The following is a 144,179-nucleotide window of genomic DNA, read 5'->3' as shown; positions in this document are numbered from 1 at the left end:
CGGACTGTTTGTCACGGTTGTCATTAAAAAATAAGGATGTATTGAGTGGAAACTCTGTATGGTAGCAAGAGGGTGCTGTTGCCTCTTTAGGCGATGTGGCTGAATGTGGGGGAGGTGCATTTTTGAAAGAGGAATGGAGGACGAACATGGAGCGCGATTCTACATTTAGAGTGGTAGAACATATGTTGATCGCGGGCGGAAGAAGAGAAAGCACTCTTGTGCCTACTGTCAGACCATATGTAAATATTTTGGATGAGTTGAGAATGAGCGAGGCCAAGGTGTTAATAAGAGGTGATACATTTGTACCCCCTAGTGGGTTGAGACATAAGATAATCACACTTGCACATGATGGTCATCTTGGCCAAACCTTAACAAAGAAATGTGTGAGAGAAAACTTCTGGTGGCCTAGTATGGACGAGGAGATTAACGCATGGGTGGTTGGTTGTGAGGTGTGCTTGCAGAGTTAGAAAAGACTCAAGACTTGTTCTAAGTCTGCCATTGGGCACATTGAGGACCCAGGATTATCCTGGAGTACGGTCTCCTTAGACTTCATTAGACCCATGCATGGAGTTGGGGAGCAACTCAAAAATGCGTTGGTCATGGTAGATGTCCACTCCAGGTGGCTCGTTGTGCATTTTATGCCTGAAGTCACTACTCGTAGCACCATTGAGCAACTTAACGCTGTATTCAGAGAGGAGGGTCTTCCTCATGTCCTGGTCACTGATAATGGGACAACAAACAAATACAAGACCTAGACTTTTTGGGCACTTCTGGACATATCCTTCTGTTATGAGCATACCAAATTTTTACCCTAATGTTGCAAGAAGCCCTTCCCCTGTCATTAACTTGTTTGGATAGTGGGTATAGCTCTGGAAGGTGCCTTATTTAACAATCGCCCGTCCCAAGAAAAGCAATGCAGTTGTGAGACGACATACACTTACAAACTTTAGTGTCAACCAATACTACATAAATGACAAAAAAAGTGAGTGAGAGCGAGAAAACACCTCACGGGCGCACCACCAACGGGAACCTGGCAGGTACTCACCAGGATTGCCCTGTTGTCATCATTGGCGCTTTCAAGCTCGGAAAAAATAAAGTGAAGTGTCCAGAACACAAAGAATTTGTGTCAAGAAATATGCAGTGAAGAGAGAGGAAAAACTCAAACTGTGATTTACAACATGTAAAAACACATCACACATCAACACAAATAAATAACTTTATTCACTCTCTTGTGTTGGGTGTGAGATCTAAAAATAGTAGGTGGGGTCACTACCTATCCAACCACCACTACTATACTTGCCGACATGTTTCATTGCCATATAAAGATTTTGGCAAATTCTTCCAGAGCTATACCCACTATCCCAACAAGTTAATGACAGGGGAAGGGCTTCATGCAACATTAGTGCAAACATTTGGTATGCTCATAACAGAAGGATATGTCCAGAAGTGCCCAGAAAGTCTAGGTCTTGTATTTGTTTGTTGTATTATGAGTGGAGGGCGACCTATGACTAGCTGTACCCTCTAAGCTCCTGTGTGCTTGAACACTGATAATGGGACCCAACTTGTCTCAAAAGAAATGAGAGATTTCCTGGACAAGTGTGGAATCACACACCATCGTACGGCTTTGTACAACCCCCAAGCTAATGGCAAGGCTGGAAGGGCCAACCGTCTGGTCAAGGATACAATTTCCATGGCCATCCAGATGGTAAGAATGTGAGAGAGATGGTGGATGACATGGTGTGGGCACATAGACCTACTGTGCATAGAGTAACTGAGTCTTCTCCATTTGAGAAAATGCGTGGTAAGAAGTCAGGCACTAAAATAATACCTGCATGACTTGTTGCCCCCACTACTATTAATGTTAAGGAGGCTGTATCCAGCTCTAAAACATCCATGATCTGTGCTGGAGACTTAGTTAAAATCAGGCACGGAAGGACTGCCAGAGTTCTGTCCAAATTTTGGGGTCCATTTAGGGTAAAGCAAGGCATTACAGATTATGTTGTGCTCAACAATGGTAACAAGTGGAACAAACGCAAGGTTGCATTGTTTCCAAAAGGTGGAATAAAACAGACAGTAGAGACATTATTGATGCTAAGAACATTTCCAGTGACTTCTGGCTGTTGAGTGATGTTGAAAACAGTGTTGATGACAGTGTGGTGGGTGGTGACGCTCGTTCTGGACTCCCCTCAGGTGGAGCCCAAGAAAACCTTCCCAGTTCCTCTTCTCTCCCTTCCTGGGATGAGTCCGCACGTCCCGGCCGTGACCGGAGACCACCTCGTTATTTGGCTGACTATGTACTTATATGATTTACTTTGTAATTTGTCTTATGCATTCTCCTCATCCCCTTTCCAACCTTCACTTTCACTCCAGGCTGTGTTCTGCATTTCTTACAGGTGAAGGGAGGGGGGTGTGTTGTGATGTGACTTATCCTTTTTGGACTCGGCTGTCTCCGGTCCATGCATTACGTCAATTAGAATGTTCACGTTGCCTGGTTCTATCGGTGACAGTTGGTGTTAGGCTGGCGTAAGGTGACACGCTTGCTTGCTGCTTTGAGGGTCATCTTGATTTTATGGAAATAAACCTTTCCTGTTTGATCCCGTGTCCGGTTGTCATCACTACACTTACCAGACTTTTGGTTGGGAAGGAATGGGGTGAGGGCTCCCCTTTGAATTTCAAAGAGGGTGTCATTGGTGAGGGGCTGCTGATTACTTGTTCTTCCTGAACACTGCAGGTTTGGGAGATAGAAAGTGTGAAGGGCGGGCTGCTGTTTCTATTTCTCAGATGAGGACGTTACTAGAAGGGGCTTTCCTTTTGTGTCTGATTACTGCGACTTGAAGGCCAAATAACAGCCAGATGCTGTATCTAACACTTCATTGTGCCCATGTTTTGAGTGCTTCTGTATGGAGACAACCAAGTGCTACCTGCCCTGCGAAGCATTACATTTACACAAAATGACTAAAGCAGTCACCAGATGGAAAGTGGAAGAGCATCTCAAGCACAAACATTTAAAGTACAACATTCATGTTTTGTGGTTTCCGTCGGTCGGTTTTATGTTAAAGTCAAACCATATTTATTTAACAGGATTTTCTTGGTGGGTGATGGAGGTGTGTGAACACTGGCGTTCTCCTGGCATACAGTGGTACTGTAACTCATGCAAATAATGTTGTTTCATTTTTGCATACTATCTCAGAAAGCCTCTACAGTATTCTAAAAGTACTGTATGAAAATCCAACCATGACTTAAAACTTTTGATTGTCGACTTCCATTTTTCTTCAAATCACCATCTTCTCCCTCTCCATCCTCTACAGGCCTCCTTTCTCTAAACCCAGCCTACTTTCTACTTTGCATTAATCTCCATTATTGTACCTCTACATATTGCCCACACCTTATTTTAAAGATCGCAACCTCTCTTTTAAAAGTCATACCCTGCACCTTAACAATACCTAATCTTCTGCAGTTCAACTAAAAATGCTGCCAACCAATCCATTAAATTCCCATACTCCCCCCCACTAATTATCACACCTAATTTTCTAGTAATGTAATCTACCACATAGAAAGGCGTGGAATGGCTCTTGGAGAAAACAAGACCTATCCCAATAACCAACAATAACTACATAAACACTAATCTTGGACCTTGAGCAGCGAGCTGCCCAGCGTAAAGCACAATGCCTCATCGGGGGTCACAAGTGCAAAATAATGCAACCATAATACAATATATGACATACACTGACACTAACATCATAACCCTCAGTAGACAGGCTGGTAATTATAGTTCATGCAAGCTGTACAATAATGCAGTTTACTGCTTAACACTCTTACACTCACATGAGACAATACTGCTAATGGCCACCCAGTAGTGTACTAGTCCACAGCATTAAAACATTCATTACAGTCTGAAGAGGCATGGAATAATGGAAGAGATCTGCCAGATACAGCTGGACAACAGACAACTCTAATTTAGTCCACCTCTGCAGGCCCCGACTAGCTACATACTATGGCAAAGTCTTGGCATCTCACTTGTCAATGACATTAGGGATGATGTTAGCAAAGTCTATCCCAAAGGTTTTCTCCACCACTTCTCTCCCTAACCTATGGCCACTCAGGACCATAGTCTTAAAACAAAATATCTCAGAATGGGCATCCCAGTGCAGTAACCAGCTATGAACTAAATACCAAGAAGGGACCTGCAGAGCTGGTCAAAGCTAATGGCTTACTAAAAACATAAACTGCGTGTGTATCTCTCACACTTCTTCATCCATCAGACTGCTAAGCGCTGTGCCCCATACATGATAATTGAACCTCAATGGACCTCATACACAACATATCAGCACTACCCATACAGATCAAAATAAAGACAACATCCTTCCAATCACACATCCTACACGGTGTACCGTGGTACCCATGTAGGCCAGCGCTTCAGCGCTATATGTTACAGGACTTTGAGGATTTGTTTCCCCAGATTTCTAAGGTAAAGACTATGGTTTTTTTTTTTTTTTTTTTTTTAGTCCTCATTACGCAACATTTAAAAGTCAGGAGTTTTCAGGGATCCTTCTCGATATTCGTGACACCCTTGAGAAAGGAAACCCCTTACGTCCACATACTTATAGGGAGGAGGCATGGTTGTTCATAGTGGGTTGAGCTAGCCATTTTTGCTACTCTTACAAGCCTTTCTCATCATTGTTGCGATAGCGTAATCATTGGACCGTAAACAGAGGAGGTGATTTGGAGAGCCAGGAGTAATGCCTTCAAGTTTCAAATAGACATTATATTTACCACACCCTTTAGTTCAATGCTTATGGTATTCTTCCCACAGGTCCCAGAATCTATATTTTTTTGAGGCATACCTCTTATTTTTATCTAAATTAAACACTTTCAAAATTGAGGCCAACCATTCATTATGAGTAGGGGCAACCGGAGTTATCCATTTTACACAGATCTCCCTCCTTGCCAAGAGAATCAGAATGAAAAGTAAATTCTCTTGGGCTTTAGTAAGAGGCCTTCCCACAATTGTTCTTGAGATCCCAAAAATAACTAAGTCCATACTTACAGAGAGTTGTCTTCCAAATACCCCTTCTAAGATAGTACCCACTTCGTTCCAAAATGCATCCAGGCTGGGACAACGCCAAAACATATGTAAATCGTCAGCCCTCTGCAGACCGCACTTTGGGCAATTCTTCACTGTGACCCCGTTAAATTTGGATAATCTTTTCGGAGTCCAGTAGGCTCTGTGTACAGTGAGCAAATGGTTTCTTTTAAGAGCAGCAGATGTTACAATTGACCAGCACATGTTCATAGATACTTGCCATATGTTACTTGTATCCAGCGTCGGCAGATCTTTTCCCCAGATGTCTTCTGGGATTCGGAAATCTTCCTCCCCGGCCGAGATTAAGATTAAGGCCCAGTACCAGTAGGAAGTTTCTTTCAAAAATGATTTAGCCGTCCGCATCTTCATCTCCAGGGTAGTATTACCTTTTCTAGTTTCTTTGAGAGACTTACTCCAACTCTGTAGTTGGTAGTATTTAAATTTAGAAAGAGTGAAGTTTGTGCTCTGAGATAATATATCCCAGTCAAGCAAGTTATTCTGAAACAGGAGTTGACCCCATTCCTTTATTCCTGCTGATCTTAGCGATGTTGCTAAACTATCTTTGAGGCAGTCTGGTGTAGTATGAGAATCCCAGATCGGGGCCTTTTCACTGTAAAAGGGGATATCCAACGTAGATCTGATACAGTACCATACTCTTGCGGCAGATTTCAGGACCTTTAGTTTAATTTTTTTAAAGAACTTAGGATGGCCGAATTTGTATAGAAAGTGGCTGGTGTTGTTTGTTAATACACATAAGAATAGTGGGTAATTTTCATATGGACCCAACAATACCCTACTACTTTTAAATTGGAAGGCTCTGCAATATTCTAGTAGGTCTGGGCTTGCTATTCCTCCTTGCTCTTTTGATCTTCTTAATTTACGCCATGCAATTCTTGGTTTTTTAGATGACCATATGAAGCTGGATAAGTCTCCCTGGATCTTTTTTATCTTATCTCTATTGAACTCAAGCGGGATAGCATTAAAAATAAAGGTGAATTTTGGTAGAATTGCCATTTTTATGATATTTGATTTCCCCAGGAATGTTAAGGGCAGAGCTCATTCATTCAATAATTTTTTTACTTCAACCTCTACCCTATGTAGATTTATTTGTGTAATTTTATCAATCTCCTTTACCAGATCAATACCCAGGTATCTTATTTTGTCTTTACTAAAGGGGGATACGAAGTTTTCATTCCAGCTTATGGTTTCAGTTTTTGTTTGATTTATCTGGTAACCAGATATCCTACCAAAATTCAACAAGGTCTCTTCTGTTGTTTTAAGAGCCTCTTTTAGGTCTGCGGTAAAGATCATAAGATCGTCCGCATATAATGCGACTTTCTTGTGCCACCCTTGGTAAGAAAATGGGGACATTAAAGGAAGGTTCCTAAGGTGTTCTGCGATCGGCTCAATATAAAAATTAAAGAGTAGAGGGGAGAGGGGGCAACCCTGGCGTGTACCTCTACCTATCAGGATGTTATTAGTAAGGTGACCATTAATTAATATTTTAGCTCTGGGCGAGTTATAAATATTGGCTACTGCTTTTACGATGTTTTCCCCCAGATTGAATTTCTTTAGTACTTCATTTAGATAGGACCAATTTACTCTATCGAATGCTTTAGCAGCGTCTATTGTAATTATTGATAGAGGAATCTTTTCTGCTATAGAGATGTCAATTGCTGCGATTAACTCGTGAGTGAGGTCTTGTAAGTGCCTTCCTGCCATGAAGCCTTTCTGGTTAGAATTTATTAAGGTCCCCGCTATTTTCCCTAACCTTTTTGCCAGGATTTGAGTAAAAATCTTGTAATCACAATTCAAGTTAGATATTGGGCGGTAAGATTCGCATTGCTTTGGATTTTTTCCTGGTTTTAATATAATAGAGATGATGGCGTCATTCCATGATTCCGGAATTCTCGCATTGTTTATGAAGATCTGGTTGACTAGTTTTGTTAAATGGGGGACTAGCGTATCTTTTAACTTTAAATAGAATTCATTGGGGAGGGCATCAGGCCCTGCTGCTTTTCCTCTCTTTAACTCTTTAATCGCTTGGGCAACTTCCTCTGATTTTATTTCACCATTTAAAGTTATTTTTTCCTCTGGGGTTAGAACTGGTATATTTTGTGTTTGCAGGAAGTTAGTTATTTCTTCAATTTTTGGGTTACAATCCTCAGCGTAGAGTTTAGTAAAGAAAGCCGAGAATTCTTCTTTTATTATTTTCTCTTCAAACCCATTTTGAGAATTGTCTGTTGGGTGAATGTAATTTATTTTATTTCTAACTTGGTCTGATTTGAGTTTCCATGCGAGCATCTTTCCACACCCCTCTCCATACTCATAATTGGCAAGTTTACTACATTCCCATCTCTCCCTAATTTTCCCTTCCAATAGTGATGATAATTTTTCCTTCTGGTTGAGCCTTTCCCTCATTAATTCTTGACATCTCGGTGAGGAAGTATCTAACAAGATCTGTCTATCCAAATTTTTTATGTTTTCTTCCATTTTCTGGATCTCTTTTTTTGCCTCTCTTGATTTATGTGTTGCCATGCTACAAATCTTACCCCTGATTACTGCCTTATATGCATCCCAGATCATTTGGGGTGAGGCACTCCCAGTATTATCGTGAAAATACTGATCTGTCTCTTGTATAAGTAAATCAATTATTGTAGTATCCAGGAGGATCGAGCGGTCTAAAGTCCATCTTGATATAGATTTAACATCATTTATTTTTAATATCATTTGAACAGCCGAATGGTCTGAGAGATGGGCGGGGAGGCAAGTTAGTTTATGAGTATTCTCTACCAGTCCCTGATCTATTAAGAAATAGTCAATTCTTGATTGTGTTCTCAATTTTTTATTATTAAAAGTAAATCTATCCTGTTTGGAGCCCCTTTGGTCCCATACATCAATGAGATTTAAATCTCTTTTGTATATTGTCAGCCATTCTCTCATTTTGGGCAAGGTGTTTTGTTTCCCTTTTGGTATCCGATCTGTGTTTGGGTTTAAGATTATATTAAAATCACCTCCTAGGATCACAGGAAAATTTACCGCGATTAATTGAGAGTATAAAGATTGTAATGGGGTGGGGTCGTCTATGTTAGGGCCATAATACCCGGCTAAAATAAAGGTATTGTTGAAAAAAGTTATCTTGGCCATGGCCCATCTCCCTTTAGGGTCTATCTCGGAGGATAATATTTTAGCTTTCAGGGATTTTTTTATAAGAATAACAACCCCTTTTGAGGCGCATTGTTGGTCAGTACAGACGTAATCTTCAACCCAATAAAGAGTTTTAATGATCTCTTCCCATTCTTTTTTCATTAAATGAGTTTCTTGTAGGATTAGTATTTCGCTATCGGCAAGTTTTAAGTATTCAAAGATTTTCCTTCTTCTGCTCTTGACTCTTAACCCGTTAACATTCCAGGTAATTATTTTTATATTCTTCAGATTTTTTTCCATCCCCCTCTGTAAGGTATATGGCGCTTTTTATTGATCATCTGGTTCCCGTTTTTCTCCTCTAGTTTGCGATGAGGACATTTTTTGTTTTTTTCCCTAGTTTGCTCCCAAATCCCATGTGCTCCCCCCCCACTCCTTCCTCCCCTTTTGAAATGGCTGAAAGCCATTTGTGTTCGTGAGTATTTACAAAAAAATGTAGAAAAGAAAAGAAACAAGCACTGGCGTTGCCAATAGGTTTCGCATTTGGAAAGTTGGAGCTATTGGTTTTGTAAATGACATTTTATATTTATATATCGTTATTGGCATTGTCAATAACAATATATAAATATAAAATGTCATTTACAAAACCAATAGCTCCAACTTTCCAAATGCGAAACCTATTGGCAACGCCAGTGCTTGTTTTATAACAAATGTTATTGATTTTATTTTAAGACCTTACAAAAGGCGGATGTGACATCAAGCAATACAGCATAACGAAGAATTGTGCAGTACAGCATCACGAAGAACTGTCAAGGTACAGAAGTTGGTCATTTAACATCAAAACCCACCCCCTTCGCAGGGCCAATAACAAAGAAAACATTATCGTTTGTCCAATACTAACACTGTCCCATTTCAAGTGAATGAAATAGTTGTTTGCTGTCCCTTATTTCATGTGAATATGGCACCAAAAATATGGCTGTTTTTTCACTCTTATAAAGCATTTTATCGGCGCGAAATACATCTAATTAGAATTGCCCTGCTCACTCGCAAATACATTTTGTAGTTTTAGGCACAAACTGGAATTAATTGATGGAAATTCAAAATGTGTAGTTCTTTCACATATTTTTGAAGGTCCAACTCATGGAACAATAGGGAATGGAGAAACGTCGGTGACCTGTGAGGCGCATGAAATGTTACTTTTCTTTGTATTTCCCATGTTGCTTGGTCTATGATAATTATGACAATGTTGTGTGTGCAACAGTGCAGAGCAATGTTCCGACCATTAACTCTCCTAAATTCGCCAAATCTACGTGGTTTGTTTTTATCAACAGCTGAAGAGGTATCTACTTTAAAGAGATTTTCTGTTAAGCGTGTATTTGATAAATGCACTGTAGATCTATAGAATTTAAAACCAATAAAATAAATATAAAAAGGGAAAAAAACGTCTTATATGTAGCAAAACTATTATAGTCCTTCCCCAGTTACTTCTCTCTGTTTCCATGGGAAAGGCTTGGACACGGTGACGAGCTGTGCTTTACCCACACTAAACACAATTCATGCAGTTCACCGTCTAAATCCTCTATTTCTAATTGTAATATCTCATTTGAATGCACCAGTAATAAATCTACTGCTTGCCGTTGGCAACGTGGTCGTGGACACCTTCAAAATGAACAAATAACATAAATAAATATATTTCCATATGTGCTAGTGCAGCCTATTTATGCAGATACAAGCTATTGATCGTGAAAAATCAATGGAACATAAAAATCCGCATTTTGGGCCATTGAAATGCGCCGTTAATCACGCCCTCTCCCCTCTGGGTCATTGGTATTCATTTATGTGAGGTCGATTGTCCCGAACTCTTCTGGACACTAGCCATAATTAACAAGGGAATCGTCTTTTAAAGACCTGCTACTTACTTGGGGAGTGGGGGGGCTGTTTCATGCATGCACTGCCAACAACCAGGCCAGTGCCAACACTTGCATCACCCTCTCTGCCTGCCTTATGCTCCATGCTTCTGAAAGGTAAGAAAAAAACGTGCATTTGCGTTTCAAATGTCCGATCCTACAGCAGCACACTTCCAAAGCCCATACATGCCGTTAACCCGATTCAAAGTCCCATTGTCCCGATTTTTTTTTTAATCTCCCACTTTGCTCTCCTGAAATGTTGGTATGTATGTCACAAAAAGCCACTCGGAACGTTCGTTTCTGCACCAAAGACACAAATAAACAGTGTAACAAAAGTCTGCGCACAAATGTGGGCAAAGGATTAGTAAACATACACCCTCGTGCACACAAACATACTCTCCACAATATAAGAGATGACCAGTATCACCCTAGCATGCACATACACTTTTCATGTTTCTATTGTATCGACACCTCCACAATCTTTATTAAATCGCCTTTTTGTGGCACTGTGTACTAGCATGCACATAAAACCAAGGTGCACAAAGTCCATAATAATCATGTTTTGTGGTTTGGTCACAATCCCTCACGCACACGCATATTCAACTACAAGCGCATGCATAGCATATGCACTAGTGACGACAGCCATTTTTAAATTCAGCACATTCCACTTGTTGCGTTATTGATAATAAGCAGGCAATCGTAGTGAGTGGACTAGTTAGATCTCGACCCTTTGACGTTCAGCAGCAAGGCTTGGTCACCTCTTTTTTAAAAAATGACTATATTTCCACAGCTACCCACTCCCTTTCATAAAGCACAACATTAACAGCGGTCTTCTGTGTTGGAGGGTGTGCTTACACGTCTCGGTGAAACTGCCTACACTCTAAAACACAGCATTCAACTCAGACATGTTTTTGACAGGTGAGCTTCTGCTTCATAAAACTAATCTAGGCACTTTATGCCGAGCCGCCAAGAAGGTAAGATAAGGCAAAACTCACACCCGTTTTTAAAAATATCAAACATAATAGATAAATAAACACTGACGAGATACGTCTGCCTCCTTCCTTTCCTCTATGAGCTAGGGCACCGGATCTGCACTTCACCAAGCACAGTAACTTTTTCTCGCTCTCACAGGTTTCGTTGCAGACAGAAGTCCCGTTTGCAGGCGCAGCTTTAGATACGTAGAATAACTTCCTGTTCAGGAGAAAGGAAATAGACAGAGGACTAGCATACATTCACAGTGACACAATGTTAAACTCAAAAATGTACCAATAACAACTAGCCTTAATGTGTAACCCTTATGTTCTCTTTTCTGCTGGGCACACCAGCTTAATGGCTAGATTTTGTTGTGTTCAAAGTGAAATATTTCAAGTCTTTTTCGGACTGCGATTTTAGCTCGTGACTTCAGTAGAAATGAATTCAGTTTTATTATCGTATTCAGGTATTCTAGTTATTATCTGAGGCACAGGAATTATGAAACGACGGAGAATTGAAACTTCGCAATGTTTTTTCGCCATGCTATACAGCACGGTACCTGCTGTGCACCATGACTGAAAATAATGTTAAAACAAGTCAGGTCCCGGGCCGGCAGCCAATCACAGCGCGGCCCGGGAAATGACATCACGGGGGTGTCCCGGGCCGGCAGCCAATCGCAGCGCGGCCCGGGACAAAGGGGCGGGGCTTAAAAAAGCACCAGAAACGCCCCCGAATCGCGTTTTCATGAGAAAGCGCGATTGACAGCCTCTGCCTCCCAATGGCTAGCCTCCATTTATGGAGCTAGCCAATGAGACGCAGAGGCGGGGCCGACATCCATACTGAAGACAATAGTTTTCAAACTGGGAGGGGCACTTCGTGCCCCTCGCCAGGTTCGAAACCTAAAAAGGAGGGACGGGGAGACACACACCCTCCCTGGGAAAGCCTCCCTTTCCTTTGGGCCTTAATTGTGGCCCTCTTTGAGCTCCGTGCCCGAAAAGAAGAAAAACTAAGTAAGGATGCTAATGTGAAAAGTATATCTTAATTGTACAGTTAGATTTCATAGAATCATTATAAATGTGATCTCCCACAGTAAGTGTATTTAGCTTTATGCCTAGGAGTGGGCTTGAGATTGTATTTGAATCTGGTCCCGCATTAGTGTTATCAAGTTATCTACCTCTAGAGGATCTCTTATATTATACATCTTGTTTCTCCACATTATTCTAAGTGAGGCCGGGAACTTCATTTGAACTGTTGCCCCCAGTGATTTTAATTCGGGCATTTTTTGACCCAACTCCCACTGCCTGTCTTGTGTCACCTTTGCAATGTCAGATCGGATTCTAAAAGACCAGTCATCTCTGTTAAATGTTCCTGTTTTTAGAGCCTCACTCAGAATCCTTTCTTTGATGTTGTATGATTTAAAATTCACCAGAATCTTCCTAGGGTTCTTTCTTTCTTTAGGTTTCCCAAAAGGGTCACGGTGAACCCGCTGGATGTCATTTTCTAGGTCTGAAGATTTACACCACGGGAAGTATTCCTCTAGTAGGGAGATGATAACTTTCTTTACATCTGACCCTTCTCTGCCTTCTGGCACATTAAGAAATCTCAAGTTTGACCTCCTAGACTGGTTTTCCAAGGCTTCCAGTTTTTCCTCCATACTTTTGTCCTTTGCTCTTAAATCTCTTTTATTTTTTTCAGATGCTTCCACCCTCTTTGTCAGACCCACAGCTACAGCTTCTACTGTAGAGACTCTCTCGTTAAGTGCCAGTAACTTTGAGTCCAGAGATTCAAACCTTTCATGAAGTTTGGTTTGGTTATCTTCTGATATCCTAAATCTGGATGTCATCTCTGTGAACATTTTTTCCATAAGTATCTCCATACTACTGCTGCTAGACTCACAGAGATTTTTAGCAGAATTAGCAGAATTATCAGATTTGCCGGGGTTAGAGTCAGGGTTAGCATCAGGGTTAGAGTTAGTGTTAAATATATCCAAAGTGATGACGTCAGGGGATACAGAATTTGTAACATTCTCTAGCTCTGGAGTAGTCGGCATAGTGGAACAACCAGGGACCGAGACAGGATTTCCAAGGGAGCCTAGAGGAGTAGTCGTAATGAGAGACTGGTTTTGACTAGTAGTTTGATTCTGAGGTTGATCTATCATCTGTGATTCCTCAAGATCTTGATTTTCTATTTCCTTCATTGAGAACTCAGACAAAAAAATTCCCGGATCGCTTATATCCCCCACTAGTGGCTGAGGTAACATTGGTACTTCTGGTGAGGCAGACTTTTCCATAACAGGTACAAAGTGTGTTCTATCTTGGGGTTTATCCTGCACTTTAAAATAAGTCCTCAGAGAGGGTGTAATTTTTATTGCAGCTTTTTTCCTTTTTTCCGCTAGTTCCTGCCTAACCTCCGAAGTTTCTTTCTTATTTATTGGTATCCCTTTATCTGATTTAGGGGCTTTACGCGAAACTCTCTTTGTGATTCGCGGGATTACCATTTGTTTAAGAGCAGGGGGAGCTGATTTTTTAAGGAAAAGCCTATTCCTTAGACAGTAGGAGGACTTCTCCTGTTGACACAAATCGAGATGAGGCTCAGTTTTAGTGTCCAAATCAGAAATGTCAGCACCTACGGTTTCAATTCTGTCAGCACCTGAGGGACTATTGTTGAAAAGAACTCTTGCCTGTATAGCCTGTATGGCCTGTGTTGTCAGCTCTGGGATTACTGGAGGTGTGATGGCGCAGATTGTGCTTTCCTTCTGTCCCTCCACTTTTATTCCAGCCAGTCTCCCTGAAGCGATGTGCTGCAATTGTGATTGTAGTTGTAATTGTAAATGAAGGGATTGTAATGATATTTTAGTCCCACAGGCTCGTGGCTGGAAAGTCAGCTGGGGTAAATCAGCCAAATCGATTAAATTGTATTTTTTATGTAATGCCCCCCAAACTGAATTGTCAATTGAAGAACAGGAGCAGGAGCGAGTCTCGGAATCAATGTACTTCACTGAACAAGATGCCCAGTTTCTAAACGCTTCAACAGTCCCCACCTTACCTCCAGCACAGAAGGAAAATCGGCTCACCGCTTTCCTGCAGACTCGACGAGCACGCAGCGCCACCTCCCACTTTCCAGTGTCTGAGCCAGCTGAGAACTCTGAATCGAGCTCCGAATCGCCGATGGGAGAGCGCCTCTCGCCGGAGCTCTCTGTCCTGATGGCGGAGGGTGAATGGGAATCCTGAGCGCTAACGCTAGCGCTGAGGGGGGTCATCTGACAAAACGGTACACACACGGCAAGTAAGCGTCGGGCTGACTTTTTCTCCTTAACCCGCTATCTTAAGCTGCCCACAACGTAGCCACAGCCAGAGGACAAATGTAAAAAGAAAAAAAAAAAAAAGAAAAGGAAACAGACTCCGCTGCAGACTCCGCTGCGTCCGCTGCGCCCACCACGTCCGTTAGAGCCAACGGCCCTCAATAGCTGCAACCGACTTTCCAGGGTCAAACAACCCCCTGCATATTAGTCCATCACGGTTACAGGGGTATCACAGAAGTATCACGGAAGTATCACAATCTTTAGTTCACGAATTACGCAAGCATCCTTCTTCTACACATAGCTGCATACGGAGCCCAGGCACGGAGCTCCCGACCGGTCTCAGCAGCCGGCCGCCATCTTTCCCCCTCTGGTAAAGACTATGTTGGCCACAATTGCGCCCACTACTAGTTTGGCCTCAGGGGATTCAACATTGTCGGATGTGGTGGATAAAAATGTTGGGGTGTCTCTTGAGAGGTCCTACGCTGCTGCAAGCCTTTCCTTCTGGGCCAGTACATATGCAGCCTATGCCTTTCAAGCCTTGCTTATGGATTTTCTGACTTTGTATGAGATTATGCAGTCTGACGAAAATTGCACACCCGTCCTGGCAAATATGTAGTTATAGTCACAGTTTTTTAAATATTACCTCTGATAGTCATGGAAGCTGGAGGATAACCAATGTGCTCTGGTTATGAAGCTTCCCTTTACTGGTCAGAAACTCGTAGGCCCAGAACTAGACGAGCTTGTCCAAAAGGCTGCAGAGGAGAAGATCTTGAAGCTTTTCCAATTTTCAATGGGTAGGCGATCTTTTGTCCAGAGAAGCTGGCTCAGGTCTCTCCTGACAGATGTCCCTTTCGAGGCCAAGCCTAAGGTCTGGGGGCTGCGTTTGCCAGAAAAACCCGACAAAACTTCCACTCTGGAAATGAGCATCCCCCTAAATGACTATCCCAGTGTAGAGGCACGCCTTGACCTTTTTTTAATCATCATTTGCAGGCCTCGATTTCAGATGCATTGGTCCTGCAGGTTGTTGGCCTGGGCTATCAAATCCCTTTTTGGGGGTCACCTCCTCGGGGTCGGTTCTATGCTGAATATGACACGTTAGTTCGCATGCCATTACTTCGCATACCATTACTACGCGGTTATTACTTAGCAATAACCGTTACTACGCAAGTTTTTACTTTGCATACCATTACATGGAAAGGGTTAATGTTTCAGAAGTAAAAACTTGCCTAGTAATAAAAATGGTATGCGGTATAACGTGTCATATTAAAAAAAGACATTTAAGCACATTTTAAAAATGTTTAAAAGACAACACTACTTTAAATATTAATTAGAAATGCACTACCTTACACATCTAAAAATGGAACACACTACCGAAACACTCAAACACTACACTATCCTACACTACTGAAGCACCACTACACTACCCTTATCCCTAAATCACTACCCCCTGCACGAACCTACGCATTCCACCACTCACCTCCTACTCATTCACTACCCATCACAACCCCCGACACTACACAAAACACTAAAACTTGCATATTAATAAAAGTAGACATTTACTACCCTACACTAAATACTAAAGATAAATACTCTACCCTACACAAAACAAACTCTAAGAAACTAGCCAAACACCCAAACACTACACTACCCGACACTACTCAAACACCACTTCACTACCCTAAACCCTAAATCACTACCCCCAGCACGACCCTGCCCTATCCCAGTCATGTCCCTATTCTCAAACCCTACCCTTCATGACCCACAACACTACCCTAAACCCTAAACCACTACCCTACACTGCACCACACCGAAACACTACTCTAAACTTAAAACACTACCCCCTGCACAACCCTCCCCCAACTCCCACTCCTGTCCCTACACTCAAACACTACCCTGCACAACCCCCCAACACTACCCTAAACCCTAATATGCTACCCTACACTTACAATCCACCACTACCCTAAACCCTAAAACACTACCCCATGAACGACCCTCACCCTTCCCCTAGTCCGCTTCCTACACTACAACACGACCCTACACGACACCCCAATACTACCCTTAACCCTAAAACACTACCCTACACTACACAAACACCACAACACTACACTAAACCCTGAAACACTACCCACAGTACGACCCTCCCCCTACCCCAATCCTGTCCCTACACACAAACACTCCCCTACACAACCCCCTGATACTACCCTAAACCCCAAAACGCTACTCATCAAACACAACAATACCTTAATCCTTCCCCTACCCTAAACCCTTAAAAATACCCCCTCTTACCTCTCTCTCCTCCTGTCCTTTGTTCTCCCTCCTGCGTCTTCTGAGAGGCGGTGATCGTTGCACATCGTTGTGAGGAAACACCTCAGTTTCCTCACAACAAAGTGGTTCGCTTTACAACACAGGCATTGTAATACCATGCGTAGAAATGGCTACGAGTTATTACAGCGCATGCGTAGTAAAGCATGCGTAGTAATGGTACGCGATGTAATGACCGCGAACAAAAGGATGTTTCCCATTGTGAGTCAGCCAGTTTAGCCACAAAACAATGACGGCTCTGATGGGGGTGGGGGTGTGGCTGCTTCAAGTTCCCACATGGGTAGCAGCGCTCAGCAACTAGGCCACAAACTGCGCATGTCGGGCTGGACGGCTGGCTTTCTCCGGTCAGCCGGATATGTGCACCGGAGGCATCTCTCTACTTCTGCACATTACTGAGTGGGAGTTGCTAAAAGCCGCAGACTCCCAGTCTCCTAATGAGTGGTGAGGTTGCCTGCTCACGCCAATCCTGGCGCTGCTCCAGCTGTGTAACAGCAAGGGAGCAGCCTCTGGCTTGGCTGAGTGATGCAGGCTACACGTTCAATCTGTGTCTTCCTCCCTCCTCTCCCCCTCCCGGCAAGCCGAAGCCTAAAGCCAGATGGAGTCTGACCAAACCTAAGTTCACACCACTAAAGTGAGTAAAATCTAATTATATCAGTGGTTTCTGGAGTGCCACAATTGCCTTTATAAAAATAGGTTGTTCAGTCTGTCAGCAGGGTTAGCATATAAGATGCGAGCCAGAAATACGAATTTCTCGTTATTATTTGCAGCTGCTTCCAATATTGAATTTGAACTACACTATTGTTAGCAATGCCGATAGATTTACTTGGACACTTGGGTAAAGGTTATAAAGCCAGAACTATCTTTAACTGCTGTATTCTGTGGCGTAAGAAGTGGGCGGTGGCCTCCCCTCTCATACCTGCGGCCATGGCGGGGCGGTAAAAGTAGGAATCACCAGCACCACTGTGGTATTTTCAGAGATTTCCAAGTGGGAGACTTGACGGTGGACAGTGTCTGTACCATAGCAAACCGGTCCGCTTCAATGTACCGAAAGTGACAATGGCTGCTGGCACCAAGGAATAGTTCCAGAGGTTTTAAAGCGGAAGCAGTAAAACAATGTGAAACAACAGCTACTTGTGATGCTTTTCTGAGAAGGGAGTTGTTTCAGGAGCGTAATACATTTTCCTTACGTTTAACTAAGGCACCATGGGGGCGATTTACAAGCCCCTTGCTCCACTTTTGCGTCACTTTTCCCATGTTAAAAATGACGCAAAAGTGGCGCAAGGGGCTTGTAAATCTGCCCCATGATTCTTTCTCTATGTAGTTAATACAGGGACCTCGTGCTTTTTGTTGCTGATTTATTGTTTATTGTGGTCGGAGTGACCAAGCTTCCTCTGTTTTTAACCACCTTATTCTTTCCTACCTTTTAAGTACATTGACATAATTATTTTTCTGTGTACGTTTGTGAACTTTTCCTTAATGCTGTTATACCTCCACCAGCAGGTCAGAACACCTTGCGCTGTCCCAGTAATCCAAGTGATGTATTTTTAGGTCGAGTCTAGGCATTGCTTTAGCAATGCTCGTTGGCGAGATATTTAGTGTGGCTTTCAAAAGTGCACCCAAACTGCGGATTAGGTACAATGCATGTGAGCACAACCACGAGCATTGTGCACAGCTGCCATTTGCCACCAGACACTTTGTGCGTGTGCCGCGCTCCGTGCTCCGCCTCTGCTGCCACTTTAGCTCACCAGGCTGCACACCCCCCACCCCTCGCTCGCCAATGTCCCTCCCACCCTTCCTTTGATCTCGCAGCAAGTTCTTACAGGCTAATGGCCCTCCCCTTCCCCCAGCAGAGAGGGGGCATCGCTTGTTTTGCTTGTTTACCTTCTCTCCAACCACCCAATCTGTGTTGTGTAACTTTATACCCCGCCTCCTTTGTGTTGCTTGTTCTGACTCCCACTATTCACCGTTTCATAAGCTTGTGGGGATATAGTCCTTGCTTTTAGAGAAGACATTGAATGAGAACACCTCTCTTTTAAGACGCAGGGGGCGTTGAGTTTAGGAAAAGCACAGTTTAAGTTGTATTTCGAACAGCTGTATTTGAGCGTCCTAATAAAATAAACACATTCAGTATTAAAAGCAGCATCACAATTTCATGTCAGATCGGCATTGTTTTACAATAGAAAAAACATTTGGATTTTAGTTATTTAGCCCTCATTACCCATTGCAGAATGTCGGGCAGAGCTATATCTCCGGGCAGAATTCTGTCCGCAATTCCGAGTGCCTTCAGGTGCGGAATGATCCGGTCTGCAATCTTTGGATTTGCTAATTCTGGGTTCGAAGATACCAGACACTGTTACGGGCTGGGCTTTTAACAGGAGCACAGCCCATTTCCTTCTCGACTTTAATAGAACATCAACAAAGAGGCACGCTCCCACGAAGTTAATTGATCCGGCCGACAAAGATATGTAATTAGGTCAGCAGAGGGCACTTCGTCCATTGTCTGGCAACCAACCTAGCCCTTTCCAGCTATACTTTGCCAAATAGACTCCTAATTTAAGCGAGCTACATTCCTAAATGACCCTTATGTTTAAAATCACTTGTATGTCTCCTGTGCTGCTTCCAGGGGAGGCTGTCCGGACCTTGGCATTGAACAGACTCCATACCCCACTGGATACAAAAAAGTTTTTGACTTGGATGCTGTGCTCAAGAAGACACTTGTTAATATACAGAGGAGTGGCACACCTTCCTAATCCTGCTGTAATTCGTTTAAGGTGATTGTAGTAAGTGCGACAAAGCAGAAATATAAGCGAGCATAGGTTGTTACATGTTACTCCCCCTCAAATAAGTGCTATTAGGTTTTATTTCTAATGTATTGGAGCGCTTTAAATGAGCACGGATTACGTTACACAAGGACACATTCAGGCACAGGGAGATTTTCAGCCAGATTCATGAAGCAAAATTGCGATCGCAATAGCTGGGAATTAGCTATTGCGATCGCAATTAACAGAAAAGCAATTCATCATGTCAAAAACACAGAATTTGCGAAATCGCAAAAATAAAATTGCGAAATCGCAAAATAAATCGCAGAATCTAGGAGGAACCCCTATAGCGAATCGGAAATAGCGAGAATCCATGGATTCTGCGATTTATTTTGCGATTTCGCTAAATATTTGCAAACGCCATTCATGAAAACTCGCAATTAGCTAAAAAGCTGAAAATCGCTATTTAAGGAGAACCAAAAGCAGGTGGTAACCATTAAGGAAAAAAAAACAAATAAAGAAAAATAACTACAGGTGCAGTGCTGAACAAACACACTTAAGGAAACACAGTAGTAGCATGAGGACTCACACAATGCCAGGACTCTACATGGTGGTCAGGCGGCGTAGGCTCCAGGCTGCAGCACGGAACAGACGCAGGATCCAGGAGCGAATATTCCGCCTGCGGGTCACCCTGCTGGGCCAAACTGCGGAGCAAATTTACTCTAAGTACCGCCTGAATGGGCCAATGATCATGAAGCTGATCCGGGACCTAGACCCCCTGATGCAGCACCCAACAAGGAGGACCAGTGCCGTGCCCACCCATGTCCAGGTCTTGTGCAGCCTGCACCTACTGGCCTCCGGAAGCTTCCAGGGTATAGTCGCTGTTGCAGGGGGGATATCCCAGAGCACCATGTCCTGCTGCCTAAGGAGTTTCCTGGAGGCTATGCTGACCCGGCTATACCACTACATCTCATTCCCCACCACCCAACAGGACTTGAATGAGACCAAGCTACATTTCTACAACGTTGCACATTTCCCACATGTAATCGGATGCATTAACTGTACCCACATCCACATCTGCCCACCAGCACAAACGGAATACATGTACCGCAACCGCAAGTCCTACCACTCCCTCAATATCCAGATGGTGTGCAACGCTAAGACTTACATCACGGACATAGTGGCACAATACCCGGGGAGCACACATGACTCCTTCATATTCCGGCACAGCGGCATTCACACACGACTGGCCAGGGGAGACTTTAGCGAAGGACACCTACTAGGTAAGTACACATGCCCCCATATAGTACACTGTGATCATGTAGCTGCGCAGAACAGGCACTCACCCTCTGCTCCTTTCATTTAGGTGACAGCGCCTACGATCTCCGTGAGTACCTCCTCACCCCATACCTCAACCCTGCAACACCACAGCAACGGCGATACAATGCTGCACACATACGCACAAGAAATTGCATTGAGAGGACATTTGGCCTTTTGAAGAGCAGATTCTGCATACTTCACAAGACTGGTGGGGCCATCAAATACGAGCCTGAGGTCTGCTGCCGCATCCTGGCCGTTTATGCAATACTCCACAACATTGATACCAAGCGCAGGATACCTGTCGAGATCTCTGGCAGTGAGTCGGAAGGCGACAACCGCCCTCCTGCACATGTGCGTCATGCACGTAGGGAGAATCCTGCAGAAGGACACAGGCGCCGCAACCACATCACTATTAACTGTTTCTAGTGCACACATTCCCCTCACACAACACTACACTCATGCATAACAAATGTAATACTGACATGAGTCGTATTTACGTTAAACCATAAATTCTTATTGTTCATTCACAATAATGTGGCTTTTTTTGTCCATGAGTGCACATGGGAACAGTATTGCGTCATACGTCCCCATGCAGGGGTAGAGGGCTTGCTTGCAGATACTGCATGGCCCTGCAGGCAGAGTGAAAGTGTCACTGGCGCCTCCGTCCAGATGCACCCAGTCGCCTCTCGCTGTCCTCAATTGCAGTGTTGGCCCGTGATGCTGCAGTGGGCCTGCTGCTGCGGCGGCGTTCAGGCACCGGCGGCAAGGACATGCTGCTGTGGCTTGACGTGCCCTTGCTGGCATCATCACCCCCCCCTGGTTCACCATGGGCAGTTTGCTGCATACTGAGCACTGCTGCTGTCACCTGATCAAGTGACCTGGCGACGTCCTGGCAACACTGGTCCATTTGCACCTGCATTGCAAGGGACCGGCGGGAAAATTGAGATGTTGCATTGCCAATAATATGATTAGACCTGGTGTAGGCGGACAGGTGGGTCAGCAACTGGCGGTGGCTCCGGCGGGTGATGTCCTGCTGGGAGACCAGGATCTGGTTATTCTCTCGCACAGATGCGGTCAGCTGTCCAACATGCTGTATTGGTGAGCTGCAGATGTATGGCTGCCAGGTGACGCGCCTGCGTAAGATGTACCGCAAGCATGCGGCGTTCAATGGCCAGGCCAGGATCCCGTGCATGGACAGCCCTGTCCGCGTGAGTGGCGGTGTCACGCAGCTGGCGCGTCAGTCCGCGGGACTGCGACCTGACTGCGGCTGTGCGCCTGGTCTGCCTCCTGGCTGTTGGTGGTGTGGCCTGTACCACTGACGTGGGTGTCGGTTGGGGTGGTTGCTGGGCACCTGTGGCTGCAGGAGTGGCCCTGCCCACATGGGGGGGGGTGGTGGTGGTACTGCTGCAGGAGGCTGAGATGGTCCTGGTTCAAGTTGGCCCTCACCCTCGGTGTCCTCCGGGTACTCATCTATATGTAGGGCCTCACTGTCGGTGCTGGGCTCCTCTGCTGCACCTGTGATGTAAATGGGTGCATGATAAATGATATGTAGCTTGTACATGAGATGTTGCTACATGCATGCAGGCCTGCTTTCCCTGACTGGCTTTTGGAATTACTTTGAATTGACAGGTCTGCCTGTGTTGGACTCTCTGGGAATGTTTATTACACTACAACTCCCACAATGCATTTGAATTTGAATTTAAAAACATTTATATAGCGCGCTTATACCGTGCGGTTTCATGGCGCTTCAGATTGCGAGGGGATGGCAAACAGGGAGAAATTAGGCAGCAAAAGCACGGGAAAAAAGGAAAGTTTTAAGATTTTTCCTAAATTCAGTATAGGAGGGTGTTGTGCGGAGTGCGGCGGGCAGGGAGTTCCAAAATACAGGGGCCAAAACAGAAAACTTGGTGCCACCAGCCTTTTTCTTTTTGAATCGGGGGACAGTTAAGAGGGCCAGGTGAGAGGAGCGAAGCTCTCTTCCAGGAGTGTAGGGCTTAATAGCCGAACAAATGAACTCTGGTGCAGTGCCCATTCTAGCCTGAAAGGTGAGGCACCCAAGCTTGAACAGGGCCCGCTCTTTCACCGGCAGCCAGTGCAGTGCCTGCAGTAAAGGGGTGACCCGATGATATTTGGGCAGGCCATAGATAAGTCGGGCCGCCTGGTTCTGCACTAATTGCAGCCGGTGAATAGCGTAGGCAGGCGCACCATTAAAAATGATGTTGCCGTAATCAAGGCGCGACAACACCATCGCCAGCACTATGATCTTTAGGGCGGGGAGTGAAAAAAAACGAGAGATCTTCCTGATGGTTCTGAGGGAGAAAAAACAAGAGGAAACAACAGAACTGACCTGTGAATGAACAGAAAGTGAGGGATTGAGAAGGATACCAAGGGTTTTGACTTTAGGAACCGGGAGTGGGGGAGCACCAAGTGGGGAGGGCCAATGGGAAGGGGACCAAGGACTGCAACCACCTCCAGTCAAGACTAGTTCAGTCTTGTCCGGGTTGAGTTTGAGGTGGTTGCAGTTCATCCAATCCTGAATGAACAGCATGACAGATTGGACATTCTGGAAGGATGAGGGAGAGTGAGAAAGGTTGAAAATAAGCTGGAGGTCGTCGGCGTAATTGTACACCGTGACCTCGAGCTGCTGTAACATAAAAATAAGGGGAAAAATGTATAAGTTGAACAGAAGGGGGGAAAGTGAAGAACCCTGGGGGACCCCGCATGTCACCTTGTGGGAGGCCGCGGTGAAACCGGTAAGATGGACTGCCTGAGCTCTGCCACTTAGAAAGGACTCAAGCCAAGCGAAGGCTAGACCCTCTATGCCCGCCGCCTTGACACGGGTAAGTAAGGTGGAATGGTCCACCGTGTCAAAAGCGGCGGACAGATCTAACAGAATGAGGGCCTGAGGGAGATTGGTGTCGATGCCCTCGCGTAGGCTGTCCATAACTGAAACCACTACCTTTTCCGTAGAATGGAGGGGGCGGAAGCCCGCCTGCCGAGGGGAAAGGCAGTGGTTGATTTCCACGTGGGAGCTCAGGGTGGCGGTGACATGGGTTTCTAGAACCTTACCCAGGTAGGGAAGAAGGGAGATGGGACGGTAGTTGGAAGGGGATGAGGGGTCCGCACCAGCCTTTTTTAGAATGGGGATAACGGCTGCAAATTTGTGAGGGGCGGGAACCACTCCATTGCTGAGGGAGTCATTTAGAAGTGTGAGGGGTGGGGATGGGCATGTTAGGAAGATTTCTCTCAAAATGTGGGCAGGGGCGAAATCTAGGGGGGAGCCTGATTTCACCCTGTGAAGCAGAGGGAAAAGCGTGGCTGTGGTTAAAGGGGGGATGGAGGTGAGTTTGGAGGAAGCAGGGGGGGGGGAGGGGTTGGTGAAGGTAGGGGAAGGGGGGGGGATGTTGGCCTTAATCTTTGTCACCTTGTCCACAAAAAAATCGTTAAGTGAGTCACAGAGAGGCTGAGAAGGTGGAATGGAGGCCATAGGCCACAATGCAATAGGGCATTTCAGGTGTGCATGGCCTGCATTACTGGGGTTGACAAATTGCTAGCTCAGGGTTCGTGGGCATTGTTAGGGGACGGGCTCGCAGTCGCATGGCACTTACCTTGGTATTGTTGGGTGGGTCGGGACGAGTCCAGCTGGGTGACCCCCACGCAGGCTTCAGGAGTCAGGGTGTCCTCCACGAGGTCCTCCAGTGGGGTGGTGGGTGTGGCAGTGGGGTCTCCTCCACCGGTGGCAAGTCGCTCACCCAGCCTCTCCGCAATTCGCTCTTTGGCACGCCCTCTGAGGTCGTACCACATTTTTTTTTCAAATCGTCTATTGACCGCTTGGTCACCCCGACAGAATTTACCTTGGCACGGATGCGCAGCCAGATGCGGCGCTTGTCAGCCTCTGGCACCCTCCTGGAGTCCTTGCCAAACAGGCGTGCATGGTCCTTACAGACCCCCTCAATTAGGAACTCAAGTTCTTGCTCAGAGAAGTTAATCTTCCTCTTCCTCCCTGGGGCACTGCTCCCTGCTGCTTTCTGTGACATTTTGGAGGTTGTGGATGTCCTGCTGTGGTGCTGCAAGTTCACTGTTGTGGAGCTCTTCCCAGTCCTGCTTCCACTTTCAGGCTCAGTGGTCTGAATGAGGAAGGGAACAGTCTACTTCCTGGTTGTGATGTCATCATTGGGCTCGAAATGCGACTTCACGTTTTTGCAATCTCGCAGTTAGCGAGATCGCAAATTGCGATTTCGGTAATTACGAAATCGCAATTTCAATCAAGAAATCGGCCGATTCTGCAATTATTATGCGATTGGAGCCAAATCACAATCGGCAATTGCGACCGATTGCGATTCACATTTTTATCGCACATTTCTTCATGAATGTCATTCTGCGAATTCTAAATTGCGATTCGGTAAATATTGCAATTTGGATTTCGCAGAATGTTGCATTGATGAATCTATATGTAAGTCATTATTATGGTGGCCAAATGCTTACTTCATTTTGCAGTCGGCACAAGTACTTAACTTTATTCTGCAGTTGGCACAGAACAAAACGGCGTGACTTAAAGCCCAGTGCTTGCTTCCTTTTATTTTCTGTTATTTCACGGAATCTCTTTCACGGACTCTCTTGGGTCCGTACTTTTTGTTGGATTTGGGAAACTATACCATCACAGCTGATGTCAGCAGCGAGCGTCACGGACTCTCCTGAGTGCGTACATTTTGTTGGATTTGGGAAACTATACCATCACAGCTGATGTCAGCAGCGAACGCCACAGACTCTCCTGGGTCCGTACATTTTGTTGGATTTGGAAACTATACCCTCACAGCTGATGTCAGCAGCGAGTGTCACAAACTCTCCTGCGTCCCTACTTTTTGTTGGATTTGGGAAACTATACCATCACCGCTGTTGTCAGCAGGATGCGTCACAGACTCTCCTGGGTCCCTACTTTTCGCTGGATTTGGGAAACTGTACCATCACAGCTGATGTCAGCAGCGAGAGTCACAGACTCTCCTGGGTCCCAACTTTTCGTTGGATTTGGGAAAATGTTCCATCACAGTTGTTGTCAGCAGCGAGCGTCAAAGACTCTCCCGAGTCCCTACTTTGCATTGGATTTGGGAAACTATTCCATCACAGCTGATGTCAGCATCGAGCGTCACAGACTCTCCTGGGTCCCTACTTTTTGTTGGATTTGGGAAACTATACCATCACCGCTGTTGTCAGCAGGGTGCGTCACAGACTCTCCTGGGTCCCTACTTTTCGCTGGAATTGGGAAACTGTACCATCACAGTTGATGTCAGCAGCGAGCGTCACAGACTCTCCTGAGTCCCTACTTTTCATTGGATTTGGGAAACTATTCCATCACAGCTGATGTCAGCAGCGAACGTCACGGACTCTCCTGGGTCCGTACTTTTTCTTGGATTTGGGAAACGATTCCATCACAGCTGATGTCAGCTGCGAGCATCACGGACTTTCCTGGGTCTGTACTTTTCCTTGGATTTGGAAAACTATTCCATCACAGCTGATGTCAGCAGCGAGCGTCACGGACTCTCCTGGGTCCCTACTTTTCGTTGGATTTGGGAAACTATACCTTCACAGCTGATGACTGAAGCGAGCGTCACTGACTCTCCTGGGTCCGTACTTTTCGTTGGATTTGGGAAACTATACCATCACAGCTGATGCCAACAGCGAGCGTCACGGACTCTCTTGGGTCTGTACTTTTTGTTGGATTTGGGAAAACATTAAGTATTCTTTTTTCTCAAGTTTAAAAAGGTAATTACATTTAGCGTGCATTTAAAAATATGAAAATGCATTGGAGATGTTGTCTTTATACCCCTTGCTTTAGCAGTAACCTATATTTTTTTTAGGAGCTTATCATCCTGCTGGTTGTTCATTTGCATCTCACAGATGCTGCGAGCCAAGAGATTACAATCTTAACTGCAGGGCTCTAAGCACGTAATTTGCTTGTCCTGGTTTCCTTTCCCAACTTGCAAACACATGCTAACACTTCACACAATACCAGACTTTCGGTCTGTCTTTTTTTCCCTAAACAAATGACAATAGATTACAATCTATCAGCACAGTTACAAAATAAAGATTAACTCGAGGTTATTTAAACCAAAATTGAAAACGTATTGCCCAAAACCATATTATTTAAAAAAAAAAAAACGATAGTCATTTTATTTGTCTGCCTACGTTTGGGAATTTTATAACTTGGATATAATATGCTTCAGGGTCTATTTACACTTCATGCACATTGGCTACCGGGATGCGCCACCTTCTACGGCCGCAAGTACCGCACAATGGAGTTCAGGGACAATGGCGAAGTGGTTTTTGAAGTGAACGTTGTTTCTAATTTAATTAGTGGTACAGGCATTGAATAAAAGGATGGAACACATTTTGGAGTCGGTCCCTGAGGAGTAGGTTGTGTGTAATCGGGACGGTAAAACACAGTGCTTGCTTCCTTTTATTTTCCGTAATTTCACTGACTCTCCTGGGTCCCTACTTTTCGTTGGATTTGGGAAACGAAACCATCACAGCTGATGTCAGCAGGGAGCGTGAAACTTGCTGATGTATTTTAACAGTGAGATATCCGATGGAACACATTTTGGAGTTGGTCCCTGAGGAGTAGGTTGTGTGTAATACAATAGGTCTCGCATTTACTTGAGTTTGAGCTATTGGCTTTGTAAATGACAATGCCTTATATTTATGTTTTTAAAACCAAAAACATAAAAAAAGGCATTGTCATTTACAATGCCAATAGCTCAAATTATCGCAAATGCGAGACCTATTGCATTGCAAATGCTTGTTGGCTTTCTGGTAATAGTAATGTTTTCGTAGTACTTTTTTCTGCCACTCAACCACCTCATCGCCATTGCCTTTTGATGGATGTGCCTGTAACTTATTGCAATGGTTGACTTGCTTTCTGCACTTTTAATTGTTGCAGTGCCACATCTGCCAAATTAAACAAAATTCTCACGGTATGAGGAAGGGACTGTCCTTTGAGTGGGCGGGGCCTCTTGCTGAGAAGTAACTATGGGGCGCTTTTGAAATCCCCCCCCCCCCAAAAGTAAAGCCTGCTGAGGTAGGTGCCTATGTCCTGGGGTGTTTTCACACCCATTAATGGACGTCAGCGGTTTTAAAGCCTTGCAAAACGAGCTGGAAAACCACTATTTACAGTGGTTTTGCTCGTTTTCCCTGCCACTGTGTGATATTGGCTCCTCACCAGGAGACCGTGTGATGGGTGCCGATATCGTGTGTCACACTGTGGCACAGTGTGAGTTGGCAGGTATTCAGTGCTATTATGATTCCAATCACAAGACCCCTGTTCTAAGCTCCTCCTCTCATTTTCAAGTAGCCTCTTTGTGAAATCACCAGCCACGGCAGGCAGTGGGAGTACCTGCAGGGCGGTGACGTGGGGAGGGGGAGGGGCAGGGTGGGGGGGGGGGGGGGTAGTAATGTATGGATTGCGGACAGCGGCAGCCGGCAGTGGAGTACCTGCAGTACGCTGACGTGGGGAGGGGTAGGGTAGAGGGTAGTAATGTATGGATTACGGAGCTTCCCAGGTAAGTAATCATTTAAATAAATAAAATGAATTTCGTTGAGTGCACTGCATCCCCAAATGCGATGCAGTGCGCACAACCAAATTTGTTTTATTTATTTAAATGTTTACTTACCTGTAATACTCCGTAATCCATACATTACTACCCCCCACCCAGCCCCTCCCCCTCCCCACGTCACCGCCCTGCAGGTACTCCCACTGCCGGCCGTGGCTGGAAATCACACAAAGAAAAGAAGACTCTTGGCCACTCCCTCGCTGACACACTCTCGAGCCACATGTGTTTGGGCCTTGCTCTTAAATTGATGGATTACCTGAGTGAAGATACACTGCATTAACTCAGTTGCTCCCCTACTATTCCTTAGTTTGCTTAATCCTCCTTCTAGAACCACTTCCCGGTTTGGTTTGAAGGGAAAAAAAAGTCTACCGCCCACCTCTGCCCCCCTCCTTTTCAAACCCTATTTCCCAATTCTTTCTTATTGTCCAAACCGATTATCTCTGCAGCATCATCTTGCTAACACTCCTTGGTTCGGTGCCCCAGATATTTTTTCAATGTGTACTTCATAGAACACCTACCCTTCTCTTGCAAACTGAGCCCCTGTTTGTAGACTATATATTCATGTATCTGTAAGCTATTCCTTCTGTGGACTGCTCCTCCAGCACTGCAAAGACAATATATACGTTTGAATAAAAAAAACTGCTTTCAGAGGGGTAGAGATAAACACTTTTTTCTCCGAACAATACCTTTTGCTGAAAGCGCGTGCACGCTGTAGGGGAAATCTAATGATGGAATTTCAGAAGAGGCCTCTGAGCTAGTCATGGATTGTGGACCCCAAAGGGTGGGGCAGTTTGGCCCTCCCCTGAGCAGCAGTGTCTGCAGGGGAGTGTGTTACACTCCTCCCTATTTACATTGGCTTTACGAGTCTCGCGGTCCACGGATCGCCAGACTCAAGAGGGCACGGCGGTGGTGGTCATCCGACAGTCCTGTTAAGACCAGGGAGGTCGGGCCGCCTTGGGACCACTACAACTACCAGGGGGTGGTCGCATGGCGGTCTTGAGACCGCAATGTCCTTGGCGGGCCGCTGAGGCCCTGCCAAGCATATTATTGGTTTCCTCACCGCCACTCTTTTCATGGGGGTGCGACTGCCATGAAAAGTGTGGCGTGTGGAAACTAAGGGGCACTTGCCTCTGTGCCATGGGGTGCATGCAGGGGGGCACATGTTTTGCCCTCCTATATGCATGAACCCCCAGTACCTGCATGGCATGGACTGCAGCAGTCCATGCCGTGCAGGTACTGATTTTGAGGTTCCCATTGTGGTGCTTGTTTCATGGGCACCACCATCGGAAAGCCAAATAAAAACACCCGCCATACAGGAGAAAACTCCTAAACTAGCAGACGGTTTAACCACGGGTTTGGCAGTGCATGAATGGGCAGGCCTGCACCTCTAAATTTGTAGTGAGGCCCATAGCCAGGATTCCAGCATAGCCTAGAGTTGAAAGTAGATTCCTTTTCAGTCCTAGCATTCTTTGAATGTGCCTTTCAAAAACAGATTTTAGAAGAAGTTGGGATCTGGTAGGTATCTCCACCCTCCACCAAATATTCCCACAATGCTATTTGACTCACCTTTCACTTACATCCAGGGATGCATCTTCAAAGGCTGCATCCTGCCAATAAACAGAGTTGGCTAAACTATTTGGGATTGAGACTTTCCTTACATATCTTTAGTTGTCTATTTATTTGTTTGACATTTAATATGGATCCATTATGCTGTTGTGTTGTTTAAGGCACTGCACACCTACAATAAGACAAGAAAGCCAATCAGTATTGGTACTCATTGTATCATCCTTGTAAGGATTAAATGCTGAGTCAGCCTAGCTGGTAGTCAAGCCAATGACCTGCAGAACTCACGTTTTTCCACAGCGAATGTTCAGGAATTGCCTATCAATGTGGGAGGGTAAATACACAGGTACAAGGAACCATCAGGATAACACAAGGGAGGTGAGGAAATAAGGTGTTTTGAGGATGAGACCAGAGGGAATCAAGGCCGAGATGGGGGTTTGGGAGGTCCCACATGACCAGTGATAACATTGAAGGTAAGGGCGATGCAGACCGGGTGCATGGCTTCACAGCAAAAGAACATGGCCGCCTGCTAGGGTATCTCTGAGGCCCCCTTTCCGGCCCCGCCATTCCGCCACACTTATCCGATCCTCCGGTGTCGGGTTCGTATGCCGGATGAGCAGCTGTGCATTTTGCTGCAATCCTGATCTTCAACGGACGTCGGAGACACAGATATTCCATCTGACGTTTGCGGCCTACTGCTTCGAAGAAGCCAGGACCTCGAGTGGGTGCGCCCGCCGTTGCGGACGTCTAGCTTGCTGGCGGACCCCCATCCCTGGGGGGGCCGCAAATCATCGAAGTGGAAGTTTACCATCACCCAGTGACGGCCCACATTTGGAGACGTCATAAACCTGGACTCTGCCCCATTGCCTGGAAACTGCCCACCAGATCTGCTGTGTTGGGGCCAGCCCGGGTGATCAGTCCTGGGAGTTTCAGCCGGTTGCCAGCAGAGAGGTGCTTCTGCACACCGAAGCAGAAGGAGTGCTTGGCCCTGCAGTCCCACGCAGGTAAGTACGCCTGGGACTGGTATTGTGACCCTCATCACCTGGGGGCCCCCTGCAGTGCAGACTGAGGCCCAGTGCAAGTGCACCCACTGCAACGAGACCCAATTGCGCCACCACGCTCCCCGCATGTTGCCCTGGAGAGGCCGCTAGCCTCCAGCACGGAGCTTGTTGATACCTTGTGCGGCCCCGGATCCTGGGACATTACCAGTCCGCGCTCTTCCCAGCTACTCAGCCTTTGAACACTGGTCCTAAATTAAATGGACACTTGCCTATACCATGAAGAGACCGAGGAAGGGCCTATACTGTGAGTAAGGAGCAGGCACTCTTGTTCCTTCGCGCTTTTATTGTACCCGCCGCTGGCTGGCGGCTTAACCTGGAGGCCCCCCCCCCCCACCAAGTGGCCTTTGCTTGTGGTCCCGCGTTTTCACCCTGACGAAACAGATCTGAACCCGGGAGACCACCCAAACAGTGCGCAGTTGGCCTGAGGTGTGGACAAAGGTCCAATCATGTCTAATGCGAAGGGTACAAAAACATCCCAGCAAAGCAGGCTTGACCGCTACACCTGTCCGAAGGCAGACCTGCCCGAGCGGAGGGGAGCTGGCAACAAACAACAAGGTGGAGCGGAACATGATCCTTCAGAGCCCACAACGAAGGACTTAATGGCAGATATCACTGGAGTGCGCACATCCATAGACACTCTATCCTCCGAAGTGACACTGATTAGGGCTGACCTCACAAAGTACAGGGAGAAAGTCAAGCAGCTGGAGCTCACAGCCACCAGCCTTGTGGAAGACACCTCACAACTACAGACGGACATCAGGGAATTCCAAGCGTTCCGTAAGTTCGCAGAAGACAAGCTGGACGGCGCTTGAGACGTAATAACAAACGCGTTCTTGGTGTCCCGGAGAAATTGTAAGGGTCCCGCCACCGACCTATTCATGGAAAACCTGATCACGACGAAGCTGCAACAAAAGGGCCTGTCCAAGCTGTTTGTTGTTGAAAGAGCGCACAGGGTGCCTGGGGGTCGCCCGAAACCGGGAGCCCCCCTTCCGATACTGGCCCGGCTGCTAAATTACAGAGACATAATTCTGGAGGCTGCCAGGGTTGCTCCTCCGATCAAAATAGACAACTCAAAAATCGCCTTCTTTCCCGACTCATTCCTTGATGTCAAACGAAGGCTGCGTGAAAAAGGTCCTAAATAGGCCATGCTCTTCCCTGTGTGTCTACGAGTCGATGCTGATGGGAAAACTCACTTCTTCGACCTACCAGAGGTGGCATCTGACTGGCTGGACAGCTGAAGGACCTCACCGGAACGGAGCCCCAGCGACCATTGAAGCCGACGATCTGTCTTCATTGGACAGACTTGTTCACTCCGGACCGCCTGTTCTTTCCATACGTTGAGCATCACTCACGGTCTCTTGACTCTTGAAGATGTCGGACTGTAAGCCAGTGTACTGAAGTACTTGTTAGTCTATATTTTGACTCACTACTACAAAATGCACCTGTACATTGTAACGGTAGGAAAGGGGTCATTGAGGCGCTAAGGCCTCCCCCCACTTTCTTCTTTTAGTAAATTGTTGGGCGACAGACACTCTGCATTTGGTTATCATGGGCAGTTCTGAGCCCAGAGTGCAGGGGAGCAGGTTGGGGGGTTGTTGGGAGGGGTTGTTGTTTTCTCTTGTTTATTATTTTTTGCGTTATCTCGATGGTACAGTCCCTGTTTGTGCAACCAAAAGCTGCTACGCTCCACATACAAGTCAATGGGTGTGCAATGTTACAAAGAACTTAAAATCCTAAATTGGAATGTTAACGGGTTGGGGGACAAAATTAAGAGATGTGTGGTATTGCAATATATTAAAGAGATTATCACCAGACATTGTATTCCTTCAGGAAACTCATCTTGTAGGTAATACATGCAAGGCTATGCATAGATGGGGCAACTCAATGGTAGCGCACGCAAGTTTTGCGTCTAACTCTAGAGGGGTGGGCATCATGCAAAAAAAATCATTCCCCCTATCACTTGCGTCCAGCTATGTGGATGACCGTGGCAGATATGTCCGGATCACGGGCACTTGGAAGGGCCAAACTAATACCTTCATGTCGATATATGTACCTCAAGGGTTACAAGCCACAACATTTGCTGACCTGAGCGCTGTGCTGCTAGCGCTACCAGATGGGCACCTAGTGCTCGGCGGTGACTTCAACTCAATAATATCAGGCTCACTACACAGATAACCCCCTCGCACAATCCCCCACACTCCACACTCCTTTTCCAGCTTCTTGGAGGCGATGGGGCTAGTGGACACATGGAGAACCTACAATCCTGGCAAGCTCCAGCACACTTTTCACTCAGGGGCACACAATAGTCTCTCCCGTCTGGACTATATAGTTGTTCCAGCTCCACAGGTTACAGATATCCATGAGATCCGGCATCTGGCCAGGGGTATAATTCTCCGACCACTCCCCACTATGGGTCCACATAGTCCTGGACCACACACAAGTAGGACGCGTTGCCCCACTTAATCCCTGGTACCTCAAAAACCCTAAAATACACAAAGACCTAAGTAAATCCATTGACAACTACTTCTTGGAGAACGAGCACACCGTTGACTCCCCGCAAGTACTATGGGAAGCCTTTAAAACGGTGTCCAGAGCGAGGCCCTCTCCCTAATAGCGGGATAAAAAAAGACAAAACAAAAGACATCTCTGATGTATAGCAAGAGGTTTATCGTCTTGAACAAGACGTGAATTCTGACCCTTCACCTGAAGCCCTTCACACACTCCGCATCCGCCAGGACGAATACCGGGCACTGGTCACCGACCAAGCCAAAATAATGGGACAGGACAGGCTGGGCCACCTCTATGACTGTGGGGACAAGACTGGAAAACTGATCGCCTGGCTAGATAAAAAAGAACACGCTAGTAGACTTGTTCCAGAACTTAGAGACACTGACAAGTCCCCCATAACAGACCCCCAGGACATAGCCAAACAGTTTGCAATGCACTTTCACACAGTCTACAGCTCAGTAGCGCCATGCACTGAGACGGACTCCTCGGAGCTCCTGCGAGATATCTCCCTTCCAACGCTCTCGGACGCTGACCGAGCATTCATGGCTAGTGCCCTCACCACTGACTAAATAGCAATCGCAATCCAAGTGCTCCAATTGGGTAAGGCCCTCGGCCCAAATGGCTTTCCGATCAAGCTTTTTAAGCTCCGTCCAGATAAATTTGCCTCATATCTGAAATCCATGTTTGAAGATAGCCTTGAGCAGGGATCGCTGCCTCTAGATCAGAATCGCAACCATTGTCACAATTCACAAGGAAGGGAAATCCAAAACAGACTGCACCTCCTACCACCCTATCTCATTGCTTAATGAAGAACCTAAAATCCCAGCCAAAGTGCTCGCCAATAGGCTGATTAAGTTAATAGGGGACTTAGTACACCCTGATCAAACAGGGTTTATGCCGAAGAGGAAAACTGCTCTAAATCTGCGTAGAGTGCATGGGGTCTTGGGCAGGGTACCGCATACAGGAGGATGCAATCATAGTCTCCCTAGATACCACTATGGCATTTGATACGCTTGAGTGGCCTTATCTTTTCGCCATGCTCACAAAATTGGGATTCGGACCAAGTTTCAGCCGGTGGGTGCGTTAGCTGTATAGCATACCTATGGCTCAAGTAGTCGTGAATAACAAAAAATCTGAGACCTTCACACTTAGCCGAGGGACCCGTCAGGGATCCTCCCTCTCTCCCTTAATATTCGCTTTGGCCCTCGAACCCCTTGCAGCATGGATCTGTAGAGACGTGATGATCGTGGAATGCGATGGTCGGCGGACTGGGAAGACCGTATTTCCTTATGTGCAGACCACATCCTCCTATACCTCACGTCCCCTAAAAGGTCCCTCAGTGCTGTATTTGACATCCTAGCCATTTTGGCAGATACTCCGGGTTTCGTATCAACTCGTAAAAATCTCTCCTATATGTCCTTTGTGGGGGCCCTCCTCCTCTACCTCGAAACATATTTGTTTCTCTTGATCTCTCACTCCGGTATGCCCGTAACCTTGTTCCCCCACTGCAAAGACTCAAATGTGACATCGCAAACTGGAAGTCACTCCAGCTCTCTCTATTGGGCAAGGCAGCCCTTTTTAAAATGATGTCCCTACCCCGCTTCCTTTATGTCCTACAGAACTCTGCCGACCCTGTACCAGACTCATATTTTAAAGAAATAGAAGGACTCCAGTGAAACCTTCTCTGGGGTGGGAGGCCGCGTATTGCTTTGCAAAAACTCACACTCAGCTGGCACGACGGCGAAATTGGACTGCCCAACATTAAAAAATATTACTGGGCATCAAATCTTATAGCAATAAATCATGGTACCTACGGCCGGCCCGGCGACCCAGGGTAAAATATGGACAGATGGCTTCTTCCAAACGGGACATACATCCGAGCACTGTACTCCAAACCAGACAGTTACCCACTTACTGGTTCTACCAACCACACAGTTAAAATTTGGCACTCAGCAACCAAATCGTTAGGCTGGAATAATAAACTGACTCTTGCCACACCTTTGTGGGACTCACAAAAACTAGGGGACCTGGGAAACTCCAAAGGCTTTGACAAATGGGATCTAATTGGCATTTCCCACATTAGGGACCTCTGGGACAAAGAGGGCGTGAAGCCCTTTGACACCCTCCAGCGTCAGTATGCACTGGCAGATTCGGAGCATTTTTGTTACCTGCAAGTTCGACACGCATAGCAAACAGTGCTGCCCCGTGACTCCTCCCCACCAGTGGCGGTGCGTCAATTGGGGGCGTTGGGGCGTTGCCCCACGAACTGGCATGGCCACATTCTTCCTCATACCGTCCTGACGCAGGGGCGGGGCAGCACTCACTGCAGGGTTGCGTTTGTTGTTTCTGTTTGACTGACAGGCAGCAGCAGTCGGGCAGGTCCAGTGCGCATGTTCGTGTTTGGGCTCTTCATTTCTTTACCCAGCCCTAACATGTGCACTAGTATAGCCTGCATTGCTCTCCATTAGGAGAGCGAGCGAGGGCGAGGGTTGCTAATGGCCTGAGGCCGCAGCCCCCGGTCACCTATGGGCGGGGATAGTCCCTGCTCAAGCCAATCCTGGTGCTGCTGGAGCAGCATCTGGATTGGCTGAGAGAAGGGTTGCAACCAGTCACTACGAAGGCGGCGGCGCCATCCCAGACTCCGGCCCAAGAGCACACAGTCACACTGCACGGACGACCACGTCAGGTAAGTTTTTAAGGGGTTTCATTATTTAACTTTTATTTTTAATCTCTGGCCCTCCACCCCCGTGCGATAACCCCCCCCGCGCGACATCCCCCCTGCGCGATATTCCCCCCCCTATCCCGATACCACTCCCCTCCTGCGACTCCCCCACTGTTTTAGGTCGAGCGACCTATCTCAATGCGCATGCGCATTGAGCGGGAACGAAGATATATAGGGACTTAAATAAGCTTTACCTAGACTGGGCGATTTGGTGCTGTGCCCGTTGCTTTTAGGTCAATGCGCAAGCGCATTGACCTAAAATGCGCGTGCACATCATCAAATCGCCGTCTGTTCCCACACCTTTGAAGTGAAGCTTAGCTTCACTTCAAAGGCCCCTGCTGCTTAAAACCCTCTCCCCACTCCGCCCCCTCCCCTGCCCGCTGTGTCGCATTTCTCCTCCCCCCTTCTCTGCCTTCAATCCGTCTTGTTTTTTTTAACCCTTTCCATGTTTTGGTTTTCCGGACTAAAGTGGAATATTAGAGAAGGTTGACATTTGGTGCTGTGCTACCGCATTTTAAGCTGTTATCAACTTATGTTGATACTCGGATCTGTATGTTACTGCACTTTAAAACCCATAGCTCTGTCATCTTGAATAGTGGCATGAAAGTGACACGGTGAAGCAGTCTGTTATAGTTGATGCTTGTACTTGTGGTTTGCGCAGACCTGTTCTGGTTTCACGCCTTTTCTTTACATTTTTTCAGTGAAATGTATTGTGAAAGACAAAAGGTGTTTATCATCTGTGCCTGGGAGAGCTGCAATCTGACCCTGGCACATCTCGCCACATGCAATTTCCCAGATAGAAAACGCGTTAGGCTGAAATTCAACACTTCTCTTCAACCCCCTCCGTTTGTGTACATGTCTGTGCTGCCGTCTTACGGCTAGAGCAGCCAATTTAAATGGGAACATCAGAACATGTGTTTTTGAGAGATTTCCGGTGCCGAGATTTCTTTTTAGTGAAAAGGCGACAATATTTTTTTTTACAAATTGGTTAAAAAACAACCTGTCATGCTGCACTGTAAATGTCACATAGATGGAGCAATTACTTTGACGTAACTGTATATAGACCTGTGCAGACGGGTAATAACATCAGTGGCACACGAAATTGCTACAATAAATTGAGTTGTCCAAACCTGCCTTCTATTCCAGAAGGCACCCTTCACATCAAGTACCTTTTTAATGCAGCGCTCTCTGCGTGCTTGTAATCATATTGTTTGCCATATAGTTAGAGGTGCGTGCATCGTTAAGTTTTACATCCCCAGTCTCCTGGTGCTAAAGTTCTCGATATGTAATACATACACACCTTACGTTTTCAGAACCCATGGCTGGTGTTTCCTGTGCCAAACAATCATTTGGTGATTTAACTGTGAGTCAGTCGGGAGCACCGACTTGTGAATTTCTCTCATCTCTACCTGATCTGTTTGATGAAGGAGTTTAGTGGAACATTTTGCCATATACTGCCTTTTCGCAAAGTGAACTGGCCTTCGAATGCTTTGCTAAAGTGTGCTTTAACCCTTTAAGTGCTGCGAACGTCCAACGGTCGTCGCGTGCACTACCTCGCTAGTGCTGCGCACGACCGTTGGACGTCCGAATCCCGTTAGCGCGATCGAACGTCCGCACTGGGGCGGAATGTTCGACGCGCTAAACGGGTTAAATGTGAACGCCTCGGGGTTCACTGCAGCCAGTCGAATCTCGGCCATAAATAAATTGAGACTGGAAACCGTTTTTTAGCTCAACACACATACGCCCACGGACACGCACACAATGGTGCAAACGCGCACGCACAGACACATACAGAGAAACACATTCGCACGCATATAGACACACACACTACACACAATAGCACGCACATTCACATTAACGCAGGCATGTGCAAGCACACATACACACGAACATACATGTCGTTTTGCAAAGGACACACCACACAGACGCACACTGTAGGGGTGTAACAATGTCCTACCACTCACGCCTCCAGGGTCACCAGGTCACGTGCATGTTACCCACCTGTGTGCCACTGCTGTTATTTCAATAATGCCCAGCTCTGCTGATACAAGGCTTCTAGACAATATACACAACCACCCCATCCACCACCACCACCGCATCCACCACCACCATCGCATCCACCACCACATCCACCATCACATCCACCACCACATCCACCATCACCTCCACATCCACCATGACATCCACCACCACCACATCCACCACCACCGCATCCACCACCACCACACCCACCACCACTACATCCACCACCACATCCACTACAACCACCACCCCATCCACCACTACCACCACCACCGCATCCACCACCGCATCTACCGCATCCACCACCACATCCACCGCATCCACCACCACATCCACCATCACCACCACATCCACCATCACATCCACCACCACCACCACATCCACCACCACATCCACCATCACCTCCACATCCACCATGACATCCACCGCCACATCCACCACCACATCCACCACCATCACATCCACCACCACCACCACATCCACCACCACTTCCACCACCACCGCATCCACCACCACCACATCCACCACCACTTCCACCACCACCGCATCCACCACCACCACCACTACATCCACCACTCCATCCACCACCACCACCACCACTGCATCCACCACCACCACCGCATCCACCATCACCACATCCACCGCATCCACCACCACCGCATCCGCCACCACATCCATCACCACCACCACCACATCCACCACGACCCCCACATCCACCATCACCTCCACATCCACCATGACATCCACCACCACATAAATTGAGACTGGAAACCGTTTTTTAGCTCAACACACACACGCCCACGGACACGCACACAATGGTGCAAACGCGCGCGCACAGACACATACAGAGAAACACACTCGCACGCATATAGACACACACACTACACACAATAGCACGCACATTCACATTAACGCAGGCACGTGCGAGCACACATACACACGAACATACATGTCGTTTTGCAAAGAGACTCCCACAGATGATGATAAACACCCGCAAGCACGCATTCACACGGAAACAGTCGCAAACACACAAACACTTCTACAACAGATGTCCCTTCAACCATTTTCTAACAAAGACTGACAGAGACACACAGACCTTCCCAGAATAAATGCACGTGAAAACGGACAGACACGCACCAGGACACACCACACAGACGCACACTGTAGGGGTGTAACAATGTCCTACCACTCACGCCTCCAGGGTCACCAGGTCACGTGCAAGTTACCCACCTGTGTGCCACTGCTGTTATTTCAATAATGCCCAGCTCTGCTGATACAAGGCTTCTAGACAATATACACAACCACCCCATCCACCACCACCACCGCATCCACCACCACCACCGCATCCACCACCACCACCGCATCCACCACCACATCCACCATCACATCCACCACCACCACCACATCCACCATCCCCTCCACATCCACCATGACATCCACCACCACATCCACCACCACCGCATCCACCACCACACCCACCACCACTACATCCACCACCACATCCACTACAACCACCACCCCATCCACCACTACCACCACCACCGCATCCACCACCGCATCCACCACATCCACCGCATCCACCACCACATCCACCGCATCCACCACCACATCCACCATCAGCACCACATCCACCATCACATCCACCACCACCACCACCACCACATCCACCACCACATCCACCATCACCTCCACATCCACCATGACATCCACCGCCACATCCACCACCACATCCACCACCATCACATCCACCACCGCCACATCCACCACCACATCCACCACCACTTCCACCACCACCGCATCCACCACCACCACATCCACCACCACCACCACTACATCCTCCACCCCATCCACCACCACCACTGCACCCACCACCACCACCGCATCCACCACCACCACCGCATCCACCATCACCACATCCACCGCATCCACCACCACCACATCCACCACCACATCCACCACCACCACCACATCCACCACCACCCCCACATCCACCATCACCTCCACCATGACATACACCGCCACATCCACCACCACCACATCCAACACCACCGCGTCCACCACCACCACTGCATCCACCACCACCACCACCACACCCACCACCACTACATCCACCTCCACATCCACCACAACCACCAACCCATCCACCACCACATCCACCAACCTATCCACCACCACATCCACCATCACCTCCACATCCACCATGACATCCACCGCCACATCCACCACCACATCCACCACATCCACCACCACCACCGCATCCACCACCGCATCCACCACCACATCCACCGCATCCACCACCACCGCATCCACCACCACCACATCCACCACCACATCCACCATCACATCCACCACCACCACCACCACCACCACCACATCCACCATCACCTCCACATCCACCATGACATCCACCACCACCACATCCACCACCACCGCATCCACCACCACCACCACACCCACCACCACTACATCCACCACCACATCCACTACAACCACCACCCCATCCACCACTACCACCACCACCGCATCCACCACCACCTCCGCATCCACCACATCCACCGCATCCACCACCACCACCACATCCACGGCATCCACCACCACATCCACCACCACATCCACCATCACATCCACCACCACCACCACATCCACCACCACATCCACCATCACCTCCACATCCACCATGACATCCACCGCCACATCCACCACCACATCCACCCCCACCACATCCACCACCGCCACATCCACCACCACCACCACATCCACCACCACCACATCCACCACCACCACATCCACCACCACTTCCACTACCACCGCATCCACCACCACCACATCCACCACCACTTCCACCACCACCGCATCCACCACCACATCCACCACCGCATCCACCACCGCATCCACATCCACCACTTCCACCGCATCCACCACTTCCACCGCATCCACCACCACCACATCCACCACCACCACATCCACCACCACCATATCCACCACCACCACATCCACCACCACCACCACATCCACCACCACCAACACATCCACCACCACATCCACCACCTCATCCACCACCGCATCCACCACCACCACATCCACCATACCCACCACCATCACTTCCACCACCACATCCACCACCACTTTCACCACATCCACCATATCCACCACCACCACATCCACCACATCACCACCACATCCACCACCTCCACCACCACCACATCCACCCCCACATCCACCACCATCACCACCACATCCACCATCACCACCACCACCACACCCACCACCACATCCACCACCACCATACCCCCATCTATATGTGTGTGGCTCTGTGTGTGTGTAAGTGCAAATGCAATGTTCTTGGATTTTCGTCACAATAAAATACACTGAACATAATCTTCACAAAAGTTATTTACAAACGTTTAAGCTATTGCCATTATAAATTACAATAACTTTTATTTAAGTATTAATTATTTACAAAATTAAAAGCCATTGTTATTTGTAATATCAATACATCTAAGTCGCGTAAATACAACACACATTGCATTACAAATGCTATACGTGTCAAATTTGCAAAAGTTAAAACTATTGACATTGTAACTGACAAAGCTATTAATTTTGCTACTTTCAAAACCAACACATAAATAAAAAAAGTGTCATTTACAATACCAATAGCTCAAACTTTCCTAATGCGAGACCTATTGCATTTCCAATGCTTGTTTTGTCAGGGGATATGCTCTGGGGCTGCTGTGATAAACACACCGTTTTCTGGCAGAGATGACGTATGTCCCTTTTACTCAAATGGACGTAAACTAACAATCCTGTGTATGCGTTGGCCTACATTATTTGCTTAAAATCGTATTTGCTTCCGTAGGCTTGTTGACTTGTTACGTAAATAAGTTGTTTTATTTTGCTAACTGAAAAGCCTGCATTTCTAAACTTCTGTAAGGAATAGCTCCGGTTTTGCGTATAAAGGTTATTTTATCAAATTTCGATAGTCGTTTAAATTGACAGTAAAGGAGTACTTGCTGCTGTTCTTAAATTTGAGAAAGCGGGCCAACACTTCTAGGCATGGCTGCCGTACATTTTAAGCCCTCATTCTACGCGGGCTGGTATTCCGGATTACTGTGCCTTAACAGTAGGCTGCTCCCTCGGAAGGCTTTAATGACTGATTGCTTTAAATGTGGAATGAGGGAGGCTCCTTTCACAGGATGGCACTGAAGGCAAGTGAAGCTTGGCAGAAACGTGTGTGGGTTGAAATAAAGGCCTTTCAGAATATGCTGGTACTACCTCGTCCGCAATTATTGCAAACCGCGACTGCCTTTAATTAGAATAAAGTGCAGGAGTGAGCCTTGTTCACTGATAAGGAGCACCTGTTTAATAATACACCGGAGCGTCGTGGGCCGAAGTGACTGATGTACTCGGTCACTGGTGAAGAAGTGCCCTGATAAACATAATAATAATTATAATAATAAACCATTTATTGAGCGCCTGGTTACACAGAAGACAGTGTGTCCCCGCGCTAATTGCTGCTAAGATTTCAAAAGGCAGATGATAGTAGAGCCATAGGAAGGAAGAATTACATAATGGGAAACAGGAATGTCTTAAGTTTACCCCGGAATCTAGTTTCCGAAGGTTCCATGCGAAGATATAGCGGGAGTTCGTTCCACTGTTTAGAGGCCAAGTATCTAAATGAGCGGCCACCCATCCTGGCCCTCTTGACTCGAGGAAGTTTGAACATCGTGCCAGAAGATCTTAAATTCCGGGTGGGACGATGTATACTGAGGAGATTCTGAAGATAGTCCGGCCCTTTACCATGTGATGCTAATGTCGTTCCTGATTGGCACACGATCACTGATGATAACATTTCTGACGCACAGAGATTATGTGCATGGCTGCATGGTACACACATGCCAACAATGATAAATGCTTTCTACACTTGTGTTTAATGGTGATGAGGTGCCTGCTATGCACACGCACACTCATGTTTATTTGTGACGAAATCTCTTATGAATAAACCATTAATTGGGAAGAAGTGCATTACAAACGTTTATTGGCAAATAAAAGCATGAAACATACCTGTTAAATGCAGATGAAGTGCTCGATAGACATGTTACATTTTAATGAAGTGCTTAAGGCACACTTGCTTAATTGTCCTGAAGCGCCTGTTGTGAAGGGCCTGATTCACACTTGCTTATGACGAAGGGTTGGATTCGTTGATAGCACCTTAAGCTAGCATAAAGCCTTGATTAACCAATCACACCTTCCATGTCGGATTTTATTTGTAGATGGACTGTAGTGTAGAAGTGTATTTTTGTCCATATGTGCCATTCTTTCTTTTTCAAATACGCTGAAAACATTTTCATTTTTTTCCCCTTGTCTACAAACTGTTTCTGATCATAAAAAGCAAGGCATTGCTTTTGTACCGTTCCTCTTGCTAGCACAATTTGTAAGGGCGACCACACTATGGAATATTTTACACATGCACAAATGTTAGAAAGCATGTTTGAATTTGAATTTGAATTTAAAAACATTTGTACAGCGCTCGCATACCCAGCGGTTTCATGGCGCTAGTGGTGATCAGTGGATGGCAGCAGCAGAGAGATTAAGGGTAGGCTTGTGTGAACAAAAAAGTTTTGAGGTTTTTCCGGAACAGGGGGTAGGACGGTGAGGTGCGCAGAGTAATCGGGAGGGAGTTCCAGAAGGTTGGAGCCAGGACAGCGAATCTCGCTCCGCCCGCCCTCTGCTTTTTGAAGCGGGGGATGGTAAGGAGGGCCAAATGGGCCGAGCGAGGTTCTCTGCCTGGGCAGTATGGTTTGATGAGGGAGCGAATGAACTCGGGAGCAGTGCCCGCTCTGGCTTGATAAGTAAGACAGCCGAGTTTAAACAGGGCACGCTCTCTTACGGGGAGCCAATGCAGAGTTTTAAGTAATGGGGTGACCCGATGATATCTGGGAAGGCCATGGATCAGGCGGGCCGCCTGGTTCTGCACCAGTTGTAGTCGATGGACCATGTATGCAGGGGCTCCATTATAGACTATATTACCGTAGTCTATACGGGACAGTACCATGGCCAGCATGATGATTTTTAAGGCTGGAGGGGAAAAGAAACGGGAAACTTTCCTAATTACTCTGAGGAAAAAGAAGGATGATGAGACCACGGAGTTAACTTGTGGGAGAACAGTGAGCTGGGGATTAAGAAAGATTCCCAGAGTTTTCACTTTGGACACCGGAAGTGGAGGGGCACCAAGGGAGGGGGTCCAGAAGGAAGGGGACCAGGGACTGCAGCCACCTCCGGTCAGGACCAGCTCGGTCTTGTCCGGATTGAGTTTGAGGTGGCTGCAGTTCATCCAATCTTGAATGAGGGTCATGGTGGTTTGGACGTTCAGGGCAGATAAAGGTGAGTGGGACAGGTTGAAGATTAACTGGAGGTCATCCGCGTAATTGAAGACGGTGACCTCCAGTTGCTGTAACATAAAAATGAGGGGAAAGATATAAAGGTTGAACAAAAGAGGGGAAAGTGATGAACACTGAGGGACCCCGCATTCTACCTTATGAGAGGCCGCCGCAAAACCAGCCAAATGGACTCCCTGTGTTCTCCCAGCAAGAAAGGACTCCAGCCAAGAGAAGGCTAGGCCCTCTACACCCGCCGCCTTGACACGGTTAAGGAGGATGGTATGGTCCACCGTGTCAAAAGCGGCGGATAAGTCAAGGAGAATCAGGGCTTGCGGAAGGTTGATGTCGATGCCTTCACGCAGCTTGTCCATGACTGAGATGACCACTTTTTCGGTTCGATTTTTAATTATGTGTTCCACTGCATTATTCAATCTTTGTCTTTGTGATAACTTTATTTCGGTCAACGACCATAAAAGCACAGATAAAATATGTACATACATTAAAATACATAAATAATTAAGAACCAGCCGTTAAAACATTATTAAACAATCAGTTATCAAACAAAAACGGACCATCATTATAATTAGTCACAATTAATCAAAGTAGACCTTCTGCGCCACATGCCATACAAAAAAACGGGAGACCAAAAACACAATGAGGGGGGATGTATCATATTTTAAAATTCTAACGGCTTGAGCACAATGTTTTAGTCCCAGATTTCTACATAGTGGTATCAGCCAAGCTCTCCGAATTGAGCTATAAGCTGGGCAAAAGAACAAAACATGGGCAATGTCTTTTTTACTATTGTTGCAGACAGGGCAGATTCCCTCCTCTTGACCTGTCCATTTGCAAGGTCAGTGTCCCAAGTGGCAGGCAACCGTGCCTTAATTGTGTATATAGTTTTCTTGCATGGGGGGGTTCTATAAGGTCCAGAAATTCCTCCCTCCTGGGCACGAATTTTACCTGTAGAAATTCCGAAGACAACCTGCCCATACTTGACGAGCGGTGCAGCAAACTTAGGTTATAGTGCCTCAGAGAGGCCAGCAACTCAGTTCTCCGCACCACTGGACAACTCTCCACGGGGGTCGCCCATATTTGGGGCATTCCAATTTGATAGGCAATAGTTTTAATGTGGAGCAACCAGGGTATTTTCTTACTCTTCAACGACCCCCAGAAAGCAGTGAACTCAGCTCTGTAATCCGCGAGCTCAGGTACTGTCCAGAGCCTTCTCCAGTACAGGAGGGGTCGGGCCGCTAGTAGTTCAGACATGGGCTCCACACCTAGGTCAAATCTCAAGGGTATGAGCGGGGTGCTTTGGGGTAGACCAATCAGATTCCTCATAAAGGCCCGTTCAACCCTGAGAAGACTTGCTATACTCGAGTGTCCCCAACTGCATTATTAAATCCGGGTACAATCATAAAACAGGGAAAGGTATTTAAAAGGATAAATTCTATTGTATTGCTTTAGTTTGCCTGGAATCACCTATGTATTTTTGAACAATGCTTTCTTGCTCAGTGAATTCATGTGAATTAAAACGGGGGTCCCGTGGGAAATTCAAAATGTGGACAATTTAATGACCAACAACAAGTCATGTGGCGTGGTATGGGGAATACTGGGTGCCGGAACTCTGAGCACAATTTTACTAGGGGGGAATGTACCTTGTAAAATTGAGTGCATTTTGAGTAGAGGTTGTGGAACACCCCTCCTACAGCACAGGGAGAGCATGGAACACTCTGGATGCCGTTTGATAACCCCCCCTCCAAGCCCCAGATACCCTCCTCGCCCATGTCCCTGGCCTGCAGCAATCCCCCACTTCCATATACCACCTGCTGAATGGAGGTAGCAGGGAGCAGAAATGGTCTGTTATTCACCCTGGAATGGGGATGCCATGCTGCTTTTGACCCAGTGAAGCAGGTCTGCGTGCTATTAGCCATTCCAGGCAGAATAACTTGTAACTGGACTGTATGGAGTTGCAGTTACTGGCAGGAATCGGTGATCCCAGACCCAGAAATTGCAGCACCCCTGCACAGTGCAACTCGTAATTGGGCCATAACAAAGAATAGTCTGAGCTTCATTTCAGAAAATGCAGGGCGAGATCGAAACCGGCCAGCCGGATGCTTGAAGCTGTAAATGCCGCTTCTGTATGACTTTACAACTTAGCTGAAATTCAATAATGTAACTGCTCAAAACAATATATATATTATATGACTTGATGCCCATCAGTGAAGGGCCAGGTGAATCTATTTAATATATACAGGCATAATTCATCTGATTTTAAGTCAAGTGCTTTAAAGTTTTTAGTTGATTTCCAGCATTGGGGAAAACGTCTTTTCAATAATTTTTTCTTATAGTTATCTGAGCAGGTAATAGTGTTGTGCTGATTTATGGAGGCGAAATGCTGACTGGAATACATTTTTAGTTGTTGCTGGAAGGAAGCTGTTCCATCACACTATATCACTCTGGGACTTTTTGCATGGCGTGGCATGCAAACAAAATGGATTTAACCAAGATCTGTGACTGTGGGTGAATGTTTGATTTGTTCCGCATGAAGACTGAAGGTGGGGAGCTGGTGTCTGGCGTGTTAAACATGTAATACGCCCCTGTGTTTGGTTTCCAGTTCCCTGGGTGAGGCAGGTATGCCTGTTAAACATGTGGGTGCTGCTGAGCTCATGTCCTGGGCTGGGAACCTTATGTTCAAGGCTATTTTTCAGCACCTTGATCCTTTTTCATGTTTCCATATTGCCTCTTGGAGTCTTTGTACAGCACTGTGGCTAATAAATAAGTACACCCTTTGATATTACTCAGCAATGCATTGTATCTTGAATTCTGTTATGAAGCTAAGCAGCTACCTATGTTATATGACATCTCTTAATGTTATAACTGCATTTTCACAATTGCTATATTAACCTTCTTGCTTTCTCAAATTTGCTGGAAAATGCACCATTTGTCCATTCTTTTTTCAAACTTTTCCTGGGGGAAAGCCGCCCGAACCACCTTAGGTTATTCGAGCTCGTTGCGGTGCAGTATGACAATAATTTTACGCCTCACCACTTTCAAATGTCACCAGCCGCCACTGCTCCCACCAGATTTCTCCCCACTGGAGGACAGGCTACTGGATGGTCATATACCTGAAAAAGCTATCTCCCTAACTTACCGAAAACTCATTATCAACATGGAAGACACACTGCTGTCACTACGAGAAAAATGGTCTGAAGATGGCATTGAATTAGATGATGACAACTGGCAGATGCGGTCTCTTCCCCCAAAACTGTTGATATCTCAGCGTGTCTCCACCTGGTGCAGCTAAAGATACTACACAGAATTTACATAACAGGTCCCCAATTGACATGCATGGGTGGTCCGGTAGATGGGTCTTGTAGGAGGGGATGCACCCAAATGGGCACGTTCATGCACATAATATGGCACTGAGAACCAATCCAGGAATATTGGCGTAAGATGCATGAAGTAATGAGCGAAACAATAGGAGTCAAAATTAAGCCAGAAGCCCCTAGATGCCTCCTTAACATCTGGGAACCCATTGACCTCAACACACACACTACACAATGGGTCACACCCGGCTGCATGATCGCCAAGAGGAACATCGCTCAGCTCTGGGGGTCCTCGCATACGCCCATGATCACCGACTGGGAAAAAGACCTTGATTTGTGTATGCTACGGGAAAAGACAGTGTACATGGCCCGGGACTGCCCCCGAAAATGGTCTAAGATATGGGCCCCCAGGAATGAATACCGTGGCAACATATGTACTCCTCCCCGTAATTTTGACTGTGATGATCCCTCCTCGCCTCTGATTTCCAATGCATTATCCTACTGTATCTGTATGTATATTTGATTTCATTGTAATCCCTACTATTGACTTTTGTGGAACTGTACCTATATGTCGAGTCTGTTTAATAAATAGATTTATATAAAAGAAAAGGGTGATGCAGACCCAGGAAGTGGTTGATGTGGAAACATACAGAGAAATCAACAAATAAGAGCAAGCTAGATAAGATCTCTGTGACTGTAAAGCAAAAGATATTAAAAAGATGTTGAGGAAAGTAGTTCAAGAGAATGGCTTTGCCAGGAGGTGCTTATTTGAGTTGTATTTGACTCACATCACAGCACCGTCGGAGTGAAGAAATCCAGAACATCCTTTGACTTTATGTTGGAAACAGGCTAAAGGGGGACTTTACCCGCCATCAATTCTAGCCGTTCATATTAATTCAAGCATTCCATCCATCATTTTTGTTTTTATTAATTATAATCACCTCATCCAAGCAGAAATGCTGGAAGTTCGTTATTTTCCTTAATTTGTTTATAAATAATTGCACGTATGTCTTACCAAAACATTATCCTTCATCAGATCTTCAAATCTCCTACACTGTACAGAATGAACCCTCGTCAAATCGAGCCTTTCTCCCAATGTATTTTCACTAGATTAGAAATAAAAACTTCCTATGGCACCATTGCACTGGAGAAAGTTGTTCTGGACCACTACAATCCGAGTACTCATAGGCAGGTCAGTTCTCAGTCTATGCTCACAGTCTATGCTATGGGAAATGCAGACCCTTTAACTTCTTGTGTTTATACCCATCACTTTTGTGTAACTCAAAATCTATACTAACCAGTAACAGCGCTCATGTCAGTTTGACACAATCTCAGGCATAAATCGTGTCCCCAAGAAATACCGATAGTTTGGGACATGCTATTTACTGGGTTTTCAATTTGTACACCATTGCCGACCTTGAAATAGGATGTACCCAGGGCCAGTGGAAATAGAGGGCCAGAATATGAGACATGATTGACTAAAAGAAGGGGCAAGGAAAGGGTAAATGATGCTGCATCGTGGGGACAGCCTCTGGTGGTATCATTTCATGATGTTGTTTAAACACCTATAAACACTGTTGAAAGTTGCACCTCATTATTACAAGTTTACTTACTACAGCAATCTTTAACTAAATGGTCTTCACTTAACCTTTGCGATCAGACACATTTTGGCACCTTTTTTGTTATTAATTTATTGATCCGTTTGAGCTAGAAACATTTTGTTTCATGCAATATCTAAATTATGCAGGACATGTTGGATTATGTGGCAACTGGGACAGACTCATAATTATGCGGATAACACAGTGGCACATGCCCTGTGCTACTACATGACGGCTTTTTGTGACTCTCCCAGCAGGAGTCCTGCACCAGGTCAGGACTCTCCTATGGGATGGTGACCCGAAGCATCCCCTTATGAATTAACAATACATAAATATCTGCACTGGCCCCACCCCTGACCTGCATCCAAGAGGAAACAACCTTTACAAGGCAACTTTTACATCGCACTACCATTACAACACAGTCATTACATCGTAACATCGCTTACATCGCATGCCATTACAACGGAACCATTACATCGCATGAACACTACAATGCATACCATTACAACGCATGTCATTACAACGCAGTCATTACAATACATACCATTACAACGCATAGTACCCCTACACTACCCATCACTTACTCTACTGTTGCACCCCCCTGGAGTTAGAATAGTAAATTTTACCCCTACACTATCCAACACTTGCCCTACTGTTGCACCCCCTGGAGTTAGAATAGTAATTTTTACCCCTATACTATCCAATACTTACCATAAATGCAATGTAATGGTATGCGTTGTAATGGTATGCGTTGTAAAGGTAGTATGCATTGTAATAGAATGCGTTGTAAAGGTAACTTCTTAAAATGCGATGTTGTGTTATGCGATGTAATGAAATGCGTTTTAAAGGATGTTGCGATGTGAAAAATGGGTTGTAAAGGCATGCATTGTAAAAGTATGCGTTGTAACGTCATACAAACGCACCCAAGCACAGATTTGTCAGTGAGCAAATGCTTGTGCACAGACCTATTTATGCATGCGCATCCAATTCTGCACATTAATAATTCGGTTTTGTGAATTTACAATTGATTAAAATCTGCTTTTTCCAGATCTGTGTTAAAAGAATTCTAATTTGGGCCTTCCGATCATATGTCTCCAGTTGTCTTCCACTCAGTCGTGTTTTTGTACTTTAAAATAGAAATTCAAAACTACAAGTTCAAGAATGTAAAGCAAAACCAACGACTAGATGAACTACTCAGATCTGGCAAAGGAGGTCTCCAGATCTCTGCATAAATACATAAGAATGCCTGAAGGGATTGTTCAGAGTTCCGGGATAAGGGTAAATCATGTAAATTTCGAGTACAGTGAAGCACAACTTTGGAATAATTTATGTAATTACTACAAAAACAAGAATGCCATAATACACATTTAGGAGCAACACGGAGGGAAAGTCATCCGATATGGTACGACTCAGAAAGAGAAAAACACATATTCGATGCCAAAAAATCCCGCTCCACCCACCCCCTCCTTCACATTTCCTGTAGATATCAAGCCACTTAAATATGCGCTGCCAGGTTAGCACAGCAGTTTCGCCAGGACTTCCAGGGAGCGGACAGGTTCCCTTTTTAGGCTGTCTGCTGAAGGAAGAGAGCGAGGATGAATTTGAAAATCGTCCTCATCCTGCTCGCCCTCGCCTTGACCACCGTGTTGGCGCTGGTGTGTGTCCTGCTGTCTGGGTCCAAGCCCGGCACGTGCGCCCCTGCACCAAAGAGCGACCTCTGGGCCAAGCACGATGACAAGAGCCTGGTCTTCTCGGACCTGAGCCTCGCGGAGCTCTCCCAAGTCATGGAATACCTCCAGGGGAGCCTGGGGCCTGACCTCCTGGACTGTACCAAAGCGGACCCGGGGGAGAACTGCCTTTACTCCATTGATCGTCAGCTCCCAAAAAAGGATCAGACCCTGAGGTTCCTGGATGGTGGAGGGCAGGGGCCCGCGAGAGAGGCCTTGGCTGTGGTTTTCTTTGGGGGCCAACCGATGCCCAACGTTACAGAATTTATTGTGGGCCCGCTCCCAAACCCAACCTACCACAGAGACGTCACCCTGGAGAAATACAAAGGAGGGATCCCCTACCACCGGAGACAAGTGACTGGCAAAGAGTACACTCTAGTTTACAAATCCATCGGGCAAAAGGTGGACGCCGTGGCACCACTCTTTTTCAAGGAGGTCTTGGGTGTCCACGGTGCCAAGGATTTGGCTTTTTTGACCACAGCACCCAGAGGCTTCGAATCTGGAGACCGAAGCACTTGGTTTGTCTTTTTCCAGGACACACCTGGGAGCGGATTTTTCATCCATCCCGTAGGCTTGGAGGTTCTGGTGAACCACAAGAGTCTGAACAAATCTGAGTGGACCGTAGACAAGTTGTTCTACAATGGCCAATATTACAACAGCATGGAAGAGTTGGAGACTCAGTACAAGGCAGGCAAGGTGAAAACAGCCCAAATCACTAAATTACCTCCTGGGGAAGAAAGTGGTTCCCTTAAAACCAGGTCAAGAATGATGGCTGCTGTGCCATTTCAATTTGAACCCAAAGGGGCACGATACAGTGTCAAGAACAACCAGGTGCTCTTCCAGTCTTGGAGATTTGCTTTCGGCCTCAGTGTAAACTCCGGGATGCGTCTCTTTGACATTAGATTTAATGGGGAAAGGATTGTCTATGAACTTAGTGTCCAGGAGGCCATCTCGTTGTATGGTTCAAATGCGCCAGGTGGAATGATGACCCGATACACGGATAGTACCTTTGGTATTGGGAGATTCGCCTTTCAGCTCGTCAAGGGTGTTGACTGCCCTTTCTTAGCTACCTATGTTGACTCACACTATTTCATGGATGAGGCTAAGCCAGCTGCAAACTTGAATTCCATCTGCATTTTTGAACACAATACTGCCTTGCCCTTGAGACGACACTATTCCAATTTCTACTCCAATTATTATGGAGGTCTTCCGAACACAGCCCTTGTCATCAGGACTATCACTGCTGTGGGTAACTACGACTATGTTTTTGATTTTCTCTTCTACCCAAGTGGAACTATTGAGTCGCGAGTCCATGCCACGGGGTACATCACCTCCTCCTTTTACTTTGCGGATGGCAATGACTATGGGAACCGAGTCGCAGATCACACCTTGGGGACAATTCATAACCATTTTATCAACTATAAAGCAGACTTGGATGTAGCAGGTAGGTCTACCCACATTTAATGGTGAGTAGGATGTAAAAAGTTAGGACCTTTAAAGTGAGGAAATTATTCCTTAGAAAAAGTAATTTGTTGCATAGATCCTCCCTCATCCCAACCCCTATCTTCCAAGAGGGTGGGTGACTAATGTGCTACTTAGTGACTTTCTCCAATCAATCGCCAGAGGAAGGTTCAGTGCTTCCAATCTGTGTGATATGCCCTTGCCCAAGTGTGTATCAGAGTGCCATGTTCCTGTTACACTGCCCTCATTATTCTGTGTTTTTTCTAGCAGAGATCCGGCTTGCTTGGAAGAGCTTAAAAGCAGTGGAATATTTCTTGAGTGCCTCTTTCAATCTTGTGATATGTTAGACAAGTTATAAGAAAAAATAATGTAAAATTCACAGTTTGGCTCAAAATTGCTTCTGGGACTATACCCTCAAGAGTACCTGATGGAAGTCAGACTTTTTGTTGTTCGCTTGGGGCCATTGGGGTATTCACACACCGACACCACTGCTTTTAAAGTTCACTAGCTGCCGCCTGTGTCTTGTGAGAGTTCTGTGGATGTCCCAGTTCTCTGCAGGGGGATTCCCCTTGTTTATGTATCTATGCTTGTGGAGTAAGAATCCTACCTCTATACTCTACCTCCCTCCTTTGTTAAATTCCCAGTTCTCTGCAGGGCATTAATGCAGCTCCACACACCTCTTAGTACTGGATATCAGTGTAATATACAAGACAAAACGTAAACATTGGGAGAGCGCAGGTTGTCTTGGAAGTGAAATCATTTTGCATAGTGAAGGATAGTTCACAGCTGTGGGCCTACGTGTTGCACTGTGGCACAGTGCATGTCATAGGGATATATTGTAATATATTTACCTTTGTTGGTTGACATTAAGTGTTTGTAAACGGCACTCTATTATACAATCTGCACATTATCCACTTTAGAGAAATAATTTTGTGCGCTATAGTAGACTTTTATTTGCAGCAATGATCCATTAGTTTCCCATTAGAATTGCTTGTAGCAACTGTGCCATTTTAACTCATTTAGATAACAATTTCTGCTGTAAAATATCCCATTTGTTCTACATTAAAATAAATTCAATCGGGAAGAACCTCTTCTCTGCTTAGTTACTTTATGCAACGTGTGACTGTTTTGCAAACTTTTGACAGGGCTGCTTTGGGTTCCCAGTCTGGCTCAGATAACTATATTTGGTAGGACACTGTGTGGCCTAGAGTGTATTCACGTAACTCGGAGAGCCTCTGCAGAAAGCACAGCTCGCAAACAAGGAGCTGTGGTTGCCTCGCCCTTGTTCCGAGGACCTCGGTTTGCAGCTCGTGCAGTAACTCCAGAGAATTCCTGATTTCAGGGTAGACACTCTAGCCACTGGGCAGTCTCTAAAACAACTGCATCTCTATGCTCTGCAGTCTGCACCAGTGCACACGTTCATGTATCGAACCCTCGCGTTTCTGACACTTTCCACTTCAAGTGTGCCTTACAATCATTCATCACGATGATACACTATCACATTCACGTCACAAAAGAGGCCCCGGGTCCGTAGTAATGAAGAGGTCTATGCTGTGATTAGATGTGTCTTAGTGCTTGCTGGGGGATTTCCCTTTTAAGGGCAGTTCCCCTCACACACCAGAGGTGTCATGCTTCATCATGGGGGTACCTCCTCACGTGAGAGACCTAGTCTTCATGCGTGCTACAACCCCCGCGCTACGAGGGAGGAGCTCAGGGATGTTTTAATGAGGACAAGGGTGAACTAAAACCCCATAAGAGCTTGATGTAATGAAAGAAGTGAAGTGCTATAATATTGGTGGTTAAAACTGGCTACGAGGTCAGCTATGAAGAAATTTTAATTCAGCGGCCTGGTGTCAGGATTAAAAACAGAATATAGCTTGTAACACAGGTGCCAGGATTCAAGGCTTCTGTGTTATTACAAGACCAACATGTTTCAGCCTATCAGATTTAAGTAAGTGTCATGGCTTTCTTCAGGGTCGGTAATGTAGCTACTGCAAAGAATAAGTGAGTAATGCGTGAAAAAACTGTAGAAAAAACACGTGAAAAGTAAATGGTACAATACTGAACCAGAGATTTTCGCTGTTCAGTATGTTCAACGTATACCCTATGATGGAGACAAATAACATCATGTCACATTCATACACAGAGCTACATCACAGTCTAGATCCTCCAATTGCTCATGAATTTAAAAACAATACTATGTTTAGAACATTTGTGTAATATGCTAGGATGCGTGACTCACCATTCCGGCTATATGGAGTTCACCACATCTGTCCCGGCTTCTTAGCCAAATGATATGATGCGCCACAACCTGTAGAGGAAGGTTCGTAGCATTTAAAACCAGAAAGCTCCAGGGGGTGAAAGTAAGAGAGTGAAATGCTCTGTCATGAATAATAAAGGGCATCAGAGAGGTACGCAGGTTTGAGATGTAATTGTCCCATAGCTGATCTGTAAGCAACTAAATGACCTCAGGACCAATCCAAGAGGGGCGCGCAGGACATGGGCCGCAGAATGCGAACCACAACTTAACATTACGGACCGGTAAAGGGATGGCTGGGGAGGGGGCGAAGAAGAAGGAAATAGGGCAGTGGTTCCCAAACTTTTTTGACCCACGGCTCTCTTGACCTAATTGACAGTTGGCCGTGGCTCCCCACCATTTTTTTACCGGCGCACCGGGGTGCAGCGGCGCACACTTTGGGAACTACCGCCACAAAGTGACGCACCAGCGGCGTAAGGGGCTTGTAAACAATGGGCTTGTAAATAAGACACATATGGTGCTTATTAACTGAACATCGACGTTAAGATTCTTAGCTTCGATATGACGCACTCATCTCAATTTTTTTGTGGAAAACGTCACGGTGTGCGTAAAAAGGAGAGACGTGCTCTCGTGTTTATTTGCGGAACATTGTTTTACGCGTATTTAAATTGGCTTCCGCTAGCAGCACCTGCCCTCTCTGCTTACTTTCACTTCTCTCAAATTAATGTGACACTCCCCAACCAACCAACCGCCCTCCCACGCTCCAGAGATGAGACACGGAGAGTTAAGGAGTCCGTCTCAGCCACGATTATATCTCCATTAATTAGAAAACGCCAGTGCTCCATGCAATATAACAACTGTCTAGAAAAGAAACGCCAAATATAATTGTGCAACTCCCCATTTGCCCCACCCCAAAACACATACCTTCCTAACCCGGCCGGCACCTTATCTATCTCAAGCGGTATTGGCTGTGACGGGGAGGTATGTCGAGACTGTAATGGCTTCCCCAAGCGCACTCAACAGCAGCTGTCTAAAGCTGTCCTCTAGACTAGATCTAAATATCATCCATGACCAAAAACTGTTCAATGTGGAATTAATGTCAGATCATGTGAAAGCCACTCAGCACTGCACACGAAAGAATAGGGGCTACATATCAGGAGGTGTAAATTTAGTAGAATAGTGAACCACAGGATATGCACTGTGAGCAGACCAGAGCCGTGTATCCCTTTAAGTTGTATTCCAGATTGCCAAGGATGCTCCTGTGGCAGTAAGCATCCACAAAGATTATCTATCTGAACCCACCACTGCATGCAAAAGGCAGAGGCAGCTAGACAATACTGCTGAACACCACAGGGAAGCAAAACAAACGTATATCAATATATCACATAAATTGATTGAAAGTCTCGCTAAAGTAAAAGCATTTGAAAACAATTAGTGAAAGGCCTAAACGTTGCACAGAGCTAATTTAATTACTAATCACCATTACTAACAAGACAATTATCAACAGATACAAAAGTCTGCAAGTAAAATTAGAAAGCTGGCAAGAGGGATGCTTACCTTGTCTGCTGCAGCAAAGAAAGAGGGCTTACTGCAGAGGAAGCCTTTATAATTATCCTCTCCTGCTGTGAATAGAATGGTTACTTTCTTTGCCAAGGATGTTTTCCCTCTTCCTTTTGGGAAAATGTACTTTGTAAGCAGTAACACTCTGTTACTTCCCATTCCCCCCCAGCATTGCCTTGAGATCTTTACAGGTGAGTAGGTGCGCTATACACGTACCTGATTGATCGACTGAACTGATGAAAGAAAAATAGGTAATGCCGCCAATCCTTACAATCTTACATTCATAAGTAGTGAAATACCTATGCATCAAGTAAGGAGTAAAATAAACTTGAACAACAAGCGAACTAAAATTGCCCTGCAGATTACTAAGGATAGAAAGAAACACATGGTAGACCAGTAAAGTTGTGCAGTTGTTGGTATAGAATTAGAGGACTGATTTTACATATTGCTGATTGAAAAATACAGTATGTTTTAAATACACAGCGTAATTAAATAAAATGAAGACGAGCAACATACACCAGTTAGTAATGCAGTTTTCTTTTGAAGCGCCAGGAGTGAGTTATAGCATCAGATGCATTTTGATTTTCAGGCTAACATGCCGTTTAAAAATTGCTACATGTATTTTTTCTTATAGCATTTCTGTGTTTATGTAAATAGTAATATACTCTCAGGGTTTTCATCCTCATGCCGGTATCCTAACCAGCGTGCTCGTCTTCATCTAATTTCCACTTAGAGCAGAAGCATGACACTGCTCTCCATGTGGTCAGTAAAAACTGATTAGGAACTGACCAGGGTTGCTGGGTCATGTATCACAGTGGAACTTTGTCTTTTTTGGCATATGTTTCATAAATAAAACACCTACTCTTGCAAATGCACCAGGGCTCTTTATTTCAGTTTTGTTTTTCCCTGCAGAGGTTTAAAACTCACTTGCATTAGTTTAAGCAAAACCCGGCCAGCTCCTTATCTATCTCTTCCTTTAGGCAGCTGCGGTTTTAGCCATTTCGCCCGCCGTAACCTCATCGAGCTCTTAATTGAGCCATTTAAATGCAGAGGGCGAGGGCTGGGATCACGTTCAGCACAAAGGAGCCACATCCGGGGCGGCGGCGCGGCGCCCCTGGCTTCTCATCACGGCGCAACTGGGAGCCGCAGCGCACACTTTGGGAACCACCGATTAATAGGGCAATGGTGGTGCCCCTGCTGGCTAGTTGTGACATCAGGGGCGGCTCTAGGCTCATGGTGGCCCTGGGCAGGAAGCGTAATTAGGGGGACCCCGGAGGAACGCAGGTGCGGAGGCCAGTGAAGAGAGGGTGGGGGGGTCAGGGTGTTTGGAAGAGGAACAGAGCCAGAGGCCGCCAAATCCCTGCCAGGAGCTGCCACGCAAATATGTATCCATCCTCAGAGGATTATTATATTAAGGATATTTATTGGCGTGGTGGCCCCTGGGGTTTGGTGGCCCTGTGCAGGTGCACAGCTTGCACATGCCTAAGGCCGGCCCTGGTGACATGGAGGGCAAAGCACGCTGATTTCAGCTGTCGTGATGCCTAAAGAACCTCTGTAGGAGTGCGGTGATGTACTAAGTTGGAATGATCGGGTGGGGGGCGTGATGGAAGCACCACTAGCGAGGGGCTGTATGATGGGGGGCCCATTGCAGCGCTTGTACGTACATAGCCAAACGATGGTCGAGCTGAAGCTGGAGTATGAAGAGGGGCGTGGTGCAATGGTGTTAGTAACCCGCCGGGGTTGCCGGTGAATACGTCAAAGCGGGCAATGAAAAAGAAGCAATCTACCAACAAGGGTGAAAAATAAAAAACCCTACCGCCAAAAGTGCAGGTATCTGTTAGCATGCCACGCTCATCCGGGCACAGGAGGATTACTGCTTTCCGTGGTGCGGTATAAGTAGGTAGTTGATTAAGAGAACGGGAGACACCTGCGGGCAAGTACGCGGCCAGCTATCCGCCGGAAGTGGTGGTAGACTGGGAACTGTAATTCCCATGATGGTTAACATGGCAATATGTGTACGTTGCACGCTGTCAATGGAACAGTGTGCCAAATTTGGCTGGGCATGAGGACGGGTGGAGCGCTAATGGAAGCGCTAGTGTCAGAGGGCATAGAGGCTCAACGCTGTGATCAGCAGCCTTCTACGTAGAACCCCTGATATGTTTTCCTCCTCCCTTGCTCGTCTTGTTTGGCACCTCATCTGGTAGCTTACCAGTTTAGCGCCTTTACTTTAGCAGAGGTTCGCCCTGCTGTTCCACCCCATTCCACTCCTGCTATTTGGGCCCCGCTTTTTATTTTTCACCCTTGTTGGTAGATTGCTTCTTTTTCATTGCCCGCTTTGACGTATTCACCGGCAACCCCGGTGGGTTACTAACACCATTGCCCCACGCCCCTCTTCACACTCCGGCTTCAGCTCGACCATCGTTTGGCTATGTATATAAACGAGCGCTGCAATGGGCCCCCATCATACAGCCCCTCGCTAGTGGTGCTTCCATCACGCCCCCCACCCAATCATTCCAATTTAGGACATCAGCTCCTACGAAGGTTCTTTTGGCATCACGACAGCTGCAATCAGCATGCTTTGCCCTCCATGCCACAACTAGTCAGCAGGGGCACCACCATTGCCCTTCTTCCTTCTTCTTCGCTCCCTCCCCAGCCATCCCTTTACTGTTCCGTAATTTTAAGTTGTGATTCGCGTTCTGCGGCCCATGTCCTGCACGCCCCCCTGGGATTGGTCCTGAGGTCATTTAGTTGCCCACACTTCAAATATAGGACAATAACATCTCGAACCTGCGTACCTCTCTGATGCCCTTTATTATTCATGACAGAGCGTTTCACTCTCTTACTCCCCCCCCCCCCGGGGCTTGCTGGTTTTAAATGCTACAAACCTTCCTTTACAGGTTTTTTTTTTTTTACCGTTTTTTTTTGCATTTTTTCCATAACGAAACAGTACAGTCATCTCAAAAGTAAAGTTCACTTTGGTTCACACATGTAAAAGACCACAAAGTTAATCCTCCATAGTATTGTCAACATTCTAAGTATCTCACAATCCCCTTGGTTTCCATTATGCACTCCTCGCAGTGTCCCATTACAACCCAGCGTCTAATCCGTGATAGCTTCTCAATTCAATTCAAATAACTTTATTTCGATTCCATAAAGGAGTCATAAAAGTATACACTAATATAAAATACATAAATTGTCATAAAAAACCACAATACATATTTGTATATTTAGGATTTACAGTACATTAAAAAATAACCTTAATCATATATATGGAGAGGACATAAAGTGCAAAGTTGATTTCATCAACAGGCCAACAGAAGAAACATTTATGGAAATTTCCACCTACAGATAGTTTACATTGGGTAGAAGTCATGTAAGTCCCAGACGGATATCGGGCCGTCTCCTTTTTGGGGTGGGTAGGATCGTAGAAGGGGGACAATGTTCCTGTTTCTAAATTTTACTAGGACCAGATCCCCACTAATGTCTTTAATTAGAGACCCTAGCCAGCCCACCCTTCTAACACTCATGATACCTCCGTCATGATCGGGAGCGAGTGGTCTGTTTTTGGAAAGCCAGAATATGACCTTGTTTAAAAGTTCCTGACGGCTTTCAAATTTCCCATGGCAGGGTGCCGGTATTCCTGATAAAACAAGACCAAATGGGGCGGCTTCAGGGGGCAAGTGTATGGATGCTACACTACTTGGATCCGCTCTGGCGGCAGTATGCTTATTAAACCCAGGTTTAGGAGCGGCTTGGGTTATAACAGATTTATTTGGAAACTGTGGAGAGGTTTGGGCGTGTTTGCTTGGGTTAATAGGCAAGGAAACATCTGTGGTAGTAAACAAGTCAGAACCATTCGGTATTGCCTTCTTGGGGGTGGACGGAGAAATAATTGTAGTATTTATCTCTTTTGTTATGGAGATAGCCGGAAGGGCTCTTCCCCCGTTAGATGGATCTTTAATAAGTGGTGGGTGGTTGGCTAAAATGATTCTCTCAATGCCCGTTATTCTATCACCCAAGGCGTTGATTTTTCCTACCAGTGGTGATACGATAGAATTAAACAATAACTCTATCTGAGACAATAAAAATACTTGGTCTACATAAGTCCCGCTCTCCACCGTAATTAAGGGGGGGTTAGTGACTGGCGATATAGGACCAGCGCACGATTTTGGTGTGTTTAGATGATTCCCGCTTTCAATAATCTCGTCATGCTTCCTTTTGTCATTTGGGCCCTGAAACAAGGCAACACCTTGGGTATTGTCTATTAGAGATGGTAGCAATAAATCACATGGTTTCCTAATTGGGGAGAAAATGCTAATGCTTTTTATAGGAGATGGGGATGCCACTGGGGCATACTTAGTGCCGCATAGAGAATTTATTTCCTCCCAAAAAGATAAATTCTGGGAACTAACAGGGTTCAATGAGGGAGATTGCCTGGTGTCTATCAGTTGTCGCGACTCGTTCACGTCTTCACAAGGAGTGGGCAGTGATCGATTGGTCACAGTAAAGTTCAGGGTCCCCTGACCTGGGTCAAGTATTAGAGAAAATTACTTATTGGTCCCCTTACGTGACATAGTGCAACGTAGTAATATCCAATTGGGCAGTTTGATCCTCTGGACCTTCCCCTGGTCCCTGTCACAGCAAGCCTCGAGCCGCGAGTCGTATCCGCAAAGCGGAGGCGGCGAGAGGTTAGCACAGCAAGCAAACTGGAGGCGGGGCCGGCCGGGGAAGAGTACCAGCTGTTGATGATAAGAGGGAATGCTGGTACTCGCAGTCCCTGGCCGCCGCACCCGCCGATTCCCCACAACGAAACAGTCAGCAAAGAGGTCCCCCACAACGGAGCAATGTCAGGAATGGGAATCCAATTGGGCAGTTTGATCCTCTGGACCTTCCCCTGGTCCCTGTCACGGCAAGCCTCGAGCTCAAATCCAAGCCCAATTTCTTTTCTCCTCAATTCTCTGAGTTTCCCTCAGCAATCGCAACAGCCTCCTGTTTTTTCCCGTCTTGAGAACGCAATCTCCTCAAAGCACTGCCTAGAAGTCCATACAGATAAAACGGGATCGGAGATGCACTGCAGACCCACACTGTGGCTGATTTCTGATTGCCAATTAAGTGCAGCCTCAGCAGCAATGTCTGTATCAGTAGCAGTTCAAAGTAACAGGCACTGAGGGGATAATAGATAGCGAGCGATGGGACCCTCGGAGCACAACGTTAACGTGCAGTCAAGATCAATCTGCCTGGACACACCGTTTATTACATCAAAGCCAGTGTCCGTTAATTGATGTGCCGCTCACCTCGCTCGCCTCGCACCACTCGCATCTCATCCATAAGCCGTCTCCGACAAGAACCCCCAGTCCGCACCGGCTTAATTAGGTCTCAGCAGGTCCCAGCAGTCTCTGAACACCCAGCGCCAAACACAGCACCGAACGCCGAAGCGGCCACAGCAAACGCCATTGACCTCGAGGTGAGGCGGGGAGGAGTCAGGGATGATAGCTTCTCTATTTCCCCCAGACCTTGCGAAACTTCCTAGGACATCCCCGTGCTTTATATGTGACTTTCTCAGCCGCCATGTATAAATCTAATCCTCTCCTCCATTCATCCAACGATGGTATCTCTGGTGCCCCCCAGTATTTTCCAATGTCCCTCTTGGCCACTACCAAAGCTAGCACAAGAAAGGTAAGCAGGGGGCGTGACAGGTCCGCATCAATTGTCATGCCCAATAGGGCTAACTTAGGGTCTGCTTGTAATTGGCTCTCCAGGACCGCAGATAATTCAGTGAAAATGTCCGACCAATATCCCTGTACTTTTGTGCATGACCACAAGACATGGAAGAAGTCCCCCCTGAGACCCTGGCATCATAAGCACTTAGCATCACCTGTCTTTCCCATTTTCTGGAGCCGCACTCTATCAAAGTAAGTTCTATGTAATATATTGAATTGGATGAGACGGAGTCGGGATTTAACTGCCACCTCCCTGGGATGTGTTAACACTGATTCCCAGTCAATATCTTCCATTTCACCCACGTCTGCCTCCCATTGCTGTCGAAGCTTGGCCAGATCACCTAGCATGTTATTCATGAGGGTTTTGTATGTTAGAGAGACTGCCTTCTGTTGAATGTGTTCCTGAAGAAGTCTGCCCTTGAGTGGGGCGAATTCTGCCAATTCCGTGGTGTTGATATTTTGAGCCCTCCATGCATGTCTCAGTCTGGTGTATTTGTATCTCTGTGTGGGGTGTAAGCCGAATTCCGCGGTCAACATCACGAACGACTTCAGTTGCCCTTTGGCCAGTATGTCTCCTAGGGTAGAGATTCCTATGTCGTCCCATCTTTTAAAGCCCGTTAGTTTGTGAAGCTCTGTCAGCCACATGCAGTGCCAGATTGGCGTCTGTCTCGATGTGGCTTCATGCCCCATCCTGTGCGCCTCGTGGCTGCCTTCCAAGCGAGAAGAGTGATGTTGGTTGCCGGTAGAAGTCGTCTCCGGTTCAGAAAGCGCACAATTATCGGCCTTGGTCGTGCTCCTTCCAGTGGTTTTGCCAGTAGCGCCCTATGCGCTCTTTCAATAATGAAGAAGTTTGAGAACTGGGCCCACGGGAATGTGTTTCGTAACCAGTCCTGTAGGAAGGCCGCTACATCTGTCTTCTCAATGCCTTCCCTAAAGCCTACAAATCTGAGGTTGTTCCGCCTAGCCCTGTTTTCGGCATCGTCCACCCTCCACAGCAATTGCCTGTGGGATGCCTGTAGCTCTATGTTAGCAACAAGGACCCCCTGATAAGGATTAATATCCTGGGACAGGGTAAACAGTATGTGTGAAATAAAACTCCCAGGCATACAATGAATTACACAATAGATTAAACAAACAAACTAGTGCAGTTTAGAAAAAATACATTTTTAATATAATTAAAAGAGGAATAATAAAATTCAGTGCAATTTAGTCAGACTTGATAAAATAACAATATGGTGATACATGTGTATTCACAAAAAGTTAAAAAAGGTTAGATGGCATCCAGTCGACGCGTTTCGACATTAAGAATATGCCTTCATCAGGACTTTACCATCAATTTCTGTAAAAAAGATCATAACAATGTTTTAATATATTCGTTTCCTATCATCAAATGATATAACTGTACTAGTTTCATGTTTGTTCACAAAATTCTATTGGTAAGAAAGGTATTTAAAATTTATGATATACCGCTTTTTATAACTAAATATCAGACACCTATGCGTATACCCAAAAACACTAGCCCTAGGGCTTGTTCTAGTGTTTTTGGGTATAGGCATAGGTGTCTGATATTTAGTTATAAAAAGCGGTATATCATAAATTTTAAATACCTTTCTTACCAATAGAATTTTGTGAACAAACATGAAACTAGTACAGTTATATCATTTGATGATAGGAAACGAATATATTAAAACATTGTTATGATCTTTTTTACAGAAATTGATGGTAAAGTCCTGATGAAGGCATATTCTTAATGTCGAAACGCGTCGACTGGATGCCATCTAACCTTTTTTAACTTTTTGTGAATACACATGTATCACCATATTGTTATTTTATCAAGTCTGACTAAATTGCACTGAATTTTATTATTCCTCTTTTAATTATATTAAAAATTTATTTTTTCTAAACTGCACTAGTTTGTTTGTTTAATCTATTGTGTAATTCATTGTATGCCTGGGAGTTTTATTTCACACATGCCTGTAGCTCCGCCATTTCCTTACGGAGGGTGGAAACAGAGTCTTCCGTCTCACCAATTCTGGACTCCGCCGTCGTAACCCTCTCAGTGAGGTTCCGGAAATATTGGCGTAGCAGAAGGACCTCGGAGCCCACCTCGCCTATTTTGGTCTCAAGTGCAGCTCTAGAGTTGAGGAAAAACAGCCAATTACTCTGCCATGCCCCGGCTGTCGGCGCAAGACGCCTCTAATTTCCCATAACAGATAGTTACCAAAATAAAGAGACAGGCGCTGGGAGCTAGAACGCAAGAACAGGTTTTATTTCTCATGAGGAGAGCCTGTCATTTCGGACACACACACAGAATGTCTTCGGGAGGTGCTCTACCAATTTCTCTGCAGCCTCTCTCCTTATACACAGTTTTATGGTTTTATTGCATGAAACACGTCCTTGAGAATACTTTGATGTACGGTAAGACATCCTCGGGATCCCCGCTTCAAGCCTGTTCCCACCCATATCTAACAGATGTCGTTCCCCCTCCCAAATGTAACAGACAGTTGTCACCTCACAGCCGGACATTCCACTAGGGCAGGAAAGTGTGTGGGGAGGATCGGATCTAAAGGGTTGGGTGATAGGATCAAGTAATTCTGTTTGTATAACAAGTCTTGTGGTGTGGGGGCAGGAAGGTGCGTCCACAGGGCGTGGTTTACAGCCTGGGACCGGATCGAGTGGCCAGGTGCAGTTGGGGGGTTATCGGAGGGCTCGGCTCAAGTGCAGGGGATGAAAGAACAAATGCGTGTTTAGAGTAGGAAGTGACTCTGGGGCTTTGTCGGGCGGGCAGGGTTTACGACCTCAGTGCATTTGGTCGTGTTGAATCAGGACACTGGGGATGGTTGCAGGGTCTAGGGTGAATCATAGATGGCTTGCAGAGCGTGGTATGGCCACGGCACCCAAAATGGATGCCGTTTACGTGTGCGCAAAAGGGCCTATGCTGGCAGGATGGCGTGGCCAATGTTCGCGATTTTCACTCTACTTTCAACAGCGGCTGTGGTGAACATAAATGAACGCCGCTTATGTATACCTATTTTAGTCATTTTCAACAGTCCCCAGTTTTTATCATAAGTTAGTTCATTTCTGTTCATGGCTAGGGTCTTTAGTAGTCTATATGTATTACAGGCAGATGAAAATAAATTTGCTATAAATGCTAACAGAATCGTACAGAACCATAGGCAATCAATGCGATAGGCGAGGAGGCAGTGCATACAAAATTACATTAGCTGGGTCATACGTTAGACCTGGAGATGGGGACATTACTCAGATGATGTAAGAAGGCCGTTCGAATACAAACATAATGTCAAAAAAATATTCTGGCAGAATAAGGGTTATTAAATACATTACTTTGAGATCTAGACTCCCTGGGGATCAAAACTAGACAGCATGTTCAGGTGCATGCCTGGTGTCCTACAATCATCATGGTACAGAGTTAAAGCTTTCTTAGTCATTCATATGCAGTTGAAAGTGACCGATGTAAGGGTTCGAAAGCTCGATTGGGCGATAATCAATACAAAGTGGTTGGGAGAGAAATTCAACTTAATACAAGTGACAGTCGGGGGGGGGGGTGGTAATGTTCAAAAAGGAGGGGGTTCTTCTTTCCAGTGTCTTATTACAGTGAGCCATCACTGGTAGGCTCTCATTGTCCTTCTTTTTTTTTTTTTTTTCGTTGGCGCTGTTGAGCACCGGCGGTGGAGCTATGCGTCCAGCTCTAATCCAGATTTCGCGTTACAGGGTGCGGCCATTCTTTGCTCTCAAGCCACAGTCCTGTCTGTCCTGTTCCCTAACTAATCTATCATAGGTACTTTGGGCGGGGTACCCGCAGTCCGTTCTTCTTCTGAGACAAACCCTATTCTACCTGTGTGTTGTGTTGAAGTCAAGTTCAAAGAAAAACCCCATGCGGAAAAAAAGGGTGGTGGGGGGCGTGCTTGGTAGGCCGAGGGAAGAGAGGGTGGAGTGGGATCAGGTCTGGATGGACCAAGGAGAGCAGGAATTTCAAGCAAGTGGGCCCATCAATCGGGCTCGATGGGCTGGGACTTCCGGCACGAGTTGATCAACAGACCGGTGCTTCTGGGCAGCCTTGCCCCCTTTTTTTTTTTTTTTTCTTTCCATGTTGAGAATGGTGCCTCGTCCCGCATCTCTTTGCTCTGCGACTCCATCTTGGTCGAGGTCAAAGATGTTCCATGATCTGTAGTCAGGCGGTGCGTCACGTCCGGCCCCTCTCCTCTGACAACTGCACGCTAGTCATACAAGTACAAAAAAAAACACAAGTCTTAGAGGACTGGCAGGGGAAGGCGTTTACACACTTCAATTTCTCTCCCAACCCCAAGTAGCTGGGGAAACGTTCATCGGTCACGATAGGGTGGATGCTTATTAATCCTTACATCGGGGTATGCTGCTAACTCATAAATCATTGCTGTGGTGCAGGTTTGCAAGTATTCCTAAACATTTTCATCATTACGTCTATTAGGTGTTGATCCCTGTTACACTCCTAAAACGCTGCAAGGAGTCTGATATCTATCAATTATGTGGTCTATCAATTTTAAGCCGGCTCCTCCGGTAGAGACACGTCTTTCTACAACGAAACCTGTTGAGCTATATTTTTCTTCACGGTCTGCTAATTGGCGAAAAGTGCGGTGTGCTACTATCATGGGCTCATATGCACTTTTTCCAGGGGGGGGGGGGGGGGGGGTGGATTAAGCGTTGGTTTTTTTTTGTTTTTTGTTTCTTTTGGAACGCAACGGCTAACCTTTATCAGTTTTGGACGATTTATCTTAAGAAAGAACAAGGTCATCAGCTATATTTCTTAAAATTTTCCAGGACGGCTAATACAGAACTGGGACTATTCTGGAAAAACGGGGGCGTTTCGGGCACTCTGTTTTAGCGCAATGGGCGGGGTAATCTGAACGATGAAGGTGGTGCTAATAAAGTGCTAGAACAAAGAGCCACTGACATATAGCTCCCCTTTAGGGCCAGATTAGGGGACATCAGTCATCTCACCTGTCCTTTCTTTCTTAGCCAATTAAATTCCATCATTTTACAGAAAGGAGAGGTAGTAATATGGCTGAATACGATCGTTTTGTTTCTGTCAATTTGTTCAAACACTGTCGCGTTTAAGGCCAATTTATACATGTACCGGCGAGGTACAGTGTTATCATTTATTCAAAAGAGAGCAATGGAGCCCTCAGAGGGAGGGAGCGTCGTGCGCATCAAATAGGCTACTTAGTACACGTACAACATAAAGAGAGAGAGAGAGAGACGTGTACAATAATAGGCTATTCAGTGCACACACAACATAGAACAGTACGGGTCAGTTCTACGTATAAAAGCACAAGCTGAGGGAAAACATAAATTCACCGTTTACATACACACAAATACCAGACAGGGTACGACAGTACATACATTAAGTGCGAAATCCTATGAAAAAAAACACGGAACTATTTTGGGCAAAAGGACCCTTTTTCATGCATGTCGCGCACTCTCAGTATTCTACTTGATTCATTTGGGGGTCGAGCCTTTTACTCTCCTTTCTACCTAATAGCAGACAATTCGTTGGAGGCCTCGTTTCAAAAATACTTACTCCTTTTAATCGGTCGGACACTTAGTCCAGTCGTGTTTATACTCACGGTGGAGTCTTCCAAATTCTGGGCAGGCGATGACCCAAGCTGAGGTAAAAAAGGGGGGAGGGGTGTCAGCCGGACGTGTAATGGTACAATTCCTATTTTCTATGAGGGTGGAAGAAGAAGGGGGTAAATCTAAAACATAACTATCCCTTATTTCCGGGCAGAGGCGGATTTTGGGCGAACCCCAACCCGGGGTTCTCTTAACTTTCCTATTTAGTCAGTACATAAATTAATTCACTGGTGCACATTCATTTGGTCATACATTTGAGATATCGGCCGGGTTTGTGGTACTGCAATGATCCTCCAAGTTTCTGATGTAGGCCATTCTCCCATTCACTAGCTCCAGAGAGAGAGAGAGAGAGACAGAGAGAGGGAGAGAGAGAGAGAGAGAGAGAGAGAGAGAGAGAGAGAGAGAGAGAGAGAGAGAGAGAGAGACAGAGAGACCGTCGTTTCTGAGTGAGGAATGTGCTATACTCTTGTTCATCCGTCACATGCTGATACCATGTTCGGGTCTATTCTTCTCATTCCATTAATCATTCGATCCACGCTTCAGTCATACAAAAAGCATTCTTTCATCGGTCCAGGCGTACGCCACACATACGCATTCATACCGTACAAATCAGGGTTAGCTCATTTTTCGCGTGGTACATGGTGCGTTTCAAGTCTTCTTCCATACTTCGGCTGAAATTCCGATGTGACCTGCAGAAAAAGAAAAGAGGGGGGGGGGCAGCATTCAAAGCACATCAGCACGCGTAAACACGAAAATGTTTTATTTACCTCGTACCTGGCTTAACTCTCTGGGATGCAGTTCCCGGCCCCGCCCTTTTGGCAGAGGTCCCTGGTTTGAGAAATACGGTGGGGGCGGCGATTTTGACCCGCGAGGGGGCTACTAAAAGTTCGATCTATTGTCCTATTTCATAGGTATATATATCTAAGTATCAGGATCTTTATCGATTGCTTATGCAGCAGAGATGCAAAATACAACAGATCTTTACCATTCTTTTCGCATCATTTTCTGTACACCATATCCCTTTACTTTTTATAATCAAAGTGCTTAATTCTGTCCTTTACTATTTGGAAATAACTACCACCATTTAAAACCTTACCAATCCAGGCGACCGTTAGGATGCCGATTCCATATATCCTTTTGAAAACCTTTATTGTGGAAAAACGTCAGTGTACAAATACGGGCCTATAACCATATAGGCCGGCCACGGTGCAGACCGGAAGTGCGTAAGGTAAGGCGGGATTACGTTGTAGTATATAAATAAATAAAATAATACGTAACGGGCGAGTCATTTAATCGAAAAACTGAGTGTGACTGACAGTTGCAGGATCTGTTACAAATAAAAACCGTCCATATGCACATCGTGGGCGAGTACCACAAGTAACACCACTTCGAAGCTACCATAATACAGTAATCGTTAATGAATAAAAACCCAACATCAAAAATAGGGTGGTCCGCAGGCCCAGTCAGTGCCCTTCCCCGCCCGGCACGTACACATAGACCACATGCATGTCCCATAACATCAAGGCTAAGTAACCGGGACGTCATAAGGAGTCGCAAGTCCCGCCTATTTCGGCGCCATTTTGGGGGCGAGGCCGGGCGGGTCCAGAGTATAGTCCAAATGCCTCCAGTAACCAGCGGCCGGACCAGAACCTCTTTCGGAAGTTCAAAAAGTTCATTAATGCCAACAGAAAGAACAGATAGCATGAGCCGTGACTCAAAGGTGATGAAAGCAAAATCTTCCCTACCGGGTCACGCTGAGGCCCCGCTGGAACTTGATCGAGTTGGCAGTCTACAGTGTCTCTTGGTAATTTGGACAAAAAGCTGGCGTCATCATGGGAGCACCACCATCTCGTGGCAATGTCGTGGCCGCTCCGGAGAGCGGGACAGCAGGCGCATCCCTCCGCGGATGCGCGGAATCTGCCTCTCCCATGGCACCAGATGAGGACAAGGCGGCGGTCACCCGGGGCAGAGGCAAGCCAAATGGGGAAATGATCGAGCAACAGTGGTGGTCGACCCCGCCGGAAGTCCATGGGGGTCGAGGGCCAATGACTCTCGTAGAATCTTTAAATCGGGGAGAACGTCTTCAAGAGTGGGACTCAAGCCGGAGCAGGCAAGCATCCGAGTTCCATGGTAGCCCAGTGCCATCCTAGTGGACCAGGCCCGAATCCGGGGAGCCAACCGGCATTTTTTTTTTTGAGAGTCTTGCAGCAGCCGTCCTTCACCACGGCCACCGGAGCGGATCCCCTGGCCATCCAATCGAGTGGAACGCCAATGGCAGTCCTGGTGCAGCCGTCCGGCAGGTGAAACGCTAATGGGCGTCCTGCTGCAGCTGGTCGGCGAGTGAAACGCTAGGGGTCGCCTGAGGAACCTCCACCTGGGGAGGTGGGGGAGGCCCGTTCGCGTCGCCTCCCCCCCAGGGCACCCCACGCCGTTTCTTGGCGCAGCATTGTAGGATGGCCGGACCAGTGCAACAACTTGCTGGACACCACCTCGGTGCCGTCCGGATCTCGGCGCGTTGTGTTGCCTCCGGCTTATTCGCACAACGGTCCGCCACTGATGCCGCCTCGCAGGCCGATGGATTTTGTAGGCTTTTTATAGCCCAAAGCCGACTAAAAGACAGCCCAAAGCAGCCCAATGCTGCTACTCGAAGGAAGGAGGGACAGGGGCAGCGTCAAGCGGACGGCGGATGCTTTGGGATTGGAGTTGCAGCAGGCTGCTATGTAAATAGTTGTCTAATAAAGTGTTTTAACATACTACTTTGTTGGAGTGTTGCATATATATTTATAATCTGGCAACTTGTAGTACAAACCAAAATGTACCAAAATGTCACCGCGTAACCAGGAAAAATATAGCCCGATTCTGTGTGTGGTCTAGGCCAATCTGGCAATACTGATAGGTATCAGTAGATTTTTTATTTTTTTTATTTTATTATTTGTCTAGGGTTTGTCGTTATTGGGCAGGGTGGGCGGCGGAGCCGAGCTACCTTGCTGCCATCATGGCGTCGAGCTCGGCTCCTCCCATTAGTTTCATATCTCCCTTGAAGGGCTGTTCCTAGTGTTTCTATTTTAGCGGGGTCAGAAGGATCCCCTCAGCGGTCTACTGATTTTGTTCAATTCCTTTTGGTTTTTCTCAGCGATTTTTATGCCATAGTTTGCTTAGAAAGATACAGCGATTTAGAAAGGGGGTGGTGATGAACAGAGTGTCTGAGTTAAACAGACCACTCTTACCCAGTCCAAAGATCAGGGCTTGACCCATCACCGTTATTTATCTCACTGCCCCATCCCAGCTCAGAACCTGGCTATATGCAAATCAGTCTGTCCCTGGCCCAGTGCATCATGGGAACAGGGCAGACTAAACTACCAAGCCAATTCTTCACCAGAAAGGAGACAAGCTACCGGGGACCGGTTTCTGGCATTTCAGCCTTCTTCGGCCCGGCTTGCTTGAATTCTGATGGAGCAGTGAGAAAGGGACTCATGTCTGAGTATACCCTGCCACACCTATAGTGGCCAAAAACGATTTAGAAAGGGGGTGGTGATGAACAGAGTGTCTGAGTTAAACAGACCACTCTTACCCAGTCCAAAGATCAGGGCTTGATCCATCACCGTTATTTATCTCACTGCCCCATCCCAGCTCAGAACCTGGCTATATGCAAATCAGTCTGTCCCTGGCCCAGTGCATCATGGGAACAGGGCAGACTAAACTACCAAGCCAATTCTTCACCAGAAAGGAGACAAGCTACCGGGGACCGGTTTCTGGCATTTCAGCCTTCTTCGGCCCGGCTTGCTTGAATCCTGATGGAGCAGTGAGAAAGGGACTCATGTCTGAGTATACCCTGCCACACCTATAGTGGCCAAAAACGATTTAGAAAGGGGGTGGTGATGAACAGAGTGTCTGAGTTAAACAGACCACTCTTACCCAGTCCAAAGATCAGGGCTTGATCCATCACCGTTATTTATCTCACTGCCCCATCCCAGCTCAGAACCTGGCTATATGCAAATCAGTCTGTCCCTGGCCCAGTGCATCATGGGAACAGGGCAGACTAAACTACCAAGCCAATTCTTCACCAGAAAGGAGACAAGCTACCGGGGACCGGTTTCTGGCATTTCAGCCTTCTTCGGCCCGGCTTGCTTGAATCCTGATGGAGCAGTGAGAAAGGGACTCATGTCTGAGTATACCCTGCCACACCTATAGTGGCCAAAAACGATTTAGAAAGGGGGTGGTGATGAACAGAGTGTCTGAGTTAAACAGACCACTCTTACCCAGTCCAAAGATCAGGGCTTGATCCATCACCGTTATTTATCTCACTGCCCCATCCCAGCTCAGAACCTGGCTATATGCAAATCAGTCTGTCCCTGGCCCAGTGCATCATGGGAACAGGGCAGACTAAACTACCAAGCCAATTCTTCACCAGAAAGGAGACAAGCTACCGGGGACCGGTTTCTGGCATTTCAGCCTTCTTCGGCCCGGCTTGCTTGAATCCTGATGGAGCAGTGAGAAAGGGACTCATGTCTGAGTATACCCTGCCACACCTATAGTGGCCAAAAACGATTTAGAAAGGGGGTGGTGATGAACAGAGTGTCTGAGTTAAACAGACCACTCTTACCCAGTCCAAAGATCAGGGCTTGATCCATCACCGTTATTTATCTCACTGCCCCATCCCAACTCAGAACCTGGCTATATGCAAATCAGTCTGTCCCTGGCCCAGTGCATCATGGGAACAGGGCAGACTAAACTACCAAGCCAATTCTTCACCAGAAAGGAGACAAGCTACCGGGGACCGGTTTCTGGCATTTCAGCCTTCTTCGGCCCGGCTTGCTTGAATCCTGATGGAGCAGTGAGAAAGGGACTCATGTCTGAGTATACCCTGCCACACCTATAGTGGCCAAAAACGATTTAGAAAGGGGGTGGTGATGAACAGAGTGTCTGAGTTAAACAGACCACTCTTACCCAGTCCAAAGATCAGGGCTTGATCCATCACCGTTATTTATCTCACTGCCCCATCCCAGCTCAGAACCTGGCTATATGCAAATCAGTCTGTCCCTGGCCCAGTGCATCATGGGAACAGGGCAGACTAAACTACCAAGCCAATTCTTCACCAGAAAGGAGACAAGCTACCGGGGACCGGTTTCTGGCATTTCAGCCTTCTTCGGCCCGGCTTGCTTGAATCCTGATGGAGCAGTGAGAAAGGGACTCATGTCTGAGTATACCCTGCCACACCTATAGTGGCCAAAAACGATTTAGAAAGGGGGTGGTGATGAACAGAGTGTCTGAGTTAAACAGACCACTCTTACCCAGTCCAAAGATCAGGGCTTGATCCATCACCGTTATTTATCTCACTGCCCCATCCCAGCTCAGAACCTGGCTATATGCAAATCAGTCTGTCCCTGGCCCAGTGCATCATGGGAACAGGGCAGACTAAACTACCAAGCCAATTCTTCACCAGAAAGGAGACAAGCTACCGGGGACCGGTTTCTGGCATTTCAGCCTTCTTCGGCCCGGCTTGCTTGAATCCTGATGGAGCAGTGAGAAAGGGACTCATGTCTGAGTATACCCTGCCACACCTATAGTGGCCAAAAACGATTTAGAAAGGGGGTGGTGATGAACAGAGTGTCTGAGTTAAACAGACCACTCTTACCCAGTCCAAAGATCAGGGCTTGATCCATCACCGTTATTTATCTCACTGCCCCATCCCAGCTCAGAACCTGGCTATATGCAAATCAGTCTGTCCCTGGCCCAGTGCATCATGGGAACAGGGCAGACTAAACTACCAAGCCAATTCTTCACCAGAAAGGAGACAAGCTACCGGGGACCGGTTTCTGGCATTTCAGCCTTCTTCGGCCCGGCTTGCTTGAATCCTGATGGAGCAGTGAGAAAGGGACTCATGTCTGAGTATACCCTGCCACACCTATAGTGGCCAAAAACGATTTAGAAAGGGGGTGGTGATGAACAGAGTGTCTGAGTAAAACAGACCACTCTTACCCAGTCCAAAGATCAGGGCTTGATCCATCACCGTTATTTATCTCACTGCCCCATCCCAGCTCAGAACCTGGCTATATGCAAATCAGTCTGTCCCTGGCCCAGTGCATCATGGGAACAGGGCAGACTAAACTACCAAGCCAATTCTTCACCAGAAAGGAGACAAGCTACCGGGGACCGGTTTCTGCATTTCAGCCTTCTTCGGCCCGGCTTGCTTGAATCCTGATGGAGCAGTGAGAAAGGGACTCATGTCTGAGTATACCCTGCCACACCTATAGTGGCCAAAAACGATTTAGAAAGGGGGTGGTGATGAACAGAGTGTCTGAGTAAAACAGACCACTCTTACCCAGTCCAAAGATCAGGGCTTGATCCATCACCGTTATTTATCTCACTGCCCCATCCCAGCTCAGAACCTGGCTATATGCAAATCAGTCTGTCCCTGGCCCAGTGCATCATGGGAACAGGGCAGACTAAACTACCAAGCCAATTCTTCACCAGAAAGGAGACAAGCTACCGGGGACCGGTTTCTGGCATTTCAGCCTTCTTCGGCCCGGCTTGCTTGAATCCTGATGGAGCAGTGAGAAAGGGACTCATGTCTGAGTATACCCTGCCACACCTATAGTGGCCAAAAACGATTTAGAAAGGGGGTGGTGATGAACAGAGTGTCTGAGTTAAACAGACCACTCTTACCCAGTCCAAAGATCAGGGCTTGATCCATCACCGTTATTTATCTCACTGCCCCATCCCAGCTCAGAACCTGGCTATATGCAAATCAGTCTGTCCCTGGCCCAGTGCATCATGGGAACAGGGCAGACTAAACTACCAAGCCAATTCTTCACCAGAAAGGAGACAAGCTACCGGGGACCGGTTTCTGGCATTTCAGCCTTCTTCGGCCCGGCTTGCTTGAATCCTGATGGAGCAGTGAGAAAGGGACTCATGTCTGAGTATACCCTGCCACACCTATAGTGGCCAAAAACGATTTAGAAAGGGGGTGGTGATGAACAGAGTGTCTGAGTTAAACAGACCACTCTTACCCAGTCCAAAGATCAGGGCTTGATCCATCACCGTTATTTATCTCACTGCCCCATCCCAGCTCAGAACCTGGCTATATGCAAATCAGTCTGTCCCTGGCCCAGTGCATCATGGGAACAGGGCAGACTAAACTACCAAGCCAATTCTTCACCAGAAAGGAGACAAGCTACCGGGGACCGGTTTCTGGCATTTCAGCCTTCTTCGGCCCGGCTTGCTTGAATCCTGATGGGGCAGTGAGAAAGGGACTCATGTCTGAGTATACCCTGCCACACCTATAGTGGCCAAAAACGATTTAGAAAGGGGGTGGTGATGAACAGAGTGTCTGAGTTAAACAGACCACTCTTACCCAGTCCAAAGATCAGGGCTTGATCCATCACCGTTATTTATCTCACTGCCCCATCCCAGCTCAGAACCTGGCTATATGCAAATCAGTCTGTCCCTGGCCCAGTGCATCATGGGAACAGGGCAGACTAAACTACCAAGCCAATTCTTCACCAGAAAGGAGACAAGCTACCGGGGACCGGTTTCTGGCATTTCAGCCTTCTTCAGCCTGGCTTGCTTGAATCCTGATGGAGCAGTGAGAAAGGGACTCATGTCTGAGTATACCCTGCCACACCTATAGTGGCCAAAAACGATTTAGAAAGGGGGTGGTGATGAACAGAGTGTCTGAGTTAAACAGACCACTCTTACCCAGTCCAAAGATCAGGGCTTGATCCATCACCGTTATTTATCTCACTGCCCCATCCCAGCAAAGAACCTGGCTATATACAAATCAGTCTGTCCCTGGCCCAGTGCATCATGGGAACAGGGCAGACTAAACTACCAAGCCAATTCTTCACCAGAAAGGAGACAAGCTACCGGGGACCGGTTTCTGGCATTTCAGCCTTCTTCGGCCCGGCTTGCTTGAATCCTGATGGAGCAGTGAGAAAGGGACTCATGTCTGAGTATACCCTGCCACACCTATAGTGGCCAAAAACGATTTAGAAAGGGGGTAGTGATGAACAGAGTGTTTGAGTTAAACAGACCACTCTTACCCAGTCCAAAGATCAGGGCTTGATCCATCACCGTTATTTATCTCACTGCCCCATCCCAGCTCAGAACCTGGCTATATGCAAATCAGTCTGTCCCTGGCCCAGTGCATCATGGGAACAGGGCAGACTAAACTACCAAGCCAATTCTTCACCAGAAAGGAGACAAGCTACCGGGGACCGGTTTCTGGCATTTCAGCCTTCTTCGGCCCAGCTTGCTTGAATCCTGATGGAGCAGTGAGAAAGGGACTCATGTCTGAGTATACCCTGCCTCACCTGTAGTGGCCAAAAACGATTTAGAAAGGGGGTGGTGATGAACAGAGTGTCTGAGTTAAACAGACCACTCTTACCCAGTCCAAAGATCAGGGCTTGATCCATCACCGTTATTTATCTCACTGCCCCATCCCAGCTCAGAACCTGGCTATATGCAAATCAGTCTGTCCCTGGCCCAGTGCATCATGGGAACAGGGCAGACTAAACTACCAAGCCAATTCTTCACCAGAAAGGAGACAAGCTACCGGGGACCGGTTTCTGGCATTTCAGCCTTCTTCGGCCCGGCTTGCTTGAATCCTGATGGAGCAGTGAGAAAGGGACTCATGTCTGAGTATACCCTGCCACACCTATAGTGGCCAAAAACGATTTAGAAAGGGGGTGGTGATGAACAGAGTGTCTGAGTTAAACAGACCACTCTTACCCAGTCCAAAGATCAGGGCTTGATCCATCACCGTTATTTATCTCACTGCCCCATCCCAGCTCAGAACCTGGCTATATGCAAATCAGTCTGTCCCTGGCCCAGTGCATCATGGGAACAGGGCAGACTAAACTACCAAGCCAATTCTTCACCAGAAAGGAGACAAGCTACCGGGGACCGGTTTCTGGCATTTCAGCCTTCTTCGGCCCGGCTTGCTTGAATCCTGATGCAGCAGTGAGAAAGGGACTCATGTCTGAGTATACCCTGCCACACCTATAGTGGCCAAAAACGATTTAGAAAGGGGGTGGTGATGAACAGAGTGTCTGAGTTAAACAGACCACTCTTACCCAGTCCAAAGATCAGGGCTTGATCCATCACCGTTATTTATCTCACTGCCCCATCCCAGCTCAGAACCTGGCTATATGCAAATCAGTCTGTCCCTGGCCCAGTGCATCATGGGAACAGGGCAGACTAAACTACCAAGCCAATTCTTCACCAGAAAGGAGACAAGCTACCGGGGACCGGTTTCTGGCATTTCAGCCTTCTTCGGCCCGGCTTGCTTGAATCCTGATGGAGCAGTGAGAAAGGGACTCATGTCTGAGTATACCCTGCCACACCTATAGTGGCCAAAAACGATTTAGAAAGGGGGTGGTGATGAACAGAGTGTCTGAGTTAAACAGACCACTCTTACCCAGTCCAAAGATCAGGGCTTGATCCATCACCGTTATTTATCTCACTGCCCCATCCCAGCTCAGAACCTGGCTATATGCAAATCAGTCTGTCCCTGGCCCAGTGCATCATGGGAACAGGGCAGACTAAACTACCAAGCCAATTCTTCACCAGAAAGGAGACAAGCTACCGGGGACCGGTTTCTGGCATTTCAGCCTTCTTCGGCCCGGCTTGCTTGAATCCTGATGGAGCAGTGAGAAAGGGACTCATGTCTGAGTATACCCTGCCACACCTATAGTGGCCAAAAACGATTTAGAAAGGGGGTGGTGATGAACAGAGTGTCTGAGTTAAACAGACCACTCTTACCCAGTCCAAAGATCAGGGCTTGATCCATCACCGTTATTTATCTCACTGCCCCATCCCAGCTCAGAACCTGGCTATATGCAAATCAGTCTGTCCCTGGCCCAGTGCATCATGGGAACAGGGCAGACTAAACTACCAAGCCAATTCTTCACCAGAAAGGAGACAAGCTACCGGGGACCGGTTTCTGGCATTTCAGCCTTCTTCGGCCCGGCTTGCTTGAATCCTGATGGAGCAGTGAGAAAGGGACTCATGTCTGAGTATACCCTGCCACACCAATTGTGGCCAAAAACGATTTAGAAAGGGGGTGGTGATGAACAGAGTGTCTGAGTTAAACAGACCACTCTTACCCAGTCCAAAGATCAGGGCTTGATCCATCACTGTTATTTATCTCACTGCCCCATCCCAGCTCAGAACCTGGCTATATGCAAATCAGTCTGTCCCTGGCCCAGTGCATCATGGGAACAGGGCAGACTAAATTACCAAGCCAATTCTTCACCAGAAAGGAGACAAGCTACCGGGGACCGGTTTCTGGCATTTCAGCCTTCTTCGGCCCGGCTTGCTTGAATCCTGATGGAGCAGTGAGAAAGGGACTCATGTCTGAGTATACCCTGCCACACCTATAGTGGCCAAAAACGATTTAGAAAGGGGGTGGTGATGAACAGAGTGTCTGAGTTAAACAGACCACTCTTACCCAGTCCAAAGATCAGGGCTTGATCCATCACCGTTACTTATCTCACTGCCCCATCCCAGCTCAGAACCTGGCTATATGCAAATCAGTCTGTCCCTGGCCCAGTGCATCATGGGAACAGGGCAGACTAAACTACCAAGCCAATTCTTCACCAGAAAGGAGACAAGCTACCGGGGGGTGGGGGAGTCGCCGGAGGGGGGTGGTATCGGGATAGGGGGGATATCGCGCAGGGGGGGATGTCCGCAGGGGGAAGGGGGGTATTGCACGGGGGTGGAGGGCCAGAGATTAAAAATAAAATAATAAAATCCCTTAAAAACTTACCTGACGTGGTTGTCCGTGCAGTGTGACTGTGTGCTCTTGGGCCGGAGTCCGGGATGGCGCCACCGCCTTCGTAGTGACTGGTTGTAACCCTTCTCCCAGCGAATCCAGATGCTGCTCCAGCAGCGCCAGGATTGGCTTGAGCAGGGACTATCCCCGCCCATAGGTGACCGGGAAAAAAAAAAAAAAATAAAAAATAAAAAAAAATACGGTGTTGGATCTAGCCCTGATCTCTTGACTGGGTGAGAGCTTTCTGCTTAATTCAGAGACTCTGTCCCTCACCACCCCTTGTTGTAAATAATTTTGTCCACCCTAAGCGTGGAAGGGTATTCTCAGATGTGAGACCCTTGCTCATTGCACCATCAGGATTCAAGCAAACCGGGCCGAAGACGGCTGTAATGCCAGAAACCGGTCCCCGGGAGCTTGTTTCCTTCCGAGTGTAAGAATTGGCTTTTGTAGTTTGGTTTGCCCTGTTCCCATCATGCACTGGGACAGGAACAGACTAATTTGCATACAGCCAGGTTCTGAAACTGGGATGGTGCAGTGAGCTAAAAAACGGTGTTGGATCTAGCCCTGATCTCTTGACTGGGTGAGAGCTTTCTGCTTAATTCAGAGACTCTGTCCCTCACCACCCCTTGTTGTAAATATTTTTGTCCACCCTAAGCGTGGAAGGGTATTCTCAGATGTGAGACCCTTGCTCATTGCACCATCAGGATTCAAGCAAACCGGGCCGAAGACGGCTGTAATGCCAGAAACCGGTCCCCGGGAGCTTGTTTCCTTCCCAGTGTAAGAATTGGCTTTTGTAGTTTGGTTTGCCCTGTTCCCATCATGCACTGGGACAGGAACAGACTAATTTGCATACAGCCAGGTTCTGAAACTGGGATGGTGCAGTGAGCTAAAAAACGGTGTTGGATCTAGCCCTGATCTCTTGACTGGGTGAGAGCTTTCTGCTTAATTCAGAGACTCTGTCCCTCACCACCCCTTGTTGTAAATATTTTTGTCCACCCTAAGCGTGGAAGGGTATTCTCAGATGTGAGACCCTTGCTCATTGCACCATCAGGATTCAAGCAAACCGGGCCGAAGACGGCTGTAATGCCAGAAACCGGTCCCCGGGAGCTTGTTTCCTTCCCAGTGTAAGAATTGGCTTTTGTAGTTTGGTTTGCCCTGTTCCCATCATGCACTGGGACAGGAACAGACTAATTTGCATACAGCCAGGTTCTGAAACTGGGATGGTGCAGTGAGCTAAAAAACGGTGTTGGATCTAGCCCTGATCTCTTGACTGGGTGAGAGCTTTCTGCTTAATTCAGAGACTCTGTCCCTCACCACCCCTTGTTGTAAATAGAAAGATACAGCGGCTAATCCCCATTATATATATGTCCTTTTTATTAGGGGTGTCATCCGGTGGAGCTGGATGATCTACCTCTAATAAACGGTCCGGGTAGAACCAATTACCAATCAGTGGGGAGAAGATAGGCATGACGGGTTACAACGGGGACAAAAGTCTGCATTACCTATCTTTTCACCGCTTGCAAAGACTAGATAGAATATCTCTATTCTTCGTTATTTGTAAGCGGGGAATACCTCCAAAGAACCAATATCGAACAGTCAATGTTCGGACAATCAATCAATCAGTGGGGAGATAAAAATAGGCGCGACGGATTACAACGGGGACAAAAGTCTGCGCTACCTACCCCTCACTATCTGCAAAGGAAGAGAACCTTTCCATTCCTCCTCGTTTGTAGACAGAGAGAATCTCAAGAGAACAATCCTCGAACAAACAATTGTTCGGGCAAACAATCAATCAATCAGTGGGGGAGAAAAGTAGGCATGACGGGTTATAACGGGGACAAAAGTCTGCATTACCTACCCTTCACTACCTGCAAAGGAAGAGAGAACCTGTTCTTTTCTTCTCCGTTTGCAGAGAGAGAATCTCCAAGAGAACCAACAATTCGAAGAGTAATACTAGTATTTTCCAAACAATCAAACAATCATGTTACAATTTGTCGTGTTTACACGACCTTACCCGGACCACGTGGACAGTTCTTCGCCTTCCCCTTCCAGCGCCCGATCGTCCTCTTACTCCAATTTTCACCGCAGCACTCCTGTGGGATCCCAGTCAGGACAGTTGGTTACTCGAGAGAGGTCTGTTCAGAATCGGTGAAGTTCATTCAATCGGCAGCCAGACGAGGGTCCTCTCAAGGCAGGTATACTCCAATCGTTTAGATGTTCACCCCGTCGTCAGGACCTCTCTCACTGAACCCATATGTCGCTGATGGGCCCCGCGTTGGGACGCCAATCGTGGAAAAACAGCCAATTACTCTGCCATGCCCCGGCTGTCGGCGCAAGACGCCTCTAATTTCCCATAACAGATAGTTACCAAAATAAAGAGACAGGCGCTGGAAGCTGGAACGCAAGAACAGGTTTTATTTCTTATGAGGAGAGCCTGTCATTTCGGACACACACACAGAATGTCTTCGGGAGGTGCTCTACCAATTTCTCTGCAGCCTCTCTTCTTATACACAGTTTTATGGTTTTATTGCATGAAACACGTCCTTGAGAATACTTTGATGTACGGTAAGACATCCTCGGGATCCCCGCTTCAAGCCTGTTCCCACCCATATCTAACAGATGTCGTTCCCCCTCCCAAATGTAACAGTTGTCACCTCACAGCCGGACATTTCACTAGGGCAGGCAAGTGTGTGGGGAGGATCGGATCTAAAGGGTTGGGTGATAGGATCAAGTAATTCTGTTTGTATAACAAGTCTTGTGGTGTGGGGGCAGGAAGGTGCGTCCACAGGGCCTGGTTTACAGCCTGGGACCGGATCGAGTGGCCAGGTGCAGTTGGGGGGTTATCGGAGGGCTCGGCTCAAGTGCAGGGGATGAAAGAACAAATGCGTGTTTAGAGTAGGAAGTGACTCTGGGGCTTTGTCGGGCGGGCAGGGTTTACGACCTCAGTGCATTTGGTCGTGTTGAATCAGGACACCGGGGATGGTTGCAGGGTCTAGGGTGAATCATAGATGGCTTGCAGAGCGTGGGATGGCCTCGGCACCCAAAATGGATGCCGTTTACGTGTGCGCAAAAGGGCCTATGCTGGTAGGATGGCGTGGCCAATGTTCGCGATTTTCACTCTACTTTCAACAGCGGCTGTGGTGAACATAAATGAACGCCATTTATGTATACCTATTTTAGTCATTTTCAACAGAGTCCTTGATATCCATCCTGGAGGCCTGGATCGCCTCCAGTAGCATGGCCGTGTCCATGTGTGTCCCCGGGAGAGCCTGGGCCACCTCCTTTTGCGCTCTCGTCGTGGTGTAGCTCTCAATAGTTTCTTGCCTGGCAGGCCATGGAGGCGGGTCTCTATTCCCCATGTTGCCCCTTGTGTATGGTCTCTTGGGGATAATCGGGATGCTGGTGGTCTTCTAGGCCGTAGTTCCCCGTGTGATGTGTCAGCTCTTCCCCAAGTAATGTCGGCGGGGTGCCCTCGGAGGTGTCAGCGGGGCGGGTTCAGGGAGCACGATCCCACGTAGCCGAGATGCGTCTCCTGCGGTCGGCCGGTCTCACTCTCAGGCCGTGTCTCGCTCTCCGGAGGCAGGGGGGTAGCTACGCGGTCATGCAGGCACTGAGCTCCGTGAAGGATCGTCCACTGCGTCCTCTCAGGCAGGTGCACTGATATCTCTCCCGGGGTCAGGGAGCGCCACACTCTGCGCCGCTGCGACACCTCCCGCCGCGGTCACGCGGCCGGCTCAAGCTCCTCTCCCAGGGGAAGGGCTGCCGGGCGCCCCCTCCGACAGCCGCGGCCGCCAATCTCTGCCGTGGCCCGGGCGGACACTCACCAGGGACAATGGTGCGATGTGGGCGCTCGATTCCTCCTCGTTCAGCTTCGCCTTCCCTCCAGCCCCGATGTCTGTGGAGCCCCACGGCAAGAGTTGTGGATGCCGGGGGGAGTCAGCACCGGGCCGTCAGATCTCGTCCGGACGCCATCTTATTGCAGCGATCCCGCCTCGGTGTTCTACACTCCTCGGCCGAGTACCGGTCCGATTCCTGCAAAAATACTCGGATTGGCGGCAGCAGATGGTATCGGGGCCAGTCCAGTCTTCAGATTTAGGGTTTCTCAGGAAGTTTTGGAAGGAAATGAGTGTCGGATTATTGCGGGCGTGCCGGGAGCCGAGCCGAGGCACGTCTTACTCCTCCATGCTGCTGGCCATGCCCCCCTTCCTTTACAGGTTTTGGCACATTTTACCATTTGGCTAAGAAGCCGGGACAGATGTGGTGAACTCTGTATAGCCGGAATGAGCATTTTACACAAATGTTCTAAACATAGTATTGTTTTTGGATTCATGAGCAATCGGAGGTTCTAGACTGTGAACCTGTGATGTATCTCTATGTATAAATGCGATACACTGTTATTTGTCTCCACCATAGAGTATACGTTGAACATACTGAACAGCGAAAATCTCTGGTTCAGTATTGTACCATTTACTTTTCATGTTTTTATTTTATGGTTTCTTCATGCATTACTCACTTATTCACTGCAGTAGCTACATTACCCACCCTGAAGAAAGCCATGTCACTACATTAGATCTGATAGGCTGAAACATGTTGGTCTTGTAATAACACAGAAGCCTTGAATCCTGGCACCTGTGTTACAAGCTATATTCTGTTTTTAATCCTGACACCGGGCAGCTGAATACAAATTGCTTCATAGCTGACCTCGTAGCCAGTTTTAACCACCAATATTACAGCACTGCACTTCTTTCATTACATCAAGCTCTCACAGGGTTTCAGTTCACCCTTGTCCTCATTAAAACATCCCTGAGCTCCTCCCTCGTAGAGCGGGGGTTGTAGCCCGCAAGAAGAATAGATCTCTCACGTGAGGAGGAACCCCCATGATGAAGCATGACACCTCTGGGGTGTGAGGGGAACTGTCCTTAAAAGGGAAATCCCCCAGCATGCACTAAGACACATCTAATCACAATGTAGACCTCCTCATTACTACGGACCCGGGGCCTCTTTTGTGACGTGAATATATGAGTGGGGAATTGGCTCCCGCTGGTTTTAAACACTCCTCTAGCCCTCTTGTGTGATTGCACTATCACATTTGTCAGGACCTTATTTTTCCTGGAAATTCTGTGAATGTGAATGAAATATACTTTTATTAATGTGCACTAAACTAGCATTAATTGGGTACATTTTAGATTTTAAGTTTTACATTTCCATTGCCAGGCAAGAGTGTAACACGCCCCTGCAAACCCCTGGGGAGTTGGGATCCTTCTGGTTCAGGAACCCCCTCTGTTACCATAAAGCTTATGAACTTCTGCAAGATACAGGAGTCCCGCACCAACCTCGGGGAGGCACCATTTGCACTCTCTTGATAGGGGAGGATGGGGAAGACAGGTCCGTCATGACAGACAAGACAGAAGCAGCCTGCAAACATCCTTGAGAGCCCAGCAATTGCCAGGAGGGAATAAAAAAGGCAAGATAACACTGGGGGATAATGTACTTACTAGAGAGATCTGTGTTTTATCCAGTCACAGCTTTCACTCATCATAAAGTAGTCCAGAGGGTTATTGTGCCTGCTGCAACCATAGCATGGTACATGCAGGTCACAAATGTGTATATTATGTAGATATTCAGTGGGTTCTGCTTTTGACAAAAAGATCCTTTTATTTCTTGCAGTTCATAAGATATTATAATATAGCACATTGAACTATGACCCCAAATCGCATTGTTTCTCCTCAATTTTTCATTATTCTAAGGTTGCTAAAAAGGGCTCCATCGGGTAGTAATGTAAAGCGCTCAGACACCCAACAATGGGATGAGTAGCGCTGTACAAAAAATTAATAAATGTGGGAGAGGGGCTATGAGAGATGAGGAGCACTGTTGGAGGTGCTAGTGCGGGAATTCGTTGAGAAGGAGGTCATGGGTGGTGCCAACTAAGGTTGTCGTATCGCGAAGTCAGCCGTGCGGGCCACATCATTGTGTTGTATGCCACCACTGTCAGGTGTGACTATCCGTGCCAGTTCTATTTTTTTTGCATTCATAATGAGAAACTCAAAATTGCAAGTACAAGAATGCAAACAAAAGACGAGCAAACAGAACAACTGACTTTGCAAAGTGAAACTCGAGTTCTCAGAATATTAAACAAGCATTTGTAAACAATAGGTCTCGCATTTGAGAGAGTTAGAGCTATTTGTCTTGTAAATAACATTGTCTTTATGTGTTTTGGTTTAGAGAGGAATGGATGTATGTTGTTTGGAGTGGAATTCTGTGGTTTGAATTGGAATTCTTAGTTGTGTAATTGTGTGGAGTAGATTTGTGTGGTGGAATTATGTGACATGGTGAATAGAAAAGGGTGAGAGCTGCACAGAATAAATAGAACGGAAGATAGAGAGAGATATGGGCAAGCCTACGTCCGTCTCATGTTACTGTATAAAATGTGATTACCTGTATCCATTTTAGTTACGTAGATAGCTCCTTCTTACGTTATGACATACGTAATTTGTATTATGCTATTTGTTCTTTATAATGTAATTTATTTCAATTCTCCATTATGAACAATTTGTGTTTTTCCTGTACTATATCCATACTTGTAAAGCACTCTTATACCCCCTGGTCTAGCCAGTGCTATATAAAACCTTTTAAATAAATAAGTAAATAAATAGGTAATTTGTGCACGAAGTTGTGAATGAATTCTACGTGGATGAGCCGAAAGAGTGTGAGAGAAAGCGAAAAAGAAGGGGAGAGTAGGCCGCAGATGCATACACAGAAGAGACCCTAAGAAGTGTAGGAGAGTGTGAGTTTGAGGGAAGGAAATAGTCAAAAGGCAGGGGAATCAAATTGCGCTTGAAGATCTGAAGTGAATGAATATGAGAGTGGCAGGAAGAGTGCACAAGAGAACAAGAGGTGAGAGAGAGAGAGAGGGGTGAGAAGAAGGGGAACCCAGAGGGTGGGGGGAGGTGCGAGGTGGACTTTTGCACAGCGCAAGGTGGTACAGGAAGGTAGGATGTGTGAGCAGGCAGTATAAAGAGGAGAGAGGGAGGGTGATGGAGCGATCAAGAGTTTTAGGGGCATATCAGCAACAGACGGCGATAAATATTGCAAAGCGCTCTCTGCGCTTTTCTATTTATTGCTGGCTATGGCTGGAATTTATCGCCTGGTTAGAGCGTTATTAACAAGGCGTTTCTACAGGGCGAAAAAATTCCAACGATAGCAGTGTTATAGGAGGAAAATATCGTCGGAAATCCAGCGAAAAGTCCACAGGAATGGCAAAAAACTTTGTTGATAGGCCATGGTGCACTCAGCCTGACGATCCACCTGCCATTGGATAATGCAAGTAAGTCAGGTTTTCAGCAGAAGTTAGTTTTCGGCTAAAACCGCGGATAGGGCTGATTTTAAAATCGCTAACCGTGTTGTGGGCCGCCTTGTAAATATTGCGATGTGCACATAGCGATAATTTACATGGTACTCCGTGAGGGGTAGACCCAGTGACAACCACTTTGCATCTCATTAGAGATGCAGAGCGAGGCGTCGGGAAAACGGCTGCTAACGTGCTAATGCATGTTAGCAACGACTTGTAAATAGGGCACTAATATTATCTCATTGTTTTTGGCTTTTGAAGCCAAAAAAGCGGAGATAAGGTCCTCGAGTTATGAGAGGCTAAAACCTCCGATTGAAAATTAGATTTTAAAGGTGACTGAAAAAATTTTGGGAGCCCTTCAATAACCTTTGAACAGTTTAGCTGGTTTTGCACCAAATTTGGTCAACTTTAATACATCTTCCTATACATTTTTCCTGTAAGTCTGTCAAAGGACAGAACAGAAGTTTGGACAGGTCTGCTCCAGCCCACCACTAAATCAGCACCAGTTTCCTTGCGACCTTCAGGGTTGAAGATGTGGGCTTTATTATTGATAATGGCCTCAAACGGTTTCCTTATTTTCCCCATTGGATGCATTATCTCGCTTTTTAGTAACTTTGTGAGGAAACTTCTGCAAACACACTATGAAATGTCAAAGTGCGTTTATTTGCAAACACAAATGAACACCTTAATAGAACATGATTACCTCTAGTTGTGGCAGAGTTCTACTTTTAACATTCACTATGGTTTAAGGTTATACAAGAAAACGTCTTCATCATTGGGATATGTAACAACAACAACAACAAAGCTTTATTTCGATATAAAATATCTTAAAAGCATTTTTACAATTAAAAACACATTTCATAATAATTATGGTTAAAAAGGAAAATTGCATTAACAATCGTTTTTACAATGGAATAATAAAGTGTATTAAACTATAACAGCTTTGATAACATTTTAAAATGGATAATAGTGCAAATTCATCATAATGCTTTCAATCTTAACAGCCAAGCCCAACTAAGAAATTTTGCCACCCCACAGGCTAAGGTTGTATTTGCATCTGTTTGAAGAATTCTAAGAGCAGTAGAGTGATTCCTAATATCTTGCTGCCGACAAATGGGTCTTAGCCACTTTCGTCTAGGTTTGGTGTAAGCCGGTCATACAAAAAAAGGTGTGGAATATTTTCAACTACACCTACAGTGTGGGAATTAGGGGACGTTTGATGAGGAGGCTTCTATTTGCTTGTAAGTTCGTGAACAGGAAGAGTGCCCATTCTAAACTGAATATAAAGGGCCCTATCTCTCGGTTTCTGAATAAAATCTAGATAGGGCTCTAGACGAGGCACCTGCTTGTGCTGGCAGAACTCGTCAGTCAGTCTGCCTAAATTGGGGCCTCTATGCTCCTGGCTATCAATCCATGCCCAAAACGCTCTCTTGGTTTCTGCCTTGGTCAACGAGACCCCTGACTCCCAAGCAGTTTTAAGGCCAGTGACCAAGAGGAGCCTTTTTATATTTACTTGCCAACCAATCTTATGGGATCCCTGGAGATTCATTGCTTCTCTTAGGCCGTCGACATATCTAGATAGCTCAGCGGTGCGCCATAGCCGAGCCCAATAAAGGAGGAGGCGCAAAGTAATTAAATCCTTAATTGAGCGGCGACCCAAATCACTCGAGTGGCTTAGTGGGGGTTCCCCTGGGGAGCAAGGTAAGCTCTCTAAAAAAATTGTTTTCTGCTGTGACAAGCACGTATACGCTGCCAAAGCCCCAGAGTTCAGCTCCATATAGTGCACAGCCTATGGCCCTTGCAGCGGAGATCTCAAGGGCAGGGGCAATAGGCCTAGAGGTTGAGGCACAGTGTTCCCTCCCTATCACCCCCACAACCCGCTTATAGGTTAAAGCCATTTTGTCAATATGTGGTTGCCATCTCAGTTTGTCCAAGATTCTAATCCCCAAATAGTCAAAAATGTTGACACCCTCTAGGGGCGCCCCATCAAGTACGAGGGTGGATTTGGACGACCTACTAGGGTTAAATAAAGGAGCTTAGTTTTAGAAGTGTTAATTGCTAAGCCCCTCAGTTTGCAAAAAAGGCAAAACCGATCCAGTAATTTCTGTAATCCTGCAGGGGTTTTCGATACTAACAGTGTGTCGTCCACAAAAAGTAAGGCGGGGACTTTGTCACCCGCTAGAACGGGAGCGTCGGCATTAATTTCCAATAGAAAGGATACTACCCCATTCACAAATATCGTGAATAGGGTTGCATCCAGTACGCATCCCTGGCGGACACCTCTTTTGACAGAAATTTTACCTGTTTTTTGTTCCTGCGTACCCCATCGAATACGAGCATAATTTCCATTGTGCATGCGGACCAGGAGGTTCAAGATGGGTGGGGGGAACCCCATCTCCTGCAAGACCAGCCATAGGCGGTCTCGAGGGACCAGGTCAAAGGCGGTCTTCAAGTCGATGAATGCAAGATAAAAACCGCCCTTGCCAGTGGTTACCTCCTTCCAGTGAAGAAGTACCAGCATGAAGGCCTGGTCTATTGTGCTTGTTCATGCCCTAAACCCTGCCTGAAATTGCGAGATAAAATTATTCTCCTCAGCCCAGGAAAGGATCCTCTCCAGGAGGACCCTGCCAACCACCTTCTGACCAGCATCAATAAGGCTTATTGGGCGATAGTTGGCAGGGACCCCCCTGGACCCTTTCTTATAAATTGGGATTAGTTCCGCCCCTTTCCAGGAGTTTGGGACTGGAGATCCATCCAGCAGAGCATTAATCAGGAATACAAAATATGTAGCCCAATGCTCGGCATTAGCTCGAAATAAGTCACCCGGTAAGCCATCTTGTCCCGCGGCCTTGGCTGGAATGATCTTATTTATGGCAGCTGCGACCTAATTTTTCCCTATGGGGTCATAGGAGACCAGGAAGATTGGAGTAGATATCACAGAGCAACTTGAGGACCCGCATCGCTCCGTGTCCTCATCTCCTGCATAGAGTCTCTTAAAATGATCAAACCACTCCCCATCGGTAATATGATTAGGAATTTGGTCCGGGTCTCGACCATTGGATCCTCTTACCAGACCCCAAAAAAGCTCACCATTCTTAGACTGACTCGCAATCTTTAGGTTAGTCCAATGTGATTCCTCCCATGCCCTTTTAGCCTCTATGATAGCTCGTCTATACTCTAGTCTGGCCAAACGTACCTCAACAGTATTATGGGTTTTGATGGGAAGTATCAATGAGGTCTTTTTCCTCCTGCACTTCTCTACAGGCTTACAAATAGTAGAGCGCTTATTAAGGGACGGAGCCTCCAAAAAAAAGAAGGCCCATATGATCAATTGTGTCAGCATAGATTGACTCCAGCGCCGGGGACCCAACCTCGTTCGTACAGGCTACAGAAAGCTTAATAGTCTGATCTCTTAAAATCTCCCCTAGAGCTCTTGTTTTCTGTTCATTCATGAGGAATTTTGGCCATTTGAGAAACCTTTTGCAGTTAGATGAAATAATTGCCTTGGTTAACATCCTGGGTCCAGTGCTAGAATAATGCTCCTTATTTTGCCACAGTTCCATCATGGAAAGGGATAGAGGGTTATGATCACTATCAGTGGATGGTATAATAATCATGTCACTCAGATATTTCCATAACCTCTTGTCAACCAATATGTAATCAATTCTAGTCGGACACGAGACTCTATTGTATGTATTTGCTACCAAGACATCAGAGGGCGTACGCCCATTAACAGCTCTTAGCCCAAATTAAAGTGTTAGGGCATTCAATTGGATGACCACCGGCGGCCATTTCTTCACTGGCAATATCGACAAGGATGGTATACCCCATCTAGCATCCTCATCATAAGTTCCCAAAATATCATCGGTAGCCAAAGGTTTGAATGTACAATTTACGTCGCCAGCTATCAAAAGAAAAGAGTCTGGAGGGCAAGAGAGAAGCACTTCAGACAAAATGGAAATAGTTGAAGATTTTACCCCCCCTTGGGTGCCTCTGGCATAAATGTTAAAAAGTTCTAAGGTATTGTCACCCTTTATGCCCTTAAATGTTAATCTCATCAGGTCTGGTGTTAGACAAGGGTGGTGAGTAATTTTACAATTAAGCGCAATCTTAACCCAAACCATGAGCCCTCCAGATGGACGTCCGCGACCAGAAGAAATAGCTGGTATATGGAAGCAAGAATAGCCAGACTTATACAATGGCTCTAGGCTCCATGTTTCCTGGAATATACACAAATCATAAACGTCAATAAAAGTATTCCAGCCCGGTAGACAGTTACGTAGACCCGCTATAGTCCAGAGAAACGGTTTTAAGATTCCCAGTGGAACCACTACAAGAGGTCAGACCACCTTGGGATGTGGCGGGACCCCGTCCTATCTCTTTGTTATCCCCCAGAGTTACTGGGACAGAAGTTGGCAGTTCGGGACCTAAACACTGGGCTACTCCACAGGGGCTAGTAATACTGTTCCTAAGTGGGGCAATGGTGTTTATGGATACTCTCCCGTGAGCCTGAAGTCAGTCAACGGCCTCTAGTCCGCTGAACTGATTTTGGATAGGAGTTTGACTCAGGACAGGTAAGGACTCAAGCCAACCCCCATGGGTCATTCCCCTCCCGCTTCGCTGTACTAGTGTCCACCCATCTATTACAGTTGGAAAATAGTGGGGGGGATAGAAGTAGGACAATGGGAGGAGTCGTATGGAAACTCCTGGACTGTGGTGTTTCCAGTTACAGATATACTACACAGTCCTGGGGTCCTTGAAATTAACGAGGACACAGTCCCCCCTAATATCCTTAGCCAAATGTCCCACACAAGACACTATCCGTACCATGAGTATTTTACTGGAAATGTGCATGGGTAATGGTCCATATTTATTTAACCAGTCAGCAACTTTGTTCCTTAAGGCCATGAATGATTCTTGGCCGGGCTTGCTCAATACAGGGACCCCTGTTAAAACTACCAGGTATGGGCTTACTTCCGGGGGCAGATCGATGTTAATTTTCCCCCCGGGGGCCTGAGCTATAGGGTCCCCATCTCCCTCTTTCGTCTGAACTGGTTTTTACTGACTTGGTTTCTTAGCTACTACTACTGTTGGTATCTTAGTTAAGGGAGCAGCTGGGGCCGGTGAAACTATAGCCGGAGCTAACGAGGCTATGGGATCTATAGCGACGTTCCCTCCCTGTCGACCGTTTGATGGTACAATAGCTCTAGGTATAGTTCCCTTTTTTAGGGAATCAACAATTCCCAATGATGCAAGCTCAATCTTGCTGAGTTGCTGTTCGATCTTGGTTAATCTATCTTCTACTGGGCGAAGAAGGAGTCTAATTAGATCACCCATTTTAACCAGAAAGGGGTCCTCCATCACCACCCTTCCCCCTGCACTCTTACCCTCAACCTCAGCCTGGGGTACCGCTCTCAAAGATGTTGGGTCTTCTACAGGTGCGACTGAGATTACCGGAGTGGTCGCGACAGCCTGCTCCCTTGCAGTGGTTATTACTACAGTATTTTTGGACAATTTCCCTTTCTTACCACCATTATCATTAGCCTGCCCTTGCTTGCACTTAGGAATCGCCCCTTGGCGTCTCTCTCGTAGTTGCCTGGTATTAGGCTCCTTAACCGGACTAACCACAAAGGGTAACTTGTGGGGTGTCAAAAGTAATGATTCAGAGACCGTAGACTGGTCCCCTATAGTGATATGGTCCAGTTCACGAACTGCCAAATGGGTATTCGGGGATTCAGGGATCACGGATGCACCAATACCGCTAATTTGTGCACGCTGTTCAGGTGTCTGTGCATTAGCAATATACCCCATAGATGACCTTCTGGCAATTGCTAGGTCCTGTGAGACCCGCCTCTCCATCAGCGTGATCCCCTCATCTAGTACAGAGTTGGCCCTGATAATAAAATTGTTCAGAGTTCTGGTGAGGTTTACATTGTCCGCCTTACTCCTGCCCTCCTTTGAGGCCATATTAATGCAGGAATGGCAATAATGCAAAAAGAGTTCTTACAGATTATACCCCGAGTACGGCGATGAAAGGGGGGTGGCCCATTCCGTCCTTGTCCAGTCTTGAATGGGCTTAAACGGGCCCGCCCTTGGCCCGGGCTTAGCCCGGCGCTGCCTGCACGCGTCCCACGGGACGGGAGGTGTTTTGGTGATTTCAAGCGCCTCCGGGCGCAGCAATGGCGTCACTGGTGCGCAGTGGTCCCGGGGCACATGGGTGATGTAGTTCCCGGCCCTCTGCAGACTCACGGCGAGATTAGGCGCTGGTCGGTGGGTCCTTCCAGAAACAGCTGCAGGATTTGTTGGGCCGCCAGGAGCTGCAGTAAATTTGCAGGTCAGTGGGATATGTAAATAGATGACCTTCAGAGCGGTCCAGTCTGCCCTTGGGTTTTCATTGCTTACAGCAGGTTGGTGGCTAATTCTTCACAGTGACTGTAACAGCATGCTTATAATGCTGCTTCAACCACTTCAACCACTTAACCTTCCTTTACAACTCTAAACATTTAAATCTCTTTTCACTGAAACTTTTGAATCCGGAATAACTGTATTGTTCAATATAGCTCACTGTTCTGTGGATTGTCCAAGTAGGTACAGAAATGAAAGACGTAGGATGTGCTAAATAGGTGTACAAATAAGCGAAGACTCCTTAAAACTGAGACAATAAATGTTTGTTTGCTGAAAATGTGTATTTCCGCGTTCACTGCCGAGACCTGAGAGGGTGTGGCGCGATGGGCTAATAAAAATTCACGGGCTTTTAACCGAGATAACTCAGTGAGCTAAGCACTGATTGCTGATATCTGGTGTAATTTGCAAGAGGAACTGCTGACAATGCCAACTCAACTTTTCACATCTTTCCAATGTCAACAAACTGAGAACCGTTGTATTGCAAAAAAGAAAATCTAGTTTTCATTGCTGAAAGCGGGCCATATTTCCCTTTAAAAGCAGGGTGCTGATCTTTGTCCTTCCCTTCCTTTAACCTCCATCCCGTTCCCTTCCTTCTCCCTCTCGCCCCCTCACCTAGGGTCTGGGAGATGATTCAGGGGAGGGGGAGGAGGGGATCTGACCTGTGAATGAAGGTGATAGAGCGCGCAGGTCACCCGGCTCAGAGTTTACCAGATTTTCACGCACTTGGGCCCATGACGTGATTACGAAATACAATTTCATAAGTCGGGTGATTTTACACGCCACTATCAGTATTCTATGTGTGTTTCCTGTAACACTATTACCATAGCACCTGACTTACCACAGGCACTTATTCTTCCTGATGGATCAGGATCTTGAGATCGGGAGATAATTCTTCTAAATAATACTTTGTTTATTCATATAACATTAGTTATACCTTTCTGGAATGACCACAGACACCTGAGGCGGTTTAAAAACTTTATATAGAAATGTAAAACTTAAAGTGACAAGATTATGAGGCAAATGCTGATAAAAACATCAATAAGCAGAACCAAGAAAATGATATAACTGTGAATAAGGGATAACACCATTTAGGGCAACGGAGTTTTCTAAAGGGTAAGGGTAACAGGGAACATGCTATTCAGTTTAGGCTTAAACTAGGGACGGCAAGTTCAAACACATTAGTCAGTGAATTTCTATAGCCTATATGTGATTCAAACCCTAATCCTATTCTATCTAGCTTAGTCCTTATACATTTATTACTATTCACCACACTTTGATTTAAGCAAAAACAGTTTCGAAATATATCCTAAAGGAAAGGAAAAATGGAACCCGCTAACAAACAATTTGCGATTGCATCAGTGGAGAGATCAGAGAGAAAATCATGGGCATAGAGGCTTTATTAAGAGTAGGAAGGAGTAGGATAGAAGACGGACACCCACAAGTATATTTACCTAAGACGGGAATAAGGACTAACCCTGGCCACGGGTCAGCTTCGGGAAAGGACGAGGACAAGGACCGCAAGGATTTAGGATGCCAGTAGGTGAGCAGGTAGCAGCTCACGGAAATTCAGGACAGGAAACCCCTCAGGTTTGGGTCAGGACTGGGCTCATCAAAGGGCACGACCAACCCCAACAGCTCCGGACGCAACGCCTGCGTTACCCCCTCACTGCACAGAATCCGCCAATAACCCCGATTGGGTTCTCGAATCCCCCAGCAAAGTGCTTCGCCAGCACTTAAGACTATTTCCACCCCTTGGAGTTTGTGTAAAATTCGGACACAGCGCTCCGCAGCTCTCTGTATCAATCACCTATAGAGTCGTGGGGTCGGCGACAGGTCAGCTATTCAGACAAGTCGGACAATTTTTCCTAACTAACTAGGCTAGTTATACCCTTCTTGGGTTCCCAGACCACCCACAAATGTTGCAAGTGACAGGGTCCCAACTTATGATTGGTCAAGAGAGGTGATTTGGTCACTATTACCTCCTAAATTCTACGTTCCCACAATGAATATTTAATTTTTCATACCCGCCCCCTACATTCGTGTTCCCAGGCATAGGAGTATGGAAAAACAATGGTTGCATACAGTAGACAGAAACAATGTAACAAAATTTAGGTAGATAGCAGCATCTTCTCCCAGGACCTAGGTAGGTTCCCAGGCGCATCTTGCTTCAGAAGCCAGCTGGCTTTGTTCTGCTTCTGCGCAGTGTGGGTTTTCCCTCATCACTTGACAGGGTCGGAACGGGTTTCAATATGGAGTTTGTTCCCTTACCCAGGCCCATGGACGCGTGGTACATGAAAAGTAAGCAAAAACAAATTAATAACACAGAAAAATAGAATTCACTGTACACCATAATAATCTACTCTGTACCCTCTTACTTCATAATAACTACAGCGTTTAGAGATTATGCGAGAAATATATAGAAATGCAAAGCAGCTTGTGCAAGCAGGTCGCATGGTTAAAACAAGCGGCCATGTCAGCTTACAATGCGCATGAGCGAACTTCTCCCTCCAAATCTGCGAGTGCGTCACATCACATGAGTGTGACCGACGCATGCGCAGACTGAATTTCTGCGAAGCGGCCATTCCGTAATATGCAAGCGGTGTTACAGTTAGTAAACACATATGCAAACATCTTCTAAGGCACCCGCGTGTGCTGAAAAGTGTAATATTAATGATGAACAGGAGTGTTTTAGTACTATTACAAGTTAACGAGGTTCATGAGAAGAGCAAGTCGCTTTATGTGCGAATTCTCACTCCATCATTCCCCTCTTTGATGATATTTACTATCATCACTACAAATGGAAACAGATGCCAACTTCAATTTTCTCACATCTCACTCATTTCTAGCTCAACAAATTTATTATTAAGCCGCTTTTCAGCAGCTTTACCGGGATGGGAATCTTTAGCCCTTTTATAGATCTGGTTCCTTAATTCTTCTAATTCGAGTTCATCCACATTTCGTTTCACTCCCCTCCTATTTACAGTGTACTTCTTTCTACATTTTTGACATTTGCAGCAAATTATTATAATAAACACAATCAGACTTATTCCAGCTATTGGCATCAGTATCTTTCCCACTAAGGTACGGCCTATGTTAGTGAACCAACCACCTACAGAAGAGAGACCGTCAGTCAGTCTTTTCCAGGCACTATCAACCTCCAATGGTTTAAGTTCTCTTTCCAAATTAGTTATGTTTTGCACATATTTCTTTATTTCTACGCTTTTATCTGGAATGTAAGTGCAACAATGTTGCGCCTTCAGCATTCTACAGACCCCGCCCTCTTTTGCCAATAAGGTATCAAGAGCAAGGCGATTTTGTAAGACCATCGATCTGATCGCAACCATTTCAGTATTGACCAGCAGGAATCCAGCAGCAGTGTCAGTTGATAACCGATCCACTACTGTAGACAATTTGCAGATACGGTGAGTATTCAGAACTACCCCCATTCCAGGTATCAGTGCACTAAAAATATCACCTATAATTTCTCCTACACTTTCACGTCTACTACGCACTAAGCCATTAGTGTCTTCATTGCTTCCAGCAGCGTTATTCACATGGTATATTTTCGGGAAGACAATGCCAAAGTAGCAGCTTCCATACCAGTGATCCGGCAATTTGAAATAAGCCTTGTTTCCACATATATAATAAATTCCGGGAAACACAGGTTCTGACCCATTTTTGAAACCCCATCCTCCAATTACCTTGTAATTATGTTCGCATTCGCTGGAACCGATGAATACATTGTTATAGTAACTAGTCTTCTCTCTATGAAGACAGAGTTTCCCTTTCCGTTCAAAATCCAACAACAGCGCAGGACTTGCATCGCCATTTGAGGTGCCCTCCATGTTTTCAGCCCATTTAGGAGATTTCTGTTTCTCATCATTGGCCTTTCTTTGGAAACTCTCCCTTCTCTTTTCTGCCATTTTCTTTTTTTTTTTTTTGTGAAAACCTTTATTATGCAATTACGGCAAACAGTTACGGGCCTACAACCACCTGGCCGGCCTCGGCTACTACGTAGAGCATATTAGCAACTTTATGGCAACTCAATGGCACACCGATATAAATAGCAAGTATAGCGAGTTACACCATAACCAGAGCGTCCACTGAGTACCAGGAGGAATGAAGGTTAATTTTTAAATGTATAGAATATGAAGGATCAAAAGCCGCACAGTCTAGCAGGAAGTACCGGGTGGGCAATGCATACAACAGAGCAGTGAAACAGCGAACGTTTTCAAAATATCAGTGCAAAGGCTATCGTTAGGTAGGCAGAAACCATGCAAGCAATACACCAGCCATCGCCCAGCCCGGCACAGAAGACAACCCTGATACCTCCCACAGGACCGCAAGAAGCGGAAAATAGCGAGGGCATCCCACTAACCCAGCATATCGATCCAGAGGAAAGAGAAAGAAAGGCACAGAAAGAAAACACAAAAGAGAGAAAGGAAGAGAAAAGGCCCATAGTAACTAAGGAAAACAAAACAAGAACCCCAACCCCCAATCCCCCACCCTGCACCCCTGCAGAGGCTACGGCCTACCCTCCCCCCCCCTAGCAGCGTGCCTGTCGCCCTAAAAACGAACCCCGAAATGTAGCAAGAAAGACGTAGGTAAGATAAGGCCATAGAACAAAGAATAGATAAACCCAAGTTCCCCAGCTCACCAACCCCCCACCCTGCACGTTGAAGAGGCTACGGCCCACCCCCAACTAACGTGCCCGTCACCCTAAAAATCCCAATGAAAGGGAAGAAACGGGGGGAAAGTCATGGATACCAAATCCCCACCCACCCCCCCACCCACACCTTGTAGCTCAGGCTCGAGCACAAAAGACCCACAAATCACCAAACAGTAAAGGCGGCATAGCACAGATCAAAAAACGTCCTCAGCTCAATTGCAACCCGGGTATCCATCCTGCAAACCAAGAAAGAAAAGTTCACCCCTGGCCCACCTTGACCCAGCCATCAATACGCGGTCCCTGATATTCAGCAGCACAGTACAACCCCAAACAGTCAGAATAGGCAGGCAAACCAATCAGAGCCAACTTCTTGGGAAACTCCATCAGCAGGGGGCCAAGAAGACAGCAAGTCCAAACGCGGAGGCGCTGCAGGAAGGTGCCGGGCTAATCTCCCAAGTCACGACACAGTACAAGCTGCTTGAAGTGGGTGGGCAAAGGAGCAGCGTAAAGATGGCGATCCGACTGCTTGCCATCGTCAGGCCCCAATGTCTCATGCACACAGTCAATCAGCTGTAACTCGTCCCCAACACTAGGCAGGGCCCCCCGCGGACCCATCTGTAGGTATACGACAGGTACATCCAGTGGGGAATCACTAGCGGCAGCACTCTCCCTCGGACCGTCCAAGTCCTCATCAGTCGGTGAGGCAAAAATGGCGTCCAGTTTACGCCCGAGTTTCCTGACCTCCCTTACCGAGGCAAGGCGGAGGGAGCCCAAAGCAACAACAAGATCCCGAATCATGGGCTCCATAGCGCTCGTCCGGCACAGACTCACTTGCACTCAGTATAGTGTCTGCCCCATCTGGCGCCAGCAGCTCACACAGCCGCACCCGGTCAATAAATTAATTGTGGAAGTAACAAACGGGTAGTCACCACACAAAGCGAACACTAGCGATCTGCCGTTCCGCAATGGCCGCAAACATGTCACTCCGTCCGTGGGCGACTGATAGGGAGAGCATGCAATGGTCGCGCTGAGCTGCATGAGGTCACATCACCACGGGTAGTTCCGCCAGCAGCATACCAGGTTGCCGATCTCCATAGCACTGGGATTCGCAAAAGAGACACGGGTCTGCCCCAAGTCCACAAGTTCGTGTAGCGTTGCACCCGGTCCAAAATGGCGCCCCTCCGCCCGTCCAGCCGATCCAAACAAGCAGCCCCAGGACAAAGGAAAAGTCTTATTGGCCGATGGTGCTAAATCGCCAAACGCGGCCGTTCCTCGGCAGCGCTAGTCAGTCACAGCCGCCTGAGCAGGTCAAATGCCGCCTCCCGCGATTCCGAGCGATGGGTGTCCCGGCCTGTAGAGCCTCGCCCTCTAGTGAACTCAGCCACCGGCAGCAATCTCCGGCCCCTCGGACTGCGGACGGGCTCAGTCTCGGTCCGGGCGGAAAGGATCAGGAAGGAGGGTTGCCGGGCACCTCTAGACTCGGGAGTTGCAGCAAACCAATCCTCAAGTCTTCCGACGCCGCAGCAGGTCGACCCCGAGCTTGTGTAAGCGGGGGAAAGCAGGATGGTGAAAGGATTAATGCCGCGGCGAGCGGAGCTCGCAAACTAAGCGGCCATCTCGCTTCGCGCTCGGCCACGCCCCCTTTTCTGCCATTTTCAAGAACATTTTCTCTTGCTCATGTAATGAACAAGTCAAATTTTCTCGGCGAGCTTCATTTAAATCTATGTCACCTATAGTCAGGAAGTATTCTCCCATGTAACGAGTCACTTCGCTTCTGACATGCACAAGGTTCAGGTGTCCCCGAATAGGCAGTTCAGAAAAAATCACGTCAGTGTTTGAATAATAGTACTGTAGAGTGCTTCTATAAAATAAGCTTGCTAATATACTACAGGAAATTCCATAGGTCAGAGGTAAGTGGTGATAGGTCACGCCTTCAGCTACAGAAGTAGGTAGCTTCATGCAGACATAACAATCTTCTATTTCCATAGCTTCTACGTAGTGCACTAAAAGATTTGCAAAGACATTTAGATGTGATCGATTTCTCATGTGGTGAAAATGTAGTCCTTCCTCATCTGGTGCTTCTAAGTCAGGTCGTGTTTGTCTCAGGCTAACTGAGTTGTCACGTCTTTCTACACTTCGTGGTGTTTCTTCAGTATGTACAACTTCTGGATCTGGGTTCATCGGTTTAGTAGGGTACAGGTTAGGATCTTTACTTATCATTATTATTATTATTATTATTATATTTCTTATATAGCGCCAGAATCGACCCCCGAAGGGGTATCTCCGCGCTTGCCTTGGGAACCCGTCCTGGTTTTTCCCTGTGAGATAGCCCCTACAGGGCATCCCCAAGGTGAAAGCCCGGCATCCCGCCGCGGGGGGGCCGTTGTGGAGATTAAGCAAGCTTAATGCCCAGAGTTGCAGAGTGTGAACCCATGATTAGGTCAGGCACCGAAGCGAGAATTATCGAGTCCGTGGACATTTGAGCTCAACACCCTGCCGCGTCGGGAATTGAACCCTGGTCCCGGGTCTGACCTCTGCTCCAGGGTCTGCCTTATCATAAAAGGTATAAAGACTGTTAGTCTTATCCATATTACTATAACTATCGCTACACTGCATAAGCATATCTTACAGCAAGTTTTGCAACAATTCCCTCTCGGTCTCCCATTTACACTTGAATCAGACATTTTGTCTCTAGGTGGTCTTTCAACCCCTCTTTGTTTTCCTTTTCAAGGGGGCTCACACAGAAACACCTTTTCAGGGTGGGTCTTCTACCTCAGAGCTCTGATCCACACTCGAATCATGATCACTTCTGTCACTTTCTTCAGGGTCGTCGATCTCTTCCAACAACAAAAAGGTCCATTCAGGACTCCGATAGTTTTTGTTCAGCTTTTTCGCTCTGGTACTGCGTCTATTTTGCTGAGCTCCGTCTCTTTGTCTCTCACTAGCAGCTCTTTTTCTGTCTTCTAATTTCTCTTCTACAGTTTTCAGTCTTAGTTTCAGTCTCTTTATATATTTTGGTCTCTCCTTTTTCTTGAGCCTTTTAGTGGTCGAGGATACTTGGCCTTCCTCGTGAACCCTCTTGTTTTCACTTCGCTGTGGCACTACTGCATTGACACTGTCTTTTTCCTTTCCTATCTGACTAGGTCCAGGTCTTTCATCTGTTTCTTCTGCCTGGCTTCTAAGCTGGCCTTGTTCAGGTAGGTTCTGTATTTGATCTTTGTTTTCAACTAGTTTAGACTCTGGTTCCTGAACACGTTCGTCTATTTCTATCTGTTCCTGTTCATGCACTTCGACCCCTTGATTTTCCTCCGCATGAACTTCAGCTTTAATTACTATCTGTCCCTTTCCAGTTTCAGGAGTCTCTGGAGGAGTGTCCATGACTTGATCTGTCCCTACTTGGCCTATTCCTGATCAGGTCTGATGTGATTCTCGTTAACCTGACCTTCTCCTTCTAGTCCTGTCTCACCCTCACTATCCCACTCTCTATCTAGGTAGGAATATTTTCTGGTTCTTATTGGGTCAAGAATCAGGTCGTCGGCTGGAAACCACTCGTCTTGGCTGGTGCTCGGTTGTATTACGCCAGCTAGATCTGGACTCTCGTCTGGAGTCTCCTCAGCTGCACCACCTTCAGCCTCAGCCGCCTCTTCCTTTGTTACCTTCTTGGTATGGCTGGCATGAATCCACTTCGGTACTCCGGCACACTTTACAGCAGTGGTAGTTACAAGGATCACTTGCCTCCTTTTCCCCCACTTTGGTCCAAGGCAACTCTTCCGGGTGTGTTTCTTCAACACCACCCAATCTCCAGGTCTGAGTTTATGGGCTGGAGTGGTAGGCCATTCATCAGCAGTCTCTCCAATCTGGTGAGAGATAGAACACACTTAGTCACCCAGCTGCCTGCAGTATTCTAGCACCAAATCATCAGAAATACTCAGCAGTTTGTGTCCAGGTACCCATGCCTGTCGCATCACTCTTCCCATTAGTACTTCATGGGGGCTCAGGCCTGTCTTTCGGTTTGGGATGCTCCTCAATCCCATCAGGACAAGAGGCAAAGCTTCTATCCAGTTCAATTTTGTGGTATCACACATTTTTGCCAATCTTGACTTTATAGTGCCATTCACTTGTTCCACTATTCCAGAAGCTTCTGGACGATATGCACAGTGCAGTCTAGGCTCAATCTTGAAAGCTGTATAGAGCTCTTTTAGGATTGCGCTGGCAAAATGCCCACCCCTGTCTGTTTCAATTGTCTCTGGGAAACCGAATCTAGGTATTAGCTCTCTGAGTAACAATTTAGCCACTGTAATGGCATCGTTTTTCTTGGCTGGGTAAGCTTCCACCCACCTTGAGAATAGGCAAACTATTACCAAGACATATCTGTATCCTCTACACATGGGCAACTGTATAAAATCTGCCTGCAATCTGACAAAGGGGCCTTCTGCCTTTCCAATTGTGCTTTGCTCCACTACAGTCCTCTTTCCTGCATTGAACTGTTGACACACCAGGCACCTCTGACAGAGCATATCCGCGATATTTCTGAATTTTGAATTGTAGAATACCTTGTCAAACACGCGGCACATTGCATCCCTTCCAATATGGGTATCTCCATGAATCATCCGAACCATTGGGTCAGCCATACTGTCTGGCAACACAGGCACACCGGTCTTATCAACCATGATACCATCCCTTTCTCTGAGCTGACATTCCTCAGTCTTCCATCTGAGCTTTTCATCGTCATCTGCTGCCTGCTTCAACTCTCTCAGTTCCCTCCAGGTAGATACATTCTCAAACACCATAAGTTGGCAGCTGTTTCCGCCCCCCCATAATTGGATTTTCAGGGACATTTTATATCGGGCACAGTATTGGGCAATTTGGTCAGCAAATCTGTTTCCGGCTGTCACTTCATCATTTCCAGATTTGTGAGCAGCGCATTTCACTACTGCCAATTCTTTGGGCAATTGGATTGCTTCCAATAGGGTTTGCACCACCTTTCCATTTCTGATGAGGGTACCTGAGGAAGTCATGAATTCTCTTTGTAACCATAGCTGGCCGAAATCATGAACAACCCCATAACCATATTGACTGTCAGTATATACGGTTACTCGTTTGTTTTTCCCTTGTTTGCAAGCTCGGGCCAATGCTATGAGCTCGGCCACTTGGGCAGATTTGACTTCACTCAAATATGATGCCTCTAAGGTGGTTTCCAGAGTGACTACAGCATAGGCAGCACTTAATCCACCGTCCTCATGTCTCAAGCAGGAGCCATCCACAAACATCACTAGGTCCTCCATGGAGAGGGCCGTTTCTTTTATATCAGGACGAGGTTTTGTACTAAACTCAGTTAGGTCAATAGAATTATGTTCAATTTCACCTTCCACTTCTGCATTTTGGGAAAGGGGCAACAGTGTTGCCGGGTTTAAAATGTTGCATCTGGAAATTATTACATTTTCTGCACCAATAAGAATTCTCTCATACTTAGTCAGCCAACTAGGAGTGAGATACTGGGTTTTGGTTCGGGTCAACAGAATCACAACTGAATGTGGAACATAAACCGTTACAGGATGTCCCATGACAATGTTTTCACTCTGTTCCAGACTCGTGCATGTGGCAGCCACTACCTTCAGACACCCGGGAAGCCCAGCAGCCACTGGGTCCAGAGTGGCTGAAAAGTAGGCCACAGGACGTCTAGTCAGTCCCTGCTCTTGGGTTAGGACTGAAAGTGCACAATTGTCTCGTGTGTCACAGAATAGCTCAAAATTCTTAGAGTAATCAGGCATTCCTAGTGCAGGAGCAGAGCACAGACAGTTTCGCAACTTTATCCAAGCTGTCATGCTTTCATCATCCCAAGTAACTGGATCGTCTGCCCCTTTCTTTGTCATTTTTATCAGAGGTTTGGCTAGAACAGCAAATCCCACAATCCACTGTCTGCAGTACCCCACAACTCCTAGGAACATTCTGACTTCTTTCTGGGTTCTGGGCAATTCCATATCTCGAATTATTCTAATTCTTTCTGAAGTAACTCTTCTGATTCCTTTCTCTATTTGGTGTCCTAGATACTTTACTGAATTCTTACAAAACTGTAATTTGTCAGGTGATACTTTATGTCCTCCTCTGCCCAAGTGATTCAGCAGGGCAATGGTATCAGTAACACAGTCGCTTTGACTTTTAGACGCCACTAAAAGGTCGTCTATGTACTGAACCAGGACAGACTTCTTTGGGAGCACTAAAGATTCAAGACATCTTTTTGGGATGGAAAAGAATGCGTGACACAGATCTATGACTGTGAACCACTCTGCATTCCAGGGAATCTGATACAGGATTACAGCAGGGTTTGGCACAATGGGACAACATGGTACAACAATCTGGTTTACCTTTCGCAAGTCCTGCACTACCCTGTACTTTCCACTAGGCTTTTTAATGCCAATTATGGGTGAATTACAAGGACTGCTCAACACTTCCTGAATTATGTTTGCTTCCAATAATCTGTTTACTTCAAGTGCGACTCCCGCTTTCACTTCTGCACTCATCTTATATTGTCTAGTTTTTGGGTATGTTGCATTGGGTTTAATGGCTATTCTGACAGGGTCCACATTTGCCATCAATCCTACATCTCTCCCGGTGAAATCCCATACCTCTGGTGTCACCCTTTGCTGGAGTTCTTCAGGTAAATCGTGAATGGTTAGAGTTTTGACTGCTGTATCAGGCCTTAACAACATCAGTTTGTACAGGCCATCTTCATCTGGGGTTTGAATTTCAACACCTTTTGGTGTGCAAAAAATGGTACAGTTCATTTTGCACAACAAATCACGTCCCAGTAAATTTACTGGGCTGGAATCGCAGACCACAAATCTGTGCATTTCCTTGAAATTTCCTATAGAAATTTCCATGGGTTCAGTTACAGGAGTGCTAATTATTTGATTCGATACTCCCACTACTTGGATTGCTTCTCCCGAGAGGGGTAGGTTAGGAACGTCCGCTGTTCTCACAGTCGAACGGGTAGCACCAGTGTCCAACAGAAAGGTGACATCATTTCCTTCGACCTTTCCTTCAATGTATGGTCCTGACTGGTCTACCGGTAGGGATGCGCCAAGCACGCACTCCCCTTCCTCCCCCCTCAGGCCCCATCAGTATGGTTCATCGCAGAGAAATGTATCGTTTAACAGAAACTGTGAGGTTGCCTGATTTCTCTCATTCTGTCCTTCCCACACTTCAACCCTCTCATTCTGTTGAACCTGATTCTTATAATTAGGTCTAGGAGCTCTAGGCAATGGAGGTGGATTTACCTGTTGCGGGTTCTTTCGTGGCCCCTCTTTCTGCACCTGTGGCTTTAAACCATTTACGGGGGCATTACCAGCTTGTAAATGTGGACACTCGTCTCTCCAGTGCCCTATCTGCCCGCACCCGTGACAGGGAAATTTCTTCTTAGCCTCTTCTTTGCTCATTTTAACTCGAGGTTTCCCTCCCCCTCCCGAGCCATTGTTTCGAGCATTGCTATTCAATTTACTTAACTGTTTCTCTTGTTGCTCAGCCAATTTTACCTGTGCCCACATTACTTTCTCCTTCAGGGCCTTCTTTTTGTTCTCCATTTCATCTTCACAGTACTTAGCGTACTTGAGGACATCATCTAAGGGCTTTCCCTGCCAACAGATTTTATTATCTCTGATCCACTGGGATATTTCTGGTTTCAGCCCTAGCACAAATCGATAATTAAAATGAGTCATGTCTTTCATTTCAATATTATCGATGCCACTGTAGGTCTTGAATACCTGCAAAAGCCTCTCATAATATGAATGGACCGTTTCATTGTGGTCCTGAGTAGTTCTATCTATTCGGGTCCAATCAGTTTCCTTTGCTGGCACCTTTCTTTTCAGAAATTGAATGACTTGGTCATATTTTCTCATTACCTCTGGGTTAGGAGCTCCAGTTTGGGGGTCCTTTTTTAATTCTTCACTTGGCCAATCAACGTCTATTTTGCAATCAGTCCATAAATCTACCGGAACTACAATGTCAAAGAACCCATCCAAGTCTTTTAGGAGACACTTCTGAACTTTCACAAACCGCTCCACCTGTCGGTACCACTCCACTGGCTTCTCCCTTAATTTTAGGAAGTCGTTTGTAAACGACACAATGTCCTGCCGGGACCACGGAACATGTACATATTTTCCACCTGGCACTTCCCTCATTGGATACAGTTTTTCTGCTTGTCCTACTTCCTTTATCACGAATTAAGAAGTTTTTGGTTTTGCCCTACTCTCTTCCTTTTTCTTTGCCCACCGGGTTTTCCACTTGTCCAGATCTCCCCATTTCTGCAGTACGTTTAATAATTCCTTTATCTGAGTTCTCTTTCCTGACACATTCATGTTTTCTAAATCTTTGTCTGAAAATTCTGCCCTATACGGTTTCTGCAGGAGGTTGGATCGACTTACATCAATCCCCATGTCGGCAGCAGCGTCCATTAGTTTTTCATTAGTTTAATCTGTCTAATCCCACATTCCCAGCCATTAACTCCTCTATTTCTATTCTTAATCTGTAAATATCCAAAGGTTTAGGCGGGGAAGTTTCTCGATCCATTTCTTTAGTCCATCTATCTAGTTCTTCTGGAGTTACCACTGTGGCACTCCGAATTCCAGACGTAGTTTCGATTAGGACTTCCTTGGCCCTGGTTTGACTCCCTGACCGGGATCCACTGGTACCTGGCTCTCTTATGGGCAGATCCATTAGGGAGATTACAGACTCACATTCGCTTGCCTGGTCGTCTACAATAAGTGGCTCCTTTCTGGGGGGAGCTGGCATCGGAGTAAGGACGGGAGTTTTAGGACTAGCCTGCCTATCCCCATAAAGGGGTATAGCAGGACCGATAGTTACAGGGATCGTCAGGGCATCAGGACTGGGATGTATCTGGGCTATGGTCTGAATCAGTTCATTTCTTTGCTTAATCAGGACATCTCTTTCCCTTTCTTGCAAAACTCTTTCTGATGAATTATCATGCAGTATTTGAGGCACCAAAGGAGGGTATATATTCGGGGCAGTGGGGATGGCTGACCCTGGTCTATCCTCACCAAAAGGTCGGTAATTTGGGACTGCTGTACTAGGTCTGCAAAACTCATCACTATTCCTGGGTTTACTACAAATACCAGCTATGTCTGTCTCGCTTGCCCTCCTACTCCTGGCATGGTGGAGAAAAGGATTTTTCGAACTTAGTGTTTCTGAAGCTTCAGCCCAAGGAGGTGGATTTTGTCATTAATAAATCCTCCAGATATTCATCCTCCGAGTCCCCCATGGCCATTAAAGGTCGACTTTTCTCTGTCTTTTTCCCACCTGCTTGTTCAGTTACCCCAAACATCGGAAACAGTCCCTCAACCATCATATTCTGTCTCCACTGCTTCATCTTCTGCTCCTTTGTCTCCCGATGTAATTTAGGATACCATTTGCTCACTCCCTTGTCCATTCGGGGCCTGTCTCGTTCTAGAGCTTCAATTTTCCATTCCTCTAAAGCTTCATACTGCGTCAATCTGGGTCGGGGGTGTAATTCATTCATTCGGGTTCTCAAATTAAACAAGATCCTACCATTAAAAGTACCTTCGAGGGGAAAAGCTAGGACCCCATCACCTTCAGTATACTTTACCCAATTTTCTAACCACACACAAGTATGGTACCCTTTATCAAACATCATAAATGAGGCGGGAGTATTAGGAGGGGGAATGATTACTCCCTCTCTAGTTCTAACGGGCTTGTCTTTTTTGAAATAATTCTTTATCTTTTCGGCCAAAGACATTTTTCTCTTAACACCGTACATATTGTGAGGTCTACCTCTGCTCATCAATTCCTTATGACAACCTAGATTCCTGGGTTCAGGCAAAAATTCAGGGTACCACATACACCTCTCGTAACAGCCTACAAGCTCAGTTCGGAAAATTTTGTTTACTTTTGTGCTTCCAATGCTAGTGCGTCTTCCAACTCCCAACAACCAATCAGTACTGAGAGTTCAAAATCTGTTGACCAATGGGTGCGCGGCCCCTTCGTGAAACGCGGTCTCACTCTGCGGCGCTCACCCCTCCTTTACAACTTTGGCTTCGCTACACACCCGCGGGCTCAACCAATACCAGCGCGGCACGGAGTGACGTCAGTGCAGCCTTGCGACCGACTCCCTCCTTTACAAGGTAACGGAAACTTAGAATTTTTCGTAAAGTGCGAGTGCAGATTTTAGCTAACAACATATAACGATTGCCACCGTGCCTAAGGGTCTTAGAAAGGAAGAGAATTTTTCTTTTACTGCAAGTAAACCACTTCTGTCTACTTTTCATTCACTACGGATAGATCCCTTCCGCCTATCCTTTCCACACAAGCAAATAGAGAACCTGCTACTCTTTTGACTAATCCACTTCTTTTCGGGATATATACTAAGTCAATTTTCACCAATGTCCTCCCTTGCTGCCAATCAAGCTCCAAGAACCTATTACTCCTGGCGTCTGTGACCCTTACTAGGTGATATCACAACGAGAGTTTCACCCCGGTTTTGGTAGCTCACATTTATACTTCAAATAAAATTTAAAGAAGGAAAACCTGATTAGCGCTTCCAGTTCTACCTAACCATGCACTAACCTTTCCCTTGGCCAGTGACCTTACAGCCAAGTGGATTCTGCTCACCACCTGCTATTTCTGTTCCCCGGAGATCCCCACAACACATAACAATTACTCACAAGTGGTTAGTAATATACTTAATATTTTACGCAATATAATAAACTTTTTAATGACATTCGAATAGAATAACAATCCTTTTTATAGCAGCATATATAGGAAAAATCAGCAGCACATTTTAATTTTCACGGTTCAACAGTAACTCTCTTATCTACCTATCCTAACTAGTCCTAACCATAGCTCTGCTACCAGAAAATACTGATAGAGCGCGCAGGTCACCCGGCTCAGAGTTTACCAGATTTTCACGCACTTGGACCCATGACGTGATTACGAAATACAATTTCATAAGTCGGGTGATTATACAAGCCACTATCAGTATTCTATGTGTGTTTCCTGTAACACTATTACCATAGCACCTGACTTACCACAGGCACTTATTCTTCCTGATGGATCAGGAGCTTGAGAACGGGAGATAATTCTTCTAAATAATACTTTGTTTATTCATATAACATTAGTTATACCTTTCTGGAATGACCACAGACACCTGAGGCGGTTTAAAAACTTTATATAGAAATGTAAAACTTAAAGTGACAAGATTTTGAGTCAAATGCTGATAAAAACATCAATAAGCAGAACCAAGAAAATGATATAACTGTGAATAAGGGATAACACCATTTAGGGCAATGGAGTTTTCTAAAGGGTAAGGGTAACAGGGAAAATGCTATTCAGTTTAGGCTTAAACTAGGGACGGCAAGTTCAAACACATTAGTCAGTGAATTTCTATAGCCTATATGTGATTCAAACCCTAATCTTATTCTATCTAGCTTAGTCCTTATACATTTATTACTATTCACCACACTTTGATTTAAGCAAAAACAGTTTCGAAATATATCCTAAAGGAAAGGAAAAATGGAACACGCTAACAAACAATTTGCGATTGCATCAGTGGAGAGATCAGAGAGAAAATCATGGGCATAGAGGCTTTATTAAGAGTAGGAAGGAATAGGATAGAAGACGGACACCCACAAGTATATTTACCTAAGACGGGAATAAGGACTAACACTGGCCATGGGTCAGCTTCGGGAAAGGACGAGGACAAGGACCCTCAAGGATTTAGGATGCCAGTAGGTGAGCAGGTAGCAGCTCACGGAAATTCAGGACAGGATACCCCTCAGGTTTGGGTCAGGACTGGGCTCATCAAAGGGCACGACCAACCCCAACAGCTCCGGACGCAACGCCTGCGTTACCCCCTCACTGCACAGAATCCGCCAATAACCCCGATTGGGTTCTCGAATCCCCCAGCAAAGTGTTTCGCCAGCACTTAAGACTATTTCCACCCCTTGGAGTTTGTGGAAAATTCGGACAGAGCGCTCCGCAGCTCTCTGTATCAATCACCTATAGAGTCGTGGGGTCGGTGACAGGTCAGCTATTCAGACAAGTCGGACAATTTTCCCTAACTAACTAGGCTAGTTATACCCTTCTTGGGTTCCCAGACCACCGACAAATGTTGCAAGTGAAAGGGTCCCAACTTATGATTGGTCAGGAGAGGTGATTAGGTCACTATTACCTCCTAAATTCTACGTTCCCACAATGAATATTTAATTTTTCATACCCGCCCCCTACATTCGTGTTCCCAGGCATAGGAGTATGGAAAAACAATGGTTGCATACAGTAGACAGAAACAATGTAACAAAATTTAGGTAGATAGCAGCATCTTCTCCCAGGACCTAGGTAGGTTCCCAGGTGCATCTTGCTTCAGAAGCCAGCTGGCTTTGTTCTGCTTCTGCGCAGTGTGGGTTTTCCCTCATCACGTGACAGGGTCGGAACGGGTTTCAATATGGAGTTTGTTCCCTTACCCAGGCCCATGGACGCGTGGTACATGAAAAGTAAGCGAAAACAAATTAATAACACAGAAAAATAGAATTCACTGTACACCATAATAATCTACTCTGTACCCTCTTACTTCATAATAACTACAGCGTTTAGAGATTATGCGAGAAATATATAGAAATGCAAAGCAGCTTGTGCAAGCAGGTCGCATGGTTAAAACAAGCGGCCATGTCAGCTTACAATGCGCATGAGCGAACTTCTCCCTCCAAATCTGCGAGTGCGTCACATCACATGAGTGTGACCGACGCATGCGCAGACTGAATTTCTGCGAAGCGGCCATTCTGTAATATGCAAGCGGTGTTACAGTTAGTAAACACATATGCAAGCATCTTCTAAGGCACCCGCGTGTGCTGAAAAGTGTAATATTAATGACGAACAGGAGTGTTTTAGTACTATTACAAGTTAACGAGGTTCATGAGAAGAGCAAGTCGCTTTATGTGCGAATTCTCACTCCATCAAAGGCGAAGTCCACACAACCCTCAATAAACGCGATATTTTACCAAAGTCCATAATCGGGGCTACTGAAATTATGCATTACTGGGGCAGCATCATTTTGAACATAATTATGGGTTTTGCCACACAATTCACCATTTGCTGCGTAATCTTCACATTTCAACAGAAAAGTTGTTTCTAGTTCAAACGGATCAAAAGTTGTGATCAAGTTTGGCAGTCTAAACGTGTCAGGCTGGGCACTCGCTTGTAATTTTCATGCACTTGCACTTGTACATGTAAATCTGCAAATAAAGGATATCTACCTCCACGCTGAGGGATCACTCACAGGATCACAGGATTATGGATTATGGATATATATATATATTTTTTTTTCCTACTGGGGGTCGCCCGAAGGTAGTCATAGTTAGTACCTAGTTTCTATAGAAAAAGCATCTTTTGATTTGCCTATATCTTTTGGCGTTGTTTGACCAATCTTCATAAAATTTTACAAAAAAGTGTCAAAGTAGGTTCTGTGTGTCATGGAAAGTTTGTGGGTGATCCGTGCAGTGAGGACTGACAAATAGGGGGGAGGGGGGAATGGTGCATTTGTAATGTTAATTCCCATAGGAACAGGCTATCGAACCTACAGCCCGAACCGTCCGTCCAATAATTTTTGAGAAATTTGAGCCTAAAATTAATATTATTTCTGGCAGTGGATATTTCATGATGATTTCGCGATGAATGCCGAAAGCACGCGCCAACGGGAATGCTCTGATTGGCTGGACGCAACCTGAATAGAAAGTTGCAGCCTCCATTTTATCTTTCAGGAATGGTTCCTGGGGCTGAAAGTTTGTGCAGAAGCTAACATAAGGGGTCAGGTTGGAGATACACTGATCCCATGTTTGAGAAATGGGTGTGTTAGTGACACTAATTACGAGTCCAAAATAGATTTTTCTTCATCACACGCGATATTCACGATGACACCGTGACCGCCTGCGCGGCTCCCCATGTACCATGGTGGGGACGTCGCTTCTACTGATGTCATCGCGAATATTGGAAAAATATAAATGAAAAAATATATTCTTTTTTCCACACTAGCTGGCCATTGTCAGTAACTCATGTATGCACTCACAAACGCACTCAGACAATTATACACCCATTCGCATATCCACTCACATATACATCCAGTCACACACCCACTCAGATACTGATGCTCTTACTCACATACCCATTCAGGTAGCTATGCACCCATGTAAAGACTTACTGAGAGACTCATGCACCCACTTACAGACCCACTCTCACATTCACATATGTTCTCACAGACCCACTGAGACATTCATACACCCACTCACAGATCTACTGAACCAATCATACACCCACTCACACACTCATTCAGACACCCACATAGACACTCATGTATCCACTCACATGTCCAGTCCTATAGTCATACGCTTACAAATGTACAATTCACCCATTGTGACACCGATGCACCCACTCATGGATGTACTGAGGCATCCCTGCATTTCATTACAGAAGTATTGCTAGACTGATTTATCCTCTAACAAATCCTGTCAAACACTTTTACATTGAATGATACACTTAGTGATGCAGAGATGCATGCAGTCATAGCTTACACTGAAAAAGTTATGCACTGTGTTGTAGAGATATTGAGGGTGTTGTAGATGCTATTATGAAGTCATTTAGATAGTTATGTGTTTAGAGTGTTGGTTATAATCCATTTTTCTTTTGTAAGTTTTGAATGGTGGCTATTGAATGCCTGTATTTGTTTTGTCATTTTGTGATATATTCACGGTGATCACAGTTACAACATCATCTCGATGCCCGGCGTCACAGCGAAAACAGAAAATAGTCTTTGTAGACGATTTTTCTGGAAACCCACAACTAAAATGAGTATAAAAAGTACACTAATAAAGCTTTATTATTTGTTCTCCAACCTTTTCTGTACTGAGAGCTAATCATGTTCAATGTACCTCATTGAGAGCTACTGATATTATTAGTGTTGTGTAATTTCAATTTTCCTATATGTATATTAATTTATTTTATTTATGGGATTTTTAATGCGCAACTAATACCCTAGGGTGTCTAGCACGCAAATGATTGCTAATTTAATAAGCTGGGCTGCACACGGGTGAGCTACTCCAGTGTAGCTGGAGAGCTACAATAGATCAGGAGCTACTGATTGGAATATATATAGGTTTTACACTTTGTGCAACCCACACGATCTTCGTGACTACCGACGTCACCACAACGACATCGGTAGTCGCAAATATATATTTTTTTTGTAAAGATGCTTTTCTCGTAAATTGATCACAGAAAGTAAAGTTAAAGCAATATCTTACTAAATACTTAGACTTAAACTTTTTTTGTAAAATATCTTTATGTGTATTCTACAGTATGTGAAATGCATTTACTGATCACAGATTCTCCACAGTAAATGCGACAATATTGTGCCGACTCAAAAAATTGTTTAAAATAAAACCAGTTATTAATGTACTTTCTGATAACAGGCATGTTATAATTAGGAATTAGCTTTTAAAAAAACCTTAGAAATTCACTGAAAAAACCAAAGGTTACAGGGGTGTTATAGTTAGGAAATAGAATTTAAAAAAATCTTAGAAATTCACTGGGGAAACCAAAGGCTACAGGGATGTTATAGTTAGGCTGACATTTCACTCATATACAATCAGAGAAATTCAGCTCAGCTAACTATAACTGCAGGATTTCTCTGGTTTTGTATGAGTGAAATGACAGCCTAACTATAATATCCCTATAACCTTTGTTTTTTTCCAGTGGATGGAAGGCTATATATATATATATATATATATATATATATATATATATATATATATATATATATATATATATATATATATATATATATATATATATATATATATATATATATATATATATATACATTGACATGTCAGTTTGACACAAAGAAGGACGCACTCTCTCGTTTCTTTCAGGAAGAATTAGGCAATTTTCTTTTCTTTTTTTTTTTTCTTGCCATGCCGTGCCCTACGCGTTTCGGTCAACAACTTTGACCTTGATCACGGGATAATTACAAACAGACAAGGTTCTCTTTTATTTCTACAAGAAACAGTTACTTCCTGTTTTTAGTGAAAGGTGCATTGTGGTTAGTGTAGTTTATACATAAACAAGTGTATAGTGATTTGTAAGTGCTTATCTCTGTGTTGTGTATTAAAACCAGTAAATCATTTCTTTTACTGTGATGAAGGCAAAATGTGTCCATTTGTATTTTTTTTTAGATAGGGGAGTTTGGGGGAATCCGGAAAGGAATCACCATGTGGAATTGGGGACTTTGGAATTGGCCAGTGTTATTGGCAAGGTGTATACCCAAGATGTACATCTGAATGGACATGACCAAACACTGAACAGTGTCGACCCTGCTGTCACAGGTGCAGGTATTGGAGGAGTACACCAAGATAAAGGAGTTTCAATAGCCACCTGGAATATTGCCGGACTATCTTAACTCATATGATATCATCTGTCTACAGGAGACATGGAGTACAGGAACAGTTAGTTTTGAGGGGTTTGTTCCATATGCACTGCTGGCCCTAAGGTCAGGGGCAGGAAGAGCTAAGGGGGGACTTCTTACTTTGATATCAATTAATTTGAGTATGACAGTAAAAAGGCATATTAATATTGGCTGTCACTCTCAGATTCTATGGCTGCACCAAAAGAATGTTCGAGACGTCCTTTTAATTAATTTTTATAACAATGTGTTTGATAATTCCCGGTTTAAGGTGGCCCTGGAGCTAGAAAATGCAATTGCTAAGCTTTATACGGGCGAGCTGGCCATGCCCGATATAATTTGGGTCGGAGATTTTAACAGCGCCACCTGCCCATTTTCTAATACCAGGGTATGTGGGGTTAGAAATGATTTAGGAGTTGATGGAAATCATTTCCCCCACAATACATATGGTGAATTGCTTAATACCTTTATGGCAAATTATGACCTAGAAATTATATCATGTGCAAGGGATGGAATGGGTAATATTGTACCCACCTTTATGGGAAGGAATGCCAATACTATTATCGATCACGTATTGATGTCGGCCAACATTACCCCTAAATGCTCTACCCCCTGGATAGAGGAACATATGCTTAGCGACCATAATTGTATTATAATCAAAGTAGGTATCTGGGAAACCACGACGGATAAAATCCCGGTTATTGTTGATCACATTGTACCCATTAGGCCGAACGGGGTAAGAATCTAATGGAAAGGAGTGAACTCGTAAAGAACGATGGGTAATATAATTAGAGGTAGTTACCCAGAGATAATGGAGAACCTGGATGATAGTAACTCTCCCCCACTGATTTTAATTAGTTTTTGTAGTATTAATCATAATATTAACTCCATTCTCACCATTGCCTCAAATAAGGAATTTAAAGCGAATAAGGGCTAGTTCAATCATGCCTGCACACATTCGCTCACCCGGTTAAAACAGGCACTTGCATGTAAGCCCAGGGACACGTTGCTGGTGAAGAAGTTAAGGATAGAATATAAAGATGTCCTCAAACTGAGGAAGAGAGAATTGCAACAGGAGGCCTGGGAAAAGTTTCACCAGGCCACGGACACATCCGATTGCCAATTACTCAGGGCTACAGAGAACTTCCCTTTCTTAAAAAATGAAGCTATGCCAGAACTTTCATCTAATCTGAATAGTGAGACATGGGTTGCCCACTGTTCAAGTATCTTTAAAACGGATACTCCCAGTAATCCTACTGAATTAGATACATGGCCAATTATTCCCCTAAATATAACCATCGAGGAAGTGGTACAAGGTATCAAGAGTAGCAAGGGTGGTAAGGCCCCGGGCCCTGGACGGGGTCCCTGTCGATGCATATAAAACATTACCAGCACTGTGGGGCCCATTCTTGAATATTGTATTTAATAGAGCTGACATGGAAGGTCCACCCGCTACTTGGGGAGAATCAGCAATAATCCAAATTTTATAAAAAAGGGGCGAAATCGGATCCGAAAAACTATCGACCGATTTCACTATTAGATTCCTCCATGAAGATAATGAGTAGGATTTTACTGGTAAGATTAGAAGAATTGGAAGAGGATAACCGGATTTTAGTTGAATCACCATATGGTTTTAGAAAAGGGAGGGGTACCCTTCAACAATGAATTAATTTAGATTTAATTATAGGAAAATATACTCGCGCTAAGCAAGGGTCACTTTATCTGTGCTTTGCAGACCTCAGTAGCGCTTTCGATTTAGTGGACCATTCCATTTTATGGCCAACCCTACTAGGACTTGGAGATCCAGAGCCTATAATTTTCTTCCTGGCCAGGCTTTATGAAAGACTTTTTACATCTGTTCGGTTTGGCCAGGGAGGAGAATGTACTCCCAAATTTAGGGTAAGATGTGGCATCCGGCAGGGATGTGTCTTGGCCCCATTATTATTTACACTTTTTATAAATGGGGTTGACTCAATTCTAAAACAGGTTAAATCGGATGCACCCCAGGTGAATGGAATAGATGTCCCAGTGCTGCTATACGCGGATGACGCAATGCTTTTATCAAGAACCCCACTTGGGCTCCAGCGTCTCCTCGATGTATTTGTTGATTTCATGACTGTGAGGAAAATGGTGATCAATAAGAGCAAAACCTATGCTATGGTATGTGGTCAAAACAGGAAAACATGTAAACCCTTTTTTTATAGAAGGACATAAGATTGAGTTGGTTGATAAATTCTGTTATCTTGGGATAACTTTTGCTGTGAATGGCAAATGGACACAAGAAAAGTTAAATGTACAAGCTAAAATGTCCAAAAGCTCACATGGTGTGTTTAGATTTGCAGCAAAATTGGGTGACCAATGAATTAAGGACATGTTACACATCTATTTATCAAGAAGCACACCCATTGCATTATATGGTGCGGGGGTTTGGGGTCACGGCTGCAATAATCAACTACAAATAGTGGAAAATAAGTTTCTAAAAAATCTACTTAGCTTACCAACTACGGCATCAACAGAACTTATTCACAGGGAAGTTGTCATCCGCTACCTATCAGATAAAATAGCGCGTAGGCCTCTATTGACCAGGAGATTAATATGGTGTAAGGAGGAGACAGCATTTAATAGATTAATTATAGAAGACTGTCTCCGGTTGGATAACTGTTTAAGATCCCCTGGCTAAAATATACTGTACAGTGTTTTAATGATATTTTTAAATTAAATATCAAGGATGACCCTGCTGCAATACTAGAATTGACGAAATTAGAAATGAAGAACTTGTTCTTATCCTATAGAAACAGGAGGAACAATAGTACCATTGAACATCTAACTATCTGTCAATTTTATTCTCGGTACTCAGATGCAGTAGTTTTTCAAACTTATCTGAGCCTGGTAACTAGAGCGTCCCATAGATATGCCCTCACTAGGCTGAGATTTGAGCTTGCGCACCATCTGGTAGCTTTTCCACGGATGAAAGAATATCCAGCCTCCCCATGTCCGTGTGATGGTCACACCAAACAAAGTACTTTGCATTTCCTCCTACTTTGTGAATTGTTCAGGGATCTCCGAGTAGCTTTTCTTAAACCAATATTTTTAAAATATCGCACTTTTACAATTGATGCTACTATGAGGTTAATTGTCCCAATGAAGAATTGGATGTATGTTTTGACAGCAACGTTCCTCCTTAAATCTGTTGAAGCAAGGAAAAGCATAATGTTTTAATTGTACCCCATTTTAACTGATGTATTTATTTTGTAATCAAATGCTGCCTGGAAAAAAATTTACGCGACGATGTATTTGTATTTGCTTTTATGGTTATTTTTAATGACCCAAATAAAGCTTATTGAAATTGAAATTGACTGTATAAGTGAGTGCTTAATGTGCCTTACTGAATGCATGGGTTAGTGAGTAAACTGTGTAAATGTTTGTATCAGTTGGTGAGTAGCCAAATAAGTGTCTATATGGGTTATTGATTGGTTATCTGAGTATCTTTATGGGTGCCTGATTGTCTGTGTAGGTGGGTGAGGGGGTGTGACTCTGCATAGATCTGTGAATGGGTAATTTACTGGGTGTAAGGGTTCAAGAGTGCATCTGTGAAGGGTTGTATGGGTGGCTGAGTGTGTGTATGGGTGTGTTGGTGAGTGAATGGATGTCTCAGTGGTACATGTGTGAGTAACCACACATGTGAAAGGCAGTATATGTGAGTGTTGGAGTATACAGATCACTAAATGTGAGAGTGAGAGATTGTGAGAGTGGCTGTATGGATGAGTGTGTGTTTGTATCAGTGATTGTAAAAGAGAGTAAGTATGTGTTAGTATCTGTATGAATAAGTGAGGTAGTATTTATATAACTGTGTAGATGAATAAAGGGGCGTGTGAATGATTCTTTGCATGATTGACAAGGTGTGTGAGTAACTTTATGGATGAGTGGTAATGTGTGAGTGTCTGTATAAGTGTATGAGTGCAAATGATAGTGCTTTATTTATAAGTGACTGCATGTATGACTGACTGTATGGGTGAACGAGTGGACATGTGTGTAGACCTAGGAATCAGTGAGTATGTATGTAGTAACTGATATTGGTGTGTCTATGGTTTCCAAAATGGTATTCTGTGTTTTCGAGTGGGTGCATCAAAGGTTATATGAGGGTGTGAGGAGGTGCATCAGATTATCACGTGGATGATGTTTCAGTGATGTCATCAGTGGTGTCATTTGAGATATCATCAGTGATGTCATCAGTGATGTCACTGACCATGACATGAATGATGTAATATGTGACGTCATCAGCAGTGCATTGCGGGGCGCAAGTTATAGTTAGCCCAACTAACTATAACAGCTGAATTTCTCTGATTCTGTATGAGTGAAATGCCCAACTAACTATAAGGTCCCTGAAACCTATGGCTTCTTCAGTGAATTTCAAAGGTTTTGTAAATGATAATTTCTAACTATAACATTCCTGAAACCTATGGTTTTTCAGTGAATTTCTAAGGTTTTTTTAAATGATCATTTCTAACTATGCCTACAGAGGTAGGACATGTGAACAAAGAAGAAGAACGGAACAGAAAGAAGAAAGAGAAATGCAAAAAGAGGCAACAGAAGTCCAGAAAGACAGAGAAAAGTGCAAAAAGAAGCAAGAGACATGCAGAAAGAACCAATAGAGGTGCACAAAAAGGCCTGTAGCAAAATTCATCATGTGCCCCCAACGTTTTACTGACTGGTACTGGTGGTAACTGACTGACTAACCAGGCCCAGAGCATGTGCTATGCTGAAAGACACTTATAATACAGTGAAAACACCTACATACACGAGGGTACATTATGGGTTGGGGTACCACTGTGATTGCCATGACCTCCCTGTAAGGCCCCAGTACACAATAGGACAGGGGGATTAAAACTTCTTCTAATTCAGAGGTGCATAAAGAGGCAAAGAGGTGCATAAACAGGCAGAGAAAGTGCAGAAACAGGGAACATGGGTGCAGAAAGAGATAAATGAGGTGTAGAAAGAAGTAAGATCAGCGCAGAGAGAATCAACATAGGTGGAAAAAAGAGGCAAGAGGAGTGCAAAAAAGGGTAGGAGGGGTCACAAAGAGGCAAGGAGGTATAGAAAGAGGAAGGAGGGATACATAAAGAAGGAAGAGGAGTACAGAAAGAGGCAAGAGAATTGCTGAAAGAAGCAACAGAGGTGTAGAAACAAGCAAGAGAAGTGCGGAAAGAGGCAAGTGAGGTACAGAAAGAAGCAGGAGCACTACATAAAGAACCAACAGAGGTGCAAAAAGAGGCAAGAGGGGTGCAGAAAAAGGAAGGAGAGGTGCATAAAGAGGCAAGGGAGGTACAGAAAGAGGCCAGAAAGAAGGATGCGAAGTGCAGAAAGAAGCAAGAGAAGTGATGAAACAGGCAAGTGAGGTACAGAAAAAAGCAAGAGCAGTTCAGAAAGAACAGGGAACAGGGCTACAGAAAGAGGCAAGAGAAGTGCAGAAAGAGATAAGAGGGATACAGAAAGGGGCAAGAGGTCTGCAGAAAAAAGCAACAGAGGTACTGAAAGACGCAAGTGAGGTACGGAAAGAGGCAAGAGATCTGCAGAAAAAAGCAACAAAGGTGCTAAAAGAGGCAAGTGAGGCGCAGAAAGAAGCAAGAGAAGTGGAGAAAGAGGCAATAGAAGTGCAGAAAGAAGCAAAAGAGGTGCTCAAAGAGGCTAGAGGGATACAGAAACAGGCAAGAGCAGTGCAGAAAGAACTAAGAGAAGTGCAAAAAGAAGCAAAAGAGGTGCAAAGGGACGCACAAGGGGTGCAGAAAGAAGGAAGAGGAGTGCAGAAAGAAGCAACAGAGGTGCTGAAAGAGGCATGAACAATGCCGAAATAGGGAAGAGAGGTGTAGAAAGAGGCAAGAGAGTTGTACAAATAGGAAAGAGGGATACATGAAGAGGCAGGAGGGGCGCATATATAATTAACAGAAGTGCAGAAAGAGGCAAAAGAGGTGGAGAAAGATACAAAAGAGGTACAGAAACAAGCAAGAGAAGTGCAGAAAGAGACAAGTCAGGTGCAGAAAGAAGCAAGATCAGTGCAGAAAGAACCAACAGAGGTGCAAAAAGAGGCAAGAGGGGTGCAGAAAAAGCTAGAAGGAGTGCACAGAGAGGCAAGAGAAGTACAGAAAGAGGCTGGAGGGGGCAGAAAGAAGGATGCGAAGTGCAGAAAGAGGCAAGAGAATTGCTGAAAGAAGCAACAGATGTGAATAAAGAAGCAAGAGAAGTGCAGAAAGAGGCAAGTGAGGTGCAGAAAAAAGCAAGAGCAGAGCAGAAAGAACCAACAGAGGTGCAAAAAGAGACGTGAAGGGTGCAGAAAGAGCAAGAGAACTGCAGAAAGAGGTAACATCGGTAAAGAAAGAGGCAGGAGATGTGCAGAAACAGGCAGGAAAGGTGCAGAAAGAGTGAATAGGGCTACAGAAGGAGGTAAGAGAAGTGCAGAAAGAGAAAAGAGGGGTGCAGAAAGGGGCAAGAGATCTGTAGAAAAAAGCAACAGAGGTGCTGAAAAACGCAAGTGAGGTACAGAAAGAGGCAAGAGATCTGCAGAAAAAAGCAAAAAGGGGCTGAAAGAGGAAAGTGAGGTTTAGAAAGAAGCAAGAGAGGTCCAGAAAGAGGCAATAGAAGTGCAGAAAGAAGCAAAAGAGGTGCTCAAAGAGGCTAGAGGGATACAGAAACAGGCAAGAGCGGTGCAGAAAGAACCTAGAGACGTGCAAAAAGAAGCAACAGAGGTGCAAAGGGAGGCACGAGGGGTGCAGAAAGAAGGAAGAGGAGAGCAGAAAGAAGCAACAGAGGTCCTGAAAGAGACACAAAGTTTGCAGAAATAGGGAAGAGAGGTGTAGAAAGAGGCAAGAGAGTTGTACAAATAGGAAAGAGGGATACAGAAATAGGCAGGAGGGGCGCATACATAATTAACAGAAGTGCAGAAAGAGGCAAAAGAGGTGCAGAAAGACACAAAAGAGGTGCAGAAACAAGCGAGAGAAGTGCAGAAAGAGACAAGTGAGGTGCAGAAAGAAGCAAGAGCAGTGCAGAAAGAACCAACAGAGGTGCAAAAAGAGGCAAGAGGGGTGCAGAAAAAGGTAGAAGGAGTGCACAGAGAGGCAAGAGAAGTACAGAAAGAGGCTGGATGGGGCAGAAAGAAGGAAGAAAGGTGCAGAAAGAGGCAAGAGAATTGCTGAAAGAAGCAACAGAGGTGAAGAAAGAAGGAAGAGAAGTGCAGAAAGAGGCAAGTGAGGTGCAGAAAGAGACATGAAGGGTGCAGAAAGAGCAAGAGAACTGCAGAAAGAGGTAACATAGGTACAGAAAGAGGCAGGAGATGTGCAGAAACAGTCAGGAAAGGTGCAGAAACAGGGAACAGGGCTACAGAAAGAGGCAAGAGAAGTGCAGAAAGAGAAAAGAGGAATGCAGAAAGGGGCAGGAGATCTGCAGAAAAAAGCAACAGAGGTGCTGAAAGACGCAAGTGAGGTACAGAACGAGGCAAGAGATCTGCAGAAAAAAAGCAACAAAGGTGCTGAAAGAGGCAAGTGAGGTGCAGAAAGAAGCAAGAGAGGTGCAGAAAGAGGCAATCGAAGTGCAGAAAGAAGCAAAGAGGTGCTCAAAGAGGCTAGAGGGATACAGAAACAGGCAAGAGCGGTGCAGAAAGAACCTAGAGACGTGCAATAAGAAGCAACAGAGGTGCAAAGGGAGGCACGAGGGGTGCAGAAAGAAAGAAGAGAAGCGCAGAAAGAAGCAACAGAGGTGCTGAAAGAGGCACAACTTTTGCAGAAATAGGGTAGAGAGGTGTAGAAAGAGGCAAGAGAGTTGTACAAATAGGAAAGAGGGATACAGAAAGAGGCAGTAGGGGTGCATAAATAAATAACAGAAGTGCAGAAAGAGGCAAAAGAGGTGCAGAAAGTCACAAAAGAGGTGCAGAAACAAGCAAGAGAAGTGCAGAAAGAGACAAGTGAGGTGCAGAAAGAAGCAAGAGCAGTGCAGAAAGAACCAACAGAGGTGCAAAAAGAGGCAAGAGGGGTGCAAAAAAAGGTAGAAGTAAGTGCACAGAGAGGCAAGAGAAGCACAGAAAGAGGCTGGAGGGGTTCAGAAAGAAGTAAGAGAGGTGCAGAAAGAGGCAAGAGAATTGCTGAAAGAAGCAACAGAGGTGAAAAAAGAAGGAAGAGAAGTGCAGAAAGAGGCAAGTGAGGTGCAGAAAAAAGCAAGAGCAGTACAGAAAGAACCAACAGAGGTGCGAAAAGAGGCATGAAGGGTGCAGAAAGAGCAAGTGCAGATTTATATATACACACGTTACCTTAGTTATAGTTAGGACCTACTTTCCGAAAACAGAACATTTTTTGTGTTGGTAATAACTTTGGCACTGTTTGACGGATCTTTAAACCTAGATTGCCACTCACGTTCAGTTGCTGGCTGTAAAGTTTCTGGGTGATCTGTCAAGTGGGGGCTGACAAAAGGGGGGGGTTTCTAAAAAAGCATTTTCCTCATGCAATTTACCATAGGGATTTAAGACACAACTACAGTCCGAACTGCTGAGTGGAATTACAACAAATTTGGCAGAAAGATAGATCTTGGTCCAGAAAGAGTGCTTTTTGTAATTTGGTGTAAATCTGTTCAGTAGGTTTGAAGTTAATAAAGAAAAAAGATTTATGTATATCCAGAGACGTAGATCCATTGTGGTGGAACCGAGGATTCACGAGTCAACAGCAATACCATGATTGCCTGGCTGCAACATGAAAGGAAAGTTGCAGCCACCAGGGGGGGAAATAAAAGTTAAAATCAACATAATGGGTGAGCTATAGGTACCCTGACCCTATAGGACTGATAGAGGGGTCTCATGGGTAAGAAATTGCCCAAATTGTTTTTGCTTTGGGTGCCCGAGGATCCACAGATCGGCTGCGGTGGTCAGTGTTACCCCCATGTGGAATTGGGACAGATACGTGGATCCATCCCCCAATAAAAAGAAAACAACACACCTACAACCTCATCCCTATACCCACTCACATACCTATACAGTCACTCACAAACCCTATCTCTATTCACACACCCATACAGCAAAACCACAGATACAGCTACTCACTTGTCCATATAGCCACTCTCACACCACACAGCCACTTACCCACTCTGTCATAAACCTACCCATTACTCATTCATATTCCCACTCACACATCCACACAACCTCTCGCACACCCAGAAAACCACTCACATACCCACTAACACCCATACAGGCACACAAACACTCAGTCACACATCCATACAGCCACTAGCACAGCCTGTAACACACTCATACAGTCATTGATACAACCACTCAGTGACCACTCACACACTAATTGATAGAAGGGGTCAGGGTACAGGTACCTGACCTCATGGGACTAATAGAGGGGCCTGTGAGCAACCCTCCATGGGCAAGAAATTGCCCAAAATTATTTTTTGGGTGAGCAAGGATCTGCATATCCACCTCAGCACTCAGCAAGAACACCTGTGTGAATCTGTGAAGTATCCTCAGATCCAGACCCCAACTAAAAAAAAATACACCCACTCACAGACCCACTCACTTACTCTCACACCCCACACAACCACTCACACACCTACTCACGCATCCATACACCCAGTCACACACCCGTACATTCACTCATACCCCCTCTCACACACCCATATAGTCACTCACACATCCACTCAAAGACCGATAGAGCCATTCACAGACCCACATGGGTACTCACAAACATACTCACACAGCCAGATATACACTCATATAGCCACTTACACTCCCACTCACAGACCCACACAGCCACTTACACAGCTATTCACACACCCATACAGCAAAGCCACTGCCACAGCCACTAACACCCAGTCATATGCCTACCTACCATACACTCGTACTCACACACCCATTCAACCACTCACACAGCCATTCAGCCACTTTTGCACCCACTCAGAGACCCAGAAAACCCCTCACTCACCCATACGGATACTCAAACCTTCAGTCACACATCCATACAGCCACAAACACACCCTCTAGGATACCCATACAGTCACTGAGTAATCCACTCAGTGACCACTCACACACCAATTGAAAGAAGGGGTCAGGGTAGAGGTACTCTGACCCCGAGGGACTGATAGCGGGGTCTGTGAGGGACCATTCATGGAAAAGAAATTGGCCATAACATTATGGGGGGCATGCAAGGATCTGCAGTTCCACTGCAGCACTCAGCATGCCCCCCTTGTGAATCTTTGATGAATCCATAGATCCAGAACCCAACCTACCTACTCACACATCCATACACCCACTCACATATCCATATAGTAACTCACACACCCATGCATACACCCATACAGTCACTCACACACCCATGTAGTCATTCACACTTTCACAGGCCTAGAGAACCACTCACCAATCCATACAGCCACTCCCACAACTATATACACACCCATACAGCTACTTACACACCTACTCACAGGTCCACACAGCCACTTACACAGCCATTCACACACCCATATAGCCAAACCACTGACACAGCCATGCACACTAATGAAAAAACATAAGTGTGGAGGGTCAAGGGAAATTATTTTACGACCTGTCTGCTCGCTACCCTACTGTCAAGATGCAAAACACACAGCAGAGCAGACCAGGTCTAGGAATGGTGTGTAGCTATACTAGTGACTGTGAAACAGTTGGATGCATGTGTGAGCGAATGCTATTGAGTCATAAAAGCTAGAACAAATCCCATCAGCCCACCCTTATGGGGGAGTTACGTCATGTGGGAATTGATGATCACTCAATACCACGCCCGACCATATAGTGCTGGTGCGGGAATGGATGTCAGTACTCTAGCCATGATGTTCATCAAAAAAATGGTATTAATAAAGTGCAGTGCTCAAGTGATCGTGATAAATAAAATTGACTACTAAGACTCAAGAAACGTTCAGACAGAAGTCTAGGTGTTAAGAATTAAAAACACGCCAAGTAGTTAGACTACCCTCTGGCGCTGTGCAGGAAGGTCAACATGTTTCAGCCTCTTGGGGAATTACCCCGGCTTTCTTCAGGACCTCAGATATGGAATAGCTACTGCAACTACAAGTGATGTGTTGAACGAGGAATAACATAAAATGTACTTAGGAAAAGTTACATATCTACCAGGAACTTTGCGCTCAAATGTCCACTGGAGGGAGAGAACATGTCTTCTTCCTATCGAAAAACTGATTTTTTTTTCAACAACACTAGGTTACACACATACAACCGCATGAATGCACAGAAACCGCATAGATAAACACACCTGCATGAATAATTTACATTCCGCATTACAGAAGGAGCATAGTAGCTTAATCACACAGAGGCATTTCCTCACAGTGATACTCACCCAGCTTTGTGTGGGTGAAGACCTCACCTCAACCGCTCGGGAGTGTGAGGCCCCGCTCTACAGTGTAGAAAAAGGACGCAGTTAGCACACAACTCTACTGTGCCCAACCAAATTGCTCTACACATATAACCCAACAAATGTGTGATAGAAACCCTTCTGTCAGACCAAGAGCTGACCCACACAAAGGCTGACATTGGACACTCAAAAATTGCACATACTGCGATATTTCACATGTCCCAGGACGCAGTATAGGCACTGATAGGCACCTCTAAATAGCTTCCTTTATCACCCACTAAGAAAACTCATTAAATTACGAGGAATGAGTATAGACGGAAACCTGACTATAAACCACAGCCTTTTAGAATTTATGGAAGATACTGATAAGCTCCCATAGATAGCTTCCTTGGCCACCCAATGTGAAAAACTCATTTAGTACCAAGGAATGTAAATGGACGGAGTCCTAAAATAAAAACACAGTCTCTGAAATTTAAGGACCGTCCAGGCTACTTCCAGTCATGTCACCTCAGTGAAAACTAAGTGAAAACAGAAAGGACATCAGGCGTCTCACCTGTCCGTCGGTGCCCCTAGTTCTGGGCCAAGCGGAAGTGGAGGTGCTTGTAGTACCGCCCTCCTCCCTTTTATATCGGACGATAATTGGATAATGAGCCGTATGGGGCATTCAGCAAAACGAAATGCGGATGCAAGTGCGTAATGAAAGCCGCTGCTCCTTCACGCATGCGCAGTCAAAATAGGAACCGCAATGCAGTGACCGTTGTTTCTGCATACATCGAACGACACTAAACCATGCATAACGGTTCGTGAAAGGCTCCATGTCCGCACAGTCCCTTGTCTGTGGATATGGAGCCTTTCACGAACCGTTATGCATGGTTTAGTGTCGTTCTTCGTGCGCATGCCCAGGGAACAGTGTTTCTGATCGTTCATGTGTGCCAGGCCATGGTGGATACTAGACCAAGAAGAACGTAATGTTCCATATGCGCGTTCCAATATTAACTTGGACTACCCTAATAGTAGCGTTTCTTTGCACCCTTTTTAACAACCTAGCATGGTAGTTTATTAAGCAATTCTTTGTAAGGCGGGGGCGATGTATGCAGAAACAACGGTCACTGCATTGCGGTTCCTATTTTGACTGCGCATGCGTGAAGGAACAGCGGCTTTCATTACGCACTTGCATCCGCATTTCGTTTCGCTGAATGCCCCATACGGCTCATTATCCAATTATCGTCCGATATAAAAGGGAGGAGGGCGGTACTACAAGCACCTCCACTTCCGCTTGGCCCAGAACTAGGGGCACAGGTGAGACGCCTGATGTCCTTTCTGTTTTCACTTAGCTTTCACTGAGGTGACATGACTGGAAGTAGCCTGGATGGTCCTTAAATTCCAGAGACTGTGTTTTTATTTAGGACTCCGTCCATTTACATTCCTTGGTACTCAATGAGCTTTTCACATTGGGTGGCCAAGGAAGCTATCTATGGGCGCTTATCAGTATCTTCCATAAATTCTAAAAGACTGTGGTTTATAGTCAGGTTTCCGTCTATACTCATTCCTCGTAATTTAATGAGTTTTCTTAGTGGGTGATAAAGGAAGCTATTTAGAGGCGCCTATTAGTGCCTATACTGCGTCCTGGGACATGTGAAATATCGCAGTATGTGCAATTTTTGAGTGTCCAATGTCAGCCTTTGTGTGGGTCAGCTCTTGGTCTGACAGATGGGTTTCTATCACACGTTTGTTGGGTTATATGTGTAGAGCAATTTGGTTGGGCACAGTAGAGTTGTGTGCTAACTGCGTCCTTTTTCTACACGGTAGAGCGGGGCCTCATACTCCCGAGCGGTTTCCGGGTGAGGTGAGGTCTTCACCCACACAAAGCTGGGTGAGTATCACTGTGAGGAAATGCCTCTGTGTGATTAAGCTACTATGCTCCTTCTGTAATGCGGAATGTAAATTATTCACGCAGGTGTGTTTATCTATGCGGTTTCTGTGCATTCATGTGGTTGTATGTGTGTAACCTAGTGTTGTTGAAATTTTTTTTTGTTTTTCGATAGGAAGAAGACCTGCTTCTCTCCCTCCAGTGGACATTTGAGTGCAAAGTTCCAGGTAGATATGTAACTTTTCCTAAGTACATTTTATGTTATTCCTCATTCAACACATCACTTGTAGTTGCAGTAGCTATTCCATATCTGAGGTCCTGAAGAAAGCCGGGGTAATTCCCCAAGAGGCTGAAACATGTCGACCTTCCTGCACAGCGCCAGAGGGTAGTCTAACTACTTGGCGTGTTTTTAATTCTTGACACCTAGACTTCTGTCTGAACGTTTCTTGAGTCTTAGTAGTCAATTTTATTTATCACGATCACTTGAGCACTGCACTTTATTAATACCATTTTTTTGATGAACGTCATGGCTAGAGTACTGACATCCATTCCCGCACCGGCACTATATGGTCGGGCGTGGTATTGAGTGACCATCAATTCCCATATGACGTAACTCCACCATAAGGGTGGGCTGATGGGATTTGTTCTAGCTTTTGTGACTCAATAGCATTCGCTCACACATGCATCCAACTGTTTCACAGTCACTAGTATAGCTACACATCATTCCTAGACCTGGTCTGCACAGCCATGCACACACCTATGAAGCCACTCACACATCACTCAGAGATCCACACTGTCACTTACACACCCAGTGATACACCGACCCATCATACTCACATGCCCACTTACACCCCCACACAGCCACTCACACACCCATTCAGAGACCCCGAAAAACCACTCACATACCTGTAGAGACACTCAAACACCCAGTCACACATCCATACAGCTACTCACAAACACTCTCACATACCCCCTCTCAAACACCCATACAGTCACTGATTCATCCAGTTAGAGTCTCACAGAACCACTCTCTCACCCAGGACAGGCCCACATAGGCACTCACACACCCAGTGACACACTCATATAGCCACTCACGCACCCACTGTATTAAATGTGTTGTTGCTTTGTATTGAATGTGTGCTTTTGGTTGAGAACAGATTCGCTGCGAATCTGCCTGCAACATAGCCAGTAGACCCCTTATTTGACTGAGGATCTGCAGCAGATTTGCGCATCCGATTGAGAATTGGAAAAAAGGATTTGAAAACAAAAAAGAACTGTGTTTGGGAAAAGGATTAGCTCATAAAAGAGCCTTTGTGTTGTGTGTAGATGATAACTACACATAGACCAGGATGCAGTTAAGTTGTTGAGAAACACCCTGTTGCCTGTGTCTGCGAAATGGACTTTGTCTTTTCGATATATTCCATCCATGTCGAAGTGTAAGTTGTTATGGTGTACAGAGCCCATGTTGTGGTCTTGAAAAAATGCAGAAACAGCTTTATTGACATACTAGCAGCCCGTCCCGACCTTGTCCGGGAGCAATCAGGCTTCAGGGCCCACGCCGGCCCCGACATTGTCCGTGGGTCCCCCGGAGTAAAAGCCCGTCCCGACCTTGGCTTCAGGGCCTCCGCTCCGCCCACCCCGACATTGTCTGTGGGTCCCCCAGAGCCTTACCTCATCCGCCGCACCTCCCCACGCTCCTGAGTTCACCGGTCCGCCGCTCCTCACCGCTCCTCGCCGCTTCCCCCCTCTCCTCCCCGCCTGTCTGCCGCTCCTCTCCGCTCCTCCCAGCCTGTCCGCTGCTCCTCACCGCTCCTCCCCGCCTGTCCGCCGCTCCTCCCCGCGCTCATGTCCGCCGCTCCTCCTTGCGCTCCTGGACGTTGCTCCTCCCCACGCTCCTGATGTCAGCACGCACGTCGCGACCGGCGCTACTTCCATGGGACTACTTTTTTTTTCTCGTAAATTTTTTAAATAAGGTATATTTTTTTAACTTATATAGCCTATGTCCAACTGCACACCCTGACAATTTCAACGATGTATCGGGTGTGTGGATTGGCGCTGTGGTTCCTGAGTTTACCCGCCTCAAAGGTTTAAAGTTCAACCTTTATAATAGTAGTATAGATTTCCACGCCAGTATTCTTTGAAATCTTGCTTCCCCTTCCTCTGTTTTCTACCTCATTTAGTAGGAAATTTGTCTCTATTAGTTAAATAATCACTGCTAATGCCTGTTCCAGACTACAGGCCATAAGTTTGAATCCTACCAAGGCCAACACAACCTTCCATCCTTCCGAGGACAGTCAACTGAGAACCATCAAATCTGTGAAATGAAGAACTCATTGATAACAGCACTTTAAAATGACAAAATGGTGGTATGGATAGCTAAATAAAAATAAGTTGGCATTATTTTCTCTCTCACAATCTCCTGTAAGGGTTTGAGGAGATTTGTTGCTCCAAGGGCCCTTAACACAGTGCCATATATAATAATGCTTTGGGAATGAGCGACTGTCACTACCAGTGTGCCCAAAATATTTCAATGGGTGGCCCCATGCAGCCCAAAGACTATGGCGATCTCAATATCGATATGGGAGACTCGGGTGTACCATATCACATTCTGTAGGGGGGCAATCATTTTGCACTACGCCACTGGCTTTCTGTTCAGTGTAATTGTGTTGTGTGCTAATCTCCCATCACTGCTCAGTGGTCTGAGAAGATTAGTCCTTCCTGCTCAGTTGCAGCAGGGGGGCGAGCAACAGCTGTGACTGCATGTTAGAGTCTGTTGTTTGCAGTATAACCCCCACACACAGAAAAGTGACAAGAAAGAGCGGTAACACCTCTGCTGCTACAGACGGGCATTATAAAGATCACACAGTGCTATAGTGTACACCTGGAGAGTGAATTTCTACCATGAAAATGTTTTCTTCGCCCCGATTGCTGCTGGAAATCAAAATGTCCGGAAGCAAGTGGGACATAAATGTTCATACATTTAAACATGCGCACAGCTGTCTGAGGGGCACTAATTCATAGGCCCAGGGCAGAACCAGTTAATTATAATCTGCGTTAATTGAACTATGTGGCGGGGACGATCATGCCTCAGAGTTGACTTCATTTGATGGCAAGAAAAGGCAAACTATGCAGCATAATGCATCGCATTTTGTGATAGTATTACTTCGTTATTACAATTCTTAACACTGTCTGCGCGTCGGTTTTACTTCATTAATAAAAGTTTAACACCCTGATATAGCAATATTCAAGAGAAAGGTGACCAGTCAAACTTTGTGAGGGGCCTTCCATTGCACTGCAACTTGTAACCACACTTTTAGTCACTGTTGATCGGTGTGAGCTACAAACAAAACATTCTTTTTGTTAAAACCTTCAGAATATGCAGCAGTTGATGGATAATGTGGCAAATGTGGCAAACGACACGAAAATAGCATGAGTGCAGTGGCCATGATTATAAGCACTTGCAAAGGAAGACTCTCCTCAGACCCCTCAAAACGCGAAAAGAGGTGTGCAGAGGGAGGCCTAGCTTTGAACCTTACCCGAGTTTTGGAAAAAGAACAGCAAAGCATGTCTTTTCCTAGAAGCAAAACTCATGTGATCTACTCCCATTCTTGTAGTGCTGGGTCAGGTAAGAGCAATGAGTGGTTAGATGACTGGATCTACAAATCATTAACGTGTCCTACATATTTCTTCTTGCGCCATGAGTACTGCATACATTCAAATGGAGCTCCCGGTCTCTGCAGGAACCAACAACACGTCATTAATAATTACTGCGCAGAGGCACAGCAGAGGCACAGCACTGGTGTCAGCACGCACGTCGCGGCCGGCGCTACTCCCATGGGATTACTTTTTTTTTCTCGTAAATTTTTTAAATAACGTATATTTTTTTTCATTTATATAGCCTATGTCCATCTGCACACCCTGACAATTTCAACAATGTATCGGGTGTGTGGATTGGCGCTGTGGTTCCCGAGTTTACCCGCCTCAAAGGTTCAAAGTTCTTCCTTTATAATAGAAGTATAGATTTCCTGGATTTCTCTAACTGTGGATAATATTGGTATGGCCACTGCCACTCCTGTCTTTGGTAAATGTTGGATAACACCAAGACAGTATGTGGGAAAGTTGACATTACTTTAATTACTTTACCAAAGGTGTCCTTCATTAGGATTTCCAGTCCTACCCCAGTAATTGTGCCTAGGTCATCGTTACCACAGTGTACATTCATGAGGTCTGGATGTTGGCAATCCACAATGCTTTCAACCAAAGGCAGCAATTGACGCAACGTTAACCCTCTCTGGCCAACTCAAGTAATGTCTACATTAGACAACTTTGGTCCATGTCAATGCTACTCTTTCTAGCACTCTCTCTGGCCCAAAACACAAAACTATGGCCCACAATCCAGACTCTGACCATTCCGGAGACAAACAAGAGATAAAAAGTACACAGATAAAAAGTTTGCAGTAGAATGAGACAGTTTTGAAGATGTAAGGGAGCTAAAATGGAGGACAGCAATTAAAATATAAAATAACATATTTGATTGGATGGTGGAAATGTGCGAATAAAATAAATGTTATGTTGTCTAGCTTATACTGGGAATTGTAACAATGAACCGCACCTGCTACAGTTAATGTGAAGCTAGCATGCTGTGAACTTTTCACCTACCGGTAGGCAGAGACTACTGGGAACATGGTTTGTATGGAAACAGAGGTAAAAGAGTGTGAAACTGAAATCAGACTGGTGCACATTAATTGCTCGGTAGGGAGTGTATGTATGTTACTGAAAATATTTTAGAAAATGAAACATATATGAAAAGCATTAACAGCAGATTGATGAATGCTTTTATGGGATTCGTGTGGATCCACTGATCCTCCACGGATTAAGATGGTGAACGCACTGAGCGGTGCTTTGGATTCATGAAAAACCTACCAAATTGGGCTTCTTCACAGGAAACATGGAAAGTGTTAAAAAATAGTCAGCATTTGGGAGTGGTAAAAAAAAAAGATGAAAGGAAGTTTGGGATTTGCTAAATAAATGAGTGTGAGTAAAAATAAAAGGTGAAAGAAGGTTTGTGATTTGCTAAGTATATGAGTATGAGTAAGAGCGCAAGGGAAATGGTAGCCATTCTAAGTACTTTTCTTTTGAGAGTGGAGGGCGATTGCCATAGTTTTGACTTGAGACTTGCTTTGGAAACAGATGTTAACGGATATTACACTAAAAGTTGGACAGCAGCAAAGAGGTGTTATAGGTATATTGATTTGGTTGTACTATAAAAATGTACGTTTAAAAAAAGTGTGAGTGTATATAAGCTGAAAGAAAAAGTGTAGTTACTAGACACTACAGTTAAACGCAAAATGGAAGGAAGCGTAGATGAGAACATTAACTAAAAATGAATTCAGGAGCAAAGGAGGGAGAAGAATTGCTATCGTGAACTTGTAGGTATTTTATTAAGCCAGTGTGAATTTGTTGAGGGTGCTTGCGTATAGTGTGTAATTTAATAGTATGTAATTTGCACCCAGTCACACAGCCAAGAAGGCACTTACACTAGTTACGCTGCCACAAAAGCAATTATGGACCCACCACTCATATAGCCAGACATTGACTAACACACATAGGGCCATATGTATCAAGCAAAATTTCATTTGCAAACGTCGAAATTCACAGAATTTCGGCGTTTGCTAATGCAATTTTGCCAAATGATATGTATTAAGGCAAAATAAGGAATCGCAAAATTTGCGATTCCTTATTTTTCGATTGCATTTAAAGAATCGCAAATTTTGTGATTCCTTAAATGCAATGTAAGAAGCACCAAAAAAGTGCAATTTGACCTTAAGGAATCGCAAATTACCACCAACTTCAAGTTAGTGGTAATTTGCAATTTCTTTGAAAAATCCACTTTTTCGCATTTTTCAAAGTGCAATGTGAAGCACAAACATGCCCTTAGGGCACGTATGTGCGCCACATGTGCACCCATGCTTGTTTCAGTGGTGCAACAGGGTGTCCTTTTGACACCCCTGCATCCTTGAAATTGCATTCTCAATTAGCGATTCGCGAATTGCGAATCGCAAATTAAGAATGTCTTCCTAGTCCTAGGAATGAATGGGGAGCTTTTCCTTAATTTCGAATCGCATTTTGCAATTCGCAATTAAGGAATATGTAGGATTCGCGAAATTTATTACAAATCCTACATACATAGCATTTTGCAATTCTCAAATAGCGATTTGCAAAAAATTGCAATTTGAGAATCGCAAAATGACTTTTTGATTCATGTGGCCCATAGTCACACACCCATAAAACTATTCACATACCCATTTACTCACCTATACATCCACTTACATAGTCATTCATACACCCACACTGGCACAGGCACAACCACTCACACTCCTATACAGCAATTCTTGTACTGAGCACACAGACAGTTAGTTGCATGGGCCCTTACACACATATACACCCAGCTACACACTCACAGTCACCCACTCATACAGTCACTCACATACCTGTTAACAAAACCATACAGCCACTCACATACCCTGTCAAACAGCACTAAAGGCACGAACACATACATTCACTCACCCACACCACATGTATTTATCCACCCCTAATAGTCACTTGCACATGCAAGCACACTAACACAGCCAGTTACAAATCCATACAGCCACTTACATATGCATTTAGATATCCATACAGTTACTAACACACCGAGTCATACACCAACACAGCTACTTACACATACGGTGACACACCAACATAGGCACACATGTACTGACTCACTCATATCTACTCAACCACACACACCCAGTCATCTACTGATGCACTCCCTCATATACCTACTCAACCATTTACACACCCAGTCATCTAACGTACAGCCACTCATATACTCATTTATGCACCCATACTCAGACACTTACACAGCCTCTTACACACTGACAGAACCCCTTATGTGGCGACTCACTTCCTCAATTTCTGTAATCTCAAGTTAAATGTATTCTATATTTGCTGTTCAGATATCTTGTGTATAAAGAGTAATGGAAGATGGAAGGATGAGGTAAAAAAATATTAAGAATTATGCTTCTTGACAGAATCCATAAACTGGCAATAGTTTAGTTCAACTGGCAAATGGCGTTTGGCACAATGAGTGGCCATGCTTTGCAATTTTGATGAAACAATGGGGATGGTAAGTATCTGGTTGGGTGGTAAGGGTCCCATAGATGGTCCAACTACTGATGATGGTGCATTACCTTCCCTTTCTCTTATCCTCTGATAGGTTGTTCTCTGTATGGTTTTACTGTGTTTCGAAACAGACTACGTGCCATGTGAACACCTCAGAGTCTATTTCTGCATAGATTGCATTGGACAGTTTTTGTGAGAACTTTCTTTTTTCCTGAAGGGATGGTGAAATATTTCCATAACATCGGAGAAATTGTTTGGAGATGGTAAGTGTTCTTCTACGTCCTGCTCTTTTCGTTCTCTTCGATCTTCAGCAGAAGATATAATAACTTGGAAACTCTCTTCTTTTGAAGGAAAGGGAGAAATACAATGGAGCTGTGTTGCAGAAACCGTCTCCAGAGAGATGTGAAACTGAAATAACTGATTTGGGGTTTGTTTTCAATGTAGCTGGGTGGCCAAATTTGTAGTGGCATCGCAGCGAATCTGCGGTTCCATAAAATGAATGTAAAGCAGAGAAAGACTTTGGGGCCCATTAGGATGACGGGCGGATTGCCCCCGCCAGGCTGGTGGTAGCCACCGCCGACCTGGGGGGGCAATCCGCCCGCCATCCTCACATAAATGACCCCGGCCATATTAGTATGGCGGGGGGTACCGCGGTGGACGGAAAGACGGTCCACCGCTTTTCTGCCCCAGTCGCCTTGCGGCCGGGGCGGAAAAGGTTTAATATGGTGGTGGTGTCTATGAGACACCGCCAGCCATATTACAATTAAGCATGGGCGAATTTTGCGGATCTCGCGTTCGCGAATTTTGCGGATTTGCGGATTCGCAATCCGCAAAATCCGCGAATTCCCGCGAATTTGCGGATTTTTTTTTTTGTGTTCGCCCGTGTTTCTGCCAGTTCGCGAGGGTTTTTACAATTTCGCAATTTGCGAACTTACCTGTCGGGTCGCAAGTTTTGCGAACTTGTTGTTTCTACATGTCCAGCCTGTTTGGGACACTCTTCTTCATCACTGCCACTCTCTGTCACCACTGCCACTCTCTGACTACTCATGCCACCCTCTGGCCCACCCATGCCACCCTCTGTTTCATCACCACACCCTCTGGTTGTCCAGTGTACCTTATTTTCGGCAAAGCAAAGCACACCTTCCCTGCCTCAAGTGACCTGAATTAATTTGGGGCTGATTAATGTGTCACAGAATATTTTTTTAGCTGGCACCTGCTTCCTTAGTGCGCCCTGATTAGTGATCTTTTGCACTTGCTAAGTGCTTTCATTGTTGCAAAATTAGTTACAACACCTGCCCTGCCCCAACTGACAATAATGAATTAGGGGCTAATTAATGTGTCACTGAAAGAATTTAAAGTTCCAGCCTGGCACCTGCTTGTCTGCTCCTTTAGCTGTAAATCAGAACCTTTGTGGCATACAGTTAAGGTCAGAGCAGGGTCACACAAAATAGTTGCAAGCAGGCAACCGAATTCTGGAGGGCCCCCTCAGGAAGCACTACAAAGAATCGTTACAAATCATGAGGTTGACCTTTTGCACCTGCTCATTGCTTTTGCTGAAATCGTTTTTCGGTTTTTTTCGCGCTATTCGCGGGGCGCGGCGTCGTGCGAAACCGACCGCGGAAGCCGCCAATTCGTGCGAATGAGCATTTTATTTTTTTTGCGGCTTGTTGTTTCGCGAGTTTTTTTGCAGTATTCGCGAGCCGCTTGCAGCGCAACACGCGAATTTACCCCAAGGTCAAGTACGGGCGCGGCCATTTTGTTTCCGTGACGTATTTCCGTTTCCGCCCGCTATGTATAATCTCGCGCACTAAGCGCATTGCGAGTAGAGGTTCGCACGAGATCGCGCGGGAAATCTACAGGTTCGCACGAGATCGCGAGGAAAATCTCGCGCGAACTTTCTTTCGCGCTCGTGAACGGGCGCCGGCCATCTTGTTTTTCATTCATTTCCTGTGTCTGGGCATGGTGTTTAATCCTCTTGGTATCTTTGCCATCCTTTGCTTGTTTTCAGTTTTTTTTTAACGATTTTGCTTCTTATCTATCCCTCTCTTTTCCTAGCTGTATATTTTTGTCTTTTCTGCTATTTTTCTTTACTTTTAAACTACTTTTTTAAACTCTTTTCTTTTCTTCTTCCCTATCCTATTCTTTCTTAATTTTCTACTTCTTCCTACCTTACCTGCCCAGACCATGGTCAAGCCAGGCGCCGTGAAGCTGCCCAGGCACTTGAGGGCCGCAGCGGCGGCGGGGAGTAGTGCTGGACCCAGTGGCAGGACAGCATGCGGGAGATTGAGGGGGGAGCAGGTGACGCGACGGGAGATCTTCAGCCCGGAGGAAGTGGGCGCGCTGGTCTACTTCGTCCAGCGCCGCCTGCCCAGGACCATCGCGGGAGGCGGCAGGATCGCGGCCGGCGGGTACAACATGCGGGAGCGCCGGAAGCGGTGGGAGAAGGTGTGCTGGGCCATATCCCACCTCTACGGGGTCCAGCGCACCTACAGCCAGGTCACCCATCGCTGGACGGACCTCCTGGACCGCGAGCGCGACCTGCTGGACCAGCTCGGCTTGGAGATCCCCGGGCTTGGTGAGTAGTAGTAGCCATTTAATCACTCACTACTATGATGTTTTCTCCTGCTCTGTGTTGTTGTATTGCAAATATTTGTTTTTTACATGGAGCAAGCCAATAATGCCGCTGATGACGATTACATTGTAGTTAAATTATATTTCAAAATCTTCTGTGCATTTCAGGTGCACTGCTCTCCTTCTCAGTGGCGTTGCTACTATGCTTATTTGTTTTCTATTTCGTGGTCTCATTGGCCTGAGTAACTATTATGTATGAGTGTACTTTACAGAACTGCGTAATGCTAGACACTAGGGGGCAGATTACATTTACAAGCCCCTTGCGCCACGTTTACGTTGCCTTGCGTGACGCAACAGCGGCGTAAACGTGCCGCATCCCTGCGAGTCATTTACAGCATGACGCATCTAGGGAGATGCGTCATGTTATAAAGCCATGGGCCTGCACCACAATGGGTGCGTTCCTAGTACGCAGGGTGGGCGCCGCGGTCCAGCGGCTGTGCGCCTCGCAAAATTGCCTGCGTGAAATGTACAAGATTTAACGCAGGCACTTCTGCGACGCTGCTACGTCAATTCAATTCCTTATGTCTGCTCGAAGCAGGCGAAAGGACTGACACAGCATGTTAAGTATTGGGTGGCCCTGAGCATTACTGGAGTTGCATTGCGTTGGCGACGTGACTCCAGCGATGCGCCGCTCTTACGTGACGAGATGCCTCACGCAAGTGCCTACCCTTGCGCCAGGGCGCGCCGCATTGTAAATGAGGCACATCTGCCGTGTCGCAAGGGTAGTTTTGCGTGACGCATTTGATCTGGCGCATCTCTGGAGATGCGCCAGAACGCGTAAGTAAGTATGCCCCTAAGGGGCAGAATTGCAATTACCGTCGCATCCCTGCAAAGTAGCAGGGATGCGCCATTAATTGTGCGGCCCGCTACCACCACCAAACATGGTGCGCCGTATTTGCAATGCGGCGCACCATGGGCCCAAAACGTCACCGAAGCTTTACTGCTGGAGTTGCGTCGCAACGATGGCGCAGCTCCATCAATGCTCTGGGGTACCCTATCTCCCCAATGCTGGGTCAAGCCGTACGTCTGCTTCAAGCAGGTGCAGGGTTTGTGTGAGGCATCATTGTCCTAAAGGTGACTGATTGATATTTTGTAGATTTCCCTCAGCCACTATTAGGATGTGTTCCAGCGCAGGAATGCCCTCCCTTGCGCCGGAACGCCCCCTGATGGCGCAGGGCTTTATAACGGGATGCATCTCCCAAATGCGTCACGTTGTTATAATATTATACGCCGCACCATGGCGCCCTTTTTTGTTTAGCTGCTGCGTCACTAAAGTCACGCAAGAACGGCGCAAAAGAGCCGCAAGGGCTTAAATTTGCCCCTTCCTTTGTAACCCTGACAATAAGAAAAATAGTGGCGGTGGATTGATAGTTTGACTATTTAAATGACTGGTAATGTAGCAGGCAACTGTTAGTGTTGTCACTGATCTGACTGAAATCACAATGGAGTTTGTCTGTCACTTTGCGTCTTGCCTGCGGACTGCTGCCTGCCAGTCCTAGGTGAACGTTTCAGTACTTTGTTTAGTGAGTTACGTGACTTTCGAAGTCACAGGTCCGCAAATAAATGAAAAGTAACCATAATCAATATAATTTCGCAGAAATATTTTGTTATTGTTCTTTTGAAATGTTTGATTTGGTTGACATTGACAAGCAACAATCATCCATGTTTTCTGTTCTTTCTTTCATGTTGTACGTCAGCTCCCCCCAGGGGCGAGAGGAGGACACAGGAGCAGCAGGCGGCGGATGCTGTTCATCAACAGGGCCAGGATCGGGCAGGCGAGGGCTCCTCTGCTGGCCCCAGTAAGTTTTCATTTTAGACTAGTACCCATTTTTCCTAGCGTTCCTCATTTGACTTTTTTCAAAATTGTCTTTGCTCTTCTTGTAGACTGTATCTAAATTCTTATCCTGCCTCTACTATGACTCCCTGTGGTATTACTAGATTATTCTTATTAGTCTGTCTGTGTAGCTAACTAAGATTGCACGGTTGGCGAAACTCCCATGATTCTAGTCAGCAATAGCTCTATCAACTTAGTGCAGTCCTCTGGGATTGTCCATAATGTCTTTTGAACTGTTCTATCTGGACTCATGCTTGCAAAAATTGCAAAACCTTTCGCTCAGTCACTCTAGTCTGGACCAAAAAACACAGATTGTATTTAAGTTTAAAAGCTTTATTAAAAGTAAACACATTTATTAAATGAAGTCATAATAAAACTAAACGTTTAACTGATAATGGAAAAGTGGTTAGTGCTGACGATTAATTGAAGACATTTCTTGTGGTCGAGCCGAGCTCTCACCTGGTTTCAACTTGATCTTGTTGTTAGAAGTCCATCTTCTGTCTGTGTGGAGAAAAATGGTGCGTGTTAAAAAAACAGCCTTCATCAGTTGTGCCTAAAAGTGCAGCAAGACAACCTTCCCTGGAAAAAGGGACATTTTTTTTAAGTTTAACGTAGACAGTCACAAATTACATTGTTTTCACATGTCTTCATTCCTAGACCAAATACTAGTGACTAGTGAGTGCTTCATTCTAACATTCCTAAATGTACTTTGTAGGTGGAACATCTGGTGGCGGGGCCAGTGTGGAGGTGGTGGTGCTCGACACGGAGGCGGAGGGCGATTCTTCGGGGGAGGAGGCGGCGGCGGCAGCTGTGAGAGTTGAGACGGTGGTGGTGGCGGCCAGAGGTAAGCTCTTATATATTCCTTACTTATTGAGATTGAAGACTAGCTGGGAAGGCAAGAATATGAGATGCATGGCTGGGTGAATGATGAAGCAATGATGGGTGGAAGGACAACAGCCTGGGTGGGTGACACAGAAACTGTATGTGTCCATATACCTGGATCATGCTACTATCTGACTCTTAGATAGCATATGTGTATCTAGAGCAGGGGTACTCCTAGTACGGCCCGCGGGCCGGTGGTGGCCCGGCAAGCCTTCGTTGGCGGTGCGCAGACCTTGCAGACAATCACTGCTCCCCCGGCCCCCACAGAGCAGAGGCTTTTTTGTATTTCACCTGTTAGCGCCCCTGCATCTCCACTCTGACAATCACTGCTCCCCCGGCCCCCACAGAGCAGAGTGGAGATGCAAGGCCACAAAGAGGTGAAATAGAACAAAGCCTCTGCTCTGTGGGGCCGGGCAAGCAGTGATTGTCAGGGTGGAGAAGCAGGGGCGCTAAAACAAACAAAGCCTCAATAATATGTTAATGGTCTTTTAAAGACCTGTTAAGTACTTTGGTGTTGTTGTCTGTGTGTGCGCGTTGAGGAAGCGGTCTCAACCCGGGCTGAAGGCTGACACAGATAGACACACACACAGTGAGATGACAGAGGGGGAGGGAGAGGGAGGGCAGGAGGGAGAGAGAGATGGAGGGAGGGCAGGAGGGAGAGCAGGAGGGAGAGAGATGTATGTAAATGCTGGGTCTGGTGGCTCAGTGGATGAGGGCATCTGCTGCAGGGACCTGTGTGCAACCTCATGGTCACAAGTTATCGTTTTGCTTTAGCCCCGCCCCCTCTGACTCCGCCCCCACCAGTGCGGCCCTCGGCCCCAAACTACACTGTAAATGTAGCCCCTGAGAGAAAGTTTGTGAGTACCCATGATCTAGAGAGAGTAGATGGTCAGTGGATGAACTAAGTGTAACTTTGAAGAGCATGTAACACTGCACCCGCACGTCCGTTCCAGTGTAGGAAAGGCAAGGAAAAGAACTTTTAATTTTGTCCAAATACTACCATAAATAGTAGCAGTAGTTTGTATTGCAAGCACTGCATAGATCCGGTTATTATGGTGGCCACTCCCTACCTCTCTTAATAAGTTTAGTAGTACTCAGTCATTCATGTGTGGATGTATCACTGGTCACTCAATAAAAAGCAAAGCACCTAAAGTCATCCCATATATAAGCAAAAACATCCCATGTGAAGTGATAGATAATCAGATTATTTATCTTCTTCAATTTTCCATTTCTAGTACTCATTTCCACTGTAGGGTGAAAGTTAAATTAATTAAGCAGTAGCCCTTGAGTTGTAACAGAGTATTCTCAGTGCCACCCGTAATAGAAAAGTAAGAGATTCACCACCTGCATGTACTGGACGGGTACAGTAACGCAACGGCAACGCAAGTCTAGGTCACTCCTCATGGCGTGCGTCTCTTTTTCTCGGGTGCAAGTTTACCGCGCTGGCATTATGCCGGCTTGCAGAAAATAACGTACCAATTTTCCAAAACAAGAGATAAGAAGAAGAATAAGACTGGTGTACTTTCATAGTCGACCCCAATGGAAGTCCACAGTGCTCATAGAATTTGTTCCTTAAACTCCCACTAATGTTAGAGCAAGGATGAAGAAGTGTGAGGTTAGATAGATACTGGCCTCAATAGTTATGTAATGCGCTTGCAAGTTGCTAGTTGTACTGCAGCACAAATTTCTGCTGAATGATTGAGTTAATCTTAAAGAGCATTGGTTACAGACTATGTCTTTCTTTCTTCATATAGGTTCTCCTTCCAAACGAACAAGGAGGAAGGAGCTGGCTAGAGCGGCCCGGCAACGGAGGATCGAGGCCACTGTTGCGGAATATCGGCGGCTGGTGGCCCTGGAGGACGTGGAAAGTGTGCGGTCGACAACTACGACAACGTCGTCTGCATCGGCCTCCGTGGCCCCACGGGCTGCCACCCAGCACAGTGGTCCACCGAGACTGAGCCGGGCTGCCAAAGGCAAACGCCACCGCCGAGCAGCAAGGCCAACAGCTGCCTCTCACAGGCCTTGCACCTGCAAGGCAGTGAAGGCACGCCTGCGCCGCACTACCCTGATGGTGTCCCGCCTTCAGCAGGAGCTCGCCTTGCTCCGCGAGGAGCATGATGCCCTGGCCCAAAAAGTTAACAGCATCCACCCATAGTGTCCCTTGCCCCTTTTTTAGAGACTTTTGGGGGGTGGGAATTGGGAGTTGGGTTTTTGGGGACTTTTGAAGGACAATCGTTGGGGTTAGGGAGGGTCTTGCGGGAGATTATTTTGTTAGGGATATAAATATACTTTTTCAAACTTTATCTGAGCATACCTGTTTTTTACTGCTTGCCTGGTGGGTGGGGGTTTACCGTTGACTGTTTTCCTGAAAGTTTAGTTCCATTTTCTTCCTTTAAGTGTAAATGCCCAAATGTTTTCAACACTAAGTGCCTCTCACAGACTAAGTGAAGTGAATCCAAGAGTCCTAGGACTTTAGTAGTACTACCTTCAGTCTCTCGTCTCTCGTACTAATACTCCATTATACCCCCAAACCACCAAACGCTTATCTTACCTGTAATTTGTGTTTGAAAGTAGGGCTAGGCCCAGGGCTGGCTCCACGGGAAACACCGAATAACGTTGGCAATCTTGGTCGGATAAAATTTCCTCATAGCGGTGGTACTAGTGGTGTGACACAGTGGCAGTTGCATGCCTATGAAAAAAAAGAAAATGAAATCTGGTTTGTCCTCCTGAGCAATTCAACGGTACAACTGAGAATATAGCAGGTGACAGAAGTACAGTAGAGCAGTGCCACATTGTAGCCTAACAAATGGTAAAGTATAACTACTAATTCGGTTGAAGTTCTTTCACATTAGCAATGGTTCTTTGTCAAGCAGAGTAAGAATATATCATCGACAACTGTGGAAAGAAAGAATGCGACAGTACAGGGCCTGTGTGGAATTATTGATAACGATATTCAACATAAGGTCTCTGTAGCCAGATACCCGAGAGCCTTGCTGGTCACTATAAATCCATTCACAACAACACTCAATGGGGTTGGTCTGGAAGGTGTCAGGTTTACTCCCCGTGATCCAGTCGATGCAAATATGGTTCCACCTCCAAATGTCACCAACACCCAGAAGTGTAAACACAGGGTGTTCGAGGCATTAGGCGAGGGAGAAAAATAACAAACTAAAATAAAAAATGTGGGATGGGTAAAGGTAGGGTCAGCAGGGAAAGGAGACCTGTAACAGAAGACAAGACAGGCATCAGTGAAGTGCTGTCCTAACATACAAGGGTACTCTCATATAGTCTCACTAAATAGTCTGCAAGTCTCCCGCCTACTCATGGGAAATGTAGTTTCATAGTACGGTAGGCGCTTAGGGGCTGCGTAACCTGACAGAAGGTATAGTAGATAGAAAAGGAGAAATTGCTTTTTTTCTAGGTGTCCCCTCACTCACCAGGGTTGCCCCTTGGTGACATGCTTCATCATTGGGGCCATCCCAGTCCTCTACGGCCTGGGGCGTGCTGCGACTTGCGAATTACGTAGGAGCACTTACAAATGACTATGTGTGGTGCAGATAGTGGAGTGGACTAAGTGATGTGTTAAGGGATCAATGTAGAAGCCGAGAGAGAGGCAAGAAATGCAGTCACAGTCAGAGAAAAAGGCAAGGGATACTGTATCTATGTGGTTGTAGTGGTCCTGTTGGAAGTGGTAAGTAAGTTGCCCGCAGAAAAAAAATCCTCCTATTAGCGGCACTCCTCCATTGCAGCCGACGCTTCGTCCACCGATGTTGGTCACCAGAAGACACCCTGTCCACTGCCTGCCTGATGCTGAATTGTGGCTCGCTACTGTGAAGCCTGACTCCATCCTTTTTTCCCCATTGCAGAGACTGAAACCCGGCCTGTAATTATTCAACGAAAAACAGGAAGTGATATAATATTACAACACCACTGATAAATAAATATAAGGTATGTAGGCTGTGGAGTGCAAAAAGTCACAATTTGTTTTTCCTAGTAGACACTGACAGTACAATGTTTTTGAAAGTGCGTACTCTGAGTCACCTTTTGAAGGATAAATAAGTATGGGCAAATTAATGTAGCGGATCTTGCCCCTCAAGCTAGGTGTACTGTAACCTGTGTTTTAGAACAAAATTAGATCTTCCTAGCAGTGCTCCCACCCAGACCCTTACTAAAGCCAGTCGCAAAAATGTAGAAGACCCCCAATCAAATCTCAAAAAACGAGGCCTAGCAGAAAACTGGTGACAAAACTTACTTTGAAAGTAAAAGTAGGCCGAAGTACCCTAATTACCCATTACCCACCGTGGATTGCATTCAAACCACTTGCAAGCAACCAAGCAAAAGTAGCCATAGCCAGCATCGCTCCAAGACTCGAAATCCCCCCCCCTCAAACACATGCAATAGAAATACTGCTAACCCTAACGAACCCTAAGTTAAGAATAGTGGCAAAGGCTTTCTTTAACTATGCCAAATCCCCCCTTTCCCACCATGGATTTTCTTCAAATGACTTGCAACCAAAATTACACATTCTCACGAGTGCTCTAAGACCCCAGAACTCAGTTTGAAAAATCTAGAACACCCCGAAACACATGCAATCCTGCTGCTAGGGCTAACCCTAACGAACCCTAAGTTACAAAAAGTGCCAAAACTAAAGGCTTTTCCGCGCGGATTTTGTCCCAACCACTTCTACCCGGTATTAGACCTTCCCAGGAATGCCCCAAGACCCGGCAACCCACCCGCCAAGAAGCGTAACACCCCCAAACAGGCCAAAAGCAAAATCTCATACTTGCAATATTTCTGGGCCTTCGGTCCAA

The 144,179-nt window shown here is 45.9% G+C and overlaps 1 protein-coding gene across 1 annotated transcript; it reads left to right on the top strand.

The window, feature by feature from the left end:
• Positions 1-51,135: 51,135 nt before the first annotated feature.
• Positions 51,136-116,899, top strand: LOC147717140 (amine oxidase [copper-containing] 3-like). Its single transcript, XM_086924083.1, has 2 exons — positions 51,136-52,763; positions 113,392-116,899. Exons 1-2 carry the CDS (start codon positions 51,188-51,190, stop codon positions 113,613-113,615), a joined length of 1,800 nt encoding a protein of 599 aa, XP_086780209.1. The 5' UTR covers positions 51,136-51,187; the 3' UTR covers positions 113,616-116,899.
• Positions 116,900-144,179: the final 27,280 nt, after the last annotated feature.

The sequence above is a fragment of the Lissotriton vulgaris genome, chromosome 5 (assembly GCF_964263255.1).
Source record: "Lissotriton vulgaris chromosome 5, aLisVul1.2, whole genome shotgun sequence".
NCBI lineage: Eukaryota > Metazoa > Chordata > Amphibia > Caudata > Salamandridae > Lissotriton > Lissotriton vulgaris.
Note: the sequence above shows the minus strand (reverse complement) of the source record. Positions and strands in the feature narration are given on the sequence as shown.

Bases quoted from the DNA above. Each gene is read 5' to 3' on its own strand.
- LOC147717140 (XM_086924083.1), top strand. From the start codon at position 51,188: ATGAATTTGAAAATCGTCCTCATCCTGCTCGCCCTCGCCTTGACCACC. The intron at 52,764-113,391 runs GTAGGTCTACCC...ATTTTTTTTTAG, and splicing joins AGCAGACTTGGATGTAGCAG to ATAGGGGAGTTTGGGGGAAT.